The sequence below is a fragment of the Myotis daubentonii genome, chromosome 14 (genome assembly GCF_963259705.1).
Source record: "Myotis daubentonii chromosome 14, mMyoDau2.1, whole genome shotgun sequence".
NCBI classification, from domain to species: Eukaryota; Metazoa; Chordata; class Mammalia; order Chiroptera; family Vespertilionidae; genus Myotis; species Myotis daubentonii.
The window spans coordinates 43,945,709-44,067,604 of NC_081853.1; the positions used below are offsets into that span (position 1 = coordinate 43,945,709).

The following is a 121,896-nucleotide window of genomic DNA, read 5'->3' on the forward strand; positions in this document are numbered from 1 at the left end:
TCCTAAAAGTAATTCTCAAAAAAAGTATTGTTTGAATTTTTATATAACCATTAACATACTAAAATGTCATGGTCAAGATGTTAGGCTTGTATTAATGCCATTTTTTGACAAACTGAACATAAGAAATTATTCTTTGTCAATTAAGATATTTTCTCTACTTGCTGAAATGATTTCAGAAGCCCTTATTATGAATTCTGAGGGAAAGATTAAAAGTGTGGTTATAGTTGCTTTTTAAAAGACTCAGTTGTATTGTATGAATAATAGCTATGTATGTTATGTCTTCAAATCCTCTTATGAAAAAGCGCCCATGTACTTATTCATTACATACTTAATTCATTTCATACCATAACGGTTAGACACACCTTATAATTTGATATTTCTCAGAATTGGGTACACAAGTTTTAGTTATTTGTTTATTCTCTAATTTGGGATGTTAATGAAATTTGAGATTATTTTTTTGAAACTAGTTTTGTTTTTAATTTACTTTTATCATATATTACATACAAATAATTTCAGATATCAAATAATGCTTAAAGGCTTCTGATAAAAGTTCAGCAGCCTCTTGATGCCTCTCTCCCCATTCCTTACTCCTGTGCAGAGAATAAATCATTTTCATCATTTTGGTTTTCTCCTCTGGCATTTACATCAATATTTTAAAATAACATATATAACCGTTTTCTCCCCATTCTGTCTAGAAACCAGACAGAGTCGCTGTTGAACAGATCAGTGTCATTCTAATTCTTGTCTTTTTAAAAAATACATTTTTATTGATTTCAGAGAGGAAGTGAGAGAGATAGAAACATTAATGATGAGTGAGAATCATTGATCAGCTGCCTCTTGTACACTCTGCACTGGGGATCAAGCCCACAACTCGAGCATATACCCTTGACCAGAATTGAACCGGGACTCTTGAATCCACAGGCCAATGCTATATCCACTGAGCCAAACCAGTGAGGGCTAATTCTTGTTCTTTTTAATGTGACCCATCTTTCTTCAGATCTTTTTTGTCCCTAATGTTCTGATCAATTTTTTTTCTACAATTGTTATTTCTTTTTCTTTTTGTTCATTCTTGGGGAGATTTCCTCACCCCACCAAAGTATAAATGAACTCTCCTACTTATGAGTGTATTAATTAAATTTCAGATGAAATGTACTAAAAGTAAGTTTTTAGTCTGAGACTAACTAAATCCTCTCACAGCAATTATCAAGAATCCTTTGTCCTCATTCATTATTGTAAGAACACTTCATTTGCATACAGAAGGTCATTGTTTATTGTATTTGTAATAGCCAAGAGTCATGTATCTAAGCATCTAGCCATTAAAATGCTAAATTATTGGGACATAGGATTAAGAGAAAACAGCTCTACCCAGTTTGGCTCAGTGGGTAGAGTGTTGGCCTGCGGACTGAAGGGTCCTGGGTTCAATTCCTGTCAAGGGCACATTCCCACGTTGTGGGGTTGGGGTGTGCAGGAAGCAGCCGAGCATCATTGATGTTTCTATCTCTCTCTCACCCTTCCTCTCTGAAATCTCTTTCTCCCTCTCCCTTCCTTTCTGAAATCAATAAAAAAATATTTTTTTAAAAAAAGAAGCCCTAGATGGTTTTGCTCAGTGGATAGAGCATCGAACTGTGGACTGAAGGGTCCCTGTTTCAATTCTGGTCAAGGGATCATGCCCAGGTTACGGGCTAGATCCCCATTGGGGGGCCTTCAGGAGGCAGCCAGTCAATGATTCTCTCTCACAATTAATGTTTCTATCTCTCTTTCCCTCTCCTTCCTCTCTGAAATCAATAAAAATATATTTTTAGAAAAAAGAAAAGGGAAAACAATCGGAGTGATCACTTCATAATGTCTAATCACTGTGTTGTACACTTGAAATTAATGTAATATTGTATAGCCACTGTAATTAAAAAAAAAATTTTAAGGGAAAATCAACACAGCTCCTTTTTAAGCTCAACAGAACAGACTATTTTTGTGAATTCTAACTCTCCAGTTACTGAATAGTTTCAGAGTAGAGTCCGTATCCAGTCTACTGTAACTCAGTTTTGTTCTTTTTTTTAAAATTTCCTTATTGGTTAAGGTATTACAAATGTGTCCTCAGTTTTGTTCTTGTCTCTGGAACTAAACTCCAAGGAAACACAGGTAGAAGTTGAAAATCATATTCTATTATTCCCATCAGATTTCTCCATGGAATGATCAAGGGTGGGAGAGTGATCAGTGAGAGCCATTTCAGAGGCTGCTTTCCCTATGTGAACCAGTGGCCCGAGAAACCCAGACTTGCTGTTTGTTGAGGAGTGAATTGGAATAGTGTTGAGCTAGGATTTCCATCAAACTGGTAGTTCCACACCTGGAGGGGCATGAAAAGTTAGTCTTCTATTGGTAATAGGAAAAACTGCTTCTCTGATGGATCATATCCATGGAATACTAAGTGCAAACACTCTTCTTCAGTAAAAATTTCTAATCACAGTTCCGTTGTTCATAATTATCATTTTTGGCACAAAAGTAAATAAAAATTCCCCAAATCCTTTGGCATCATTAGAGCCTGGGTGTTTTGATTAGTTGATATGTGTGTGTGTGTTAAAGCTGAAAGGTTGAAAACTTGTTAGTTCCTGCAACTGAGAAATATTATCTAATATCTGAATAATTAAACTATCATTCTATTGTGAAGAGTAATAACTGGTTGGTATAAAGATTTATGTCTAAATCTCAGCAAAATATGGCTTAAGCCTGGTCCCTGTGCAATATGTACATGAAACAAATTTGTGAAACCCAAGTGTTCTCTGTGTACTTAAGAATACGAATGACTTTAATAAGAGTGAAATGTTGTGCTTAAAGCAAACGGATTAACCTTGACAACAAATTGTAAATAAGAGTCTAATGAATATTAATTTTTCTTTGTTTCTGCATTAGCTGTAGCTGTTGACTGATTAGCTCTGACACCTACATGGTCAAATTAACAAACACATTTGTAAGACAGTTTTCATTGTTTATAATCTCAGAAATATTTCTGAACTTTGATAGGTTGTTAATAGCGAGTTGTCATCATTTCTTAGAAATCTACCAGATTACCTTTAAAACCATCATGTGTATAAACTCCCATACTGAAGAAGATGGGTATTTTGGAATGGATGCAAGTAGTTCCAGTAATTTATAATGAGATTTTAGAGGCCAAATCAAAATGTAATAATGATTCCATTATTAGATTTACACCTGAGCTGGATTACTGAGTAGCAGCATTTATTCAAGGGCAGGCTTGATGTATACAGAGCTACCATATTGAACTAAGTGCCACTTCCCATTGTGCCCTTGCCATCTGTATAATGACATCAAAGGAGACAAGGCAGGAGCAGATGGCACCAATGGCATACAAGAGCAAAAGTCACACCCACAGCATGCTGCTGAGTAATGAAAGTGAGGTGATACACAGGCAGAGAGCAGAAGGAAATTAAGAAAGGGTCATGGTGGTGCTTTGGACTACTTAGCTCCCACCATCATTACAAGAGCTGCACATCCCACCCATTCCTACCTCCTCCTTATGGGAAATGTTCTCCCACCATTCCCAGCAAGTGGTTCTAGCAGGGGCTGTCATGTTTTTGCAGAATCCTAATCTCCCTGGCCATAGTTGATTGTTTCAGGAGGTCAGCACCTGACCCAGACTGAACTGATTTTGCCCAGAATTTGAACTAAGTCAAAAGAGAGAGTCCTTCTCCAGTAGTGGTGAGAAATACCAGATGAAAACCCATGAGCTGTCAGTAGTGATGTTTCCAGCCAAGAGGAGAAAACTTGTCTATAGTTAGAGAGGAAAACAAATAACACCAACACGAAGTGAGAAGCAGACGGACGATATCTGAGGTTGAATTTCAGAGGATTAAAAAAATCTGTGAAATGAAAGAGAAATGGAACTCAGACATAACTGTTTCTATCTCTCTCCACTTAGGCAGGTAAAGGTGTAAACTGTACTATTCAAACTTGGCAGGCACAGTCAAGACTGGCCAGAGCGTCACCTAGTCCTAGATCATTTGCTTCCCTCTAGCTAAACCTGTGAAAGAAGCGGGGCTGTTTTATAGTTAGCTACTTTTTTTCCAGAGTAAGGGAAATCTTTTAGCGTGTGCCCAGTAATTCCTGTCCCAATTTCACTCCATTCAGAAAGCTTATTCAAGATACCTGAAGTGTTTCCTGCTCTTAATCCTCTTAAGTCTAGCAGAAGCCAAAACACTACCACAGATTTATTCATGCCACTGGGACAGTTGGGTTTTTTGTTGCATACATAATGTAGGTGGGTGATCCCTTTAGAGGGAATTGTAATTGGTGAGAGAGGTAGTAGGCAAGAGAAACATTCATGGAATGTATATTGATTAAATTAGTTTATAGTGATGATGCTATTATAATAATGATAATGAGTATCAAATTTTCTTCAAATACTTTACATATATTAATTCATCTAAATCTGGCAACAATCCTAGAAGGTAAGCAGTAAAATTATCCCTATTTTATAAATGAGGAAACTGAGGCATGGGCCAATTAATTTAGTCAGTGTCAGGTGACTAATAACTGGCAGATCCTAGATCCCTGGTTCTCAACCTTGGCTGCACATTAGAATCACCTGGGAATCTTTTTAAAATCCTGATTTCTGGGCCTCATCCTCCAGAAATTCTGTTTCTTTGTTATAGGGTGGGGCCACAACATTAGTAACAAAGAAACAGAATTTCCGGAGGATGAGGCCCAGAAATCAGGATTTTAGAAAGATTCCCAGGTGATTCTAATGTGCAGCCAAGGTTGAGAACCACTGTCCTAGATGCTGATTAAGTAATCTTGGATCTGTCATCTTAACCAACGTACCTTACTGTGACTAATAGGAAGAAAATGGCACTCATGTATTGATTGTGTTATTAAAACTAAGGTAATAAAGACTTAAAACTTTAAAAAATAAATTTGGGAAGATATATACCAAATATTAACAGCAAAAATCAATTCTTAAGTATTGGAGCTAATTTTATTTTGTTTATTTGTTACTTATTATTGTTTTTAATTTTTCCAAATGACATGCTTTCCTTTTGCAATAAAAAATGACACTAGTTTTTGAGGTTACATAGTTGAGACGATCTCATGGGACTCTCCACAATATCACGAGGTAACATGGAAAGCATGTAGCAGCTTCAATCATCAGGGAAATGTAAATTAAAACCACCTTGAGATATCACCTCATCTTAGAGTGTTAAATAAGGCCCTAACTGGTTTGGCTCAGTGGATAGAGCATTGGCCTGCAGACGAAAAGGTCCCAGGTTCAATTCCAGTCAAGGGCATGTAGCAGGCACATCCCCAATAGGAGGTGTGCAGGAGGCAGCTGATCTGATTGATATTTCTTTCTTATTGATGTTTCTAACTCTTCTTCTCTGTGAAAAAAATCAAAATTTATTTTAAAAAAAGAAAGAAAAGGTACCACCTTCTCTTGATTCTTAGTCTCGTGGTTTTTTGGTGTTTTTTTTTGGGGGGGGGGGCGTTGGTTGGTTTGTGTGTTGTTGTGTGTGTTTTTTTGATTCTTTGTTCTTCTTGAAGTTAGGGTGGATATTTATAATTAAATCCTGGGATGAGGCTTCTTACAATGGAATCAAAGCAAGGTATGAGAGTGGAGTGATAGGTAGGAAGCCACAGGTATATCAAACCTAAAAATCTCCAAGCTTCCAAGTCATAATATATTATATAATGACATGTCCTCACTTTTGTTTGACTTCAAATGAAGCTGTATTTCTTCAATTCATTGCCCCTGGATAATAGTGTGCTGTGAATGTCAAACGTAATTAAAACATAGCCGAGCACAAGGAAAGACATTGTCAGCAGCCAGTGAATACAGTGCTGTTCTTCATCCAGTAAAAAACGGTGCCACAGGCAGCTGAACAGATGCTGCGTTTGACTCAAAGGAGTTAATAGAGGAGGGAAGCAATTCCACAATACAATATAACCCCCTCCCTTTCATCTCCTGGCCCTTTATTACTTGGACTATTCATAGAGTGTCCCTTACCTGTTTTCCTTGGCTGCAGTCTTTCCCTCTCTAATTCATATTTTCCTAAAACTTGCCCAGCTCAGACCCTGCTCCTGGCTACTCAGGTCCCCTGCAGTCTGTTCAAGTCAATCCCAGTCCTTATCCTGGCATTCAAAGCCTTCCACCATCTGGCTCTAACCTTTGTTTCTGGCCCTAGCTCCAGCTACTCTTTCCTGCATTCCATGTTCCAGGCAAATTGGCTACTTACTGTTTCCTGAATGCACCTAAACTCCTCATTTAGAATTGCCACCTAGTTTCTCCTATGCTTCCAGCCCTTACTTTCCCGACCCCACCCCTAGTTAATCTGAAATATCATTAAAAATTAAAAAAAAAATTTTTAAATCTCCCAACCCCTTAACTTCCTATCTCAGTGCCTGCCATTAACCTTTCAGTCAAGTAGATACACATTCAGCATTCTTCTTCAAATTCCAAAGCCATCTGCCAGTTTCCTCCCACTTACACCATCACTTTCCTTATACCCTTTACACCTACCAGATCCTTCTTTCTAGGCAAATTCCATTTCGCCCTATATTTGTTGGGTCCATATATTCTTGACCCTTTGTAATAATTACTTGTTAAATGTAAACCATAAATTCTGGATGGCAGGGACCACACTTGTCTTTTTCACATTGTTATCCCAGGGCCAAGAGCAAAGGGACAAACACTTTTCAGCGAATGAATAAATGCAGCAAATCTCTCAGACCTTCATGTATATGCAGTGTTAATTATCTAATATCAGTTAGGCAGTAGTAATTTTGTTTTCTTCTTCTGTGGTGCACCCTTCATTCCAGGTTAGGAATTATCCTTTTCTTTCCTCATTAAATTTTTTTTCTTCTTAAAACCAAATTCCCCTTACACAAATTATTTTCAGAGTATGCACAAACTCTCACAATCCTAAACTATCCCAATATCTGCTTTCCCTTACATACCCATATCAAAACTCCAAAATAGGAACATTGTACAATAAATAAACGGGGATAATGAAAATGATATATGTACAAAATAGGTATTGGCAAACTGCAGCCCATGGACCAAATCTAGCCTGCAGACTATTTTTGTAAAGTTTTATTGAAACGCAGCCATTCTCATTCATTTACATATTGTTTTTGGCTGCTTTCACACAAGGACAAAGTGACAGAGACCATGTGATCCACAAAGCCTAAAATATTTACTATCTGTTCCTTTACAGAAATAGTTTGCTGGTGCCTGGTAAAAAAAATCCAGTGCCTGGATTTTACAGGAAGATGCAGGAAAGATTTGTGATTCCCCCGCTGCCATCCCCTGCCCAGGGTCAGAAAGACACCTCTAGTGAACACTTGGCAATGTCAGGTGAACCTCCAGATGAGAAGGAAAGAAATCAAGGTGTAGTGTCACAAGGTAAACATGCATGCCTGAAGGGAAACAGTCTATTACTAGTAACAACAGCGATGTTCAGTTTGAGTGAACTCGTGAGGCAAGTATCCAGAGGATATTATTGCAATCCCAGATCATAGCCAGGCTTGCTACACCTGAAAGAATTATCTTAGAGTTTGTTTTTCATGTTAAACTAGTCATTTTTTGGTGACAGGGTGGTTGATGCTTAGGGCCATAATTGAAGTGTGAGATCCAGAGATATTAGGAAGTGATGAACAGAGAATGAAAAGTGTGGAGAGTTCACAGCTGGGTGCCTTTGGGCAATTAAGGTCACAAACAACTTTGGGCCTCCATTACCCCTACCTGTGAGATGGGGAATAATAATATGTAAAAACTTAAATAAGAAAATATATCTGAAAGTGTTTGGCATAATCAATAAACATCTCTTTGACTAGGCTGAACAGAATACTATAATCTATCATAAAGGGGTTTATCATAATCATGGCTATTGGCAAAGTAAGCTCTCCATAAATAGCAATGATTATTCTAACAGTAAAATATTGCATTTTTTCTTATATGTAGCAGGTGAGATAACCCAGAGTTATCTCACAGACACAACTTGACTTTAAAAAAAAATGTACTAATTTCCATGATAGCCTTTCTGTGAAACTGTACTAGTATTTTTTTATTTAACCATCATTTTTATGGCTCTCAACAACCTGGAATTACTATCAGAGTCTCTCCTAATCTCCACAGTCACATAAGAAAATACTGGCCCTCTAGAATTAGACAAGCAGGTAGCATTACCAGCTCCATGGTCGTTTCCTACTCTTATTTAAGATAATTTCTGATGTGGTCTATTTCACAGTAACTACCCTAAAAGGCCAAAGAATTTTGCCCTTCTATGGGGAGCATGTGTTCATTTGTTTATTAAGGGTTTACTATGTACCAGACATTCTTCTAGGATTTGAATGCACAGTAGTGAACATTAGTACTTCTTAAGGTAATACTAACTGATATAATTAATACAATTCCAAGTCTAATTGGTTCAATTAATTAATTAATTTTTAAAATCCCCACCTGAGGATATGTTCTTTTTCATTGATCTTAGAGAGAGGGGAAGGGGGGAGAGGGGGGAAGGGAAGAGAGAGAGAGAGAAAAAGAGAGAGAGAAACAAACAAACAAACAAACAAACATCAATGTGAGAGAGAAACACGGATCAGTTATCTCCCATACACACCACAACTGGGAATCAAACGTGCAACCTGAGTATGTTCCTGACAGGGAATCAAGCCTGTGATACTTCAGTGCACAAGACAATGTCCAGCCACTGAGTAACACTGGCCAGACATCTAAATCTCATTGGTTTAAACCAATAAATGTGTCTTAGGTTTCTGTAAAATCCAATATATGGGGACAGGGAGGGGCACTCTGCTCCATGTAGTGATTCAGGGACTAGGATGATGGAGGCTGCTATACATGGCTTTCCAAAAGGTCCTGAGTTAGCAGATGAGGGATAAGAGAGCATGGAGGATGGTCCAGGGATGTTATGGGCCAGAGCTGGAAGAGCTATTCCTCACTTACACCCACATTCCATTGGCCAGAACTCAGTCCTGTGGCCCACCTAGGTGCAGGAATGCTGAGCAATAGTGTCTGTGGCTAGAAACCTGTTTCTGTAACAATTCTATGCTTTTAAAGGGGAACATAAACTCATGTCAAACATTTGCTCATTCGGTAACACTTCCCTATAAAGGTGAGACCCCATTAACAATTGCATGCTTAAATATTTGAGCAAGTTCTGAAAAAGTAAGCAGGTTAAATTGTACATAGTCAAATTTTCTGTCACAAAAAGGGTCACTGGTAAATTTTAGTGAGCTGTATAGAACCCTCTAAATATAACCCATAGGTGCTTTCAAAGCAAAAGTAGAAAAGTACAGAGATGCACAAAATTAAGTTTAATATAGTTTTTTAAGTGTAACTTTATTTTACCACTTTTATTAGATCATTTAATTGTTTTCTCAACACTTTCCCTTCCTGATTTTGTTACTATAATCTCAGAGGAGGATGGATAAATAAATAAATATGCTGTTGGAAACTTGCTTGATGAACATCTGTCATGGTGTTTAATTATATGTTAACAGCAACCATAAAAAATGCATTAATGGCTTTTGCAGTCTTGAACTATTTATCATGAAATTGTGTGGATCGTATTGTATTATGAAATTTTTTGCCAGGGATAAAAAAAAAAAACCAAGAAGTTTCCAACTATCACCGGAACTCTGGGTCCTAATTAAACAATCAGATTCGACAAAGTGTGTATTAATGTAAGATCACATACCTTGGGGGCACTGAAAAGCTGAAGACTGTTCTCTGAAAGTCAATTAGAATTTGTCGTGTCACAGTGGCTCCAGAGTTAAATTGAGAAAGTTTTCATCTTTCCACTGTGGGTCACTCAGTCTAAAAGGCATTTAGGTCCAGGCTTAACTTAATTGTGTAGTAGTTCTGCCTGTTTTTACCTAAAATTACAAGTGTGTAACTATTTCTTTGATGTACCCTCATATGTCATGTTACTTGTCAGCAACAATGATGAAAGACAAAAAGATGCTATATTTAGAAAAGAACACTCCGTTTATTGGAGGACAGTGTGCTCAGCGTAGCAATCATGTTCCTTGAGGGTCCTTTGAAAACTTGTGAGGGCATATTTGGTTGTCCCAATTATTGGATGGCATTGCTATCACTTAGTGGGCAGTGTCCATGGATTCTAGAACAGATTCACGGAGTGAAGAATTGTTCAGCAGTGAACAAAGCTTCAGCGTCATGCTGACATTCATGAAGAGGAAATGTCTTTGTTGTCTGTTTTATGTACTACCACAAAGTATATTCTGCATAATTTTTAGATTCACTGACATTTCCAGAAATGTTACTACCATGTAAATTCATGGTAGTGTGTCCTCTGTTTTGTTCAGAATTTTACAAAGACATGTTCACCATTTCAAAAAATAGTGTTCCTAAATGCAGTGCTGGTTATGGTATTTGAACCACCAATACTGGTCGGCATGGCAACTTGCCCATTTGTGTGCATTCTAATTTTAGGTGAACATGTGGCCACATTTTATGTTTTCTTGCATTAGTCATGATGGAACTTTCATAATTGTTTTATTATAAACTACATTCTTTTTAAAAAATATATTTTATTGGAGGAGAAACCAAGATGGCGGCATAGGTTAACGCCGGAGATTGCTGCCCCGAACAACCACTTCAGAGATATAACTAAAGGACAGAACAGACATCATCCAGAACCACAGGAAGGCTGGCTGAGTGGAAGTTCTACAACTAGGAGGAAAGAGAATGTCATACCCAGACTCAGAGGAGGCGCAGTGCTGAAGTGAAATACTCAAGTGCAGAGTGCGCACGCAGAGTGGGCTGGCGGCAGAGGGTGCGGTTGTTGTTTTCAATCGGGAGGGAGTTTCAGACTCTGAGCTCCAGATCCGGGCGAGTCTCTGGGGACCCAGACTCAAACGGGAGAAGCGGGACTGTTTGGCTTCGGTCGGAACTCGAAGGCAGCTTTCTCTCCGAGGTTTGCTGCCGTTGCTGAGACTCTGAGAGGCAGAGCCTCTGCGGACGGGACTGAGAGCAGCCATAACTGCTCGCTCCACCCACCCTGTAGATCCCCGGGGACTCGCCCCGTCCAAGCCCTGCGCAGAACCATTCGCTGGATAGCCTCAGGCAAAGGCTAGATTAGCACCACCCTAGAGATCCAGCACAGAAGCTCTCCCACTGCAGACACAGCTGACTCTCATAGCCAGTTAGCCTGGAGGTCAAATCACCCCTGGTATTACCGACAACAATCAAGGCTTAACTACAAGACTGCGCACAAAGACCACTAGGGGGTGCACCAAGAAAAGATAAAAAAATGCGGAGACAAAGAAACAGGACGCAAATGTCAGAAATGGAAGATATAGAGCTCAAAACCACACTTTTAAGGTCTCTCAAGAACTGTCTAGAAGCTGCCGATAAACTTAGTAAGGCCCTGGAAAAGACTGGTGAGACCGCCGATAAATGTAGTGACATCCTCAAGAAATCTAATGAGACCCTCGATGTTATGATAAAGAACCAACTAGAAATTAAGCATACACTGACTGAAATAAAGAATATTATACAGACACCCAACAGCAGACCAGAGGAGCGCAAGAATCAAGTCAAAGATTCAAAATGCAAAGAAGCAAAAAACACCCAACTGGAAAAGCAAAATGAAAAAAGAATCTGAAAATACGAAGATAGTGTAAGGAGCCTCCGGGACAGCTTCAAGCATACCAACATCAGAATTATAGGGGTGCCAAAAGATGAGAGAGAGCAAAATATTGAAAACCTATTTGAAGAAATAATGACAGAAAACTTCCCCCACCTGGTGAAAGAAATAGACTTACAGGTCCAGGAAGCGCAGAGAACCCCAAACAAAAGGAATCCAAAGAGGACCACACCAAGACACATCATAATTAAAATGCCAAGAGCAAAAGACAAAGAGAGAATCTTAAAAGCAGCAAGAGAAAGAAACTCAGTTACCTACAAGGGAGTACCCATACGACTGTCAGCCATAACCTCCCCATTGGCCCTGCCCTGAGTGTGAGAGTGGCGGCGCCCCAACCCTCTGATTGGCCCTGCTTGGTGCGTGACAGGGTACAGAGCCCCAACCCCCCTGATGGGCCCTGCTCTGTGAGTGACAGGGGGCAGTGCCCCAACCCCCTGATTGGCCCTGCTCTGTGCATGACAGGGGGTGGCGCTGCAACCTCCCCATCGACCCTGCCTTGAGGGTGACAGGGGACGGTGCCCCAACCCCCCAATCGTCCCTACCCTGATCGTGACTGAGGGTGGCATCACAACCTCCCAATCTCCCTGCTCTGTGCATGACAGGGGGCGGCGCCCCAACTCCCCAATCGGCCCTGCTCTGAGCCCGACCAGGGGCTGCACCTAGGGATTGGGCCTGCCCGCTGCCACCCGGGAGCAGGCCTAAGCCAGCAGGTCGTTATCTCCTGAGGGGTCCCAGACTGCGAGATGGCACAGGCCGGGCTAAGGGACCCTCCCTCCCCCCCGAGTGCACAAATTTTTGTGCACCAGGCCTCTAGTACATATATATATATTAATGAATGTGTCTTTAAATATATAAAATCTATGAATATCAGGAGACTCACAAAACCTTTGTGTCATTGAGTCTGAGAGGCTTGAGAACCATTGTTTGGCACAGCAGAGGGTTCCAGGATTACAATGAGATCCTAATTATAATGATAGCTACTATTTATCGATTGCTTACCATGCACCATGCAGTGTGCTAATCACTTTAAAATATATTCTCAGTTGGTTCTCACAGTACAACTTTCAGGTGGGTAAGATTTTTATCTCTATTTTATAAGTAAGCATATAGAGGTTTACTGAATTGGCCAATGCAGTTAGTAAATAACAGCACATCATTTGAACCCAAGTCTACCTGAGCTCAAAGCCAGGGTGCCTACTACCCAGAAAAGATTGCTGCATTGGCTGAGGAAACTACCAAAATTAGGTGATAGCTCTGTGTCTTAACCATCCTTGCTTCCAATACAGCAAAACCAGTTTCTTACTTTCAGGATAGAAGCGAGGCTGGCTAAAATAGTGCTTCTCAAACTTTAATGTACATACTCACCTGGGGATCTTATTAAAATGCAGACTCTGATTTGTAGGTTGCTGTTTGTTTAGAGACCACTTTTTAGGAAGCAAAGACCTAAAAATAAGCTTCAGATATTAATGAATCCTGAGTATAGAAAATTGTTAATTTTCATACAATTGAAGCATTAGGAAGAAATGCAAAAAAAATAAGCAACATTTTTAATTTTTCCATAAATTAAAATCTGCATTATTATGATGTAAAAGAAAAATATGAGAAAATACTAGAAAAAATAAGAGAGGTTAGTAAATATAACATAGAACTGGTATGCACAACTAGGAACCTCACCAAAATTCCAAAAAATATAATAAGCTCTGAAAATATATGGATATTTTACATGGAAAAATGTAAATAATAAAATATTAAACTTAGCCAATATACTATTACATATGTAATGAAATTGTAAAATATATAACTGATTAACTGTAAATATATTAAATACTTGAGGCCCGGTGCATGAAATTCATGCATGGGTAGGGTCCCTAGGCCTGGCCAGCAATTAGAGCCAATCTATAGGGTGACCAGCAGGGTGATTGGGCCCCCACTCGCACCCACCTTGGCTGGCCTGGCACCACCTGCTTGCCAGCCCTGCCCCCTGTTGCTGCCACTGGTCAGAGCATGCGCAGCTCCTGCATTTAGCGTCTGTCCCCTGTTGGTCAGTGTGCATCATAGAGACTGGTCGTTCTGCTGGTCATTCTGCCATTTGGTCAATTTGCATAATAGGGTTTTATATAGATAGATTATTTATTGAAAAAACTTCTTAAAAAATATATTTTTATTGATTTCAAAGAGAAAAGGAGAGGGAAAGAGAGATAGAAACATCAATGATGAAAGAGAACCATTGATAGGCTGCCTCCTGCACACTCCCTTCAGGGGATGGAGCCTGCACCCTGGGCATGTGCCCATGACCAGAATCCAACTTGGGAACCTTCAGTCTGCAGGCTGATGCTCTACCCACTGAGCCAAACCAGCTAGAGCGAAAACACTTTTAAAAACAAGTAATTAGCCATAATTTTGTTCACAATGTCCTATATAATAAAAGCCTAATATACTAAGTATCTGGCCATCTGGTTGGCCATTCATCCAATCAAAGGGTAATATGCTAATGATATGCTAAGGCTGCTCAACCACCCACTATGACGTGCACTGACCACCAGGGGGGAGATGCTCTGACCGATAGGTTAGCTTGCTGCTGGGGTGCAGCCGATCAGGACTGAGCGAGATGGGCTGGACATGCTCTGGAGCCCTCCCGTGGTCCCTCCCTGGCCCCAATCATGCACCAGTGGGGTCCCTTGGCCTGGCATGCACCCTCTCACAATCCAGGCTGAGGGACCCTCTCCCCTAAGTGCACAAATTTTGTGCACCAGGCCTCTAGTTTTAATATAAAGCTAATTTGTGGGGGGGAAATATAGATATATTAGAGGCCCAGTGCACGGATTCATGCATAGGCGGGGCCCCTTGGCCTAGCCTGTGGGGATCATGTTGAAACCGGCTCTCTCACATTCCCCAAGGGGTCATGGACTGTGTGAGGGCGGTTCTCGGGTGACACACCCTGGGATCGGACTCCCTTCTCTCTGGTTCCAGGTGCATCACACGAAAACCACAACTGCCAACAGTTCAGAGCTCCTGCATTGAGCGTCTGCCCCCTGGTGGTCAGTGCACATCATAGCTACCGGTTGGACGGTCAAACGGTCAGATGGTCACTTAGGCTTTTATATATATAGACTTATGGTTAAATTATAAAAAAATGTGATCATTATGTCAGATAATATGATAATTTTTAAAATTATGAAATGTTTGTATTCTATAATCAAAAATCCCTCTTATGCTAGGCTATCTATAGTACCAAAGGATTTACCCTGAGAATACAATTCTCAAACACACACACACACACACGCACACACACAAGTTTTAAAGCTTTTCTTATCTGAGGCTTAAGTTTAACAAATGTTTATGGAATGCCTTCTGTGATCTGTGTATGAGGCATCATTGTAGATACCTGGGCACATCAGGGAATGAAAAAGATGAAGATCTCTGCCCTTCTTTGCAAGGGAATCAGTCAATGAAAAAGAAATGCAATAAGAACATTTGATAGTATGTTAGAATGTTATTGGTGCTGTAGAAAAAATAAGCAGAGAAGGGCAAGGTGGGTCAGCATTAGGGTGAGGGGGAAGGCAGGGATCATCTTGGTTTTCACTCTGGGTGTCATGTGGAGCCATTGTAGGGTCCTGATCAGAGGAGCAGCAAGAATAGTTGCAATATTGAGAAAATAAAAACAACCTATTACACTGAACAACAGAAGTTATACTTTGAAGTTAAACTCATGGAAGAGTGTAAAGTCTTTATAATCTATATATATAAAACCCTAATATGCAAATAGACCAAACAGTGGAACAACAGAATAACTGAACAACCAGTCATTGATGTGTGCTGACCACCAGGGGGCACACACGGAACATAGAGGGTGTTGGCAGCAGGTGGCAGAGCATGGAACATGGCGGGTGTTGGCCATGGTGGGATGGTGGAGCAGGTGAGCGGGGGCACCAGACCAAGGTGGAGCACTGGTCGCTGTCATCAGGGCAAGCCTCTGATGGTTACTGAAAAGTCTTTGCTCACGTGCGTCACGGTCCCGCCTGGCGCTTGCACCTGCTGCTGGCTCAGGAGCCACCACTCACACCTGCTACCAGTGCCCAGCGCCAGCCCCAATCATTCAGCACTGTCAGCAGGTGCAAATAGTGCCTGCCGGCCCCGATCACCCCTCAGGGCTTCTTTACCTCCCTCTGCTCCTGAGGGGCAATCGGGACCGGCAGCCGCCTCTCACACCCGCTGCCGGCGATGGTCCTGCTCACACCCACAGCCCATGCCAGCCTCACTCCCACCCACTGCTGGAGCCGGCCCCAATCACTCCGCACCATTGAGCAGGTGCGAGTAGGGCCAGCACCATCAGCGCATGGGAATGGTGGTGGTGGGAGCGGGGCTGCCGGGCCGCAGCCATAGGAGCCAGGCGGGGGCACGGAGGATGGGCCAAGACCCATCCCTATGCCCACCACAGCCTTGCAGCCCACAGTTCCTTTCAAGGTGCATGAATTTGTGCACTGGGCCCCTAGTAATCTATAAAAGATAAAAACATCATTTTTCTATTAAAATCATGGGGCATGAAAAATATAAAATAGGATTGATTATGATCTTTGATTATCACCATATTTGAGAGATGATTAGTGAGAAAAAGGAGAAAGTAAACTTTCACATACATAATAGCATATGTGACCAAGTGGCAACATAAAAAAAGAGAGAAAATCTTTAGATCAACTAATTAAGTCCTCAAATTAGTAAAGACAGCACTATACATATGGCAGCATTATATTAAGGTTACCATGCCAGATTTCTATAATTTTCTTCATGTAAACAAAAGGTAGACACGTTCAGAACAGATACACAACAAAATTAAATTTTTCTTAAGGTCATAAGAGTTTCTTTTTCTTTGGACTCCTTTTAATTCACCCTTATATTTATAGACATAGGTACTTTAAGGTTTCTTCTAACTCTAAAAAAAAATCTATGATTCTTTGTTATTTTTATAATTAATTTAGGCTCAAATCTCTGACCTCTATTTCTTCAGCGCCCATGCTCAAACATATCAGGAAAGACAGAAAGAAGAGCTGTGTAGAATTAACAGACTTCAAATATATCTGCTGCTTCTCCCATTTTAAGAGTAAAAATGCAACGACGTCTACAAGGTCAAGACCTCCTCTGTTTGGCTCTTCTCTATGAACAACTTCTTCATATACTCATGAAAAACCTTTGACCCGCAAGAAGCCAGCAGCACTGATAATTATGTCTCAAAAACAACTCTTTATATGGTATCCACTCTATAATGGATTCAGACACATGAATAAAACATCTTAATTTTCAAGTATTTCTTTTTAAATTAATTTTGAAAGAAAAATCTCTTGTAAAGAAAGAAGATTTTTTTTTTCAGGTGTGCAGCTCTTGCATAGAAGGACATAGTTTTCGTGGCCTGTCTTGTTAAAAATGTTCCAGTCCCCATCTGATGCACACTTATTTATGGATTTTAGATTAAAAGCTCTTTTTTGCCAGTTTTCTTCACAAGCACTTATCTTGACATCCTCATTAGGTGATTTTTCTCTTTTCTTTTTTGTGGAGGCCTCGCCATGCCCTTGGTACTCTCTTTTGTTCCATGCTGCAAAAAGAGTGGTTTTAAAGGCTCTCTCTCCACCAGTCCCACCTTTTCTCCCTACTTTGTAATTAGCCTTATTTGAGGACCAGAAAAGCAAAAGACTGGAAAGAAATACAAAAACTGTTGAACAAAAGATAGGATGTTCTTTACCCCAACCATATGCTGTATAGCTCATGCACAACCTGGGTCAGATGACTCTCATATATGCCTTCAAATGAAAAGAAAAAGAGAAAGCTCTGACTTACACGGCAGCTGCATTGGTATAAACACACAGGCAGTAAATGTCACAATGAAAGGAGAATAATACATTTTCCCTTCATTGCAAAAGTAATTCTCTTGAAAACCAAAGAACATCATGAAACTACACACATGCTAACAATGCTGGCAGATAGCCACTTGAAATAGCTTAATATTAAGATCCTTGCATAATTGGCTTTAATTGGAATGAAACACTTTTCTTTTTTCAAGTTCTGAGCCACCGCCAAGTGAAATATCTTAGCTATTTTCTTTAAAATGGGTTCATTAGAAATGTTCTGATGCCATGATGATGAATGTAATATTTTTTCTGACTTCTTTTTTCTTAGTTCATTAATTAAAGCCTCTAAGTAAAGGGCTGACGAATGTATGCTATCCTTGTCCTTAGAAGTAGAACTCTAGTATTCAAAATATTAACATTCATAAATATCACCTGGCTATTGTACCTGGAATAGGGCACAATACTCTTTAAAAAAAAAAAGTGTTTTGTATCAATGAAATTCCATGAGATTGACCATCAAGGGCAGCTTTAATGTTGGCAAATGTTACAAAATAGGAAGGCTGAGGGTTCCAAAGACATAATTTTCAAGAAACCAACCTGTCTTCCTCCCCACTCCACCCCATAAAGTAAACATTTTAAGTTTATCAGAATCTGGGCTTTATTTAATACTAGAGGCCTGGTGCACAAAAATTTGTGCACTCGTGGGGGGGTGGGGGGTTCTGAGCCTGGCCTATGCCCTCTTGCAGTCTGGGACTCCTCGGAGGATGTCCACCTGCTGGCTTAGGCCTGCTCCCTGGGGGATCGGGCCCAAGCTGGCAGTCAGACATCCCTCTGGCAGCCCGGCAGCCCTCGGGAGATGTCCACTTACCAGCAGGGAGCAGACCTAAGCCGCAGTCGGACATCCTTAGTGCTGCTGAGGAGGCGAGAGAGGCTCCCGCCACCACCGCTGTGCTGGCAGCCATCAGCCTGGCTTGTGGTTGAGCAGAGCTCCCCCTGTGAGAGTGCACTGACCACCAGGGGGCAGCTCCTGCATTGAGTGTCTGCCCCCTGGTGGTCAGTGTGTGTCATAGTGACCAGTCATTCCCAGTTGTTCTGCTGTTAGGGTCAATTTGCATATTACCCTTTTATTATATGGGATAGAGGCCTGGTGCATGGGTGGGGGCCTGACGGGTGTCCTGAATCAGGGTGGGGGTCCCGCTGGGGTGCCTGGCCAGCCTGGGTGAGGGGCTGAGGGCCGTTTTCAGGCTGGCCAAGCCCCTCCAGCAACAGAAGCTCCCAGCCTCTCCTTTTTTTCTTTTTCTTTTTCATTCTGGGATTTATTTACCTTCTATAATTGAAACTTTGTTGCTTTGAGTGGAGCTCAGAGCTGCCGCGGCAGCTTGGCTTCCTCCATCACTGGGGCAAGCAAGCCTCCTGCTTGCTCCAGCTCCGTGGCTGCTGGCTACCATCTTGGTTGGATTAATTTGCATATAGTCGCTCTGATTGGCTGGTGGGCATGGCTTAAGGCATAGCGAAGGTATGGTCAATTTGCATGTTTGTCTTCTATTAGTGTAGATTTATTTTGTCTTCCATTTTGATTGGCCAAGTATCAACGACCCAACAGGAAACGCAGAGCATATTCGAACTGGGTAAATTAAGGAGAGTTCAGTAAATGGACTGTTTATAAAAAAGGTATGAAAGGGGTTTAGAAAGGCAGCAAGGTGTATATAGTGTTGGTAGCCATTACCATCCCTAGGCATGAAGTGGCAAAAAGAATGAACCATTATCAAAATCTAGAGAGGTAGTTGTGTGACATAAACTGTGGTGTGTTTTTGGTTTGTTTTGTTTGTTTTTTTAATTTATTTCAGAGAGGAAGGGAGAAGGAGAGACAGTTAGAAACATCAGTGATGAGAGAGAATCATTGATCAGCTGTCTTTTGAATGCCCCAAACTGGGGATCGAGCCCACAACCCAGGCATGTGCCCTGACTGGGCATCAAACCATCACCTTCTGGTTCATAGGTCAATGTTCAACCACTGAGCCATACTGGCTGGGCTGAACTGTGGCTTTATGAAGAGATTTGTAGCCAACCCACAATGACCAGGTAAAGTAGAAGTTAGGGAAACAAACACTCTTCTCTTTTTCTGCAGATGCCCCCATTAGCTACATCCAGCTGAAAACCAAAGGAGAGGAGAGCTGTTGATGGCATCCTCCAGCTCAGCCTCCCCAGGCACAGAGCAGGTGGACAGGAAATCAGACAAGGCAAATGGAAGCTATCCATTTTTTTAAAGTCCTACATAAGTACCTCTTTCTCTCCCCACTTTTTACTGCAAAGACAGACATCTATTCTCCTTAAACTTTCTTTTACTTTTATATAAAATCAATTTAATGGAACTCTTTTAGGAAACAATTCTAAACAACAAGGTTGGTCCTCTTAATTATCTTAACAGATCTCAAAAACCCAAAATACCCAAATAAATGTTAATGCTCCTTCCTTCATTTCCTACTGGGTGGAAACTGATTAATAGATATGGTTATTTCATTCACCAAATATTTATTGAGTACTTACCATATGCAAGGCACCAACTAAGAACCATAAAGGGCCCCAAAGCCAATCAAATAAGGATCCCATAACTAGCATATATCTCTGGATTTCCTGCATTCCTCTCTGCTTTCTTCTATTACTCATATTCAGTCCCAAGATGGGACATGTGACCCAGCCCTGCCAATCAACATGTTTTTTTCATCTGGCTTGTGTGATAGGTTCAGGACAGATAAATGATCTAAGACAGACTCATAAGAGTCTTATTGGGGGCTTCTCTGCTATATTTATCAAGAAAGAGGTACTCTTTCAGAAGACATTGTTTAGTGAAAAGGATGTGAAAAAAGAGCCTAAGAGAAGGATAAAGCCAAGTGAGATAAGCAGAGCTGAGCTTCTGGACCCAGCCATGCCTGAAGCCCATTAGACTTGTCAGTGTTCCGAGACAATGAATTACTTTGTTTTTCTTAAGCTATGACTTTATCTATTACAATGATTCTAATCTTTAATGAATAGGATTTACTCATTTCAATTTTGAGTGGACTGAAGAGTTCACTATGCTATTTAAAAAAAACACACACACACAGCACCTCACGATAATTTTAAGAACTATGCTACTGTATGAATAGGAAAAAAATCAATGGAAAAATAGTGTCCAGAAACAAACCCAGGTTACCATGAAGGAATTAATAGCAGTTTAAGTCAGCAGGCAAAGGGAAAACTATTCAATAACTAGTTTGGAGGCAATTGGCTACTACTTGGAAAAAAATTATATCCTTCACACCATGAAATTCCTGGAAGGAAATAAATACTGAAATCTATTTTTTAACTGCAAATGTTATAGAAGAAAATATAGTAGGAGTTTTATGATCTTACTATGAGGTAGATCATTAAAATGTTTACTAAGAAATGTAGAAACTATGAAGGAAAATTTGTAAGACCTACAACTTCATTGCCTTTGTAAACCGAAAGATTTCAAACACAAAGGCGTGTAATTTGAATTAATATATTAGAAAAAATATTTTGAACACTTAGCTAAGAAAAAGGACTCATATCTTTAATATATAAATAGTTCTTATAAATCAATAATAAGGAAAACAAACAATCCAATTAAAAATGGCTCCAGAAGGGACAAATGTAGGTGTTAAACTCAAAGAAGTTAATCACAGTAATAAAGAAGTGCTCAGTAAAATCACAATGACATGTAGTGGCAAACATTTAGAAGCTTAATAAGAGTATTAACAAGGATGTAGAGAAACAGGCTATGTAATTCACTGTTGATGAAAGTGTAAATTTATATAGCCTTTATATAAATAAGTTAAGTCCACATATTCTTTGATCCAGCAAGAGATTATCATCTGGAAATACTGGCATGTGTGTGCAAACATGTCTATTAAAGAAAGATTATTTAACTTTGTTTAAAATAACAAAAAAAATCAGTACTAATCTATAGTTATTAAAAGCACACTAGAAAAATCAATTATAGTGTATCTACGTGTTTCAGTCATCTGTTACTGTATAAGAAACCACCCCAAACCTTGTTGCATAACACAACAATTTATTATTTCTCACAACTGTGTACAGTGGGAATATAGGCAGTTCTTCTGATCTATGTGGTTTTGACTGTGGCCAATCCCATGCTTCAACAGCTGGGCGCTGGTCCAGGCTGGATGTTTCAAAAGGTTTCACTCCTGTTTGGTGCCTCAGTGCTCCTCACATGGCCTCTCTGTTTTTCCCATGGCTAACCGGGACCTCCCCACAGCACGGTGGTCGCACAGGAGTCAGACTTCTTACATGGTAGATGGTTTTTAAGAGACAACATTCCAAGAGGACAAGCCCCATTTTGGAAACACCTATTGAGCTTCTGCTGTCCCATTGGTGAAAGCAAATCGCGTAGCCAAGCTCAGTGTCAGTGTGGGAAGGAATTGCACAAAGGCATCCGTACAAGATGTTGTCCTTTAGGGACTGTTGGGGAGTACAGGAGACTTATTGGAAAGCTTGTAAGGAGGATATTCCGAGAAAAGGGAAGTGTGTGGAAGGCACCTGCCCTGTTTATCAGAATATCCTCCTTATAAATTTCCATCCAAGTCTCATGTGCTCCCCAACAAGGGACCACCAATGCAACAGTCTCCTGAACAGGCAACAGAAAATGACACACCCACTGGGGAAAAAAAGAAATAAATCAATCACTTTTATATTTCTTGATAGAATCTGCCCAGTATTTTGAAGAGAAAAAGCAAGTTAAAAACAGTATTCTCAGTCTGATCTTATTTGTTTTAATAAAAATTTAAAAAATTATATGTATACATTTTATATATAATACATATATGTGTGTGTTTGTGTGTGTATACACATGCACCCACATATAAGGAGAGGGACAAAGAGGGCTATTTAAAATGATATGCTCCAATATACTCTAAACTGTTATCAGTGGTAATTACTGTGAATAGGATTGGAATGGAACATGTTTTTTTAAGTTGTTTTTGTTTAGTTTGAACCGTAATTTTTATTTTCTCTTTCATAGTCTTTAAATTTGTTATAACTAGCATGTGTTCCCTCTGTGATTTTTTTAAAAAAAGAAAAAGTATTCAGAAGTCTTCTTAAGCTCATTGTACATACCTATAAACAGTTTCAATTAAGCAAATGTTGAGTGTGGTTTGCCAAAACACTATGTTGAGGAAGGGTGACAAGTAAGGTAAATAATATGAGGGCATGAAGTGTGGCAGGACAATCTTTAAAGCATGAAAACAGCTTTAGAGCATGAAAAGGTACTTTCATAATTTCTTTCTCCTCTGAATGTGACTTGTCCTAGGCAAAATGCAAGTGTGATTTCAGTAATAATTATATGTTTTGCCACACACACAAAAGGTTTACCAGATAAATTTTTCTTTTCTTTTTTGTTGATTGGGTAATAAGCAGTATGGAATGATGATGATGATATTATGCATAGTACATGTCAAATGCTGTGTATAAAGCACATCACATGTAAAACAATCCTATAAGTTGTCTACTTCTATCATCTGCATTTGCAATAGAGGAAACTGACATGCTAGGTCACATATTGTGGGAACTGAGATTTGTCCTCATGCAGTCCCAGTCCAGAGGTCCTTATTATACTGCTTCTCCACAGGAGTAATGATAGATACAAACACCCTTAAAGAATCAGAGGCCCTATCCTAATGAAAATAAGAACGAGTGATAACTAAAAGTTTTCACTATTTAAAACCCATTTTCCATTATCATGTGGGGTACAACTAGCTGAGGTTAAGCATACATTTATGCCCATGATCTTGATTTTGGCATTGCACTATTTCAGAGGTAGTCAGGGTATCTAGCTTGCACCTAGAACCACATATCAGTCTTTCTGTGCCAGGCAGAATCAGATCCACCAATATTCTAATGCTGAAATTAGAGAGCTCAAACAACAGCTGATTGCACACCATGAGATCCACTAAAATCTGACAGCAGGTGTACTCACCAATTTTGACCATAATGACAGCAATAAGGAGACTTTCTGTTAAAGGGGACAAGAGAGCAGATATCTGGCATCGGGCACTGGAAAAAAAGCAAGACAATTTTAAACAAGTACCACATGTGGTGACTCATTAGATGTTGAGAGCTAATAAGAGGCTGAAGATTTTTAGCTTAGCACTGATGCTGTGGACAGCAGGATATCCTAACATCTAGAAATTGAGAATGAATCAGGAGGTGGTGATAAATCCTGTGTTGATGCCTGGGGTGTGGAACTGTTATATTTTTAGGATAAAGGCAAAGATGTAAAAATCCAAGAGCATGCCGGAGTGAAGCAAATGTACTGAGAGATCTGTGTGTTTGTATATTCCCTCATTCACTAAGCGAGTACGATGTGATAGGTAGTGTCCCAGATTTCAGAATACAGAAGTTAACAAGAAAGAGGTGGCTTTTTCCTGATGGAGTTTATAATCTCACAGAAAAGAAACAATAAACCAAATAAAGATTATAAAGTGTGATGAGTATAGGGATCCTAGAAATATAGGTAGGATACTAAGAGGGCCATGGTCTATAGATGTGAAGAAATTTCAGTGGAGGTGCAGGCCCAGGACAAGAAGGAGTAATGTGAATAGGGAGGGAAGTCTCATAAACAGGGGCATGAGTATGTAAGAAGGTCAGAGATGGCAGCTGCTGGGGGTGACCAGAGAGGATGGAGAGGTGGGCAAGGGTCAATGTTTATACTCTATACAAAAACATCTCTATTCTTACAGACAGAAAACTTATTTTAATAGCCACCTTTTAAAAAAAAGCAGGCAGCTAAGAAACATTTATATTTTGAGAAACAGTTGTATGTTATGCCCTGAACAAGATAAAGTCCCTGCCATCAAGGAGCTTATCTGTTAGTGGAGGGATTCAGATAAGAAACCCATAGAAGAATAAATATAAATAAATACCTACTGGTTGCTAAGGAAAAAGATGAAGTAAGGGGCTAGGGGAGAGTGGGAGCAAAGGGGCAGGGGACACTTCACCTCTGGGGGGTCAAGAATTACCTCTGCTGGGGAGGAAATATTTGAATTGAGGTCTGAATGTTGAGAAAAGTGAAAGTTTGAGGACAGCATGCCAAGCAGAAGGATCAGCAAATACCTTGCACTAGAAGCAAGCAGGTGTGTATCAAGGCCCAGGAATTAGTCCAATTTGGGCAAAAAAGAAGGCATAAAGGGAGGTTTAACGGAAATGATATCAGAGAGGTGAGTAGTGGACAGATTAGGTACAGTCTTAAAGGAAAAGTGATCAAATGTTGCGCTTGACCCAAGATAACCCCAGTTATTGCTCTTTAATCCAGTTTAATCCTATATACTAAAAGGCTAATATGCAAATCAAACCACTAATGACCAGTCGCTATAATGTGCACTGACCACCAAGGGGCAGACGCTCAATGCAGGAGCTGCCCCCTGGTGGTCAGTGCACTCACACAGGGGGAGCGCCACTCAGCTCACGGCTGGCGAGTGCAGCAGCAGTGGCAGGAGCTTCTCCAGCTTCCACGGCAGCACTAAGGATGTCCAACTGACGGGGAGCGGGCCTAAGCCATCAGTTGGACACCCCCCAAGGGCTCCCGGACTGCGAGAGGGTGCAGGCTGGGCTGAGGGATTCCCCCCCCCACACACACTCTGCACAAATTTCGTGCACTGGGCCTCTAGTTATTAATAATGCCCTGCTTGCTTAACTCTCTAAAGCTTATAGAGCAATGATGGCGAACCTATGACACGTGTGTCAGAGGTGACACGCGAACTCATTTTTTTGGTTGATTTTTCTTTGTTAAATGGCATTTAAATATATAAAATAAATATCAAAAATATAAGTCTTTGTTTTACTATGGTTGCAAATATCAAAAAATGTCTATATGTGACACTGCACCAGAGTTAAGTTAGGGTTTTTCAAAATGCTGACACGCCGAGCTCAAAAGATTCACCATCACTGTTATAGAGTATAACACAGAGCTAAGATTTTGCAGTTCACCTAAAAGCCTTTGGGAACTTTTAAGCAAGAGAAAGACACAATCTGATTCATGCTTTAGGAAGTTGCTCTGGCTGAAATTTAAAGAAGTTCTGTGAGGGGAAAAATAGGAGGCCTTACATTTCCATTTATTTGGCTAATGGCCCCGATACCCTAAGAACTTCCTGGTTTTTTCATGGTGCTCCAGAATCTTGGATTGTGCAAAGAATCTTAAAGTTGACTTTGTCTCTACTCCTATATCATGGAAGAATGCCCTCTACAATAAGTGATGCTTACAACTGGCCTTAATGAAATGGAAACAAATGTCAGGTTTTAAAGAGAAGACTGTCATCAAATAAAGAGGTGGGACACAGAATAAAAACACAGTTTTTGGAGCAAGACAGAGCCAGATAGAGTCCTGACCCTTTACAAGGTTTGTGACCTTGGACAAATCACTTACCCTCTCTGAGCCTTTGATTTGCCATCTGAAAAATAGAAATAATAATAACCACATGGCTGCCATTAAGTATTAAAAATAAGGTATGTAAAGCACTGCCTGGTGAATAGTAATTTAATATTATAAAAAGAAATTAAACAAGATTCTTCAATGATATTTCAAAATGCCAGCTCTACCTGACAAAATGATTTTCAAATGATTGAAGACATCACTTTTCCTAGTTCACTTTGAACCTTTGTTTAAAGCAATCCATTCTCCCCTCAAACTAGTAGACACACTGATATGCACATGAAATTTTGCAAACACTTATTAGCTGCATGTTCTAAAACAATTTTTGCAAAACTGTTGGTGGGCCTTTTAAAACAGAAACTGAGCTGGCAGTCACAGAACTGTAATTCTATATAAGCCCTATCCTCCATATTCCAACTTTCTTGGGAAGGTGACTTTACTCTTTCCCGCATGTTGCTTATATTCCTCTCTACCTTAGTCTATCTTACCTCACTAAGCAAATGGATAGGTTTCAAGGGACTATCAGACACACAAAAGGAAAGCAGTATAATAATAAAGAAAGAAGAAAACTATCAAAGTCTCCAGTAATCACTACAGCAATGTTTTCCTTTATTGATTTTTGTCCTAAAAAATCAGGACAAGTCTGACTATTCCTAAAATATACACTCTCATTGTCTCCTTCACTCCCATAACTAGGATAAGGTGACCCAAATCTTTGTGATTTATCGCTGGTACTAAGGACCACAAACACGTATCAACACCTAAAAGAACAGCCTTTCTCAGAAATCTTAAGTAGTATGTAATTAGAGTAGCTCTAGAAGGAGTCATAGTAAATCTATCACAGACACTTGCATTAGAATTCGAGAGCTGCCACAAACTGTGTTGCATAAACAACAGGACTTTGTCTCACAGTGCCAGTGGCCAGAAGTCTTAGATCAAGGTATTAGCAAAGTTGTTCCTTCTGAAAGCTGTGAAAGGGTATAGGTCCCATGCCTATACAATAAAAAGAAATGAGCTATTACACCATGAAAATACATAGAGGAACCATAAATGCATAAAACCGTAAGTAAAAGAAGCTAATCTGAAAAAAAATATATATCTATGTATATAAAAGCCTAAGCAACTGCACGACCAAATGCCCGGTCGACTGGTCACTATGATATGCACTGAGCACCAGGGGGCAGATGCTCAATGCAGGAGCTTCCCCCTGGTGGTCAGTGCGCTCCTAGAGACCGTAATGGAGTGGCAGTGAGCCTACTGAGCTTCAGCATTGGCAGGCGCGGTGGGGCCTGGATGAGCAGGAGCGGCAGACAGTGTCGTACTGCCAGTTTTGGCATGGTCCCCACAGGCTATGCTGAGGGACCCCACTGGTGCATGAACCCCACTGGGCTTCTAGCATATATATATGATCCAAACTATATGACTTGGTAGAAAAGGCAAAACTATGGAGAGAGTAAAAGATTAGTGTTTGCTGCCCTAACTGGTTTGGCTCAGTAGATAGATCATCAGCCTGCGGACTGAAGGGTCCCAGGTTCGATTCTGGTCAAGGGCATATACCTTGGTTGCAGGCACATCCCCAGTAGGGGGTGTGCAGGAGGCAGCTGATCGGTGTTTCTCTCTCATCGATGTTTCTAACTCTCTATCCCTCTCTGCAAAAAATCAATAAAAATATTTTTTAAAAAAGATTAGTGTTTGCCAAGGCTTGGCAAGGTTGTGGGGAGCGGGATGAACAGAATATTTTTAGGGCCATAAAAGTACTCTGTATGATACCATAATAATGGATATAAATCCTCATTATACATTTGTCCAAACTCACAGAATGTACAACACTAGCAGTGTACAATAATGTAAATTCTGAACTTTGTATGATTATGATGTGTCAATGTATGTCATCAGTTATAACACATGTATTAATCTCTCTGGAATGGGGTGGTTGATAATGGGGGTGAGGGGCCTATGCATGTGTGGAGCAGGAGTATATGGGAAATCTCCGTACCTAATTTTTGCTGTGAACCTTAAACTGCTCTAAAAAAGTCTTAATTTTTAAAAATGTGACTCTTTTAAAAAGATCTTGGAGCTATTTGTCATTCTTTCTAAAAAAGGTATTTCTTTGAAAATATTACGCCTTGTTAAAAACATATACAGCATTATGACAAGGAATTAAAAATGGAGAATTTCATGCAGATCTCCCCACAGGCCCACCCCTGCCACCACTTGTTCTCAAAGTTGACATTTGAGTCTCAAGGGTAATCAAGAACATGGAATTGGTTCTGAAAATATCCACTGCTCAGTTGGAACAACTGTTTGTGCTTATAAGGCACACGGTATGATGCAGATTACATTTATTTTAGATTAGTCTGGGGGCTGCCATTGTTCTAAAAGTCTGAAGATGAAATTACAAATTTAAACAGTTCACATTAGTAGCAAAGCCTGCTGTTTGTTGTGGCAGATGCTGCCAGTGCTCTGCCCAAATCCTATAGGACTTGTCCTCCCAAAAGCACCTGTGACTGCCAGAGGGCTTTCTTTAGCCTGCAGGAAGTATAAGCTGGAAGTGCCAGGGTGTTAGGTAACACCACTGAAGGAACCTTCAGCCAATGGCAGATAGGAGTTGGTAGCTGAGTGCTTCAGCTGCCTCACAACTTGATTGGGAAAATCCAGAGAAATGTCTACACTGACTCCCAACATTCTCCAGCTGGATTCATCTTCAGTTGCCTGTTCTTGTTACTTGACAAGAAGGAACCAGTAAAGTTTGAACAACAACAAAAACATGCAAGAAATAGTTAGTCAGGTGGGAGGAAAATCAAGAGAATGTGATGTCCAAGTGAAAAAAATAAGTTTGTAAAAAAAAAAAAAAAGGGTGTATACAACTGTGTCACTATAAGTCAATTAAAATGGCTGAGATTGGATCATTTGGTTTATTATTATGGAAGTTTTTGATGACTTTGACATTACCTATTTATAGACTAGGGCAAAAAATGCTTCTAATTGACTTCAAAAATAAAAGAAGGAAAATAATTATAGACATAGAGTACAAAAAATATTTTCCATGAGCTTCCTATAAAGTGAAAGAGAAAAAAATAGGAGTCAACTAGATGGAGAAGTGAAATCACAATGGAAAAAAAAATGGCAGAGTATGTATTTATAATGATGCAAAACAAATCCAGCTTGGGAAAATTTTGATGACGCCGAAGAGAGAAGAGAAAATTGTTGAAGCGGTATCCTTGCTTGGGTGAGCAAGAGAGAATTGATCATGACATTGGAGTCATGTTATGTACATTTCAATATATTTTGTAGATGCCAAGAATGTTAAATTTGAAATAGATATAGCAGATGCCCATGTCATCTTGTCACTTTCTGTCTTGTACATGCTTACAGCTTTTACCTCAAGCACAGCATGAGAGCTTTCTCTGACTGGAAGAGTGGAAGAGCAGGCTTGGTCCAAAGATCTGTTGGCCTCTCCTCCTCCAAGCAGTCTTCAGCCAATCATAGATGTAAGTACCATGGCTTCTTCACCCTCGGTGAAAATTTCTGTGCCAACTCCTAGAAGTCTTTGGTGGAATTAGACCTCAGTTGCCCACAGCAGTAATCTGCTCATTAGCTCACCCTATCCTAGCTGATTTCCCTTCCCTGTCTTATTTTCTCCTTCCCTACAGTGCTAGGACTTGCTGGGATCACCACCCAACTGAGCTATTTACACTGAAATCCTCATCCCAATGTCTATTCTGAGGAAACCCAACACAAGGCAGTTTAAATTGGAATAATTTTGACTAAAGCCTACCTACTAGTTAGTAGTACAGTTCTTCTTTCAAGTTGCGTAGAAAAGTTGTCATTCCAGACTACAAATAAGGCCTATATGCCTTAGCAGATTTGCAGACTATATAACACAGCAGAGGATTTATCTTGACTAACATAGCCCCATATCTATGCTTGAGTGTCATTCTCTGTCACATCAATGTGATAGCATTAAGTGTTTAGCTTGAATAAGTGGTTCCTTGTCTTTTGATAACACTCCATGGGTCCAGCATTCTGGTCAGCTCCATCAAGGGCAGCCTAAGACATCTCAGAATTCCCAGAGATTTTCAAATATGCTTCATTTGTTCTATTATGCACTCAATATGTCTTGTCCATTTGAACTGGATTCACCAGGGAATACAATTAGATAGCCACTTCATTTATTTATTTTTTTCCTTTTTAGACTCTCTAGCTTGCCATTTCTTTTTCTTAGTCTGAATGTTGTGTTGCTTCCTCATCCCCCACCCACCTTGCCTCTCTCATCTTCCATTTAAAATCCCACAGAGGTGAGTAACTAGAATACAGATCTTTCTCTTTTCTTAATTCCTTAATATATCATTTTGTAAAATTAGGGAATATTTATGCAATGCTTCATAGTGCTTCACTGTTATAAGAACTTTACTTGAGTTATTTATTCTTCATATCAACTCTGTGTTGCAGGTACTATTATTATCTCTATTTTACAAGACTGAATTATTATGAATTTTAATTGGTACATTTTGAATTTCACAGAACCTCAGGGCTAGAAACAACCTTGAAAGTTCATGTAGGTGATCTTTTCTTTATAGAGATGTTTTCAAGTGCTCCCAGCATAATTAAAGACACAAACTTTTGAAAGAGTTTACAGATGTTCTAAACATAATTACATTCTATCACCACCTGAAAATTAGTATGTTGAAGTCCTAACAGTTAATGTGATGGTATTTTGGGGATGGGAGCCTTTGGGAAGTAAGGTTATGAGGGTGGGGACCTCATGATGGGATTGGTGCACCTAAATGGAGAGACCTGGTCTCCCCAAAAAACAAATTGATCATTTTTGGTTTATAACTCTTCAGGCAAAGGATGAAAGTGCTAACTAATTTGAACCAAATCTTGGACCAGATCAAATTATAAAGCAAATAAAAAGAATTGTACCATCACTTTTTTCTATTAACAGGCACAAAGGGATAAGTATACAAACTGACATTGTTACTGTCCCACCCCTTTGTGCCCCCAAAAAAAGAAAAGAAAAATATTTTACAAAAAGTGTCTGTTTTGATGGTATCAAATGGTAGGAAGAGCCTCTTCCTTTAGTAGTTTCCTGTTTGTCAGTTTTCTATCTAGGTGTCAGGTTTAAATTTGGAACATGCAATATGCAGTGAATTTATCTCAGACAAAGGAAGAAAAAAAGGGGAAGAAACAAAAGTTCAGATTACCCATCTGAAAACAAAGTAATTTAATATATAATGTTATTTTTCTAGTTATAAAAGCTATTGTGCTATAAATGGAGTTAATTTGCATGATGCTAATGACTGCCATAAATAAATATAGCTCTAATTGTTTGTGAATTGTTAGACTGTGATTTGAAGTTTGACTTGGGAAATGCTGACCTTGAAAGATTATAAAAGTGATGATGAAAAGTGATAGATTACAAAAAGGATAAGTCAAAAGTGAAATATCATGAGCAAAATTAATGCAAAATCTCCAAATAAAATGATAAGAAATGGAAAGATATTCTATCTAAAAAAAATGCAATAGCATTGATTGCTATAAGGATTCACCGATACTAAAATAAAGTTTTTTAATAGCTAATATATGGAAGAGATGGAAGCCCTATTAGACCCTCCTAATGGCTGACTGGAAGACAATAAACACTAAGAGAATTCCCTCAGTGCATGTGTATGCCTACCTACCAGTGGGGAGGATAGCCACACCCTGATTGTTTAGACTGCAACTTAGTACATGCCTATTTGTTTATAATTGTGATAAAATGGATACAGCAAAAATTCACAAACCTTAATGGTATAGCACAATTAATTTTTACAAATGCAGTCATCCACGTAACCATCACCCAGATCAAGATTTAAAATATTCCATCACCTTAGAAGTTTTTGTTATAACCCATTTCAGTCCATTCCTCTTCTCCTAAATAGAGCCAGACACTCCTTCAACCCCTTTCATACTAGCTTAATTTACATGTTCGTCAACTAAATGTAAATGAAATCATACAGTATGTACTCTTTTGTGTCTGGCTTCTTTCATTGCTGAATGACATTGGTTCCATCTTTAAATCATAATGAATGAAACTACTATGAGTATTCTTTAAAAGTCTTTGGGTGGATATGTTTTCATCTGAGCATACGTCATCAAATATGGTTCATATTGATTTTAAGGCCTATGAATTAAAGGGAAGGAGCAAAAGGTACATAGCAATCATAGGTCCATTGAACTCCACTTAGGCACATGTCACCAATCCCTTCATTAGGCCCAATTCTTCACCCTGTGAATAGATTATTCTTGACTCTTGGCTCTGACTTAGCTGTTGGCTCTTCCCTCTGAATCATTTATTTTTTCAAATAAAAAAAATATCTGTTTACAGCAAGATAGGTTTCTTCCTGCTTCCTGGCCATAGAAATAATTATATACTATCCTGTCTTTTTCATTCCAAACTGTTTTTATTCCTTTAACAACTTTGTGGGTTTCTTAAGTCAATTTATAATAAACTCTAACAAATAAAGCCACACCCACATTTCTTTCTGAGATAAGTTCTTTTATATCTGGGTCATGTGTAAGGCTGCTATGGGACAATACCCTTAAAATTCTTAAGCACCTTAATGTTTAACAGAGAGGGTCCATAAAAGTCTCCTTCAGCCTTTCTAAGATCCTAACAGTGGGTCTTATAACTACATACTTGAGATATTTACCCTGAAGTCTATTCTGTCTACTGTTGGCTCTGGATTTGATCTTGCCATTTATGACTTTGAAAATCTTTTACTGGGAGAAACTGGGGATAGAAAACAGTTTTATTTTCAAGCCTAGCAAGTCCTGAATGTAATTCCTCTAAATTTGAATTAAAACATAACAGTTTCTTCTTTATTTCATTTTTCTTATAATTTATCATAACCAGGAGAATTTGGCAGTTGGCACTTTCTTATTCTTTTTGCCTGAAATCTCCACAGCCAAGCCCATGAGTGCTTTGAGTACCCTTTCTCTTGTCCCAGTTGCCATAGGTAACTATATGCCACTACATAACAAGGATCCCTTTTTCTCCACCTTCAAATAACACTTTCTTCATTATCATAAGAGCCCTCAGCCAAGGCCCCTTGAGACCCTTGGAACTTAGATTTACAATATTCTTGAAGCCCTACCAGTATCCACCCACTGCCCAGTCGCAAAGCCAACGTCACATATTTAAAATATTTATTATGTGCCCTAACCGGTTTGGTTCAGTGGATAGAGCATCGGCCTGCAGACTGAAGGGTCCCGGGTTCAATTCCAGTCAAGGGCATGTACCTTGGTTGCGGGCACATCCCCAGTAGGCAGCTGATCGATGTTTCTCTCATTGATGTTTCTGGCTCTCTGTCCCTCTCCCTTCCTCTCTGTAAAAAAATCAATAAAATATATTTAAAAAATCAATAAAACGTTTGTTATGAAGCACCATTTGCTGGACAAGAAATTACATCAAAATGTAATGGCTTCAAGCAATAGCCACTGAATTATATCTGATTATTTTGTAGGCCAGGAATTTGGGCAGGATTTATCAGAGTGTTCTCTGCTCCACGTGACATTGACTGAGATCACTCCATGGTGTTCAGCTGTGACAAATTGCTCAGTTTAGACAGTCCAAGATAGCCTTCACATATGTCCGAAGCACTTTGGTGGGGATGGCTGAAAGTCTGGGATTAACTGGAGTGCCTACCCATGGCCTCTCCAGCATGATGGTCTCAGGGTATCAGACTTCTAACATCAGCACATCAGCATTCCCAGAGAGTGTGTTCCAAGGGGTCAACGCAGAAGCTACTAAGCTTTTTCTGACCTAGTCTTGGAAGACACACAGTGTGTCACTTCTGCCACATTCTAATAGCTATGAGGAAGTTACAAGACCTGGAAAAGAGCCAAGAGGTATGGTTCACTGAGGGATCATTGTTGGACACTTGACAGCATATATGGAACAAAAGTAGTATGTCATTTGAAGACTAATGAGAAACATTGCAATGTAACTATTCCATGTCCAACCTTTTCTGTGTTATGTAATCTTGGGTAAATTACTTAATAATTCTATGCTTTATTTTTCTTATTTATTACACTTCATAAATTTGTTGTGATTATTTAATTGAGATGATAAAGTGCTTAGTTGAATGGCTATCACATAGTAAATATTAGGCATAACAATATAAATATTTAATATTATTAGTGTCTTTTCTGATAAAACCCTACTGCAAAGAAATTATTTGTAACATAGAATAAACAAAAAGCAGACTCACACGATAAAGTTTTATGATCTATTAACTGAAATCATTTTATTTTTGAGCCTTAGATATTTATAAATGGTATTTTATAAATACAAATATAAAGATGCTAAGCCAGAATTTAATGGTATTTTTAAAAATTTATCTTTATTGTTGAAAGTATTACAGATGTCCCCTTTTTTCCCATTGACCCCCATCCACCCAGCACCCACCAGGCCTTCATCCCACTATCTAATGGTATTTATAAATGGTGAGCAGAAAACTGAAAGGGCATTGACACATGTCTATACTGACTTACACTCCTAACACTTTGTATACCTTAAATTGTCCCTGAAGATGAAGAGGAGATTAATATCATATAGGAACTTCTCTGGCTTAGAATTCTCCAAAGAATGGAGAGGTCATCTGCTTCATGCCCTGTTTCAGAACCAACTCTGAATTTAAGGGAAACTTCAGCATTACTGTTTGTTTGTTTTTTGCCTCAAATTAGAGTACCTGTAGACAATAAGGCCAGTCAATATGTGGTTCTAATGAACACGTCTTAAAACGTGTGTGGTGCTGATAGGGAAGCATGCTCTACTTTTGGGACCAGTCAAAGCATTCAAAATCTTAAACCTTAAGATCTGAGGTTTCCAGGGAAAGACTTCTTAGTTTCCCAGACCCCAAACACTCCCTCTCTTTCAACCCATTTGTGTTTTCTCTCTCTTAGGTCTGCAGGAGGGCAAGTAGGAGGGTTGGAATAAGTCCATGGAGGCCTGACACTCTTTTCCAAGAGGCATGCTCAGCAAAGATGAAAGTTACTTTTCTGAACTCTCTAAGTCAAATATTTGACCTTAATGATATTTCACTCTCTTTAACCAATTTTCTCCCAGATGTTGCTGTTGTAACATTGCAAACTAGTCAGTGATGCTGCTTGGGCTAAGCTTTCTCAGGAAGTGTCTGTTAACTTGGATCTTCCAAGAAGGTCAAAATGAGCCTGGCTGACATGGCTCAGTGATTGAGCATTGACCTATGAACCAGTAGGTCACAGTTTGATTCCCAGTCAATATATGCCTGAGAACTAAAGTATCCTAAATCTAGGTGGGACCGTAGTGATAAGTGATGGCCATTCTGATTCACTGAATGGAGAGTGTACTACCATGAAGCTGGGAATTTAGGTTAGGGAAGTGAAACTAAATATAAGTCAGTCAGCCCATTTGCAGTGATGCAATATAGTGTGCTACTAGTAAACTGGCTAGGAATATAGGAATGTTATGCTTTTATCTCATTTTTTTGCTATCAAATACTCTAATGGCTTGCCATTTGCTTGCCTGGTGTCATATCCAAACCAAGAAAGGAGAAGCAATTTGGGGCTATGTTTTTATAATGGGAAGCACTTAAAGAACAAGGTTGTTGCTCAGAGGTCTGCCAGCTTGTGTGTCTACACACAACCATGCCTGGGAGAATGCTTTCACCCACATGTCTAAAGAAAGAAAGCATATGAGGTAGAAGAGATATTTTCTGAATGAGAGAAGTGAATTTTTGTTCATTTCAGTACTTGATTTACATCCTAAAGAAGACTATTAGGACATTAATGATCAATTGTACCTGGTTGGTAGTGTAGGACCAAAGCTAACACTGATGTAGGACTGAGGAATTATTACATATCACAATCGGTTAAAATTTTAGCATATTTTTATTACAACAAAGAATGGGGGTCACAGATAAACTTCTATCCTTTAGTCCCTCTTTTCGATCATGATACCCTATACATCAAAGTAACTTATTGAGATAGAAAAATGAAGTGCCCAAAAAGGTGTTAAGCCAGGTTATAAATTAACAGATTTCATCATTAGGGTCAGAGAGCAGCAGCAAAACCAAAAGCCAGCTGGAGTGCTTATTGCTATTATAGTTATATTAATAGTTAAAATTATTATTTTGAGTTACTAAAGTCCTCAGGCAACTCAGTGTATTGAGCTAACTATTCAGAGGACAAATCTAAAATGTCTGGCTTTGTCCTTCTGAAGTTACAGCTACTGTTAAAATTTTATAGTGTCTGCTCCCTTTTCCAATTCCATGAAAGACTAATTCATTTGTAAAATGCCTCCACTTTATTCATTTGTTTATAACTAAGATATGCACCAATTTACTCAGGAAATCAATCTTGTTATTCATGTTATTCAAATATTGTTTTATGAAATATAATTAGAAGTGTAAATGCAGTTAACATTTTAAAAATATGTCAATTGAAAGTACTCCTTGAACTCATTTGACCAAGTATTTTTTTCTCCCCATTTTTTGAAATCACACCTGTGTTAAGATATGTACTCTCTTCCTCTATCTGGTAAGCACAAGGTGTGGAAACTTGTGCAATAGATAATTAATCTCTATTGCTATCTATAGTTTCATAGTTAACACTGTCTTAGCAGAAGTGTGAAAACACATTCACACCTTTGAAAATGGATGATTAACTAATCAAATGACAATATGAATGTTAGACAGAATTACAGAAATGACTGCAAGGCAGAGCTATTTATGATTATAGCATTCTATTTAATTTTTAAGGGTGGATTGTTCGATGTAATCTGTGCTCTTCAAATATCTAAGCAGATTCTCAACTTTTTAATTGCATTGACTTTTCAGATAGGAATGAAGAAAATTTCAGATTATCCCCTAATTAAGCATTTTCAAATGCAAGAGGTTAAGAAGAAAAAGTATAGTTCAGGACCATTGGCAGGGAGGAGCCAAGAAAGGAGAATTGCATTTGAGTGAAACAGTCATTTCTTTCCTCTGGACTCTGTCATTTCCATTTAAAATGCAGACTAATCCAACTGCATAACTGAATATCCAGTCTATCACAGCAAGTTCCCTTTTGGTAGTCTGAGGTTTAAAAGTCCAAATTGGGAGATAGGCCCCATCTTCATTATTTAGTTAATTTTCTAAGTTTACTGGTATGTTTTCTTTAAGCAATGATAATTGGGAAAAGGCAATGATACCATTGGAAAACTGCAAATCTAATAACTGAAGCTTTAAAAGCAGTATTCTATATACATTTTATTAAAAGCCTTTAGATAAAAACATCTGTATTTATATTTTAATGTCAAAGGGTATATTTGTGGCACTTATTACTTATTGCCTTATAGTGTAGTGTTTTAAAGACATATTAACCTCCCCATAATACCTTAAAATCTGGCTACGTATCTTGACTCATTACCAAACCCCAACTAGCCCAATGCTTTGTACTAGGCATCCTTGTCTATTGAATCAGTGCTAAATACTAAATGATGAAACAAGTTGTTATAAAGTTGCATTTTCATGGAAAATCCTTATTCCTTAAATTATAAAAACCTTGATTTTTCAATTTATAAATTAGTCACATATTTCTATAGAAAATAAAAATTATATTAATTAGCAATAGTTTATCAGCACCAAGTGAGCATGCTGTCAGCTATTCAGCATTGTAGCTGCTATTGCCCCACCTTGAATGTTTATGTGAGTGTAGGTGTATATACACACCTATTCACCCCTCCACACACACACACACTGGCTTCTGTCTTCATAGCTTTAAAAATAAGCCATGGCTTTAAAACCACTCTGGTCAAGGTCTTTCCCATCTTTCTTTACCTTGACTTCTTAATAACATTTGCTACCACTGCATACTCCTTTCTTTTTGAAAAGTTACCGTTTTTAGTTTTATATGCCACCACACATAATTTTCCTCCTACATCTTTTCTTGGGAGATCTCATTAACTCCTTGGATTCAGTTACTATGTATATATTCTTGTGACTGCCAGGTTTAAACCTCTAGACCAAACCTCTCTTCTCACCTTTAGTTTCATATACATATATGAATGTATGCATATGCACACACACACTCACACACTTGGGGCACCACTCTCTGTCCCCCAAGCCTGCTCCTTCACTCTGTTTCCCCCTCTCAGTGACTGAGGAGCTTTTCATTTAGTTATCAAAATGGTGCACACTTCTTTCTGACAACCCCCCCCCCACCACCACCACCCCCGCCATCTAACCTCTCACCACATCCTATTAATTCTATCTCCCAAATATTTCTCGGGTTCATCTACTTCTATCTGTCATCACTGCCCTAACCCATTCTGGGCAACAACCATTCTCCTACCTCATATATCACAATACCCTACCAGCTAGTCTTCTTGCATCCTGTCTTGCCTCCTCCTGTTCCTTCTCATACTGTACCCAACAGTAGTCATTACATTTTTTTTTGCTTACAAAATCCCTTCAGAAATTTAAAAATATGTATTTACCCTCTTATACATTAAGTTGACATAAAATTATTTCATTATAAGTATAAATTATTACAAGGGTGGGAGAAATGTACTATCATTCATACTTAAATCCAACCTACAAAGTAAAAATAATCTACAAATTCGAGAAGACTTCTTTCACCCTGAAAGTAAATAAAGTATGCAATTTTTCATGACTAATGATTCTTATAATTGGGATACTATATACTTCTAGTATAATTAATGAAGAGTTGGGTTATCCATATGTTCTGAAAATCCAGCTTAAGTGCCCTCTTAATGGTAAATTGAAGAAGCTGTCATTAACAATTTTTCACAGGTGGGTTGAGATTGAATTTTTTTTCTTTTTCCCAGAGTTTTTTCCTCCTTTATGATTTCAGAGTATAATAATAAATAGTTTGAAGCAGAAGTATAGTAGATGATGTCAAACCTCTTGTCTCATGCAAGCCCTGAGTCAAAGAATTATTGGTAGAATGCATTAAATTATGGTTAATCTAGTGACTAGGAAATTAATTGGAAGGTGGCTGGCAGGGCGGAACTGGGCAAGATGAGCTGGACACGCCCTGGAGCCAACCTCCCACAGTCCCTTCCCAGCTGGTGCACCTGGGGCAGTGTCTGCGGAGTGAGCAGAGTCCCTCTGGCAGGTGGGGTCTCTCAGCCTGGCCTGCAGGGATTGGGCCAAAACTGGCAGCCGGACATCCCCTGAGGGGTCCCTGAGTGCGAGAGGACACTCTGCAAAATTGCTGTCCCTCGGCAGCTCCTGCGTTGAGCATCTGCCCCCTGGTGGTCAGTGCATGTCATTGCTACCAGTTGGTTGGCCAGTTGCTTAGGCTTTTATATATATAGTTAATCAGGTTAGTGGAAAGTGTTGATGAGTGGGCACTAGGGAAAGTAAGGAGGGAGAGTCAATCAGGATCCTCTCACCATGTTATAGTAAGTGCAGTTGAATAGCCAGTTTCAGTGAGCCAAATTGGATCAAGTGAATTGGCTATGCTATTCTAGTAGGAAGTAGAGGCCAGGGAGACCAGTGAGTTGAGAGAGAACCTAGTCTGAACTTTAAGAAGAGAATGTGTAAGCAAAAGCAAATGATGGAGGGTGCCAGACAAGAGCAGTCATCAAACCTGGAATAGAGGTCAGCTACTTTCACATACATGTTGAATGTAAGAACTAATGAATAAGCTATGGGCAGTTGCTGAAAGAAATTGAAATGCTTCCTGGAAGGGTCTCAGATCCTAATAGAATAAAAGGAATCTTATGAAATGTTAGAGTTATGTCCCACAAAGTTTTATAACTAAATGGAATTAACTTTAAGCACAAGTTCAACATATACAAAGCAGCTATACTTTCCAGACATAGTGTGAATCATTCAAAATACAAAAAAAGTAAAGCCAAATGACATAGTCTACTTAAGGAGAAAGGATTGGAAACAATCAAAAGGAAGCATTAATATAAAAAGGAGAGATGAACAGTGTGTGGAATCATCATTACAGTACTGAGAGAGTAAAGAAAGGCTGGAGAGAGGAGAGATGTGACCTGGGTAGGACATCAACTTTGCCAGGATATAGGGACATGAATTATGACAGTGCCTAAAGTGTTCCAGGTATGGTGAAAATATATGAGTAGATCATAAGATATACTGGAGTTAGGAGGAGGGATGCAGAAAGATGACAGGGAGAGGAATAAGCAAACTGGAGGTAGATAGAGACAAGAACTATGATTAGCCTTACCTGTAGGGTGGTGATTCTCAAGGTGTGGTCCCAGGATCAGTTGTATTAGCATCACCTGGGAATGAGTTAGAAACGCAAACTTGCAGGCCTCACTTAGAATCAGAAACTGGGGGGTGGAGGGTGGGTGCAGGGCTCAGGAAGCTGTGATTTTATTCTGATGCACAATGAAGTTTTAGAACCACTGCTTCAGGAAAAAGTGAGATTATAGGAAATCATTCATCAAGGAATTGACAAGGTCCTATTTTCCTCTTAGAATAAAAACTAGCCCAAGTACAGAGGATGGACTAGACCAGTGATGGCGAACCTATGACATGTGTGTCAGAGGTGACATATGAACTCATTTTTTGGTTGATTTTTCTTTGTTAAATGGCATTTAAATATATAAAGTAAATATAAAAATATAAATCTTTGTTTTATTATGGTTGCAAATATCAAAAAATTTCTATATGTGACACAGCACCAGAGTTAAGTTAGGGTTTTTCAAAATGCTGACACGCCGAGCTGCTTTGCCATCACTGGACTAGACTAATGGCTAAAGACCATGGCTGTTTCAAAGTACAAGAAAGAGAGGCTGAAAGCCAAATATCTTTAATAAGAACATATGGGTCAGAATTTGATTTTTTAAAAGTGTTGAAGAAAATGTTTCATGGTCTGGCAGCAATTTGGAGTCGCTAATTAGGAGAGAACCAAACCCCAATTTTGAAGTACTACTGTCTATTTTTAAAGTTTCTCATACCTTTCATTTCAACATTTTTCTATTCTTCTCTTATCTACATATATAAAAGCCTAAGCAACCAGCAAACCATCCCACCAGCCAACCGTCCGGTAGCTATGATGAGCACTGACCACCAAGGGGCAGACACTCAATGCAGGAGCGGAACCACAGGCATGGAAACATGGAACAGACTGATAAATCTCAGAGGGAAGGGGGGGAGAGAGGAGGGCAGGAAGAGATTAACCAAGGATCTTATATGCATACTAGAGGCCCGGTGCATGGATTCATGCACCGGTGGGGTCCCTTGGCCTGGCCTGCGGGGATCAGGCTGACACCAGCTCTCCTACATTCCCCAAGGGGTCCCGGATTGTGAGAGGGTGCAGGCCAGGCCGAGGGACCCCACTGGTGCATGAATCCGTGCACTGGGCCTCTAGTTTCTTATAATGGGGCACAAATGGAAGCATTTAATAGCAGTCTCTGTTTCTGGCTCTCTCTCTCTCTCTCTCTCTCTCTCTCTCTCACCCTGTGTGGACAAAGTGAGAAGGCATCTCTACAAGGGAGGAAGAGAGGTTTCACCAGAAATCAATCCTGATGGCATCTTTTCTTTTTTTTTTAAATCCTCACTCGATTTTTCCATTGATTTTTAGAGAGAGTAGAAGAGAGAGACAAAAACAAAGAGAAATATTCATGTAGCACATCATTTGGTTGCCTTCCTGCATGCGGCCCAACCAGGCTCGGGCCAGGGAAAAACCTGCAACAGAGGTAAGTGCCCTTGACAGTAATCAAACCCAGGACCCTTTAGTCCACAGGCAAATGCTCTATCCACTGAGCCAAACCAGCTAGAGTGACCCTGATGGCATCTTGACCTTAGACTTCCAGCTTCCTGGACTATGAGAATGTAAATTTCTTTTGTCTAAGCCATCCAATCTATGGTATTTTGTTTTGATGGCCTGAACTGACTAAGATACTATCACAGTGGAAAGAGTATTGACCCTCACAAGAGTACTCCCTAATAAACTTCCTGTGTGCTAATCTCCACCTCAAAGTCTGCTTCCCAGAAATGCAACAGGTTTGTATTGAGTAAATATAAACATGTTCTGCAACCAAGGGTGGGAAATCAATATTCCCTAGCTGAACCTGAAGAATGGAATATGGGTTCCCACAACCCATCCCTCATCTGTCTGCTCACAGATTAGGAGCCCGCAGGCACAGAACCAGGAAGGACAGAACAGTTGACATTGCTTATTGTTCTGACACTGACTAATCACAGTGTCTTGAGCTGTCAGTAAATCCAATGGATGAATGTATTGAGATATGGTCTGAAATTGGAGAAGAAAATATCATTTGTACCTTCACTTTACCTATCCAGAGCTTAAGAGTTAGTTGGAAATGACAAGACTATGATACAGTCACAGAAATGGGCAGGGAGAAGGACAGGAGAAATAGCCTGGAAATAGATCCAAGATTAAAAAAAAAAAAAAAAACTGAAAAGGAAAAGGTAGGTTATTTAGTAAATCCTTCTGGGAATAAAGTATTAGAAAAATTGGTTAGTTACTTGGAAAAAATAAAGTTAGATATTCAATTCCCACAATACTAAAATGAAAGGAGAGCTAGAAAATAGATGTAAAATAGCAATCAATTTTTTAAAAAAGATAGGAAAGAGAAGAAATATAGAGGACAGGATGTATCATCACTTACTTAGAATTAAATAATGGAATAAATAATAAAGAATCCATATGTATATAAGACTATCAAATTATCCTATATAATAAAGCTGGGATATGCAAATTGACCGTCACTCCACCATGAAGATGGCGGCACCCACAGCAGAGGTGGGGGGGGGAGGGGTTTCGTAACACAAGATGGCTGCGCCTACAACTACAGCAGAGGCCAAGTTCTCGTAATGAGCCTTAACGAGCAATCAGCAGGGACCTGAGGCTGCGCCCCCACCCCTGCCCCCATGGGGCTTGACAGGGGACCTAAGGCCACGCCCCCCACCCTGGCACTAGGCCAGGGGACCTGAGGCTGCGCCCCGGCCTCCCAGCAGGGCTTGTCAAGGGTGGGACCAGCCAGGTCTGGATCTAGCCCAGCCGTGGGCAAACTACGGCCCGCGGGCCGGATCCGGCCCGTTTGAAATGAATAAAACTAAAAAAAAAAAAAAAAAAAAGACCGTACCCTTTTATGTAATGATGTTTACTTTGAATTTATATTAGTTCACACACACTTCATCCATGCTTTTGTTCCAGCCCTCCGGTCCAGTTTAAGAACCCATTGTGGCGCTCGAGTCAAAAAGTTTGCCCACCCCTGATCTAGCCCAATGGGAGGGGGCCGGCCGGGTCTGGGTCTCATGCTATTTCGAGGCGCACGTGCGTGGGCAGGGACTTGACTCTGGTTCTCGTGGTGCACCGCAGACTCTGACAGGAGGAAGATTTTTATATACATTTTACTAATTTTCTTTCATCTCTAACACTTTTATTATAGAGAAAGGGCAAATAACAATATTAAAATATTTCCTATAATTAATCCCCTTTTAAAGTGCATGAATTTCATGGACCGGGCCACTAGTTATTAATAAAAGTAAAAGAAAATAATTACAATAAATGTCACAAACAGAATAGAAAAATGTTTTATATTGAATGACAATATATAAACTAGTAAGAAAATAGTCTAATTCAAAATGGGAAAGAATAAGTTCATAGAGGGACAATAAACAGTGTGTCAAGCATGCAAAATATTTATCACTACTAATAAAAATTAAGTTGTATCCATGTGCCTGTTTATATGAATTTAGCAATTTAAAACAACTTTACCTAAATTGGCAATTAATCCATAGTAATTAGCACAATAATTCCACTTCAACAAATCATCCTTCAGAAAGAAACATCTAGAGATTAAAGTTTTATTTTTAAAATTTTTATCTCAGTGTTAATTTTAGAAGAAAAATTTTAGAAACAGCCTCAAAATTGAACGATAAACAAGTAAAATGTGGTATCTAGACACAGTTCACAATAGGACAAGAACAGGCAAATAGTAAACTGGCATATGATACTAGAGACAGTAGGCTGATTTTGCGTGTGTGTGTGTGTGTGTGTGTGTGTGTGTGTGTGCGCGCGCGCGCACGCCTGGTTTTTTATGTATTCCCAAAGGCATGGTGCATAGAGAGAACTTGATAGTTAGGGAGAAGGGGACAGACATTTACATAGCACTGGAGAAGCTAAGAACATAAACTTTGGATCAGATTTCCATGTGTTCCCATTCAGTTCTGTTGCTTGTATGATTTTATTCTATGGGCAGTGAGGGAACCATTGTAGGTCTTTGTATTAATTAGGACAATGTCTTTGAGTAGCAAGGAGCAGGAACCAACTTGAATCAGTTTAAACAAAAAAAATAAGAATCAGTGAGCAAGTACTTTTAGCCAAGATTATGTGCAAGTGGGTTGTCTTGGAATATAATCCCAGGGAGCAGGAGTGAGGGATCGGGAAGAGTGAAACAGGAGAGGAGGGAAAGGTAAATACATAGTTGTTTTATTAAGTTTTTCTCTTCGCAGATGACTGGTGCTGAATACCCTGAGACCTTTGGAGGTATTTTACAAAATGTGCTTCAGAACTGCCTTCCCAGGAAATAAAAAGCGGGACTCATTTATCCATTGGATTCCATTTAGTGTTGATCCAGGTGGCCCCACAGGCATTATTTAATTTCCCTTTACTTCTGGGTTGTGTATGTGTGACAGCTGAAAGCATCCCTGAGGGTGTTCCATGTAGCAGTGTCAGAGAAGCAAGTAAGAGATACAAGGTTCCGCCAGATGCACCTACATGATGATGATTGAAGTCTTCAAAGAACTCGTGGCCACATACAGGAATTGTGGCTGAGAGGATTTGGAGTAGTTTACAAGACATGACCTACATACAAGTCTTTCGTGACCCAAAGAGCAAAAAAACAGAAAGGGAGGAATGGAGCTGAGCCTGAGAGCAACTACGACCAGAGGTTCAAACTCCATCTGGATTTTCTTTTCTTTTTTTATTGCTTAAAGTATTACAAATAGTACTACATATGTTTCCTTTTTCCCCCATTGACCTACCCCCCCCCAGCCTCTCCTACCCCCCAGCACATGCCCTCACCCCCGAGTCTTGAATTTCTGTTTCTTTTTGGTAGCACATATCACCCTTTCTTTCTCCTTAGAGATAGCTTTCTCTACATGGCACAAAACTTGTCTCTTAATAGTTTTTACATTTTGTATTTTATAATTTCTGCCTCAGAAGACAAACTTGCTGGTATACTTAGACCCACATCTAATATTTCCCAGGGCAAAGCTTTATTGGCCAATTTTAGGTCAGACATCCATTCTTGGGCAAATGAGTGTGGTTAAAGAGAGGAATCATGTACAGACATGAGGACAGTGGTAGAAACCATATAATAAAGTAGGAGAGGAGCAGTTTCCTAAAGAAGAGCCAGATACCAAGCAGGTAATGCCAGAAATGTGTGTCTCGTGTTCTACATAAGACAGTGCCCAGACCAGAAAACATCTCTTAAAGCACATAAAGTCTGGATGTATCTTTAGCCAAAACCAGAAAAGACAAAATAGAGCCTGAATTAAGGCAGAGCTAGAAACAAGGAGGAAGATAGAAGTGATTCGAAGGAAAAATAATCAGTGGACCATGTGACACATATTAGTTTCCCATGGTGCCCTTGCATTCTACATTAACAGGAACTTAGGAAACAAACATTTATATGGCCAGATGCGAAGTCCTGTGACAGATGCTGAAGGTGCATATGCACATAAGACAAAGCATCTCCCCTCATGAGCAGAGTCCTGTGACTTGGCAACATACTACCTCATTTTTGTAGGAAACCTTTCATCCACATCTTGGGGTCACTGAATCCATGACATAGAATCTGATTAATGGAATATATTAGTGTAAGCACTCTTTACAGAAGGTCAAGGCCTGAGCTTGTAGTAACGCTTCATTTGAACTTATTGCTTCATGTCTGTGGTAAAGGCACCACAATCAATGACATGGGGTTATTTTGTCATTGGGCATAGCACTAATGAGAAAGCACTGAAACTTGATCAGCGATTCTCAACATTTGACTCCCCCCACCCACCTTGGGTCTTGTCTATATGGCTGCAAATAATAGTAGCCAATCTAGCTGTTTTAACCATATTTGTGGTTCTTGGCCCTTGTCTTACACTTATTCTGTACATATAATGCTGTCAATTAGGTCTCCATTTGTCTTTCTTTTGTTGAATACTTAATCATCCTGTAAAACTTACTTCAAATACAAGCATTTATATAAAGTCTTCTGAAATTTGAATGAATTTTTCCTTCCTCTAGGGTCCCACATCATTTTCTATCATGTTGGACTGTAATTATTTGTTCACACGTTGTCTCTCTTTCTTTAGGTTCTGAGTTCCTTAAGGATAGACTTTTAATTTTATCTTTGTTTCCCCAGGACTCAGCACAATGCATGGCACCTAGTAGGCTTTCCATGTGGATCATGACTTCAGAAAGTTTTCTCTCTGTCAGATGAACAGTGCAGAAACACTTGGGCACTAAATGTTTTCACTGCCTTTATTTCCTCTAAATAAGCAAAAGCTCCTGGAGATTCTTTCAGTGCAGCTGGTCATCTAACTGGGATATCGCTGATATTTCAGACTCAGCGCACAATAGAAAATGCTGCTGTTTCTGTTTGTCAAGTTTTTCAGCTCCTGTGAGAAATTCTACAAAGGGTCACAGCATCTGCACAAGACCAAGGTAACAGAACTCTATGAAAACCATGTCATAGTATTATCATTATCTTTATTATTATTTCATGTTTTTAGAAATAAGTCTCTGACCCCAGAGAAAATTGTGGTCTGTCTCAAAGGAGGCCACCCAGAAACAATACACAGTAAAAACAAAACATGAAATATAGAAAGCCTTCTGCAGAGGTGAGAGGTGATTTTTTCACACTTTTTTTTTTCTCTCATCTGATAAGTGATAGGGCACACTGTTAAATCTCCTTTGTTCATTTGAAGGGTGTTTCACATAATCCTGATTTAAACATACATTTCAGTCTTGAAGGCAGAATAGCTCTGAACTATCTATCACATCAAAAAAACCAAAAACTGAACATAGGGCAATAATAGTTCAAAAGGACAGTTTTCTAAAAGCAAAAGATATTTATCACAATAACAATAGGTAGAATTTATGAACAGCCTACCATTTACCAGAAACCACTCTCAGTGTTTGTCTATCTCAGTCAATCATGCAGGGTGGTGTTATTGAGGAAACGAGGCTGAGGAGGAGAAATGATTTACCAAGTGTAAGAAGTGGAGAGCAGATATGTAGATACATGAATGAGTCTCATAGCTACGTAGATACATGAATGGGTGAGTCTCATAGCTATTAAGTTGGACCAAAGAAGCCAAATATGTATGATTTCATTTATATAAAGTTCCAATGCAAACAAAACTAACCAATTCTCATAGATGTCAAGAGAGTAGTTACTTTTGTTGGCTGCGATTTGACTAAGGGTGTATCAAGGAACATTCTGTATGACTAGAAATGTTCTATATCTTGACATGGATGGTAGCTAAAAAATGTATACATATGTAAAAACTCATTCAGCTGCACAAAAATTTGTGCCCTTTTCTGTATATAAGTTATATCTCAATAAAACAGTTAAAAAGTAGATAAGGGGAAGGAAATTTTGAATTTAGCTATTTAATTCCAAAGATCCTTTCATTCCACTACACAGCCTTTCTGCAATTTCTCCAGTTTTTTTTAAACACACAATTTTACCCATTTTTGCACAAAAAAGCTCATAATAAACTATTGCAAGTAAATTCATATAGTGGAAATTGCAGAGTATAGCAGGCTGGTCATGAAATGATGAAGTAGTAAGTTGGGACTAAATTATAAAGAGTTTTATGAATCTCTTAAAAGCAAAGGGTATGGATTTTATTTATATGGGGAATATTTGAAGGTTTTATATTAAAATTTTATAACCATATTAGCTGTTGTGGGTAAAATGGATTAGAAGCCCTAACCGGCTTGGCTCAGTGGATAGAGCGTCAGCCTGCGGACTGATGGGTCCCAGGTTCGATTCTGGTCAAGGGTACATGCCTGGGTTGTGGGCTCGATCCCCAGTAGGGGGTGTGCAGGAGGCAGCTGATCAATGATTCTCTCTCATCATTGATGTTTCTATCTTTCTGTCCTCCCTTCCTCTCTAAAATCAGTAAAGAAATATTTTAAAAAATGGATTAGAAAAGAATAAAGGGAGGAACAAAGAGAAAGTTAGGAGGCTGTTGCTGATAGGTCTTGGATTGATTATGACAGTGTGGTTGGTAGATGAATAAAGATATATTAAGGGAGAACTGAATAAGTCTTTGTGGTCAATTGGATGTGGGTGATGAGGGACAGATAGGAGATGACTGTAGTGGCCGGGTGAACTCATACATATTGAACAGGTCCTATTCAAACACCAGGAAAACAGGGACAAAGTATATTGCTCTGGGGAGAAACTAATGTTAGGCAGGGTATCAGGATTCTAGCCAAGTGATTTGGGATTCAGGGAAGGTTTCTAGTCCTTGTAAAAAAAAATAGAATGTTGTTATAGGCTGAATTGTGTCCCACAAAATTCAGATGTTGAAGTTCTGAGCCTACTGCCTGAGATTGTGACTATTGGAGATAGTGTCTTTAAAGAGGTAATTAAGTTCAAATGAGGTCATGAAGGTAGGCCCCTAATGCAATATGAGTTGTCTCCTTTTTTTAGGAAAAAAGGAAATTTGGACATAGACACAGACAGAAAGAAGACCATATGAAGAGACAGGGAGAAGATGGCTATCTACATGTCAAGGAAAGAGAACCTCAGAAGAAACCAAACCTACAGACACCTTGATCTTGGACTTCTAGCCTCCATTGTGAGAAGGTAAATTTCTGTTGTTTAAGCAAACAAGTCTGTGGTACTTCATTATGGCAGACCTAGCAAACTAATATGTGTCCACTTAAGCCCATTCAAATCAGAGAGGGTATATGGGTGTAGGGGCTAAATTATGTAGCTCAGAAAGCAGGGCCAATAGGGCCCTTTGGATAGTGATCTTCTAGCCAGGAATTAATTCCAAACTCTATCTACTGTAGAGATGGGAGCTTCTAATATTTTCCCAAATTTAATTCTCATTGGCTCAAAGATAAGGCAGAAAAGAGCTATAAGTGGAAAGTCTTTAATTCTGATGCTGTGCAGAGTTAGAAGCAAGCAGGGGTTGACTGATCATCTCAATATTTTAAAATAACCAACTGGATGTCAACATAGAGCAAAACTAAATGGTAGGTATGGTCAAGATAGATTTGATAAACAATTTAGATATTTGTACTTGCACATTACTTAGATATTAGACTAAGAAATCCATATAAATATATGTGTACTAATGTTTAGTCAACATACTACATACCTCACTTTGCCTTCATTTCATATCGTCTTCAATGGATCAGCCATTATCCTTGCTTGCTTGTATTATTGCAGCTTCATCCTAACTGGTCTGTTTCAGTATTGCTCCCCAGTAATGAGGATCAAGGTAGATCATGAGGCATGAGTAGATGCACTGCCATGATATTCTCCTTTGTCTGTATACATTTGTCTAGAAATGGAATCGCCTATAAATTATTCTTAACTTCTTGTTCTAGTCTCCTAAGTTCAATGATACAGTTTAGATTCTTCCTTTGCAATTACTTTTACATCCATCCTTTCTTTTTACATTTCTACATATCCCAGTTTAGGCTGGCTGTTTCCCAATCCTGCCTGAACTACTGCACTAGCTTCTTTACTGTCCTGCTTATCTCCTGGGTCTCCCCTCACCACCTAAATCTATCCTGCAGAAAATCTTTAGAAAACATCACTTTGACCACAATGCCATTTTTCTATCTGTTAACCTCCAACAGCTCCTGATTGTGTACAAATGTCAACACTCCTCAGCCTAATGTTTAAGGCTTTGGGAATCTGGCCCCCTCTAACATATTTCTATTGCATTTTCATCTATCCTAGTTTTCCAAATCTTCAAATGCATTAAAGTGTTTTCAGGCATTGCCCTCCACAAGCCTCCATGCAGCCCTGTGCTTTCCACCCCCATACTGCTGTTCATATGGTTCCACCTCTTACCTACCCCCTTTTCTGTGCCCTTCCTATCCTCTAAGAACATCTCAGATCCCAGATGCTTTTGATCTTGTTTTACTCTTAGTGTGACATCCTCTTCTCTGCCTACCCATCTTTCAAGGCTACTTTCAATTTCTACCACACCTTGAAATCTCTCCTAACCATCCTTGCAATTAATCCTTTGTGAAAGGCTACTGTGGGGCATTTAGGTGATAGATATTGTCTGAGCCCTAGGGATCATGGTTGATAAAACATACATAGCTCCTCATTTCCAGGACAAGGTGTTCTCCTTCTTCTTCATGTGCCTATTGCAGTTAATGCCCAAAGAATTGTCTGTTAACAATGTGATATATTAGGAAATTAATTCTGTTTTGAATTGCCAATTAATTTCTATGATTTAACTTTTTAAGAAATGATTTATGTTTCCCAGTTAGATAGTGAAGACTTTGCCCTCAAATGATCTAGTTTGAGAGAGGGGTACACCATTACATACCAGGCAATAATGTGCTACTTTTGCTAATGTTTCTTCATAGTGTGACATGGTTAGCAGTCCATTTTCTGGGACACACAAAACTCATGATTTTACAAATAATATTACTTAGGATAAGAATAAAGTGGATAGTCTCCATTTAAATCTTTTGGAAAGTGAGTTGATTTTAATAAAAAACTAGAGGCCTAGTGCACAGGTCCCTCAGCCTGGCCTGCAGCTTTCCAACATCCCCCGACGGGTCCCGGATTGCAAGAGGGTGCAGGCCAGGCTGAGGGACCCCACCGGTGCATGATCGGGGCTGAGGAGGGACTATGGGAAGTTGGCCAGTGGGGGAGGGACCACAGGAGGGTTCCAGGGCTCCAGGGCATGTCTGTCCCATCTTGTCCAGTCCTGATCAGCCAGACCCTAGCAGCAAGCTAACCTTCTGGTTGGAGCATCTTCCCCCTGGTGGTCAGTTCACGTCATAGTGACTGGTCGAAGGGTTGAACTAATGGTCGGACACTTAGGCCTTGAAACATGGGTAGGCTTTTACCATATAGGATATTAATAATGGTTATAACAAAATTATGGCAAATCCTATAGAAGTGGTCCTTCAGTTACTAAAACAGTGTTATATGATATCACATTTATTTCTCACAACAACCTTGCAAATTAGAAACTAAAGTCCAGAGAAACATTGGAACTTACTTAAGTCAGAAAGCTAATGGGTCGTGATGCAGGTTCAGGTGTTGGTACCTAGGTCTCTGACAAAAGCTCTCCAAATTTCTCCTTTACCATGATGGTCTTTTGCATATAGGAAGATTTCGTGTAATTACTTGACTGTGTGTCTGACTTGTGCTTTTACACCCCACATCATCTCCTCAGAAAGTTTTACTTCCTAAATTAAGTCCTTCAGCTCCAGAAATATAAAAGGGGAATCAGAATGAAAGTGGTGTGTTTCTAAGCACATTTATAACACATACAAGGAAAAGGAGCCGATTTCCTGCCTGGCCGAGTGAAACATTAATTCTTCACCTTGGCACCTCAACCTACAGCTGTGATAAGGACCGTTATGCCCAAATAGGCCCTTAAACGGAAGACCTGCTGAGCAGAGACCCACTTTCCCAGCCCTGCTCCAAGGCCGTCAGCTTTTCTGCCAACTGACCAGGCGGAAGCAGCAGCAGGGGAGGAGGGCCTGCAGGTAGGAGAGAAGGGGATCATTTTGAAAGCCCCAAATCCCTCACAGGGAAGAAGCAGCTGCTCCTTCTTTCTCTAACATCTGTCCCCTCTGTCCCTGGCTGCACAGCACCCTTTGGAGGCTCCAGCCAGCTAAACGTGGGGATGACAAGTAAGCACTTCTGAAGGCCGGTTGGTGCGTGGAAATTAGCATAATTGTCACCAGGAAGTTTCTTCTGTTGGGAAGAGGGCAGTTGGGGTTCTTAAGGAGGATGGTTACCACCTTACTTCATTTTCCTCACAAAACATACAGCTTTAATGATCAAGAGTCGGGATTTGTACGGCCTGAGGATATTATTTCATTAAACAGAGGTACCCCTGGCGCCCAATTTAAAATTTTAACCTCTAGGGGAGCCACAGGCTACTGATTGGGGAAAGAAATAATGATACTGCACACGTTGTACTACCTTTATGATATACTAAACTGTGCCTATCTCGCACGTGTGGCTTTTATCACAATTAACAGCGTGTTGCTTGCATCTCACTCGCCTGTCAACACGGTGCTCCTCGAGAATGGGGACCTTATTATTATTCAATTATTTTCCCCTCGTGTTCAAAACGCTGGTTGTATAAGCTGACAAGCATGAAATAGACATTTATAAATGAATGAACGTTAACCAAGAAAATATAAAGGAAGAGGATAATTTATTTGGTTCTCCCAAAGCGGCTGTGGAGACTGGGGCCTGACCGTGTCCCTAAGGAAGGCGCAGTCCCAAAGGTCCACAGCTTCTGCTCCCGTCACCGCAGACCCAAGTCCGCACGCTGGAGCTCCAGCTCCGCCCAAAGCCCGGAGGCGCGGATCTGCGACGGCTCCGCCCCCAAGGCGCGCGCGGCCACGCCCCCTTCCCGGTCGCTCCCACCGCGACCTCTGTTCCACTCTGTATAAGTTAGGGGCGGGGCCAGGCGGGCGCAGGCGCAATGGGAGGCGGAAGTAGGGACTCGGGAAGAGGGAAAGGAACCTGCAGCGCTTCGCGAAGGGCAAAGCGCACAACCTCCGGTCCTCCTCCTTCGGGAAGCTGGGGCGGCTGCACGTGCCGCCTGGCCCAGGCTCCTCCCCTCCCCGCCCCCTGCCCGGGCGTGGCCTCGCGGCTGCGTTCCTCCGTCGCCGAGATGGCGCTCGACCCGGCAGGTACGCGGGCGGGAAGCGGGGGTTGTTGCTGAAGCGTCGGCCTGGGTCTGTAACCGCAGGCCGGCGGGCTGGGGCCGCCCAGGAAAGCTGCTGCTCTGAGGTTGCCCCGCTTCCGCCGACGTCCCCGCCCGCCCAGCCGGCTGCTTGGAGTCTGGTGGGTCAGCCCGCGTTCCTTCCCTTCGGCTCCAGGTCGTCTTCCCGCTCCTCGTGGGTTAGGGTTAGGTGAAGGCAATGGGTTCTGGTCTAGGCTCTAGTACACTTGTGGCTTACAAACGTTTTCCTCAACGCGACTGGGTTCTTCATCCTCATTCTCTTTTTTCGCCCCTTTGAGACACAGTCTCCTTTCAGTATCTGTAGCCTAACTTCATCAATACAAAGGATCTATCCCGGTGGGAAGAGGCAGTTTCTTTGGAAAGAATTACCAAAGTCATCATCAATGTTATCTTAACGTAAATGCTTCCACCCTGCTCCCACTTGCAACAGTAATTTCCGTTTCCCTCGAATTCCCGCCCTTTCAGAAGCTGACCTGTGGTATCTTTTAGGCTCTTTATGTAAGAATTAGTAAAGGCAACGTGATTTTTGGAGGAAATAGTGGTTGGTATAATTCATTACCTTCGTTTTAATGGCATGAAAACACAAGGCATTGGGAGGAGAAATGGATTCAAACCTTTGGAGATTCAGAAATGAAAAAAAGTCACTTTGATGGACCTCAAGGAGAAAGAAAAATATGTGTTGCGGACAGTAGATTTATTGACCACTTTATTGTCAAACTATGTATTCTCAATTATCCAACAATAGCGTGGTATGGTAGATACTATGATCTCTGTTTTACAGATTTGGAAACAGGCTGAGAGGATAAAAGAATTTGAAGCATAAAAGAACACATACTGATCATACTAATATTGGGCCAGGGGATTGGGTCAGACTTTATGAAGCAGCTAACAATTGATCTGGGCTTTGAAAGATACAATTTCTAGTGGTTGGGGTTGGTGAAGATGTGGCAGAAGAAGCAGATGTGAGTCAGGAAAGTGCACCGTGTGATGTGTGGTTGCAGGGTGAACACTTCGCTTTGGCTGGTGGGGGTAGGAGTGTCAGTGAGGAATGAGTATGGAAAGTTCAGATTGGAAAGCAGATGGAGGCCCCCGCAGTTCTAGTATTTCTGAGCTGGAAGTGACATTCATAGTAATCTCACACAGATGAGAGCGACTCGGAGGTTAAAGGCGTCCGTATGCCTTTATTTTTGAATTTAGACAGGCAGGGAAATTTATTTATTTTTTTTAATTAAATCTTTATTGTTCAGATTATTACATTTGTTCCTTTTTTTTTCCCGCCCATAACTCCCCTCCTCCCAGTTCCCGCCCCACCCTCCGCCCTCACTCCCCACCCACTGTCCTCATCCATAGGTGCACGATTTTTGTCCAGTCTCTTCCCACATCTCCCACACCCCTTTCCCCCCCAAGAATAGTCAGTCCATTCCCTTTCTATGTCCCTGATTCTATTATAATCAACAGTTCATTCTGTTCATCAGATTATTTATTCACTTGATTCTTAGATTCACTTGTTGATAGATGCATATTTGTTGTTCATAATTTGTATCTTTACCTTTTTCTTCCTCTTCCTCTTCTTAAAGGATACCTTTCAGCATTTCATATAATCCTGGTTTGGTGGTGATGAACTCCTTTAGCTTTTCCTTATCTGTGAAGCTCTTTATCTGACCTTCAATTCTGAATGATAGCTTTGCTGGATAAAGTAATCTTGGTTGTAGGTTCTTGGTATTCATCACTTTGAATATTTCTTGCCACTCCCTTCTGGCCTGCAAAGTTTCTGTTGAGAAATCAGCTGACAGTCGTATGGGTATTCCCTTGTAGGTAACTGAGTTTCTTTCTCTTGCTGTTTTTAAGATTCTCTCTTTATCTTTTGCTCTTGGCATTTTAATTATGATGTGTCTTGGTGTGGTCCTCTTTGGATTCCTTTTGTTTGGGGTTCTCCGCGCTTCTTGGACCTGTAAGTCCATTTCTTTCACCAGGTGGGGGAAGTTTTCTGTCATTATTTCTTCAAATAGGTTTTCAATATCTTGCTCTCTCTCATCTTCTGGCACCCCTATAATTCTGATGTTGGTACGCTTGAAGCTGTCCCAGAGGCTCCTTACACTATCCTCGCATTTTTGGATTCTTTTTTCATTTTGCTTTTCCGGTTGGATGTTTTTTGCTTCCTCGCATTTCAAATCATTGACTTGATTCTTGCGCTCCTCTGGTCTGCTGTCGGGCGTCTGTATAATATTCGTTATTTCAGTCTGTGTGTGCTTAATTTCTAGTTGGTTCCCCAATATAAGATCGAGGGTCTCATTAGTTTTCGTGTAGATCTCATTAAGTTTATCGGCAGCTTCTAAACAGTTCTTGAGAGACCTTAAAAGTGTGGTTCTGAACTCTATTTCTTCCATTGACAATTTTGTCCTGTTTCTTTATCTCCGCATTTTGTTATGCTTCCTTGGTGCACCCCCTAGTGGTCTTTGTTCACAGTCTTATAGATAAATCTTGATTGTTGTAGCTAATTCCAGGGAGGGTTTGACCTCCAGGCCAAGTGGCTATGAGAATCAGCTGTGTCAGCAGTGAGAGAACTTCTGTCCTCTAGGGAGGTGCTAATCTAGCCTTTGCCTGAGGTTATCCGGCAAATGCCTTTGCCTGAGGCTATCCAGCAAATGCCTCTGTGCAGGGCTTGGGCGGGGCGGGTCGCACAGGATCAACAGCGTGGGCCGGAGAGAGCAGTTATGGCAGCTCTCAGTCCTGTCCCAAGGGGCTCTGCCTCTCTGAGTCCCAGCACCCGCTGCAAAGCTCGGAGAGAAAGCTGCACTCGCTCTGACCGAAGCCAGACAGTCCCGCTTCTGCCGTTTGAGTCTGGGTCCCTAAAGACTCGCCCGGATCTGATGCTCAGAGTCTGCGACTCCCTCCAGATTGAAAACAACAACCGCGCCTTCCGCCGCCAGCCCGCTCCGCGCACTCCGCACCTCAGAATTTGACTTCAGCACTGCGCCTCCTCTGAGTGTCCGTGTGCGTTTCTCTTTCCTCCTAGTTGTAGGACTTCCACTCAGCCAGCGTTCCTGTGGTTCTGGGTGATGTCCCTTCCGTTTTTTGGTTTCACTTTTGAAGTAGTTGTTCAAAGCAGCAAACTCCGGCGTTAACCTATGCCGCCATCTTGGTTCTCCTCCAGGCAGGGAAATTTAGAAAAAAAATCTTCATACCTGCTGTCTCTACATTCTTACTGTCCAGAGCAATGGTTCTCAACCTTCTGGCCCTTTAAATACAGTTCCTCATGTTGTGACCCAACCATAACATTATTTTCGTTGCTACTTCATAACTGTAATGTTGCTACTGTTATGAATCGTAATGTAAATATCTGATATGCAGGATGGTCTTAGGCGACCCCTGTGAAAGGGTCGTTCGACCGCCAAAGGGGTCGCGACCCACAGGTTGAGAACCGCTGGTCCAGAGCCTCTTAGCCCACTCCAATCTTGTGCCTTGTTCAAGGCCACGCAGCTAATTGCTGGTAGAGCCAAGTCTAGATAGAACTCAATTTTCTTTCCAGCCCAGTGTTGTAGATGGAGACCCTCCCCCATTTGAGTATTTATTGATTAAACAACTACTTGTTGAATGCCCAATATATGTCATGTGTTGTCTAGGCCCTAGAAATCTGGTATATAGAACAAACAAGGTCCCTGCTTCAAACAGAGCTTGTATTCTGGTGGTAGAAGAAATAAGACAACCACCACTTCCCCACCTTAGACACACACTTGTACGGACTGTGATAAACATTATGAAGAAGATAAGCAGTGTCCTGTGGTAGGTGGTGAAGAGAGGACTATTTTAGATAGTGGTCAATAAAGAACTCTATGAGGAAGTGTCAGTTACTACCCTGGCTGCGGGGACACGCATTGTAGAGGGGTGCTGAGTAGAGGCAGGGAGACCAACTAAGAGATGTTAGAAATTGACAGGACCTGCTGTTGCTCTGAATAAAGGGTGGTGAGGGAAAGGAAGGTATTAAGGGTAATTCCTCAGGCTTTTTACTTTAACAACTGGGTGGATGGTAATGGTCAATTAATGACATGATCACTGGAAACTTAGACCAAAGTGAGGATGGAAGCAAGATTGGCATGGAAAGTTAAGAAAGTGGAGTCAGCAAGAAGAAAGACCTTAGAAAAAAATTCTTTATCTGTTTAAGTTCCAGAATACAAACGTATTGAAGTCAGCTTTTTTAAAAAAACTATTTTTATTTGGTTCAGAAGTTGAAGCATAGGCTCACATTTTGATATTTCCCTTGCTTTTTCACAGTCCACAATGGTATGTGCCCATACTGAGTAGATAGTTATGCTAAACAAGGTTTATATAACGAGTTTGTTTTCCTGTTGGCTTATATTACATTTTTTGAGATCATAAGTTTGATATTCACTTATCAGTAGCTTTTAAGTAACTGTAGGGTCCACTTTTCTCGAGAAACTCTGAACCCAATAATGAAATAAATGCAGGTGGCATATTTATTTTTATACATAGTTTTATTTAACCTGTTTTCCTTTATGTTAGCGTAGAGGTAAAAATAGACTCTTTGTAAGTTTATCATCCATAATTGTGTTCATTATTTTCCCTTACTATCTGATTGCAGAGAGGAAAAGCTGGAGAGAGTCCAAAACACTCAGGAAAAGTGGCTGTAGAAAGACTTTACATTTGAGAAAAATACTAGTGCCTGGGTTGTCCCAGATACTCAGATTTTAATTTGCCCAAGCCTCTGGCATTTAAAAATATTCCATGACAATATAGTATGCAGAGTAGAGGAGAACCATTGTTTTGAACTCTCCCCATTTTATTGACTAGTCTTTTGGCTTTTTTTTTTTTTTTTATCAGTCTAATCTTCTGATTCCCAGAAGAAATTCTCTGCATCTTTAGCCATAAATTGGACCTGTGATTGCATAGTAATAATTGAGAAATATACAGTATAACTTATTCTGTACTAGGACTTAAACATTGTAAATCTTATTCCAAGTTATAGCTTCTTTACCAAATTATAACCCTTTCTACAAATATTGTATATTTTTAAAAATCTAGTCAAATGTAGGTGATTGAACATTTAAAAGGTGGTTTATTTTGAATGTATAATTCATGATAATCTCTAGAAACAATATTAAAAGTGGTGCTTGTTAAAGTAGAATTTTCAAAAAGATAAAGTTATTACTCATGCAAATACAAAATGAATACGTGTTGAAGATTTTCTTCAACTTGTTAATTAGTGAGGGAACCAATAAAATGTAAAAAACAGTTCAAAAAGTATTTGAGAAGTTAGATACATAGACAATTTCATAGATTGCTGGCTTAGATGAAAACTGGTTTATTTGAAACAGGATCATAAACTATAATCCTTTGGGGCTTTCTCTTCCACTGGTCAAAAATTATTTCTATCTCTGACATCTAGAAGTTAAACTGCCCCTTAACAAGTTGTAAAAAAGCTCAGTAATGGAAAGTCAAGCCCAGTGCTAGTCCTGAGAGACCATCCTGTTAGGCCTTTGCTATTTTCAGATTCCCGATAAATATTCTAACATGATTATACACCCACATGACAACTCACAGGAATCCGCCTGGTAATTTTGATTTCTGACTTTCTTTAATAACTAGAAGAGACTCCTTCTTCCCTTTTCCTACCACCTCTCCTTTAGGGTAAGAAGTTTCCTTTCCCCCTTCAGTTAATGTGGATTTATTTTCTACTTTTGCACAGTAGGGGAGTGGCAGCATGAGAAGTTTCCTTAAATTAATGTGTGTGTGTGTGTGTGTGTGTGTGTGTGTGTCCCCGTGTCCTCCTCTGTGTGTCCTTCCCTGTCCTTCCATTGGTGTTTTAGCCCAGAAATCTAATCAGGGGAGGAGGATGGGACAGTGATAGCGCTCAGGGGGTAGACATGGGATCAGAGATTTTATGACATTGTATTAATAGATGTTTAACGTGTATGTATCTTGAGAAGATGTCATTCTGGAGGCTTTTGGAGTCTGGATTGCAGGAGTTCTTTCAGGGGTTCCAATGGGCATGTGGGTAGATTAGCATTAGGGGCACAGCACTTATATTTACTGGAAATTTAAATTTTTTGAGTTAGACATCTAAACAGATTTAAAGATTTTTTTTGAGCATTATGTGATTAATATGTTACATCATTGATTAGAAAAATTTTGATTTTATTATTGCTGCTATCCACAGGATTTTCTTAGACATACATTGCATTCATAAAACTAAAAATCTGGTTAACTTCTACATTTTGTAAATTTCTAAACTCAAAGTATGTTTGTACTAGAAAATACATTGTTTTTCTCACTAGATTAATTTAACAACCTCTAAGCAGCGTTCTCAACCTGTGGGTCACAACCCCTGAGAATACATCCTGCATATGAGATATTTACATTACGATTCATAACACTAGCAAAATTACAGTTATGAAGTAGCAACGAAAATAATTTTATGGTTGGGGGTCACCACAACATGAGGAACTGTATTAAAGGGTTGCGGCCTTAGGAAGGTTGAGAACCACTGCATGGGTTGTTCACTGAAAGTTGAAAAACATTAGCTTACGCAAAAAGCACAAGAAAGAGTTGATATCAAAGAGAAGTGTGCTGTGGCATGGGAGGGGTTGTCAATTATGGTATCTCCTGTAAACCATTTTAAGGAGTTTGAATTTTATTCTAAGAACAGTGGGAACACATTGCAAGTTTTTAGGTAAGGGGTGACATGTAGAACTTTCTTCTTTTTGTGTTGATTGACTTTTGATTAGATAGAGGTTATGCATTCTCAGCAAATACTGTCTAAGTGGTGTGTTTTTCTCAGGGTATCCTATCTGGAGACACATAATGTGTCTCTGTCTCTCAAAGGTGGTATGAATTTTGATCATGTAATCAAGGTCTCGTCCCCCTTTTTTGCTGTTTTTCCTCTCTTGCAATTAATAACTAATCTGTGGGGATATTGTTTAAGACCATGCAAATGTTTGTTCCTCATCAATGATTCAGCATCCATCGATGATTTTTGCCTTATTTAGTCTTTTCCATGATGATTGCAATATAATCATTTTCTATCTCCAGTGTTTTCTCCATGTTTATTAGATAGTTGGTGACATTTTGCTGTTAGCAAAAGCTCTCTTTAGTTTTTGTTTATTTATAGATTTATTTTTGGTATGGATTTATGAATTCCTATGTTCTCAATAGTTTATAATTTGTTAGTGTATGTAATTATTTTGGTGCTCACATTTTCCCAGTGAGAATTCCTTCAAACTAGCTTCTGGATCCTTGTGATATGCTCCCATTATTATTACTATTATTATTTGAGCATTTTTGAGCATCTTTTTTTTCTCATACAAGATGTCCCTGACTCAGCTTGCACCTACCCTGGCTTGACCCATCCAGGGCTAGTCATTTCTCTGACAAGCCCTGGTTCATTTTATTTGGGCACTAGAGGTCCGGTGCACAAATTCGTGCACATTGAAAGGAAATTAATTACAAGAAATATTTTTGAGGCTGGTGAGGGACCACGGGAGGGCTCCAGTGCATGTCCAGCCCTCCTCACCCAGTCCCCATGGGACCATGGGAGGTTGGCCAGCCAGGGAGGGACTGTGGGAGAGCTCCAAGGTGTGTACGGCCCGTCTCACCCAGTCCCGATTGGCCAGACCCCAGCAGCAAGCTAACCTACCAGTCAGAGCATCTGCCCCCTGGTGGTCAGTGCGTGTCATAGTGATCTGCTGGGAGCCGGTCCATCCTTGCTGTTTCAAGGGACCTGGCATATATGGCATACGGTTCTTAATATGTTTGCTCACCTTCTTGGCGCTGTGTTTTAACCAAAGTCACCTCTCCGAGAAAGGTTGAATCCCCAGGTAGGGATTTTCCCCTGAAGTTAGGGAGGGAATAAAACCCCTCAACTAAGTGCCAGGCGGGTAATTAATCCCTTTAACTACGAACAATCATGCTTAAACTACATAATCTTTTCTCCCTGGAATGGAGATAAGAAACGCCCTAACCTTTGTAATAGAGATTGATAGGATTGAATCAACTGGTATAAATACAGTTGTAACAAGACAGAAAGACTCAGAACTTAGAACAGAATCAAGAAGACAGAACCTACACGGAGCCTAGAGACAGAAGAACTTCGCTGGAGAGAGCATGCCGGAGGATCCTGGAGAGGGACTGGCCTCAGAGCCTAGAGACAGAGCCTAGCGGGAGAACATGGCAAGGGATCCTGGACTGAACCTGACTACAGAGATTGGCAGGAGAACCTGACTGGAACCTGGACACTGAACCTGACTGGAGAGCCTGGACAGAACCTGGCTGGAGAACCTAGCGAGGGAACATGGCTACAGAACCTCGCTGGAGATCCGAAGCAGAACCTCTCTGGAGATCCGGGCTAGAGATCCTGGCTAGGCTGCTGATCAACTGAACACTATCTCCGTGTCATTCCTTCTTCGCCGACTCCGTCCACACCTTTGGGGACCCCTGGACCTGCTGGGGTTGGACCCCGGCAGTGATCGGTCGGACACTTAGCATATTAGGCTTTTATTTATGTAGATATTAGAAAACAAGATCAGGGTGCCAGGTCTGGGTACCACTTGGATACCACATGCAGGTGATTTATTAGTGGAGTGCTCTGAGCAAAAATCATGTGAGTGAGTGAGGGGAACAGGAGAGGGAAGGAGGGAGGAAGCTGAGCAAGATGTGATTTTAGGGAAAGCCAGCCTGTCTCAGCCTAAACTGCTTTGGTGCACAACAAAGGCCCAGGTTTGTCCTGCTTTGGAGGCAAGGGAGCAGGGTTTTGTGCCATCTGTCAGTCCTTGTCTACGGCAGGAAGTGGGAGAGGGGGCAGCATCAGGATAAACTACACAGTGGTACCATGTGAAGGCAGTCCTGAGAAGGGTGCAGAATGCTTCTACACTCTCTCCTACAGGAGGAATACCAGCTCTACCCTAAAACTAATTTATCTGAATCTATTAGGAACTGTACCTTACTTTGGGTAGTGAGAGTTTGGATAGTGATAGGTCAGGTAGGAAGTGGTACTTGCACCAATACATACATTCACACAAGTGGGTGAATAGCATCCCTGTGTAAAGTATGGTGGGGTTGTGGTAAAACAGTTTGAAGATGGCCCTGGCTGGTGTGGCCCAGTTGGTTGGAGCTTTGTCCTGTCCACCAAAAGGTGGCTGGTTCTATTTCTGGTTCGAGCACATACCCAGGTTGCAGGTTCTATCCCAGGTCAGGGCACAGACAGGAGGCAACCAGTGGATATTTCTCGCTCATATTTATGTTCCTCTCTGTCCAAAAAAGTTTGAATATCACTAACACTGGCTTAAGGTAAACTTAACATGCCAAATTGTGCTTTGTTATTTTGCCTTAGGCAATTTGACATGCTGTTTTTGCTTTGTGAAATTTTCCTTCTCTTCTCCATCCCCAAATCTGTCTAATTCTTGTTCATTTTTCATACCTCATTTTAAAATCAGTTTCATGGGAAGCTTTTTCTGATTGTCACCACCCCCAATATTTCAAAAAAAACAATAACTTGGAATTTAGAAAAAACACACCAAGATATCAAATAACCTGGGCATAGAGTTTCTTTCATTCTAGATTTTATTTGTTTGTTTTTCTTGAGAAATAAAATGAAAACTATAGATGGGATGTGTCTATATAAAATGATTTGAGATGAAGAAAATCATGATGGGAAAATGGGAATTTTCTACCTATAAATATTTTTCATATGATTTCACTTTAACTAAATCTATTAAGACTAGGTGATTAGAAAGCATAGGCCAGTTAATTACACCTACACAGTAAGAGATCCCTCTCCCCTCCAACCCCAAGGAATCACTGCACTCTTATGGAAACAGCACCCAATTAAATTTGGGAGGTAGTAGGACTGACTTCTTGTTTCAGACTTTGCCATTAACCTCAGGCCCTTATTCTAAATGATGTAATCTCAGGTTTGAAGATGAGGGGTAGGAAGAGTGAAATAGATAACTGCTCAGGCTACTTCACCCCTTAAACTTTTATGATTGTAAATACTTAGAATTGGTCTCAGGATTCTTGACTCAGCACAGAAATTTCACCACAGGAAACAGTAACTTCAAGTTGATGTTTCATTTACTGAATTACTATTGCTATTTTTGTACAGGGGTGGTAGTAGCAGGCATATTTGTAGAAATCTCTAGGTTTATAAACGTCAGATATCCAAGAAATATTATTACCTTATACCTGATACAAGTGGACCAAACAAAACTGTGCCCAAATAAGAATGTTGATTCCCAAATTAACCTTCACCATCGCCAATTATATTTTTACATTTTTAAATAAAGAGATTGAAGGAAAAGAAAATTTAAGAATGTGGTATTTACTACCCCTCGTTTTTCTCTAAAAAACTGTTACTGGGAGGTTTTTAGAGCTCAAAAGATAGGTTAACAAAACATTAACTAAGCATGATTAATTGAAACATTATTTTAAATGATTATGCTGCAGAATAAGAAACCTTGCTTATCTTACTTATCATTTCATATACAAACCTTAGGATGTTGATTGGTACATAGTAAGTAATAAATACTTGATAACAATGAATATCTGTAATTATCAAATATTGAAACTCTTTTAAATATGTCATAGTTACCATAGGCTAGAAGTTAGAGGAAGTCATAGAGATGAATTAGACATGGCCTCTTAACTCATTAAACTTAAGTTTCATGCAGTGGTTATAAATCTAGCCTCATATTAGAATTATTTGGGGAGCATTTAAAAAATACCAGTGCCTGCGTTTTACCCCAGCATTTTGGATTTTAATTTGTCTGTGGTAGGGTATAGGCATCAGAATTTTATAAAGCCCCTCTGGTTGTTAGATGCAGCCAGAATTGAGAACTCTGGTACCAGAATCTGTCTTAGTCTGCTTCGGCTGCCGTAACAATATACCATAGACTGGGTACCTTAAACAACAGAAATTTCTTTTCATAGTTTGGGAGGCTGGAAAGTCCAAGATTAAGGTGCTGACCAATTTTGTTGCTGGGTCTTCCCCTTCTTGTAAGGCCTCATATCAAATTAGGGCCCTACCTATATGACCTCATTTAACATTAACCTCCTAAAAACCCTATGTCCAAATACAGTCATATTGAAGTTTAGGACTTCAACACAGTTCAGTCCATAGCATTCAGGAGAAGATTTTGCAGGTAGTGTGATGTATGATACATTGTCAATCCAGATGTGACTAGAACCAATAGTTTTGGTGACCACACAATCTCAGGTTTAGAGGAAGGAGAAGTCACTTTCAGGTGCTGGGATGAGGGAGAACTTTGGGATGGAAAAGTAAGTATTGGCTTTGATTTTAAATAAGTAAACTTTGATAAGAAAATAAGAGGTAGAAGATAGAAAATAAAGACAGATGATAGAGCTGGAGTTTAACTTCAGCAGTTATTTGCTAGATCATGTTCAAGATTGCTTTGAGCTTTATGAACCTCAGCCTCTTCATAATACCTGCTCATACATGTGATGATGTTTGTAAAACAGTTCCTTCTGCATCCCCCTCCTTCCTTTATTCTGCAGATATTTATTGTGCTTCTTCTGTGTACTATGTAAATGTAAGCTGATTTTTTTAGGTGAGGAGGATAACATAACCACTGGGATGGCAGAATGAAGATTTAAATTGTAGAAATGTTAAATTGGAATAGCAATGTTGGTGGGACATGGAAATTACCAATATATACTTGAAAATGTGGGTAGGCTAGATTTGGAGCTGAGACAAGCACTGAGAACTCAGCATAATAAACACAAACTTTAAAGGTAGAACCTTGTGGGATTGCCACAAAAGGAAGAGGAGCAGATCTTTATCTTGGAAGTTTTTAAACTTTTTCTGGTGTTACTGCCATTGTTCAGAATATTTTTGAAACTCCTTTAAAATTTGTTTTAGCAACTATAGTACATTCACCTTAATGTCCTCCTTTTGTCAAATTTTTGTTCAGAAGGTGAACTTGAATTTGAGCCAAGGTTAGCCAAAATCAGTCTGGGGAAGGTGGTAGAGGCTTATCCTGGGAAATGCTACTCCCCTATAAAGTTATATTATGGAACTGGTTTTCATTTTAACTCAGACTGGCTCTGAAGGCCATGCCAAGAAAGATATTGTGAGTGACTTGAACAAAGGTTGAGTCTTTGAAGTAAGTGAATAACTTAATAGAAAAATAATTTCCCCATTCTGTTATCAAAGTAGTACAAAATTTAGTGAAATATTGTAAGATGAAGAAGAACCAGTAGAGATAGGATAGCCAGAGGCATTGAGGAACATTCATAGTTTTGAGACTAGTCTACCATGTACTAGATGTACATTAGAGAAAAAATAACCAGGCTATTATTGCTGAGAAGGCATAGGCATGCTATCCTTTGCTGCTTTCTCAGATATTTACCTGTCTCCCGTAACACTGCTGATTTTCTGTTAGATATCAATGGGAAACTCTGCTTGTAGGAAAAGATGGTTTTGAAGTTTTATCAAATAAATAAATGTGAAACCCTTTTTTTGAAGAAATTACAGCCTCAATGGAGATTGCAGCATGTTTCTAAAATTGGCATGACTTTTGCATAAGTTGATTTCCTGCTTTGGTATAATTTTAGATTTGTTGTCTCTTTCTGGCCTCATCTTGGTTAAAGTAATGTGGGTGGAAGAGGAAGTTTTCATACCTAGCAATCTGCAAAATCTGAGGTCCAAGAAATAGATGCTTTTGGGAAATGGGCACATCTAGTGTCAACTATGTGTTTATTAACAGTGAAAGCTGGTAGGACAAAGAAGTTCAAATGAAGTTTATGATTGTGGGACACATGTGGTATCTGAGCCAAAGTCTGAGCAGAAATAAGCACATCTACTTCATTGATCTGCTTTTCATATTTTGTAAGCGTTTGAACTTATAAAAAAAGTAGATTCTTACTCATTAATTCTTTGAAGATGTTTTTCAGCCAACAAATCATTCCTCTTGCTTTTTTAAAAAAGAGAATGATTTTCTTCATGGTATGAATCAGAGAATCAGATTTCCATTTAACTTGATTTTCTGATAAAAAAAATTGAGAAGTATGCAGTTGTGAATTTTGCTTGTTCAAAATTATGCTTCTGAAACAAACAGTTCTATCATCTAAGGCAGTAGTTCTCAACCTTGGCTGCACATTAGAATCACCTGGGGATCTTTTTAAAATACTGATTTCTGGGCCTCATCCTCCGGAAATTTTGTTTCTTGGTTACTAATGTTGTGGCCCCACCCCATAACAAAGAAACAGAATTTCCAGAGGATGAGGCTCAGAAATCAGGATTTTAAAAAGATTCCCAAGTGATTCTAATGTGTAGCCAAGGTTGAGAACCACTGATCTAAGGGTTTCCATGCTTCAGCATAACTGGAAGCTCTCATAACCTTGTTTGCTAAAATCCCTTAAACTGGCCACCATCTCAGGTGTGTAATAGTGCTGTTGAAGAAGACGTGGGACCTGTCTTCCATGATCTTGACATTGCCATTTTATCAGAGGCTTGGGTTATTTCACCTCTGTGAGCATCCACTTCATCTGCAAAATGGAATCAAAATACTTATCTGAAAGGGCTGTTATGAAGACTATGGGCCATTCATTGCCCTCATCTTGAGATTTCATAGACAGGGAGGCTGGAATATTGGGGATAGGGGTATAATCTCTCTTACTGCTGATTTTCTGGGTGTGTGTGTGTGAATTCAAGTATCATTTAAAGGAAAGAAGGTAAATGGAACACTTATCACTGTCTTAATTTTCCCTAAGGATCTCTGCCCACCCCACCCCCTTCCTCATTTTATTACTATCATAATAGCAAGAAGGTATGAAGGTGCTGACAAGAACATGAAAATCTGCTCAGAAGCATACATATCTTTGTCCTTTTAAGGAGAATTGGAATCTAGCTTCCTGGTGAGAAGGTAGTGATTGAGAGGTCTGGCCTTGTACTATACATGATACCATCTGCCTGGGGCTCTTCAATTTGAGACTGTTGGTATGAAATAAAAAAGAGGACTGAAAGATCAAAACGTGCTACTGAGAAGACTTGTAAATTTACTACACTTTTTTTTCTTTTGAGTAAACAGTAGCATAGAAATGTCTTCAGGAGCAAGTAAATGGAACTAGGAAGTTAAAATTTTAAAAAGTGGCAATATCTAAATAATCAAATTAGCTAAATGAAAATATTTTTTTTATTGAAAAGGCACACCTTGCCCTTCAGGTATTAATTCTTCCCAGTAAAAGATTCTGTAATATTCTGATTTGCCTCACTGTTATCTTTGTGGATTCATAAGCAAGTACTGTTGCCAGTAGCCTTGTAATCTAGTGCTGCCATATTTGCAAGGACACGTGAGCCCCAAAGCAAAATCTGAGCTAACAAGTTCAGCCAGTGGAAAAGGTGAAAATTGACTTTCAGGTGATGATAGAATGCTGAGAAGTTAGAGCTTTGGAAATTTTTCCTGGTGGCATTATTCTGATTCTTTATCTCAGTATAAATTCATCTGACTATATAGTAGCAAACTCAATATTTGATTTTTCTTTTTTGCAGGCTCTTGTACAAATGGATAACATATATGTATCACATTGACATTGAGGGAATCACTGTAATTTTATGAGTAAAAGTGCTATATCTATAATATTTGTAGGATGGAAGATAGTTCTGAAATATGTATAAAATCATAGTTAATGGTTGATATGCTACCAAATTCTTTAGCAGAATTTACTTATATATTTTAAAGTGTGTTATTTCCGATTTAATGCCCAAATTAAGGCATCTTTCAAAGTGTACCTTTTTCAACTGGCATAGATAACCAGTGTTCTAATTTTTATCACCATAGATTAATTCTGCAGGTTCTTGTATCCTGTAGTAATGTAGTCTTGTGTCTGGCTTCTTTTTCCTCAAGAAAATTTTAAAGATTCACTCTTGTTGAGTGTATCAGTACTTAATTTTTTGGTATTGCTAAGTAGTATTCAATTGGGCATTTAGGTTGTTTCTAATTTTTAAACAGACTTGTACTGATTGTTTTCTGGCCATATATTTTCATTTATCTTCGGTAAATGAATATCTAGCAGTGGAAAATAGGTTGGGTGTATATTTAACTTCATAACTTAACAAGCAGTTTTCCAAAGAAGTTTATCAATTCACACTCCCACCAGCAATAGTTTACGAAAGTTCCAGTTTCTCCACATTTTCCCTAACATTTGGTTCTCGGTGTTTTTAATTTTAGTCATTCTGGTGGGTGTAAATGATATCATGGGTTTCATTTGCATTTTCTTAATGACTAATGATTTTAAACATCTTTTCATGTATGTATTTACAAGTTGTATATCTTCTTTTTTGAAGTGTCCATTAAAGCCTTTGCCCCTATTTTTTATTGGGTTGTTTGTATATTTATTATTAACTAGAGGCCCGGTGCACAAAAATTTGTGCACTCGGGGGAAAGGGGGGGGTCCCTCAGCCCGCCTGTGCCCTCTCACAGTCTGGGACCCCTCGGGAGATAACGACCTGCTGGCTTAGGCCTGCTCCCGGGTGGCAGAGGGCAGGCCCAATCCCTAGGTGCAGCCCCTGGTCGGGCTCAGAGCAGGGCCGATTGGGGAGTTGGGGCGCCGCCCTCTGTCATGCACAGAGCAGGGCCGATCAGGGGGTTGGGGCACCGCCACTCTCACACTCAGGGCAGGGCCGATGGGGAGGTTATGGCTCTACCCCATCACACACAGAGCAGGGCCCGTGGGGGAGAGGGGTTGGGACGCAGCACCCTGTCACACACAGAGCAGGGCCGATCAGGGGGTTGGGGCGCCGCACCCTGTCACACACAGAGCCGCAGGGCGATCAGGGGGTTGGGGAGCTCCCCCCCTATCAGGCACAGAGCAGGGCTGATCAGGGGGTTTGGGCGCTGCCCCCTGTCATGCTGGTCCCGGTGCCGGGAGGCCTCGCGGCTCCGCTGATCCTGGTGCTAGGAGGCATATTACCCTTTTACTGTGTAGGGTAGAGGCCTGGTGCACGGGTGGGTGCCGGTTGGTTTGCCCTGAAGGGTTTCCTGGATCAGGGCGGGGGTCCCCACTGGGGTGCCTGGCCAGCCTGGGTGAGGGGATGATGGCTGTTTGCAGCTGGTCACACACCCTTCAGGGTGGGGGTCCCCACTGGGGTGCCTGGCCAGTCTGGGTGAGAGGCTGAGGGCTGTTTTCAGGCTGGGGTTGACTGAAGCTCCCAACCGCTCCTTTTTTTCTTTTTTTTTTTTCTTTTTATTCTGGGCCAGCTTTAGCTTTGAGGCTTGGCTCCAGCTCTTAGGCCTCTGCTGCTGAAAGTAGGTTTCTGGCCTTTGCTTACAATGTTGCGATCCTGCTGGCTGAAGCCCTGCGGACTAAAGCAGGTTTCTGAGGTTTTGTTTAGCTTCTATATTTGTTACATAGTTGCTTAGAGTTGCAGCTCAGAGGCCTGCAGCGTCAGGCGGGGAACGTTGGAGTCCTCCGTCACTGAAGCAAGCAAGCCTCATGTTATTTCAAGCTGCCTGGCTGCCAGCCGCCATCTTGGCTGGCAGTTAATTTGCATATTGCCCTGATTAGCCAATGGGAAGGGTAGCGGTCGTACGCTAATTGCCATGTTTTTCTTTTATTAGATAGGATATGCAGGTGTTCTTTATACAGTGTATCCCAAGAAATGTATACACACTTTGAATAATTATAAAGGCAGTGTTTATTAAAATACATTTCATTTTCAAAATGCAACAGAAAAACATGCAATAGACTACAGATGTAGTGTGTAAACATTTTCGAGTGGACACCCTATATATTTGATTCAATTTGTCACATATATATGGATAATGAACACTTTCTTCTGATCATGGCTTGCTGTTTAATAGTTTTAATTTATGAACCATAGCAAATTAATTTTTGTGGGTTCTATGAAGTTGGGGGTCAGAGGGTTCAGATAGATTTTTTTTCATGTTTATTCGGGTCTTTGTTGACAATACTTTTATTTTTTCATTGACTAGTCTTAGTGCATTGGTCAAATTAAATTGGCTATATATACACGTAGAAGTAGTTTTGGATTCTATTTTTTGTTAATCTATTTGCTTATCCTAATTACGTCACTATTCCACTACTGTGATCGCTGTAGCTTTTAATACAACTTTCTCATCAGGTAGTGGAAGTCATCCAAATGTGTTCTTTTATTTTAATGTTGTTTTGGTTATCCTAGGTCCTATGCTTTTCCTTATACATTTTAAAACTCTTTTTTATAACTTAATTTTGACATAATTTAAACAAATCATGCTGCAAATTATTGCAATTTCAATGTCTGTATTCTCCAGCTTTCCTTAATGATACTGTCTTAAATAATCATAGTACATGCCTTCAGTGAGCATGATACTGCTTTTAATGGAGCAAAGATTGATGTTGGGGGAGAAAAATCATACATTAAAAATCACTTTTTAATGTATAAAAGCACTATTATACATACAGTTCATGAACAGATATACAGTGTATCTGTGATAGTAACATTTCAGGGGGGATTAGGAAATAATGTCTGAAAAAGCCCCTTTAGGGGCAAAATGGTGAAACGGTTGGGACATACTGCTATAATTCAGTGTAACTAAGGAAACCAGGAACTGACATTAACATACTGCTAACTCAGGTACATATCTGAGTTGAATTTTACCACTTTTTAAAAAATAAGTGTTTTTATTGATTTTAGAGAGAAGGGAGGGGAGAGGGACAGAATGATAGAAACATCAATGAGAGAGAAACATTGATAGGCTGCTTCCTGCAGGCCCCCTATTGGGAATAGAGCCTGTAACCTGGAATGTGCCCTGACTGGAATCGAACTGGTGACCTCTTGATTCATGTGTCGATCGTCAGCCACCAAATTTTACCACTCTTTATGTGTACTTGTGTGCATGTGTGCGTGCCTGTGTGTGTGTGTGTGTGTGTGTGTGTAGTTATATGACATTTTATTACATGTGAAGATTTAAGTAACCATGATCACAGTCAGCATACAGAACTGTTATATCATTACAAAGGAAATCCTTCATGTTACCAATAAGTCATAAGTTATACTACTTCCTCAACTCTTAACTACTGGTAACCAGGGATTTGTTCCCATCACTAATTTTGTCACTTTAAGAATCTTTGCTCTAGCCAGTTTGGCTCAGTGGATAGAGCAGTGATGGCGAACCTTTTGAGCTCGGCGTGTCAGCATTTTGAAAAACCCTAACTTAACTCTTGTGCCGTGTCACATATAGATATTTTTTGATATTTGCAACCATAGTAAAACAAAGATTTATATTTTTGATATTTATTTTATATATTTAAATGCCATTTAACAAAGAAAAATCAACCAAAAAAATGAGTTCGCGTGTCACCTCCGACACGCGTGTCATAGGTTCGCCATCACTGGGATAGAGCATTGGCCTGTGGACTGAAGGGTCCCAGGTTCGATTCTGGTCAAGGGCACACGCCCAGGTTATGGGCTCGATCCCTAGTGGGGGCCATGCAGGAGGCAGCCGATCAATAATTCTCTCTTTTCATTGATGTTTCTATACCTCTCCCTCTGTAAAATCAATAAAAATATTTTTTTTAAAAAGAATTACTACAAAAAAAAAGAATCTTATGTAAGTGGAATCATAGAATAAATAACTTTTTAGATTATCTTCTTTTCATTCAGCATTACACCCTTGAGGTCCATCCAAGTTGCTGCTGTTATATATCAATAGTTTCATTCTGCCGAAACCGGTTTGGCTCAGTGGATAGAGCGTCGGCCTGCGGACAGAAAGGTCTCAGGTTCGATTCCGGTCAAGGGCATGTACCTGGGTTGTGGGCATATCCCCAGTAGGAGATGTGCAGGAGGCAGCTGATCGATGTTTCTCTCTCATCGATGTTTCTAACTCTCTATCTCTCTCCCTTCCACTCTGTAAAAAAATCAATAAAATATATTTAAAAAAAAATAGTTTCATTCTTTTTTATTGAGTGTAATATTCCAATTCTGAATGAAACATTGTTGATCCATTCAGCAGTTGAGGGACTTTTGGATTATTTTCATGTTTTGCCTGTTACAAATAAACTGCGAGGAACATTTATATACAGGTTTTAGTGTGAACTTAAGTTTTTATTTCTTTAGGATAAATCCTGAGGAGTATGTTTGCTGGGTCATTTGGTAAGGTGTATGGTAAATTTTTTCACATTTATTGAGATTTGTTTCATAGTCCACCCCACTTAGTGGAGTATTTATAAATGTTAGGTCATTAGTTGATGATGATGTTCAAATACTTTACAGTTTCAACATGTAAATTAAATGTCTGTTTTTCTAATCTGCTTTATATATTTTGCATTTGCACATCATGGATTCATTTTTATTTTATCAGAGTATATTCTCTGTAACTTCTTGTGGCAGACTTTATTTTACAAAATAAAGTCACGACATTATCTTCTATCCCTCATGCTCTTTGTGATGTGGTCTTGCCACAAAGAATGGAGTCTTAATTCCCCCCACTTGAGTATATAGGCTGCCCTTAGTGATTTGAAATTAATATAATGTAGCTAGAAAGATGCTGCATGGCTTCCATGATATGGTCAGAAAAGGCCATACTGCTTTCACTGGGTTATCTTGGAAGACTAGCCATTTCTTTGCAGATTGCCCCTCTCATAACCTGCCTGCCCTGTGTGAGAAGCCAAACCAAATGGAGTGGCCATGCATAGGTGCTCTGGCTTACAGTCCTCAATGAGCCCGTCCTTCAGCCATTCCAGCCCAATTGTCACATACATAGTGAAGAAAGGAGGCATCTTGGAAGTAAATCCTCTAGCCCAGGGGTGGGCAACCCCTGGCATGCGTGCCAAACATGGCATGCCAGTAACTTTTGCTGGCATGCGAAACCCTCTCTTATAATCTTCCATTTAAAATTTTTTTCTTAATATCGACTTTTTTATTTTTCAGATAAATTCAGTGTGGGTGCATCTTAGGTAAATAAATAATTTTACATAACAGGTTATCTTACAGATCATAGACATGGATTGACGAGAGAGGGGAAGAGCAATTTCTATGCCTCTGCCTTAACTCTCCCTGCCTTCCTAGATTTGACCAGTGTTTTTATTTTAGCCTTAGACGCAAGGGGTTTTCGTTGACAAGACAACCACCTCACCTACTTATTCAAAAATTCACTCTATAAAAATGAAACCTTCTCTCTCGCTTTGCCCACCGGTACTAACGAAAGGGGAATAAGTTTCTATGTTCCTCAAAAGTCCCACTGGTAATATCAAACGGAGTCATAAAGTTTTCTGTCGGACTATCAGTGTACATGTATACATTAAAAAATAAATGTATTTTTCATCATCATATACTGTGTTTCTGTCACTCGAATGAATTTTATTATTTCTTCAAGGTTCTTCACATACTTACACCTTAAGAGATATCAAGTAGGTATCTAACATGTTCTCAAAAAAATTAGGGTTGGCACGCAGAAGAATTTTGAGTCAGAAGTTTTGCTGGTTTTGGCACGCACTCACAAAGAGGTTGCCCACCCCTGCTCTAGCCCCAGCTTCTGCAGCTATTGAAATCAACACCTGTCATTTGAGTCTACTGAGATGAGGCCTCAGACACTGTGAAGCAAAGAGTCTATTCTGCTTTACCTTTCTGAATTCCTGACCTTGTGGGTCCCTATACAGCGTTTTACATCACTGAGTTCGATTCGTGGCTTGTCACACAACAGTAGGGATACATTCTTTTCCAGTAGAGTTTGAAGGAGGTAAACTTCAGACTCTACACATCTGAAAATATCTTTAACTTCACTCTTAATTGGCTCTACCATTCTTGGATGTAAAGTAATCTCTCTTAGAACTTTGAAGTTACTTCTCCATTATTGCATCCAGGTCTTGCCAGGGAAACATGATGTAATCTGATTCTCATTCCTTTGTGTGGGAAATATATTTTCCCTTTTGAAGCTTTTAGGATTTTTGAGTTTCAGAGATTTCATCTAAGTGCCTGTAAGTAATCTATAGTCCATTTCTGTCCGAGGACTCATGTCTTTTGTTTCAGTATATTTATCATACGAATTTTAAAATAGGATTTTCCTTACGCTTTGAACTCTCTTACGAGTTGGTTACTTCTTGATTAATTACAGTGTGTTGTCCTTCATCAAATAAAGGTGATTCTTGGCTGTTTTGTTTTTGTTGGCTTTTTGATATGCCCTGTTACCCTCTCTAAGCTACCTGCATTTAGAGATTGTTGGTGACCACATATTACCAGGAAGAGTTTAGGGTTATCTGATCTTCCTAGATGGTATTAGATACTGGGAAACTTGCTGATGAACTTTTGGGGATAATTTCCCGTTATTTACTTCTTTTATTCATGGTCTGAAAGCAGTAGCAGATGTGACTCACTTGGCTCCTACTCATGTATTTCAACCAATAAAACTTTAGTTTCCTCAGTGGAAGTCTTTTGCTCCCCATTTTTGCTGCTTCTGAGCATGGAGCAACACCCACTTGTCATAGCAGTTTTTTCCGGGGGAAAAACTGTGGTGAAACACTTCTTCCTGGAATCTGAACTCATCTGCCTTTTGTCTTTTAGAGATTCTTGATCATTCTAGTTCCCTGATGACACTTTCCATTTGTTTTTATTTATTTATTTTCTTCTTTTCTTTATCCTTACCTGAGTACATGATTTTATTGAATTTTAGAAAGAGAGGAAGGGGGACAGAGAGATAAACATGGAAGTGAAAGAAATATCAATCAGTTGCCTCCTCAATAGGCCCCGACCCAGGATCAAACCTGTAATCCAGGCATGTGCCCTGACCGGGAATCAAACCGGCAACCGTTCAGTGTATGAACAATGCTCCAGCCAACCGAAACACCTGGCCAGGGCACTTTCCATTTGTTTTTCAGGACTCTAGGAATTTAAGGAGCAGGTGGGACTCTGTAGCAGGTGTGCAGTCTACCACTTTAGTCTAATTGTGGAAGTTGTGTTTAAAATGCACAGAAATCTCACAGGCTTTTCTTTTTTTATGCACATAATAGTTCCACTTTTTCTTCTGCCAGTTCTCGCTTTCTTAAACCACTCATAGTACTAAATACATTATTCGTGTGTCTCTTGGATCTCACTACTGATAAACATCATCATCATCTATCCTTGGATCTTAGTATTGATAAAACTCCTCTTGTGGATTATATTAATAAGAAAAATTATAATATTTTAGTCTATGACTTAATTTTGTCAAGATTACATGAAATATGTTATAAGTGCTACAATATAGTTTGTGGAAATTTTAGAAAGATGTTGCCTATGTCTTTCATTTTTTTCTGCTGTATATAAAAATTATTTGGAATGATTTTTAGTGACTGAAATAATCACAATTTTATGAAGTTATAAAACAGGTTTTAACATATTTGCATAGGCTTTTATTTAAGTAAACCACAGTGCTTATTTCCCCCCAGACAGGTGATTTACTTGAGACTTTCCTATATTAAAGAAATATCTCCTTTTTTTTTTTTCAGATCAGCATCTCAGGCATGTTGAAAAAGATGTTTTGATCCCTAAAATAATGAGAGAAAAGGCCCGAGAGAGATGTTCTGAACAAGTTCAAGGTAATATTCAAATATTCATATAAAGATCAAATACATTTTTTATAATATGATCTGAATTTAATCCTTAGCCTTAGAGTCAAGTAGTCAATGAATTAATATGTATGAATTGTTTCTCACCTTTCACTGAGATACCAGGGTTTCAGCTTTTGGAACTTCCAGATAATATTGAATTCATTTACAATTTAAAAATATTCTCTCAAATTATTAGTAAAAAACGCTTTTTCCCTCCCAGAAGTATAGTTACGTATAGAGACTTAGTATGAGTATTTTGGAGAAACAAGTCATTCTGGTGGTTTTGATAGAGTAAGAAGAAACATAAAATAAAACATGTACCTGTTTTTCATCTGTCAACATATTCATACAGGAATATATTCCAAGATAATTTTCTTTGGTGTCATTGTTTATTGCTGAGTTGTTAATGGAATTCCATAGTACTTATTATGAGTCTGTTGTGTTTTTTTTAATGTTTTATCTTGATGAGTAGAAGCTATTTATGTAAATCGGGGCGGGGGGGGGGAGGCTTTTCTGCCTAGGGCCATTTGGATATTTATAATTTAGTAGAGGCCTGATGCATGAAATTTGTGCAAGAGTAGGCCTTCCTTCCCCCAGCTGCCGGCACCGGCTTCCCTCTGGCACCAGGGACCCGGGCTTCCCTCGCAGCCTTGGCTTCATCCAGAAGGTTGTCCGGAAGGATGTTTGGCTGTCTGGTCTAATTAGCATATTATGCCTTTATTACTATAGATTCTCAGGCCATACAAAATTATCAACTTAAACATTAGCCTGCTATATTGGTCAAACATTTAATTACCTCACCCCCAATGCCTTGGCAGGACCAAACTAAATGATTTCACTGGCCTTATATGGCCCTTGGGCCGAACATTCCCCGCTCCTGAAAATGGATGTACTACGCACCCACATACGTATGTTTTCTTTGGAGAATGTTTTAAAATATTTTTAATAGAATATTGCTATATTCTATAAACCTGGAGATGTATTGTTGATTAATATGTAACGTGAAAAATGTAAGCAAACCAGTGGAAGGTGAAAAATGAGGCTATAAATGATTAAAAAGTCAGTTGGCAGTATTATTGTAGAAATGTCTTTTAAAAATAATCTCTCTCTTAGAATGGCCAGCTAAAAGAAATAGTAGTAAAATTTTGCTAAGGTAGGCTACTTTCCTGGCTCCCCTTCTTCACTTTCCCCTGAAGTCTTCTTCATTGATGGACCACAGTAATTCTTAGCAGAGTGATGTGCTGCCACCTCACTACAGGTTTCTCTACAGGGAAGCCAGGCTGTGTCAACTGTAGTTTTGGGACTTTGGATGCTGGGAATATTTCTGTTCCTCTGATGTCTCTCCTTAGAGAATGACCTTTGTGATTAATGGATGGAGGCAGTAAAAAAGAATAGTTCCTCAGAACTGATATTGTATGATGGTCATTTCTGTTTCTTATATGACTTATTAGGACATATTCCAGTTTAACTTCATTTATAAATTAGATTTAAATTAAATCCATCTATATATATAAAAGGCTAATATGCAAAGTGTCCCTGTGGGAGATAGACCGGGAGACCAGGAGTTCTATTGCTCTCTATGATGTGCGCTGATCACCAGGGGGTGGCGCAGAACAAAGGAAGGCCCCGGCCGGCATCCGGGGAAGGGAGGCTCCAGCTGGCAGCCAGAAGGCCCCAATTGGCCCTGATCACCAGCCAGGCCTAGGGACCCTACCCATGCATGAATTTCGTGCACTGGGCATCTAGTTTATAAATAAATTTGTTTATAAATTACCAATAATTTATTAGTGTCATTCTATGGTATTACTCGTGCTTTCATTATGAATTAGTTGTTTAATCAGAGCACTTTCCTTTTACACCCACCCCCGCCATGTGTCAGGGAAAATTAACTCATTGGCACATGCAGGCAGGGTTCAGTGCACATCTGGCACTGGCAGTTATGCTGATAGTCTCAAGAGCTAATCCTCCACTTGCCTCATAGAACTTTAACATATATATATATATATACATATATATATATATACACACACACACACACATAAATATACACATACACACACACATATATATACATATATATACACATACATATATACATATACATATACATATACATATACATATACATATACATATACATATCCTGATTCAGGTGGGAAGGTTAAAACTTAAAAATGGATAATAAAGTTATAGTGTTAGGGTTAACTTTTCACTACCCGGAAAATTTAATAAGTAACTGGTCTAAAGTTATAAATATGAGCTGTATTTATGCAGTCTTGTAACACATTAATTTGATATCTAGAGTGATAGATTGACTTTTTACTCCCATGATTCAGATGAAAATGCAGAATGATTGTGTGGCTTTGGGTTTTAGAACTGTCTTTTCTTACTCGTAGATGATGAAACTTTGTTTTTGAAATGTAGGAGAGTATAAGTTTAAGTTATTTATTTGTTTGTGTTCCACAACTACCACTTTGTAATGGTACAGAAAAAGTTTAATTTTTGCTTCTTCATAAAAAATTACGTTGTTTAGGCTGTTGACATGGTTCAGTTTCTCTTATTAACATACTTAAAATCTTCTGAAGATTGAAAGCATCTTAAAACTTGGCTTATTTAAATGCATTTGTAATTATTAGAATATGTTATAACAATTGATTTTTTAACAATTGAAATTTTATAGATAATCATATATTGATTTTTTTTAGGCCATATGGTCCAAAACAGTGTTTTACAATCTAAAATTGATTACTTTATAAAGGAATAATCCTTAGTATTCTTCCTGTTTAACCTTGTGAATTAGGAAAGAACATACATTGGTATTATTTAAGCGTCTGAGCAACAGCTACATTTAAACTGAACAACAAGATGCAAATTAGAATCAGAATACTTCCATTGTAATTTATTTACTATTTATCACCTTTGCTTTATTAAATAATTACAGGATTTTATATAAAAGCATTACGCATTGTATAGTTCTTAGATAAAGATATAGGAATTTTAATAAGTGATCTGACTTTCTGCTAAATGCCTGAAACATGATTATGTAGGAAAGCTTTTCTGTTTGATTTTATTTTTTTTTCTCATGTCATTGCAACCCAGTTGATCATAAGAATTGGGTCAGGCTGCCAGCAACTTGGGTTTGTGAAGGGAATGGAACAGCTTTTTGAGGGACAAAGAGAAATGAAATCACTTTCAATGAAAGCAAGATGCCTCATTATAGTCACCAACAGCAGTTATTGACAGCTACACTTCCTATTAACAAGGAGCATTTAACTAAGAGTTTGGCTGTTGGATCTTTGGACTTGATCTAATTTGCTAGCATTAATTAGTTTCTTTTGAGCACAGACACTTGGTGCTCACAGCTATAGATTTGGAGGGCTAATTAGGATAGAAAATTGAACAGAATGGGGTAAGGCATTAACCTTCAACCATTACCAGCTGGGACACTGATAAAGACCACAGAGTCCAAATGCTCCCTATTGATGTGAAGAGTACCCTAATGAATATCAATTTCAGCCAGCTTGCTATATTCTTACTAGTTTTCTCTTCATTATAAAATTTAACCAGCTTCCATGATACCTTCATTATCTATATATACACTATTGTTTTTCATTATACACTGATTTAGTCTGAGTTGCACATTTCACCTTATGTTTTAAACATAAAATTGATCTTTAGTAGCTGATAATATTTAGACTATCTCATCAGTACAATAAAATTTAACTTTTATCTACAATGACATGATTCTAATTCTACATTGAATTTTTATAGTCTCCCCCTCTCAAAAGCCAAAAAGAAGTTCCCTTCCACCAAGCATGATGGTGGAATCATTTTTTTTTCTTGGATCTGAGAGTTAACAACTTGTGGTTGATGACCTTTGGAGGTTACTTTCCACTCTGTGACTTTTTCCATGTGTGTGTGGTTTTTTTAAAATATTTTTATTGATTTCAGAGAGGGAGAGAGAGATCGAAACATCAATGATGAGGGAGAATCATCGATCGGCTGTCTCCTGCACGCCCCACACCAGGATTGAGCCCAAAACCTGGGCATGTGCCCCCGACCGGAATTGAACCAGGAATCCCCCCAGTCCTCAGGCCGACACTCTATCCACTAAGCCAAACCAGTCATGGATCCCATGTGTTTTGACACTTTGCTAACTTAATGATTTATATTTTCTATGTTAGTAATATTTGAAAAATATTTTTTGTCATGTATATTGGTAAATTATGCATTCTAATAATTATAAATTTCACTTCTGGAAATAGAGCCTCCATTAAGAGAGTCATTGAACTGCTGTATTTTGTAAAAATTCCTCATTATATTTGCTTTTTTGGATTGCATAGTTGGCATCTGATATTGTCTCTATGCTGAAGAATGAAGTTTGTTTTAAAAATAATAATGGTAGAATTAAAAATAATAAGAACCTTTTTTATTTTTTCTTTTGTGATGACAGATCAAGACCAAAAAAGAACATTGTCATCAGGGATGGCCTGGAACTTTCTTTAACCTAGCTATATTCTCCTACTTACCTCCTTTGGGCCTCTTACATTATTTTAATGTTTCTTTTATATCATTTTCTTCTGTTGCCATGTTGTTGATCATCTGACCAATAGGTGGGGCTTGATTCTAAAGGAATTATATATAATATAAGGAAGCAAGGATTATTTGTTTTTTTTGAAACATCAAAGAGCTGTAGTTAAATAACACAGAAGCTTGATAAAATGCCTACTTTTTCTATCTGTGAGATACAACTGAAGTATGTTACATTTTGCTAAATTCCAAACATACATGAATAGACAAAAAAGAAACTCAAATTAAGAATGCTTACGACAGTCTTTCAGAGTTTTGCAGTCAGAGAACTATCAAAAAATTATTAAAACAACTGGAGGCTATAAATGAGCAAAGTAGTCTTCTCTCTGTGTTGCTTGAACCTGCTGAAGATTTCATTTGTTGTTTGAATACTGTCATTATCACATATATTTTTGCCATTTAACCAGTTCACCAATGTTAACCAACACTGAAGTGGAGATGTAACATATCTTTAGACTGGTTTGGATGTATTATGATAATATATAAAATTACCAAATATGATGATATCTGTTACAGTACATATTATGTATGTATTCTAAGAAATACAGAGTATGTTATGCACTCTTAAGAAGTGTGTGTGTGTGTGTGTGTGTGTGTGTGTGTGTGTGTGTGTAGGGCAGACTTCCTCTTCTTAGGACCTACACTGGACTGTGTCAGGGTCCCCAAGACCAGCTCTGGGTTTGGTGATTTGCTAGGAGGACTCATGGCTAAGATTTATTTAAGCAAAAGGATACAAGCAAAACCAGCAGAGGGAAAAGGCACATGGGATGAAGTCCAGAGGAAACGAGGCTCAGTCTTCCAAGAGTCCTCTCCCAGTAGAGTCACTCAGTATGCCCTTCCTTCTTCAGCAGTGAGTTGTGATAACACGTATGAAATGTTGTCCACCAGGGAAACCCAGAGACTCAGTCCTCAGAGTTTTTACTGGAGTTGGTCACATGGGCAGCCTCTGCCTAGCATGTCCCAGAGTTTCAGAATCCCAGAAGGAAAGCAGGTGTGCAGCATAACTATATGGTTTGCACAAACAGTTTAGGCACAGTGAGCCACTTCTCTGAAATAGGGAGTGGGGGGAACACTCCCCAAATTTTGGGTCTGTGGCTCTACATAAACAAGCCACAGACCATTAACTCATTAAAAGTGCAGTCACACCCACATAGCATAATAATTTGAGTTATGTGTTGAACTTAAATGTTTAATTTTATAATTTGTAATTAGCAATATCTACTTTTTACCGAAATTTACTTTTCTTAATTTCCATTACCTTATATCTTCATATGAAAAAAGTCATTCAATAAAATATGTAGTAATTGATACTTGATTTTATGAAGGATCATTAGCAAATGTGAACATGTTCATAGGCTGTTTTTAAAAGCATGCTATAAAATTATGTACATGGTATAATCCCAATGATAACAAAGTGATGGGTATATGTAGGAAAAATAAACACCTTCAAAATTTAATAATAAATATCCGGAAATATGGGAAGAATAAAGGTAAATCATAGGTTATTTCTTTTCCTATGTGTAGTTTTTTCATATTCGCCAAAATGAAAACATCACTTTCTTTAAATAAACTTTTTTATTTCTGCATGCACAAATTATAAGTGATGAGTTGGTGAATTATGTCAGAGTAAACATATATTTGTACCACTATTGAAGTCAAGAAATAGAAGTTACCAGAAGCCAGCCTTCTTTGTGCTCTTTCCCAATCACTGTCCTTTTCTTTCTCCCCAAAAGTAACCACCATTTTGATTGCAAACTGCATAGATTAGTTTGCCTGTTTTTTAATTTTAATGGAATCATACAGTATGTGCTCTTTTGGGTCTGATTTCTTTACACAACATTATGTTTGTTAGGTTTATCCATGTTTTTGCATGTAATAATAGTTACTTCATTTTCATTGTCATGTAGTACCACTATATGAATGTGCTATTCTTTATTTACCCATTCTACTGGGATGAATTTTAGTTCATTTCTGGTTTTTATACAAACATTTTTGTTTATGTCCTTGGGTACCCATATGCCATATGGGATTTCTGGGTCATATGATATATATAATCTCAACTTCAGTGGATAATGTTAAACAGTCTTCAAATTATTGGAAGTATACTAGAGTTTTTAAAACAACCATAAAGAAATATGGGAGGAAGAAGGATAATGAGGGATTTTTACAGATTTTTAAAAATTCTTCCTAATGAACATATATTTCTTTAAAAAATAAAACTATAAAGAATCAAATGTTATATTTCATTATATAAAAACTAAATATAGAAAAAGGAAATTTTTCTGTATGTCACATGCTATAAAATAATTGAAAGAAGGATTACAGACTAGGAAAATATATTTCTAATGTTAGTGAGATATCCTTAGTATAGAAAGACTTACTATCAATAAGAAATTGATGAATATCCAGTTTAGAAAATGAGCAAAGGACACAAAATTTCTTTTTAATACATATTATTAAAAATGAAAAATATTTGCAGGCCACTCTCTATATACTACTATATGTAACCTATAAACTTGATGGCATTTAAAATTCATAATGGAAAGTTTCAACTTCTGGCATGGCCTAATAGCTCTCATTACACTTGTCCTGTTGAGTGGCTAAGACTCTGATCAAAAGAAAGACAAAAACTCTTTGGTCTTGCTAGTTTGAAGAACCAGCACAAGGTTTGTATAACTGCAGGCTCTGGGAAGTTTGTATTTATGTGTGGTATGGTGGGGTGAGGGGAAGGGAAGAGCATAAATCCCAACAAGGAGACAGCCAGAAAAGAGGAGCCTCAACTTCTGTGCATAAAATCCTATATCTCTGGCTCAGTTCTAAATCCCATATGGGGCAAATCCCAAGCAGCTCATTTAAGGCTAGAAACTGAACCAAAATTTGAGCTGCTACCCACTGTACACTGTAGGGCAAGCATGTCAAACTGAAAGGCTATCACGGACCAAATGAACAAGGTTTAAGTTTATTTGGGCCACAAAAAAACAAAAACTTCAATTTTCATTAGAAACGTACTTTTATTTTGATAGAGACATGCTGAATACAAAGGGCTGAAATAAATGAGTAATTGTTAACATAAAATAATAGAACATTTTAATAAAAATTAATATTTTTTTTCTTGAACATTAACTTACCAGACACTGAATAACTGCACAAACTAAGCGTAATGCAAATAAACCAATTTTTCTTGTTCTCCAAAAGCGAAATATTTCCTGTTGTGTACACTGAACAAGTCAATCCAAGACTAATGACATGGCATTCTGCTGCTAAAATATTCACTGCTAGTATTAGTGGAAAGAAATGGTGCACCTGCATGTAAGGGCGTAAGGGAAATGAATGCAACACAATTATAGTAATCAGTCATTAGTGAACGTTGTAGTTCATGAATAATATTTATGTGTAATAGGATATTGTAAAAATTAAGTTAAAAAAATTTTTATTAAAATGTTTCTTACATACTGTTATATTGGCTGGGCCACAAAAATATTTGTTGTGGGCCGCAAGTTTGACTTGCTTGTTGTAGGGAGATGGGTCTGCAGTTTCGGTTCAAAGAAAATTGACTGCTTAAATAAATATGAAAGAAAAAAAATGTTTTTGGAGAAACGGAACAGAATTCAGACTTTTTACGTATTATTCACAATATTCATGATGCGATGCTAACTTATTCAGTGTGTACAGAAACAGGAAAATATGACCTATTTTCAATAGAAATCAAGGGATGCCAATCTCAAGATAACAAAGATGTTGGTATTAGCAGACAAGGATTTTAAATAAGCTGTTATAATTGCTTAAGGACATAAGGGAAAGTATGATTGTAATGAAGAAAAAGACAAGAAATCTTAACAGATATTTCAAAACAATAAGAAAGACCCAAATTGAAATTCTAGAACTGAAAAAAAAATCTGACATAAAAACTTCAGAATGAAAATGACAGGAGTCATGAACCTAAAGAAAGATCAGTAGAAATAATCTAAAAAACGGGGGCAAAAAGGTTTAACATATGAACAGAATCTCAGGGACCTATAGAACAATAACATACAGGTAACTTTTATGTAATTGAAATTGCTTCCCGACCAGAATGGCTACAATTAAAACTCTGACAGGATTCCCTAAACACACCTGCCCAATGAGCCAACATATAGTAGTTTTTTCATAATATTCAGAAAGTGAAAATAGCCCAGGTATCTCTCAAGAGGAAAAAGAATTCAAACTTTATACAAGCAGAATTGAAAGATTAATTCTGAAATAGAACACAAAACAAATGGACTATTTTCATTTCTAAATGTTGGCATTCTTTTAAACTAGAAGCTGTTCATGAACTTGACAGGCAATGATGTGTGTTTGCCAGAGATGAAGGGACACTCTTTTCCGACTGCAGTGGCATAACCTCTGGCATTTATGAAGTGTCATGCTGCTGTGTGAGGATGAGCATTAACTGCAATGTAGTATTTCTACATAGTTAACTGTGACAGTCTTTCTTTCATTCTTACAGGTGTCCTTAGGCATATATTATTCACTAGAGGCCCAGTGCAGGAATTCGTGCGTGGGTGGGGTCTCGCCGGCCCACTCCAGTCGGGCCAGGCCAGCCATAGGGAGGGGTCACAGGCTGTTGGCTGGCCGGCCCAACCCCCGATTGGGTTGGGGGGGGGCTGGTGGCGGGGGGCTGGCTGTGGGGAGAGGCTGCAGGCAGTTGGCCAGCCAGCCCTGCCCTTGATCGGGGTGAGGGGGCCGATCAGGGGCGGGGCTGGCCAGGGGGAGGGGTCGTGGCCAGTTGGGAGGAGGGGCCACAGGTGGTTGGCCGGCCAGACCCGTTCCCTGGTCAAACTCCTGGTTGAACTCCCGGTTGAACTCCTGGTCAAGGGGACAATTTTCATATTAGCCTTTTATTATATAGGATTATCTTTTCTAGAGAAATTGATTAGCTGGATTTGTCAGATTTTTAAATCTAGCAGTTTACTTTATTTTCTGTTTCCAAAGCTAAAGAAAAACCTCTTTGGTCTAAGAATGGCTAAATAGTTAAATAGTAGTTTATGGTTTATTCTCTGAATTTAAATGGCAGTTGACTTCTGCTTACATAATCTGAAAGTTCAGTGTCAGTGTGCTTCTCCCTCCCCTCACCCCCCAATCAACACCAGTAGTTTTATTCTGCATCTATATAATAAAAAAGCCTAAGCAACCCTTACGGTAGAACAACCAGAACGACCAGTCGCTATGATGTGCACTGACCGTCAGGGGGCAGACACTCAACACAGGAGCTGCCCCCTGGTTGTCAGTGCACTCCCACAGGAGGAGCGCTGTTCAGCCAGAAGCTGGGCTCACAGCTGGTGAGTTCAGCGGCAGTGGCGAGACGCAGCAGCACTAAGGATCAGCGAGCAGGTGGGCAGTAAGGAGCGAGGGGTCCTGGACTGCGAGAAGGAGAGAGAAGATTTCCAGAGCAAGAAACACTGCTGGCAGACATCCCCCTAAGCCGTCAGTTGGACATCCCCCAAGGGCTCCCGGACTGCTAGAGGGCACAAGCTGGGCTGAGGGACACCCCCCCCGACCCCCCCACCCCCCGCACGAATTTCATGCACCGGGCCTCTAGTTTTAATGTAATACCTGTGCTCATACCTTTAAAAGGCATTAATGAATAATCTGTTTACAATGATTCTTTTTATCCTTTTGATTCCTCACCATAACCCTAAAACTGGTTATAATGATGTCCAAATTCAAAACCACAGCACAAATTTAACTCTGAATCCATATTATTAGATGTCTTTGCTTACTTTAAATATCTCTGCTAGCAAATCTTGAGAAAACCTTATTCAATTTGGCTTACTAGGACATATTAACGTTATACAAGGTTCCCAGGTCGTCACACACAAGTTTAGCTTCCTCTTAACTTTCTGAACTTCACCATGTTTTATTACCAAGTATTTCTGTAGTTCATCCCCACACTTACACCTCCCTAGACAGCGAGGTTGCCAAAGAACTTGCCAAAGTCTGTCTGCTTTCCCAAAATTCTTCATTGATTAGCCTCCAGTCAAACCATGGGTTAATATCAAACACATGACTCGAATCCAGTTCTCTTTGAAAAATATATCTTCTCACTTTCAGTTGTCTTTCTAAGCCTATTGGATCCTTGAGCTCAGGTGATATTTCCATTCTGACAGTAGCCCTTTATTGTGCTGGAGGATGCCTTTATGATTAGTAGTGGCAATTCTGTTCCAACTCAGTGCAGATTAATGCAGCTGCAGCCTTTGATTACTTTTCTCATCACTCAAATATACAAACTGAACTCTAGACCATCCTAGAAGAGTGAAGACCATATTTGGAGATTTCATACTCACTTTCAAGGGAGCTAGACAGTCATTGAACCCTAAATTATGTCCGTACAGGGTACAAATTCAAGTTTAAGATATGTTGCATCCTATTTTGTGCCTGGCGTATCTCCCATAGATTTATTTTATACCTAGCTTATAAACTTTAAACTTTTGAAAAGTTGAATTTATGATCCTATAGAAGGTTTGACTAACCATACTTTTTGATGTGCTAGTGTGAAAAATCGAAACAGTTTGTTTTTCTCTTATTTGGGCCTCAGGAGACCATATGTTCAACATACATATTATTGATTTATTAAGGAACTTTAGTTTTGTTAGTCCCCATGATTTTTAGAGTGGACATAATTACTCAATGCTCAGTGACAAAGGATTCATGCAATTTCTTCTGTATTACCTGTTCCTTCCACATTTCCCCTGGTAAGATTTATTCAGATGATGAAATTCAAATCATATTTTTATTGTAGAACCTCTTCTCTGTCATTATAATTGGAGTGCATTTGATGTTCATCTCTCACACATAGGCTAGATCAGCGGTCCTCAGTCCTTGCTATACATCAGAATTATCTGATGCATAATTCAGGCTCCCTTCCACAAAGAAAGGTATTTTTTGTTCGTTTGTTTATTTTTTCCATAAGCTCCCAACTTGAGTTGAATATGCAACCAAGGTTTGAGAAACAAGGGATTAGCCAAAGGCACAAAATTATCCCTTAAAGCAGCTCACAGTAAAAGGCCATATGGATTTTACTCCTGTCCCCAGCACATCTTTTATATATATACTAGGGGCCCGGTGCACGAAATTTGTGCACTGGGTGTGTGTGTGGGGGGGAGTGTCCCTCAGCCCAGCCTGCCCCCTCTCACATACTGGGAGCCCTCAGGCGTTGACCCCCATCACCCTCCAATCGCAGGATCGGCCCCTTGCCCAGGCCTGACGCCTCTGGCTGAGGCATCCAGCCCGGGCAGCGGGGACCCGCAGCTGCAGCGGTCCCACGATCGTGGGCTTCACTTTAGGCCCAGGCAAGGGACCCCTAGCTCCTGGGACTGCCAGCTTCGACCGTGCCCAGCTCCCATTGCTGGCTCCACCCCTACTTCCTGCTATCACTGGCCAGGGCGGAAAAGGCGCCTGATTGTCCAATCATGGCTGGGGGGCAGGGCAAAGGCGGCCCTGGGGCCGCCTTTGCCCTGTCCCCCAGCTCTTAGCTCCCCCCTGGGTTTCCGATCACTGTCAGTGGCAGGGGGCTTCTTCCTGCTTTCCCTTTTGCCTCCCTGCATTGTGCCTACATATGCAAATTAACCGCCATCTTGTTGGCAGTTAACTGCCAATCTTAGTTGGCAGTTAACTGCCAATCTTAGTTGGCAGTTAATTTGCATATAGCTCTGATTAGCCAATGAAAAGGGTAGCGTCGTACGCCAATTACCATTTTTCTCTTTTATTAGTGTTGATTTTTAATTGAGGTAGTTGACAATACTTTTTTATATTAGTTTCAGGTGTACATTGTAGTGATTTGACATTTATACAGTTTATGAAGTGATCATGATAAATCTAGAAACCATCTGTCACTATACAAAGTTATTATATTATTGACTATATTCTCTGTCCTGAACATTACATTCCCAGGACTTATTTATTTTATAAGCTGAAGTTTGTATATTTTAAAGTTATATACTTCATTACTTAGAGCACTCTTTTTCATATAAACTCTAAGTTTTTGGTTGTTTTCTTGGTGCTATTTTTAGTTTTTAAGTGTTTTCTATTTTCTGAAACTTTATTTATCTTACTTTCAACTTGGAAGTTGAGCCCCAAATTACCTATGCCAGCCTTCAAGTTTTTTCCCAATGGGCCAGAGATTCTTAGCAAACTCTTAGGAAATAATGAACTTAAGTATGCTCTTATAGTATTAAACCTTGATCCTTTTGTTCCCCTATAAATGATATGTCTACTTCATTTCCCCTTTTCCTGTTCTGAAAATTAGTAACCTCGTGCATGGCACACAAACTATCCTCTTCAGTAGCCTTTCTCTTCTGTGTTCTATCATCACATGGTTTGGGTTGTCAAATTTCATATACAGGTTCTAATCATCAGTAGAGATTGGTTTGTGATCGTTTTCGATCCCTGAGTCCACAGGATGTAATGTGAATACTTAGTTTACAAGTTTAGTGAAGAAAGTTATGACAGAGAAAAAGTCTTTGACCAGCACATTAGTGTATTCGTTGTCCTCCCCAAGGTGGTGGTTCTGGTGCTCAGCACAGTAGATAAAGAGCCTCAGTGACATGCCCTATTGGGAAGGAAGGCCTCGTGTGGTGACACATTTATTTCAAAACTGTTTTATGGGTTCAGTTAAGATTTTGTCCCAGTTAGCGAGTACATATTACAGTGTACCATATGTATACAAACATGAGAGTGGATCTTTTAGAAATCCTATTTGGATGAAAAGAAAACCTCATGATTTATCAAATTATCAATTCATCCTAATAATCCTGCATATCACCCAGGTAAATTCCCAGCTCATTCTATTGTGTTACTCTGGCGGTATATACATATTAGACTTGTATATGCTCAGTTTTTGAGTGTCACTAAGGAAATGCTGATTTAAATATGATGTTGTTGAGTTGTATAGGATAGTGGTCTTGCTTACATTGATATAACAACTCTTTTTTTTTTTTTTGCTATATAAGTATTTTGAGTGGGCCTAATTGAATATCAACATTTGTACATCATGATTTAGAGTTAACTTAGATGCCTCTTCATATTTTTGACCTTGAAGGAACATTGATTTTCCTATCGTGGTTTATATTGGGTAGTTTATGTAGGGTTAATTGTTATTGAGATAAGGTTCTTCACCTTTTTTCCCATTTTAACATGCCATTTAATAAATGTAAAGTTATGCAAAGCACTTATATTAAATAGACTGGTTAAGTATGTCTTTCCTATCTTCTACATGGTCCCCACTGAGAGTGTTAATTTTCAATTACTCATTTATTATGTGTGTTATTCAGGAATATGCCTATAAAGAATATGCCATATTCTTGATCTTTGAATTGTCACTGTTAAAGAACACATTCCTTAATATTTTATTAGTGGGTGGGATATATCAGTTTTCTTCTTTTCATTTATTCCCTTTTTGTTTTGAAGGAAAAGTTTTAAGATAAAAGGAAATAGGTCATGGTGTCTATAAACTGAGGAACTGAAGTATACTATGAAGTAAAAATTGAAGCTCAGTTGCCCTCTAGGGGTTCCATTTTAACACAGCACATGTCAAAGAAATTTAATGAGATCTTTTCTGGAAGGGGTGGATCTGAATAGAGGAGCTCTGTTTTTCATTTTCTAGTACAGTGTGACTCGTCAACAGCAAGCTGATTTTGACTATTTATTACAAGTGAGCACATCTCACTTTTGTTACCTAAATATAGGTTAATTAAACATCCTTTTGAGGGTTTGTTTTTAAAGCCAGAGTACCTGGCAGAATAATCAAACTATCAACATATTATCAAGAATTACTTGGCAACCAATCTACAAATTCTTTTCTAGTACTCTTTTGTCTCCTCAGTGTTATCTCTGTATAGTACTTTTATGTCAGATCCCTCCCCTCTTCTGCCAAAATTCAGTAAGACCTTTCTTTGTGGAAGGGAACCTGAATTATACATCAGGTAATTCTAATGTATAGCAAGGATTGAGGACCACTGATCAAGCCTATGTGTGAGAGATGAACACAAGTGAACTCCAATTACAATAACAGAGAAGAGGTTCTACAATAAAAATATTATTCTGATGAACAAAAACAGATCCAGAGACAGAGAAGCATCGATCAGATCGTCAAACCTCAGAGGGAAGGTAGGGGAGGGTGGGGGTAAGGGGAAGAGATCAACCAAAGGACTTGTATGAATGCATATAAGCCTAACCAATGGACACAGACAATAGGGGGTGAGGGCATGAGGGAGGTGGGGGGGTCAATGGGGGAACAAGGACACATATGTAATACCTTAATCAATAAAAAAAAAAGAGAAAAAGAAAAAAAATCACACTAAAAAAAAGTCTTTATGCTTTCAGGATGTGATCTTGAAATTTTTTTCTTTTAGGTTTAGCATCTTTGATTGGCTTTTTTGCCTGGATTGATGAGAATGCTTCTCCTAGTTTGAAACACATTGACGGTTGGCTCTCTAGCCTAAATGGTGCCCAGCTTTGCATCACTTGAGGTCTAGGTGATTCCTGTTGGAATCTGTGTGTGGTGCAAAGTCCTATACTTTGTAAGAGCATTAGGCTCTTTCTGTTTGGAAAGAGGAAATTTTTTCTTTTTCGTTATCGAAAACTTTAACTTGGACTTGAGTAAATGGTAAATATGGAGTTTATTTTGTGTGCAGGTATTTAAATGTCTTGAATATTTGAGCACATTTTAATATCAAATATGAAAATTCACATTTATTGATATATTTTTTAAAATATTTGTGTGATTTGTGTATATACTTTAATAATGCTTTTATTACCTCTGAAGGATGCTATAAAGCTTTATTTCTTTCAATGTATGTTTTTCTCTTCCTAGTTATATTGAGCTTTCCCATTTATTTTCTCATGGTTATGGAAAAATTTCTATTAAAATTCTCAGAACCTCTTTTTTATTAATTATTTTTATTAAATTAATTATAAATTGTTAATTTATAATTATCTTATTTTTATAGTTTAGATTTTATCTGTTAATTATTTTAATATCCAAAAATTTCTATTGAATTTTGATATATATTAAAATATTAGTGGCCCGGTGCACGAAATTTGTGCTTGGGGGAGGGTGTGTTCCTCAGCCTGGCCTGCACCCTCTCCAATTTGGGACCCCTCGAAGGATGTCCTACTGCCAGTTTACAGGGATCGGGCCTAAACCAGCAGTCGAACATCCCTCTTGCAATCCGGGACTGCTGGCTCCTAACCGCTCACCTGCCTGCCTGCCTGCCTGATTGCCTCTAACCACTTTGCCTGCCGGCCTGCTCGCCCCCAACTGCCCCCCCCCCCGCGCTTCCGGCCTGCTTGCCCCCAAATGCCCCCCTGCCAGCCTGATCACCCCAAACTGCCCCCCCTCCACTGGCCTGCTCATCCCTAACTGTCCCCCTGCTGGCCTGCTCACTCCAAACTGCCTCCCTGCAGTCCTGATCACCTCCAACTGACCCCCACTGATGGCCTGCTTGCCCCCAACTGGCCCCCCTGCTGGTCTGCTTACCCCAACGGCCCCGCCCCCCACCAATCTGATCACCCACAACTGCCCTCCCCTCTTGGCCTCTAACCGCCTCTACCTTGGCCCTGCCACCATGGCTTTGTCCAGAAGAACATCTGGAAGGTCTCCTGGAAGGTCTCCCAGTCTAATTAGCATATTACTCTTTTATTAATATAGATATATTTGTCTGTAAATATGATTATGATTGCAGATATGTGTAGGACCAGGTAAAATTTTATAGAATGGGCCTTTTATTACAGCTGGTTTGCCATGTATGCATTTTTTCTAAAGAAGTAAAAATTACTTTAAAAAATGTTTCAGGAAGATTGAGAAATTTACAGTATCTTCTTTTCTTCCAAGAAAGTTGTCACTTTTATGCCAGAGTGAGAATTATTTGTATGCTTTGTATGTCAGCATTGGCCCACTATGACTAGGGGGCACTTAGCTTGACTTGAGAATAATTATCTTATTCAGTGGCTGGGAGGGAGGGTGTGTGGCAGAGGAGATAAATACTCGGTTCTGGGTTATTCATAGATTGCTGACTTTTTGGATTGATTGTGCAAAGCCCCTCCTTTTATTGATGTCCACCTTCTATTGACAGATATCTACCCTGGGAGAGAAATGAGATGAAATTCTCTTTCTTTTCATTGTAAAAAGCATTTGAATTCCTAAGGTGTGATAAGGCCACCCAGCCATCCACAGTCAAGGTACACATTTTCATGGAGGATGTTCCCACTCTTGAATAAATTAAAACAATTTTTTTCTTTTAATTTAAACTTTCTTCTATAACTGTTTTCTTGTTACTTAAAAGCGAGTTTTTTTGAAACTACTTCCAAAGCTTTTCAAGCTGTATGTGTCCTTGGGATGAATTTATAAATAAGAATTGAGCCTGGCCGGTGTGACTCAGTGGTTTAGCATTGACCTATGAACCAGGAAGTCACAGTTTGATTCCAGGTCAGGCCACATGCCCGGGTTGTGGGCTTGATCCCCAGTACAGGGCGTATAGGAGGCAGCCGATCAATGATTCTCTCTCATCATTGATGTTTCTATCTCCCTCTCCCTTCCTCTCTGAATCAGTAAGAATATATTTGAGAGAGAGAGAGAGAGAGAGAGAGAGAGAGAGAGAGAGAGAGAGAAGAGTATTTATGTTTGTAAATAAGAAAACATGTATTTGATGCTCTTAGTCTTGTTTTCTTTCATTAAAACTTCTGCAGTATAGGGAACTACATAGATTCTCTTAATTTGAAGAAAGTTAGAGGGAAAGGTACTAATTCAGAGTTCTTTGGGAAAATGTGTCACATATTTTTTTATGTTTATTTTTTTTAAAATAAAAAACTGAAATATTTTCTATTCAGAAAATCTATTTGGATCTAAATATCTTCTATAATTTTAACCCTAAAATATCAATTTAAATATTTTTAAAATGGTTGGGATGTTTGTTTTTTTAAATAAGTTAGGTTACTGGAGTTCTACATGTTACTGGATCACCTGGGATAATTTTCTGATTGGAAAATTAAGAATTATAGTCAGAGGGGAGGACATGAGAATTTTTAAAGAACATATTCAATTTACTTTAGAAGCCGAACCTCTCTTATCATGTGACTTGTTTTGTCTGTTTGTTAAACTATATTATCACATAAGCATTGCTGCTATTGGGACAAACAGTGACAGTAGATTCGGATCATTTGAATGTCCACTGTCTAATTTGTATGTTCATTTTGACTCTGTCATATGCTCAAACTTCAGTGGAAGTCATGAGAACCTATTATTTTTGCCTGCTCCCTCCTTTATGTTGGAAATATTTTTTTTTACTCAGAGGGACCTTAACTTTGATGTAAGGGATTGTTTGCCTTGCCAACTGTTTTCTTCCTTGCCAAGTAAGAGAGTTGTTGTGAACTCTTCAGTGATGCCTTCCCCAGGATATTTGCAGATGTGGTTGGGAAAAGTCATTTCATCCCCGACCTTTGCATGTCAGGTACTGGGGTGCCGGGGTGCCGCCTCGCCTGCCCCCCGGCTCTCCGATCCCGATGCTGCTCTCTCTCCCTCCGATCGCCATGGCGACCACCGGGATGCAGGCCGGGCGGCACCCCGGTAAGAGCCCCGGAGGTGCCGCCTGGCCTGCGCCCCGGTCTCTCTCCCTCCCATCGCCATGTGATCATGGGGCCGCAGGCGAAGCGGCACCCCCGTGGCTCTTGCCTGCTGCCTGGGTTTCCGATCACTGTTCTTCTGTCGTTCCCCTTTCGCCTCCCATCATTGTGCCTACGTATGCAAATTAACCGCCATCTTTGTTGGCAGTTAATTTGCATATCACCCTAATTAGCCAATGGGAAGTGTAGAAGAGGTATGGTTAATTACCCTTTTTGTCTTTTATTAGATAGGATTAAGTTGGCTATTAATCCTAAATTAAATTTGTGCTTCCTGTACAGTAGTCACTAGGCTTATTAGCCATTTAATATTCTTAGTGGCACTAGCCACATTTCAAATGCTTGATAGCCACATGTGGTCTGTGGCTACAATATTGGATAATGCAGATATTGACCTTTTCCATCACTGCAAAATGTACTGTTGGACAACACTGGTACAGAGACACAAGTCATCTTTTTAAGTGTATATTTAAAAAGATTTTAATACTGGTAGTTCCCTCTGTAAAATGAACTGAAACATTAAAACATGTTTTTCTCTTCTATTTTATCAAAAGAATATTTTTGGAAACAACTGTAATTGAAACTGATTACATATTAAGTAGTTTTACCTGTTTATCTTAAAGATCAGCATATATTTTTGGAGTATGAGCTAGGCATTATCAATTGTTTTAATAAAAATTATACATTTTTTAAAAAATATATTTTATTGATTTTTTACAGAGAGGAAGGGAGAGAGATAGAGAGTTAGAAACATCGATGAGAGAGAGAAACATCGATCAGCTGCCTCCTGCACATCTCCTACTGGGGATGTGCCCGCAACCCAGGTACATGCCCTTGACTGGAATCGAACCTGGGACCTTTCAGTCTGCAAGCCGACGCTCTATCCACTGAGCCAAACCGGTTTTGGCGGAAAAATTATACATTTTTGAAATATATAAAAACATCTACTTTATCTCCATCTTGTGGTAGAAATATATGGAAATCCTATGCTTTCTCATTACTGTAAATGTAACATTAGATGTTAAGTGTTTATTAACAAAGTTTTAGGTCTTACTCAAGGAGTCAATTAAAAATAATTTTAGACTTTGTAATCACTATTAAGGGGGAAATCCAAACCTGTATCTGGCATTCTGAATATGTCAGAATATAAACATTTTAATCATGGTTGAGAGGAAAAACAAATAAGAAAGCTGCTTACTTGCAAATGTAGTTATGTGTTGTTAAAGAGGACTTTGATAAATATGTTTCTATCATACATCATTGAAGTTACATAAATTGTTTCTTACTGACATAATAGTTTTTTAAAGTAATTTTCTTTTTTTTATGTTTATATTGACTTTAGAGAGAGAGGAAGGGAGAGGGAGAGGTAGAAATATTGATGAGAGGACAGAACCAAGATGGCGGCATAGGTTAACGCCGGAGTTTGCTGCTTTGAACAACTACTTCAAAAGTGAAACTAAAAGACGGAACGGACATCACGCAGAACCACAGGAACGCTGGCTGAGTGGAAGTCCTACAACTAGGAGGAAAGAGAAACGCATACGGACACTCAGAGGAGGCGCAGTGCTGAAGTCAAATTCTGAGGTGCGGAGTGCGCGGAGCGGGCTGGCGGCGGAGGGCACGGTTGGCGTTTTCAATCGGGAGGGAGTCGCAGACTCTGAGCTCCAGATACAGGCGAGTCTTTAGGGACCCAAACTCAGGCGGGAGAAGCGGGACTGTCTGGCTTCGGTCAGAGCGAGTGCAGCTTTCTCTCCGAGCTTTGCAGCGGGTGCTGGAACTCAGAGAGGCAGAGCCCCTGGGGACAGGACTGAGAGCCGCCATAACTGCTCTCTCCGGCCCACACTGTTGATCCTGTTCGACCCGACCTGCCCAAGCCCTGCACAGAGGCATTTGCCGGATAGCCTCAGGCAAAGGCTAGATTAGCACCTCCCTAGAGGACAGAAGTTCTCTCACTGCTGACACAGCTGATTCTCATAGCCACTTGGCCTGGAGGTCAAACCCTCCCTGGTATTAGCTACAACAATCAAGGTTTAACTATAAGACTGTGAACAAAGACCACTAGGGGGTGCACCAAGGAAGCATAACAAAATGCGGAGACAAAGAAACAGGACAAAATTGTCAATGGAAGATATAGAGTTCAGAACCACACTTTTAAGGTCTCTCAAGAACTGTTTAGAAGCCGCCGATAAACTTAATGAGATCTACAAGAAAACTAATAAGACCCTCGATGTTATGTTGGGGAACCAACTAGAAATTAAGCATACACGGACTGAAATAACGAATATTATACAGACACCCGACAGCAGACCAGAGGAGCGCAAGAATCAAGTCAATGATTTGAAATGCGAGGAAGCAAAAAACACCCAACCGGAAAAGCAAAATGAAAAAAGAATCCAAAAATGCGAGGATAGTGTAAGGAGCCTCTGGGACAGCTTCAAGCGTACCAACATCAGAATTATAGGGGTGCCAGAAGATGAGAGAGAGCAAAATATTGAAAACCTATTTGAAGAAATAATGACAGAAAACTTCCCCCACCTGGTGAAAGAAATGGACTTACAGGTCCAAGAAGCGCGGAGAACCCCAAACAAAAGGAATCCAAAGAGGACCACACCAAGACACATCATAATTAAAATGCCAAGAGCAAAAGATAAAGAGAGAATCTTAAAAACAGCAAGAGAAAGAAACTCAGTTACCTACAAGGGAGTACCCATACGACTGTCAGCTGATTTCTCAACAGAAACTTTACACGCCAGAAGGGAATGGCAAGAAATATTCAAAGTGATGAATACCAAGAACCTACAACCAAGATTACTTTACCCAGCAAAGCTATCATTCAGAACTGAAGGTCAGATAAAGAGCTTCACAGATAAGGAAAAGCTAAAGGAGTTCATCACCACCAAACCAGAATTATATGAAATGCTGAAAGGTATCCTTTAAGAAGAGGAAGAGGAAGAAAAAGGTAAAGATACAAATTATGAACAACAAATATGCATCTATCAACAAGTGACTCTAAAAATCAAGTGAATAAATAATCTGATGAACAGAATGAACTGGTGATTATAATAGAATCAGGGACATAGAAAGGGAATGGACTGACTATTCTTGGGGGGGAAAGGGGTGTGGGAGATGCGGGAAGAGACTGGACAAAAATCGTGCACCTATGGATGAGGACAGTGGGTGGGGAGTGAGGGCGGAGGGTGGGGTGGGAACTGGGAGGAGGGGAGATATGGGGGGGGAAAAAGAGGAACAAATGTAATAATCTGAACAATAAAGATTTAATTAAAAAAAAAAAAGAAATATTGATGAGAGAGAAACATCAATCATCGATCGGCTGCCTCCTACACGCCCTGTACTAGAGAACAAGCCCACAAACTGGGTATGAGCCCTGACTGGGAATGGAACCGGCAACTTCTTCTTCTTCTTTTTTTTTTTTTTTGTTATAGCAAAGGTGGAAGTTTATTGAGAAATAAGCACAGATTTCCATGTGGGGAGGGAGAAGAGTCCCCTGGCAACTTCTTGTTATTGGGTTGACGCTCAACCACCTAGCCACACCGGCTGGGCAATAATTTTCATTTTTATAGTTTCTAGTTTTTGAATGTGCTCACAATTCTTTTGTGGATGATTCTATTTATAAAATTATTTTTTGTAATAAATAAAAAATTAGCATTAAAATAGTAAACTATAGCATTCTGTATACATAAAATTATCTTTTAAAAATGTGATGTATCAAATTTTTAAGAACATATTTCAAATCAGATATATCTCTCATTTTCTTTGTAATTAAACATTTTTAAATTTTTTATAATGAAATATACATGACCTAATATTTTTTAATTGTTATGTTATTTTAGTTTTTTGAGTTAACACTAATACAATTTACAAAGCAATATTAATTTAGAGTTCAGTTTAATATAGAAAGTTCTATGATTTCTTTGGGAATCTAAAAGAATATTTTCATTAAATTCTAAGATTTTAGGAAGAATTTTATGCAGCAAATACATTTTCCAGCTAGATTAGATTTAGATAGCCTTAAAAAAAATTGTTTATTTTGTAATTTGATTACCAGTTTATTTATCTTAGTAATAAGTTTTGGTGAAAAAAGAGCCTTTAAATTTGTAGCATCTAAATTACCTATTTATTTGGAAGATATCCCAAGTAGGAGTTTAAACATGAAAGCTGAATATAGTATAAGATGTTTGTGGGACAGAACAGTGAGCAGATTAGTCTAATTGTGTAAGACTAGTTGCTGTTTAGGGTCATATTTTGGTGCTCCTTGTAGGCCAAGCAAAGAAGTCTGTACTTGATGCAATAGAAAACAGGGATTTCCTTATAGGAAATATTTTTATTTAGGGGAAAATAAGTGATCTTAGAAACTTAATATTAAATGGAGCTGTTGTGGTTAAGTAGTTTCAGTTCAGTAACTTTCCAATATGTGAGACCTCTACTGCATTTCAGGCTTTCTTCATTTATTTCCCCCTGAATTTTATTGTTAGATTTTTAGACAACATCATTCTTTTAATAGAAATCATAAACACTTAATTTATATACTGTAAGGAACATATTCTTCAGATTCTAATTTTGGCCGGTATTGATTGATTCCCTCCTTTGATAATATTGTTATTCTTTCTCTACATCCTGTCTTTAAGGTCCCAGTTTTTGTAAGTTGTATTTTTACATTAAGATTTTTGATACGTATTCTTTATGTAACCATAAATTATTTTTTTTACTACATCTTCTCCTCTATTTGTTTTGATCCATTCCTTGATTGGCTAGATGTATTGTCAAATAAGTAGTTTATTTAAGAAGAGTCTTTGGATTCTAGAATCCTAGATAATCTATCATGTTTGGAAATGACTGCTTGTTGCCTTGTACATGTATGTCATATAGGGTGGGTATAAAATTGTCAGGTCATATTTTCCTTTCTTCAGAACTTTGTACATATTGCATTAGTATTTTTAATGACACTGAATTTTGATCTGGGAATTCTTAGACCAGCCAGATTTTCATCCCTTTCCCACCTTGCAACCACTCTGCCATATGTGACTAGATTTTTCTGCTTGGATATTAGAAAAAGACTTTGTCCTCCAGTTTGGGAACTTAACTAGCATATAATTCTTCATCAGCTTTTTCTGGAACATACTGTATTCTTTTGCTTTGCAGATTCAGTTCCTTATCTCAAAACTTTTCTTAAACTTTTCTTTTCTTTTCTTTTTTTTTTTTTTTGCGCACCGTCCTATTTTGGATAGGGCTTTAAGCTAGGGTCTCCTTTCTTTCTTTCTTTTTTATTTTTATTAAATCTTTATTGTTCAGATTATTACATTTGTTCCTCTTTTTCCCCCCATAACTCCCCTCCTCCCAGTTCCTGCCCCACCATCCGCCCTCACTCCCCACCCACTGTCCTCATCCATAGGTGCACGATTTTTGTCCAGTCTCTTCCCGCATCTCCCACACCCCTTTCCCCCCCAAGAATAGTCAGTCCATTCCCTTTCTATGTCCCTGATTCTATTATGATCACCAGATTATTTGTTCACTTGATTTTTAGAGTCACTTGTTGATAGATGCATGTTTGTTGTTCATAATTTGTATCTTTACCTTTTTCTTCTTCTTCCTCTTCTTAAAGGATACCTTTCAGCATTTCATATAATACTGGTTTGGTGGTGATGAACTCCTTTAGCTTTTCCTTATCTGTGAAGCTCTTTATCTGACCTTCAGTTCTGAATGATAGCTTTGCTGGGTAAAGTAATCTTGGTTGTAGGTTCTTGGTATTCATCACTTTGAATATTTCTTGCCATTCCCTTCTGGCGTGTAAAGTTTCTGTTGAGAAATCAGCTGACAGTCGTATGGGTACTCCCTTGTAGGTAACTGAGTTTCTTTCTCTTGCTGTTTTTAAGATTCTCTCTTTATCTTTTGCTCTTGGCATTTTAATTATGATGTGTCTTGGTGTGGTCCTCTTTGGATTCCTTTTGTTTGGGGTTCTCTGTGCTTCCTGGACTTGTAAGTCTATTTCTTTCACCAGGTAGGGGAAGTTTTCTGTCATTATTTCTTCAAATAGGTTTTCAATATCTTACTCTCTCTCATCTTCTGGTATCCCTATAATTCTGATGTTGGTACACTTGAAGCTCTCCCAGAAGCTCCTTCCACTATCTTCGTATTTTCAGATTCTTTTTTCATTTTGCTTTTCCAGTTGGGTGTTTTTAGCTTCTTCGCATTTCAAATCTTTGACTTGATTCTTGCGTTCCTCTGGTCTGCTGTTGGGAGTCTGTATAATATTCGTTATTTCAGTCCGTGTATGTTTAATTTCTAGTTGGTTCTTTATCATAACATCGAGGGTCTCATTAGATTTGTTGAGGATCTCAATAACTTTATTGGCGGCTTCTAGACAGTTCTTGAGAGACCTTAAAAGTGTGGTTCTGAACTGAATATCCTCCATTGACAGTTTTGTCCTGTTTCTTTGTCTCCTCATTTTTTATGCTTTCTTGGTGCACCCCCTAGTGGTCTTTGTGTGCAGTCCTCCTGTAGTTGAGCCTTGATTGTTGTAGGTATTACTGAGGGGGATTTGACCTCCAGGCCAGCTGGCTGTGAGAATCAGCTGTGTCTGCAGTGGGAAAACTTCTGTCCTTTAGGGAGGTGCTAATCTAGCCTTTGCCTGAGGCTATCTGGCAAATGGCTCTGCGCAGCGCTTGGGCGGGGCGGGTGGGTCGCTCGGGCTTGGGATCAACAGGGTGGGCCGGAGAGAGCAGTTATGGCGGCTCTCAGTTCTGTCCCTAGGGGCTCTGCCTCACAGAGTCCCAGCAACCGCTGCAAACCTCGGAGAGAAAGCTGCCTTCGAGTTCCGACTGAAGCCAGACAGTCCCGCTTCTCCTGTTTGAGTCTGGGTCCCTAGAGACTCGCCTGGATCTGGAGCTCAGAATCTGAGACTCCCTCCCGATTGAAAACACCAACCACGCCCTCCGCCGCCAGCCCGCTCCGCACGCACTCTGCACCTGAGTATTTCACTTCAGCACTGCGCCTCCTCTGAGTCTGGGTATGATATTCTCTTTCCTCCTAGTTGTAGAATTTCCACTCAGCCAGCCTTCCTGTGGTTCTGGATGATGTCCGTTCCATCTTTTAGGTGTATTTTGATTTGGTTGTTCAAGGCAGCAATCTCCGGCGTTAACCTATGCCGCCATCTTGGTTCTCCTCCCCAAACTCGGGTCTCCTTTCAAATGTTCTTAAACTTTTCTTAAAATATTTTTTTCTTTTCCTTTTTTGAATTCTCTACTTCAGAGGTATCAGCCGTCTTTGGAACTTTGAAATGGGATTAACACTTGATGTTATTTGCTATGTAACAAATTACCCCAAAGTTCAGTGGCTATAAACAACACACATTTATTATTTTACCATTTCAGTGGGGCAGGAATCCAATATGACGAAGCTGTGTCCACTTCTTTAGTCTCTCACAAGACTTCAGTTAAGGTGTTGGCTCAGGGTCTGCAGTCTCATCCGAACTCTCGGCTGGGGAAGGATCTGCTTCCAAGATCACTCAGTGCTTGTTGGCAGCATCCAGTTCCCCCCTGGGATGTGGTACTGACAGTCTCAGTTCCTTGCTGACTGTTAGCCAGAGGCCACCCTCCATTTCTTACCAGATGAGTCTTTCCCACATGTGGCAGTTTTCTTCATCAAAGCATGAAAAATGGGAAGGCAATAGAGAGTGTCTGCTAACCAGATGTAAGTTATGGGCTTTTGTAACCTAATCATGGCAGCGAGATGCCATCCACATATTCATATTCTTACACTTGATCTTAGCCAAAAGGCCAAGAAGCGATTACATTTTCATATTCTTGAACTAGAAGGAAATCTCTAGGTTTAGCCTACACTCAAAGGGAATGGTTTACCAAAGCGTGTGAATACCAGGAGCCTGGGATTATTTGAGGCCATCCTAGAAGCTGCCTACCACAACAGTTGCCTTGGTTTGCATTAACCTTTTTTTTTATTATTTCCTCGATATTTACTATGATTATCGTAAGTCATTCTTACAAAGTCTTTCATATAGCTATGTCTATTCTATTTCTTATATATTTCTTAATGTATTTACTTAGCACTGTAATGGATTTGTTTTGGTCTTAAACTCCCATTTTTATCTTCTCTTCTCACTCAATTTTATCAACTATTTATTGAAATCGAGCTTTCTTATATTTTTGTTTTTATTAAGATCTTATATAATGTGACATTTGAGGTGAATTTTCTTACCCTTAGAGTGTGTTTTCAGAGTTGTTTTCTATATCTCTGAAAAATTGTGGGTGAATTCTCTTTAACACTCCTGCCACTCTTTTCTGATATGATTGTCCTCCTTGGTGGGCTGTAGTTTGAGGGCTGAAGTGTGTTCTTCTGTGTACTTTTCTGAAGCCTGGAAACTGGGGGAAAGGAGCACATTGGCCAATGCACTGTTTTTGTTAAATGGCCTCTAGAATGTTTCCTCTTTTCCTGTGAGGTTATTTTTGGCTTATCCTCTGTATTGAGTATGGAACCCTAAAAAATGCATACCCTAGTGGCTTTTCTGCCTCTGCTGAGGTATCTATCCTTTGAAGTTGGGTAGAGGCTTTTATTCGAAGAGGTTTTGTTTCTACTTTTTACTTTTCTCTAGGATTCTTATTTATGCCCCCAGTCTGCTTCTCTCAAGAATGAAAAGTACCATTATTGGGAATTCTCAGGGTTTTTAAACTCGTTTTTTTCCCCCATTGTGTTCTAAGGGAAAGAATTGGGACTAGGAGCCTTGCCATGCTGAACTTTGCTAGAATCCTTTTTTCTTTCCTAACTATTACTTTTTGAAGTTTATGATATGAGACTATATGTTGTAGTTGGCCAATTTTTTTTTCTTGTTAGACTCATTTTGTTTAGCTTATTGAGGAAAGGTTTATGAGCTTGCAATATTCTTCAGTTTTTACCCAAATTATCTGTTGCCTGAATTGTTTTATTAGCATAAAGACTAGCTTCCCTAATTTAGAAATTTATTTTCCTTCTTCTTCCTTAACTTTACCTTAAGTTATTGCTAGGTAAAGCTTTCTGCAGTGTGCAGTTTAGTTCGTGCCATTCCCCACTGCCTAAGCTCAAATCTAAATTCTTACATTTAATGTGTTCCAGGATTTTACTTAAGCCCACAATGGGTAGATTTCCAAGATAATGGTTAATACATAATATGGTATATATTCATAGGGTTTTTATACCTCTCAATCTCCTGATCGCCTTTCTGTAGGAACTTGCTCATTTGTCAAGATCCATCTATATACAAGTGTCCTCCAGAGGAGAACACAGATATGCTGTGATCTTCTTGCCATTGTGATTGGGACATTGATATTAAGATTGGTTTAGGTATTCTGTCATGTTTTACATAGTTGGATCACATATGATTTCATCTGTCATTCTGTTCTAAAATTTAAAAGTTTTTTTAAAAACCTAATTGCAAAAATTTGCATTTGTCCCTGAGAAATTTATCCTTTAAATTTTTTTTTGCCTTTGTTGTCCATATTGTTGAGATTGTTTTGAATCTCAATCTTCTTTTATACTTGTATATGCTAATTATGCCCTTAGTGGTTTCCTATAAGTCTCTAATAGAAATAGGAATTTTGTGGGATGCAGTAGTTTCATTATTTTTGCATACTGTTAATCTCATCCAGTTCTGTTTTTCCTCTCAATGTCTCTGGTGATCTGAGGTATGAAAATGATGATTCACTATAGGTGCTAAGGCTAGGTGGAGTAGTTGATATTAGTAGGTGATCCACGAAAGAGTTGCAGACTTCAGTTTACAGTAGGCAATAGATAAACCACAAAATTGTAAAATGTAAATAGAACCCATTTTCCCTTTGTCTTATGTGGCTGTTTGGAAGTGTTTTATTTCAGATTTAATTTGCAAGTACTTACAACGTTTGTTTTTCAGTTTCTCTATCTATTAGCTGCTGTGATGAGAATCCGATTCTTCAAAATCTGTGGGTCAGTTATTTAGTGAAATGAACTTAATTTGTAACATGTGCAATTTCTCTCGTGTTTTTTTTTTTTTTAAGTTTGGGCTCATTTCTTACTGATGGAGGAAGAGCTCCTTCCTGATATATGGGTGAAAAATCAGACAGAGGCCTAAAACCAGGACTACAGGCTTCATTAGAGGAGAAGCACCTGCCGGGCTGTCTCGCAAGGGGAGGACAGCAGCACGTGCAGGGGTGGGCATGCCTTTTGAGGGGCGGAATGGGAAGGGGTGGGGGGCTTAGTGTACTCGGCGCACACTGATTGGTGGCTTACTGCATTGTCCATATAGGACAAGGGCTTAGGGTATTTGGCAGGTGTGGATTGGTGGTCCAATGTATAGTCCATAAAAGGTACCTGGTTAGTCACTCAGGTATTTCTGGGCTGCAGGTTACGTCATACCCCGCCCACCAGTTGGGGGAAGGGAGGATCTATCAATGGGAGCAAGTAATTAAGGAGACAGAAATGGAACTGCAGTAGAGTTAAAAGGCAGTCACAAGATCCATTCTGAGATCTGAATAATATTCAGGATCAAGTGGGTTGGGAACAGATTGTTAGAAATCTTAATTCCTCTCTCCCCCCAGCTGTTATGACTTAATGGGGCAGGAATTATGCATATATTCAATTAACTAGAAAGTGACAGATACCTCCCATGAAAAATCAGTGATGAGACTTCTTACTGGCTACTTGATTATTACTGTAACTTTGTAATATTTTATACTAATAACATGAGACCTGGGAAATAAATTCTATTCCACAAAAAAATATGATGCTCTAGTTTTAAAGTTTGTACATTTGGAGAAAGCTCTTTTTAGCTTAAAGTCAGCAAAGCAGCTGCTGTTTGAATTTACTTTGTAAAACACTGAATTATTCATTTCTATAAACAAAACTTCCTTAGTAATTATTTAGCATTAATTTATTTCTCTTTATTTCAATCAACCCTGTTGATATTCTGTTTTAAAATTAAAAATATTCTTTGTGGAATCTAACAAATAAGACTGTGACAGTCACTTTTTCTACTTTATTCAGTCATGATAGAAAATTTAAAAACCTTTAAAAAAATTTTATGTTTTAAATATATTTCAATTAATTTTTGTTATTTTAATGAAAGTTAGCAATAAAATATAGAATAAAAGTGAAATTCTTATTTGGCAGTGTCTTATAAGTAGCTTCTTAAGACCAAGCCCCATGATACTGACCTGTTAGACTTTGCCATGATACTTTGTGAACGTATATAATTAACAGCTACTAGACTGCATTCTGACCATGTAGAATTATTAGAAATATTTAAAATAATTATTCATTTCATCATTTGTACTCACGGGTTGATTAATAGACTGTTTAGTAGGAGGTAAAGGCAAAGATTGTTGCTTGACACTTCTTGGATTTCTTCTATCCATCTTTGCAAATGTAGGAAGAGTCTTATGTAGGCAGTTGTGCTGCCTTTCTAAGTAGCCTGTAGTGAGCTCTTCCGCCTGCAGTCTCTTATTTAGTCATTGCATGTGACCTCCTTAGGCAATCAGTCTTTTTTTTGCCATGTCCATGTGATACTTGTTGTCATTTTCCGGTAATTGCTGTTTGTTTGTTTTTTAATCCTCACCCAAGGATATATTTTCATTGTTTTCAGAGAATAAGAAAGAGAGAGAGAGAAACATCAATGTGGGAGAGACACTGATGGCTTGCCTCTCCTACTCGCCCAGATTGGGATGAAACCCACAACATTTTAGTGTACAGAACGATGCTCCAACCAACACAAGGGCTCCCATAATTGCTGTTTTATTTTGTATTATTTAATGTTAAGTGTGTCATTGCTTTGCTGCTCCATTGGAGACCCCTGAGAGCATCAGACAAAGTGTTAGCTTACTAAATGTCTGATAATTTAATAGAGGAGGAAAAGAAACCCCTTTATTTTATCAAGTAGCATCCATTCAAACAAAACATTCTTCTTACCTGATGTGCTTCTTGAGGTAAAAGGGGTTTAGCAACTGATAAATAGTACATTCAGTGTGGGCTCAAAGGAAATAGAAACTTTTAGTTAAGGATCCGTTTGATTCCCTGTTTCAGGTTCCTGAAGGGTGTCAACATCCATCATGACTGACTGCCTCACAGGGCCCTGGAAGGTTATGAGGCCTGTGAAATTAGGGAGTTAGAGATGGGAACATCTCCATTTAATTCCTCTGCTTCTAGGCTAAGATGCTGTTTAGAATTATTATGAGACTTCTGCTTGAGTAGTTGACAAGTGAGTGATAGACGTTTCTGATGGGATAACCATATGTGCATAATTACCTGAGTTGAAGTGTTCAAGGAAGCCTTTCAAGCTGATGACACCAGAGTCAGCCTTCAGCTCAGAGCCATTGTGCAGACATATTTTGGTTTTCCCCTGTGCAGTGTCTCAGTAAACAAAGTTAGCTAGACTATATAAAGTTGTAAGATTTTACGTAAAACAAATTCCAGCTTTAAAAATATATAAATCCATTTCTGCAAGGCAAACAATGATCTGGAATAAAGTAACAGCTGCACCTTCAAACATGGGGCATGCACACTGGTTGTTAGTCTTTGCTTGCACTGTCATTTATATATATTATATGAATGTATAAATTTATAATGTACATATTAGAGAAATATATATCATAATATATTGTTGGGATCCAACCCCATCAGGTCCAGGGGTCCCCAAAGGTGTGGACGGAGTCGGCGAAGAAGGAATGACACGGAGACAGCGTTCAGTTGATCAGCAGCCTAGCCAGGATCTCCAGCCAAGTTCTGGTCTCGATCTCCAGAGAGGTTCTGCTTAGGATCTCCAGCCAGGTTCTGTAGCCATGTTCCTTCGCTAGGTTCTCCAGCCAGGTTCTGTCTGAGATCTCCAGCCAGGTTCAGTCACCAGGTTCTAGTCAGGTTCTCTTGCCAATTTCTGTAGTCAGGTTCAGTCCAGGATCTTTTGCCATGCTCTCTCCAGCGAAGTTCTTCTGTCTGTAGGTTCTGTGTAGGTTCTGTCTGTAGGTTCTCTCTTGGTCCTGTCTTCTAAGTCCTGTCTCCTAAGTTCTGTGTCTTTCTGTCTTCTGAATTCTGTCTCCTGAGTTCTGTGTTCTAAGTTCTGTCTGACTGTCTTGTTACATCTGTATTTATACCAGCTGATTCAATCCTATCAATCTCTATTACAAAGGTTAGGGCGTTTCTTATCTCCATTCCAGGGAGTAAAGATTATGTAGCTTAAGCATGATTGTTCATAGTTAAAGTGATTAATTACCCGCCTGGCACTTAGTTGAGGGGTTTTATTCCCTCCCTAACTTCAGGGGAAAATCCCTACCTGGGGATTCAACCTTTCTCGGAAAGGTGACCTTGGTTAAAACACAGCACCAAGAAGGTGAGCAAACATATTAAGAACCGTATGCCATATATGCCAGGGTCCCTTGAAACAGCAAGGATGGACCGGCTCCCGGCAATATATACAAGGTGGGACAAAAGTAGGTTTAAAGTTGTTTGAATGGAAATTAATGCAATAATTAATAAATAATACAAGAATAAACCTATTTGCATACTCACAACTATAGCCTACTCTTGCCCTACCCTTTATAATGTACTAGGGGCCCGGTGCACGAAATTCGTGCACTGGGTGTGTGTGTGGGGGAGTGTCCCTCAGCCCAGCCTGCCCCCTCTCACATACTGGGAGCCCTCAGGCATTGACCCCCATCACCCTCCAATAGCAGGATCGGCCCCTTGCCCAGGCCTGACGCCTCTGGCCAAGGCGTTCGGCCCGGGCAGCGGAGACCCGCAACTGCAGCGGCCCCGCGATCGTGGGCTTCGCTTTAGGCCCAGGCAAGGGATCCCCAGCTCCTGGGACTGCCAGCTTCGACCGTGCCCAGCTCCCATTGCTGGCTCCACCCCTACTTCCTGCTATCACTGGCCAGGGCAGAAAAGGCACCTGATTCTCCGATCATGGCTGGGGGGCAGGGCAAAGGCGGCCCCAGGGCTGCCTTTGCCCTGCCCCCCTCCTCTTAGCTCCCCCCTGGGTTTCCGATCACTGTCAGTGGCAGGGGGCTTCTTCCTGCTTTCCCTTTTGCCTCCCTGCATTGTGCCTACATATGCAAATTAACCGCCATCTTGTTGGCAGTTAACTGCCAATCTTAGTTGGCAGTTAATTTGCATATAGCCCTGATTAGCCAATGAAAAGGGTAGCTCATACGCCAATTACCATTTTTCTCTTTTATTAGTGTTGAGATAAGAGAAATATTTTTCCAAAGATATGCTTCAGTCATAAGAAAAAAAATCAAACCAAGATTTCCGCGTGGTTCAAGAAAAATAGGTGGAGTCTTTCATGCATGTAAAGAATATCCTTTTATGTCTAACAAGTAAATGGCCCACCTTCCAAGTTGCATAGGTGGCCCCAGCCTCAGAGGTTACAAATCCTTGGACAGTATCATACTTTAACAAATTTTGTTTTTCATACCTTAGTTATGGTTTATAACTAACTTCTAGGCCAGTGATGGCGAACCTATGACACGCGTGTCCAAGGTGACACGCGAACTCATTTTTTTGGTTGATTTTTCTTTGTTAAATGGCATTTAAATATATAAGATAAATATCAAAAGTATAAGTCTTTGTTTTACTATGGTTGCAAATATCAAAAAATTTGTATATGTGACACAGCACCAGAGTTAAGTTAGGGTTTTTCAAAATGCTGACACACTGAGCTCAAAATGTTCACCATCACTGTCCTAGGCAGTTTCTCATCAGATATAAATTTTGGAAATCTGTATTTCCAAGTTAAGTTGTGTAATTCTTGGTTCCTCATATTCTTTTCTGTAAAGTGGTATATCTAAGACACCAGAAAAGGCACATCTGAGTAATACCTATGAATTATTTAGTGCATAGTAGTAACCTACTTTGTGAGGTTTAAAAATCATATATAATAAATACATATTTCATATATTTTATATATGTTATATCTTTATATAGAAAGTACTTTACATATAATATATATAGTGCTCACTGTTGGACACACTCTAAGTTGTATTATTTTTTATTTTAATAGTACAGTTAGCTGTGATTTTGCTTTCTTAAATATATTTGAAAATTGTATATAATACTTGAAAATTTTGTTATTTTCACTGAATTATTGAGTTTATTAACAAGTAAAGTAATACTTGCTACTCAACTAATACTAAAAATAATTTAGCTTTACTCTTCTCCATCTTTAATTAGAAGGGAATTAAGGAATGAAAGGAGGAAAATCTATTTCATGTTCTCTTTAGCAGTAAGAGTTACAAATATGAAAGCATTTTGTTATTTTAGGATTCATTACGTTTTACCCTGATCAGCAAGGGTGGGTCAGTATGTCCTGCTTTTTCTGAAAAAGTCTATAGAAATAATTTGGTTGTTTTAGGTATGTGCCTGCTTTTTGGAGGTGGCAGTGGTGGAAAGAGTATGAGTTAAAAAGGACTGTTCTTTGCCCACCTTATAAATATTTGTGCCTGAAGCAATACTCTTCTCTGAGAGTAATCAGTCTTTGATAAAACCACATTCCTAACTAGTTGAGCCGATAAATAGTGAGGTTTGTTTTAAAGAAGTTAAATTTATTTTATGTCAATATTCTATTTGCCCTGTATAAGATATATTTAATTACTTTATTCCATCTCTGTGTTCAAATTAATCAGATTCTGCTACATATTGGTGCTCAGATTAGAATAATTCTTTAATCAACTGTGTTATCCATGCCATGGTAGACTAGAATGGAAAAGCTACTCTTGGCATATTGAAGATGTGTGCATTTTATTTTCTATTGTAATTTAAAAGTAAAATCAGAAATATTGATTTCTACTTGACTGGAGAGATGATTTAGTTTGAATATCAGTCTGATCTTAATCAAGTGAGAATTAATTGAGTTGGAGGTATTAGATATTCAGTGATGTTCACTGAACCATGATCAATCTAGAGAGAGGCTTTCTTTTGTACTATGTTGGAATTATCAAATAGCTCATGCACTGCAATGTAAAATAATCTTTTCATGTTCATCCTTCTACCTTCTTTGTCTCATTATTTGCACCACTAAATTCATTCTGTACATAGACTAATCTCTAAAGTAGCAAGCTAATAAATCACAATTTAATACAAAATTAAAAGCATAATAATTTTGTCATAAAATGAATGCAGTTGTCAGAATTTTACAATGATATATTTTCTGGTGCTTAATTTTAAAACCAAGTGATTAAAACTTCTGTTTTCCAAGTGTACTTGGGACTTGAAAAAAAAAACTTAGTTTTATTTTTTAAATGTTCAACTTTGTAAGAATAAAGTGAGCAATACAGAACTATTTTAGTGTTTATTTCCAGAAATAAAAATAGAGTCTGTAGCATTATATTGGTCTGAAATGTGGCTTGGGCTTTTCATTTATTTTAAGAGTGTGATAGCAATATCATAAGTGTTGCGAAAATATAAATGGTGAGATGACACCTCCATAGGACTTGCTTCTAAGTAGTAAAATTGTAAAGTCTTTAAATAAACTGCAGCCAGAACTGAAAGGATCGATTTGCCTTGTTAACTAGGGATACTACACTTATTAAATGTCTAATTAAATTTAGCATAACATGTCTTTTATTCTCTTTTTTGCTCTTTAAAGCTGAGAATTTGGACTTATTAGCAAGGTAGTTCATGTTATCATTGTCAGATTTCTTTCGTTTTGGCAGTTGGTGTGACTATGTTAAATGAAAAGAAAGCCAATAGTGTGACTTTGATGGTATCATTTCATCTTGGAAGAGTGCTTTTCACTTGGTCTGGGTATAATGGAGAGAGTAGGATCTCCGTAGTTGTATATTTTGTGAAAAGAAATGTCCAGATTTGTATTTGATAGCAATCAGCATTTAATGAAATTAAGCGATATATGCAGAAATATCCCTAGAGTGTGATGAGTAGGGTGGGTGTTCTTAGCGAGATGTAGAGGGATTTCCTACACACACACTTCCCCACCTCCCCGCCTACACACACACACACACACACACACACACACACACGCACGCACGCACGCGCGCGCGTATATCTCCCTGCCTCCCTTTAGGGGAAAGAGCTTGTTTAGGGAAAAAAAGGAAGGAGATGTCTTCTTTACTCATAAAGTCAAAGCTCCTCTCATCTGGACTCCACTCCCCTGTACCCCCTCCAACAAAGCTACTTCTTTAAAAAAAAACCCACCATTTTGTAACTTTAACACACATTCTAAAACACACTACAAATGTGCTTCTTCAATTCTTGTTCCCTTCAATTCTTCTTTTCCTCTGCTGAGACAACCAGTTTCTTACATCTTCCACAGCCATTTTCCGCTTACACAAACATCAATCTCTCTCTAAAGATACATGCATACACACATACACACACTTATATGTGTACATTCTAAACTGAAATGGCAACATATTAATAGACTCTTTCGCATTTTGCTTTATCTGTTTAAGTCTTTGAAGATTGTCCTTATTTGTATACTTTTTTTAGTGGCTGTGTAGTATTCTGTGGTATAATGTTTGTACTTTGGTTGTGGGGTGATTGTGTTAGATTAAAAGAAAGCTGGTAAGTGGGTTTTAATGGTGTCAAAGGCTATTTTTTACTTATGTAAAAATATTGTTTTGCTTCAGCTAAGAAAAGACAGGATAGGGAATGGCTGGTGACATGTCATTCTCTTAATGATTCCCTACAAGTGATTTGTAATATAGTTTCAGAAAGATGTAGCCATTGTTATTATTTTTAAATATAATTTTATTGATTTTAGAGAGGAAGGGAGAGGGAGAGATCAAAACATCAATGATGAGAATCATTGACCGGCTGCCTCCTGTATGCCTCCAACTGGGGACCGAGCCCGCAACCCGGGCATGTGCCCTTGGCCAGAATCAAACACATGACCATTTAGTCCATAGGTCGATGCTCTAGCCACTGAGCCAAACCAGCTAGGATGCCATTATTATGTTTATATTTGTCTTGCTGCCTACTGTGTTTGGATTTCAAGAATTTATCAAACCGTTATTAATGCTGTTTTTTAAGGGAGTTACCAAGCTACTTCAAATTCTGTATGGAGCAAAAGCAAGGTACTAAATATATAAATTTGCAAACCAGCAGATTCTGAGGAGGGTAACCCAGATTTTATCAATAGTCTGGAAACCACATCTAGTAAGGGAAGGGAACAGTGTTCACACTGGCTCTGAACCAGGAGAAGAGAAAAACTAGGAATGTTATTTCCTACTAGTGGCCTGGTACATGAATTCGTGCACATTGAAAGGAAATTAATTAGAAGAAATATTTTAATGTCGCTATATGCCCGTCTCTATAATAGAAGTGTCAACCAAATTAATGATCAACAATGACAGATCAAAACACACACATGCAATTGATGCCAGTGAGAGCTTTATATATGTACAGTGGGGCCTTGACTTAAGAGTGTCCTGACTAACGAGTTTTTTGAGATACCAGCTGTCTCTCAGCCGATTTTTTGCATTGAGTTGATAGAGTAATTTGAGTTAACGAGCTCCTTAACGAGCTTGGTCTCTGAACGAATTAAACTCGTAAATCAAGGCCCCACTATAGATAAACTTGCTTAACTAGACCTGCTTTCTGATTTAAACTTTTTCCAGCCCAGTGAAGCACCCCAACTTTTCTTTCAGGTAATTGTCAGCAACACAGCAGTAAATATCAACACAAAGCAGATTATTGTAGATCACACAGGGAGAACAAAGGGTAAAATACTTAACTGCAGCAGTGTTTGACTATATTCTGGGTAGTGAGAAAACCTGAAGTCATTTTCAAGGTCCACCATTTCTTCTTTTCAGTCGGGTCAAGTTTCTAAGCTTTCTAAATCTCCGTTTTCCGGCTAATGAAAAGAAAATAGGATTCCACCAAGTCTCCTATCTACCTACTCCAGGACTTCTGTGAGGATCAAATGAGATGAGGCATGGGAAAACGCTTCAGACATTTGGTTAAAGTGTGAAATGTTTCCACCTGGCTGTGTTCCTGGGCTGAAGAAACTGCAAGGAGGCTAGTCACTAGAGAGAGGAAGCTGAGTGTTGCTGCGTGACGTCATTACCCAGATGGACACTTAGTATTTAGCCAGATAGATAGATAGATAGATAGATAGATAGATAGATAGATAGATAGATAGATAGATAGATAGATAGATAGATAGAAAGAATAAACAAACAGATGTTCAATAGAGTCAGAACTGTTTACAAAATCTTTCACAAGAATTTCATGACATTGTTCATGCTGTCAGTTATACAGAGTAATATGCTTGGTGGCCTTGTGGCTTTGGTTTGCGTCAGTTGAGCAGTCATTAGGAGGAAGACAAACTACTGTCTTCATGGTTTCTCTGCCTTGGCTCAGGCCTTCATTACTGCACTTGGAGCTGGTGCGCTCAGAACTGAGGGTGACCTCCTGTTGTCTTCAGGCACTTTTTACTTCACAGCTTCCAGAAGGGAGGATGATTACTGAGAGCAGCACAGCACTTAGGCATGGTCTACGGGGACCTGGCATTAGACTGCTCACAACAGAAGTCTTTACTTAAAAGATAGCTTTTCCTATGAAAAATTAGTTTTAGACTTAAATTTATATTACAGATTTAACACTCCAGACACCTTTGTATGAAGGAAAATCTTACCAAAAGTCGCCACCTGCCTAATCCCTCCCCAAATTGCATCATTTTCAGTTCTACATTTTAAAATCTCTTCTGATTTAATAACTGGTCAAAAGATCTTTTATACAGTGTTTAAAGTATATCTGTTTTTGTTCTTATCCAGTTCTGTAAAAGCAAATGGTTTTATGGTTAAGATTTCCAGTTGTAAAGTTATTGATACATTATGAACTTAAGGTGATTTTAAAATCTGTCCTACTACATGTAATTAATAAGCAAGACCTCCATAAATCTTTTTCATTTAGATAAAATTGAAGTTCTAGATTTTAAGGTGAGACCATTAAGATGATGGTGTAGTTACAGAAATATTACACATAGCTTATATGTTAAAATTCTAAATTATACTTGCTTTTTATAATATAGCTGGAAAAATAGGTACTTTATAAATATTTTACTCATTAATGAAATAAAAGTACTAATGAAATAGAAAGTTACAAGTAATGCTGTGTCTAAAGGGGTTCTATAAAAATTTATAACCTTAAGATTTCTAAAAAATTGTAGGTTAGTAGGATATAAATGGAGTGGTTTCTAGTCAAAGATGAGACATTAGGGATTATTTCTTTTAATTTAGTATGTTTTCAAAGTGCCATCTCATTGAATGCTTTAGCTGTAACTGGATGACTAAATTATTTTCAAATAATGTTTGGGGTTTATTGAAATACTAAAATACAAATAAAAGTTCCATAAAGTAAATGAGTTAAAAATAATTCTAAATGATTTTTTTCTCTATTGCTTTTATACAGAGGTTCCCCCCCCCAAAGGTTTTTTCCTATAGAAACTGGAAATTATATAGTCTACTTGTACATAATTACAATGTGATTATTTTGCCCATTACCTTAGCCCAGTGATGGCAAACCTATGACACGTGTGTCAGAGGTGACACGCGAACTTATTTTTTAGGTTGATTTTTCTTTGTTAAATGGCATTTAAATATATAAAATAAATATCAAAAATATAAGTCTTTGTTTTACTATGGTTTTAAATATCAAAACATTTCTATATGTGACACAGCACTAGAGTTAATTTAGGGTTTTTCAAAATGCTGACATGCCGAGCTCAAAAGGTTCGCCATCACTGCCTTAGACTAAAGTTAGGAGAAGACTTTCTGTTTTTCATAGATATACTTGACCTAAATTTTATTATACCTAAAACATATTTTTACCAATAGTTTCTTATGTGGTATTGTGTTTTGTTTTGTTTTGTTTTGTTTTCAGAGAAATGAGGGTTTACAAAAGAAAGATATACTCTCACGTTCTTGATTTTTTTTAAGAAAGAAAGTCTTGAATTCTATATTTAACTACTTTTCTTTAAAATTTAGAATAACTTTTTTTTTAATATATATTTTATTGATTTATTTTTACAGAGAGGAAGGGAGAGGGATAGAGAGTTAGAAACATCGATGAGAGAGAAACATCGATCAGCTGCCTCCTGCACGCCCCCCAGTGAGGATGTGCCCGCAACCAAGGTACATGCCCTTGACCGGAATCGAACCTGGGACCCTTGAGTCCGCAGGCCGACGCTCTATCCACTGAGCCAAACCGGTTTGGCAAGAATAACTTTTAATAAACTCTCTACCCTCACTATTTATTGTTATTCATTTGCATTACCTTAAGGTTTACTTAAATGAATGAAATTTTATTTTTACTGGTATAGTGTTTAATGGTAATTAAATTATATAGAGGTGTTAGAGCTCTTTAACATTTAACATAATATTGAAAAAAGCAATTTCAATTGTATTTGTTTCAGAATACCATTTTAGAAATCATTTGGCAGTATTAGCAACATCATTATTATATGAATGTATGCTAATGTGGTATGAAAGAAAGACCCTCATTAAAATCTTGTTGCTAAACAAGTGACAAAACCCTACAAACAGCTTGAGGCTTTAGGCCAGTCACAGTTATTCCTGAAGAGATTTGGACAAGTGTGAAAATACATAGAATGTGCCTTTATTGTGATCAGAACACATAAATGCTATCTCTCATTAATTCCCTACTAAGGGCATTTCTATTTATATTAGGGAAAGAAGTCTTAAAATAATGAATGCCTAAGCATTCTGTTGTGAATTTTTCAGTGTAAAAATATTGTGTTTGTTAAATTCAGAATGTGGACTTTTGATAATAGCCATTGTGTTTGTGTTTTCCAGAAAAGGACTAGGATTGGTCAACTATAAAATTTCATTAGGCAAAGTCTTTCTTACAGACATTAACTAAGTGAACTGGTCGGAGTAGGTCTCTGAGGTTCCAGGAAGGAGAGGTGGTGCAGGGAGATCAGCCCATGGTTCATTACCACTGTCATCATGGAAGTTCCCTTCAAGAAGCCTTTAGGGAGATTTAGTCCGTCTGGGTTAACTTGATGTACATATTCCCTTTGAGTATTGCTCATGTCTTAATTTTTATTTGGGATAATTCTTGCTCCTAGAAAGGTAGATTTTATTATGCCATAAGTAGAAAAATTAACTTGTGTAGGCATGCTAATGACATTCCAGAGTGAAAGTTTTTGATTGCCATGGTCTCTACTGATAATGAGCTAATTATAAGTCTGCTTTGCATTTTTGAGTTGTAGGAAGTCCTTAGTCACAGCGCACAAAAAATAATCCCATGGTCTGATTTGGCCTGGAATCTAGCTCATTTGCACAGAGAGGATGGAGAACATTTCATAATTGGAATAAAAAAGGTATCTGAGTAGGTTCAGGAATCAGAGAGCAATTGTTGGGACTACTGAGACTAGTGAACAAGGAACTAAAGGAAGCTAATTCTATATTTGAAGTGGAGTATTACATGTCACCCATAATTTAATGTGATTAGAACCACTAAATTTTTGCATTAAAGTCATTACCTGCATCTATTGCCTTTGTTCCTATTTTACCATGTATCCTTCAAAGTATTCTGTGATACTACAGGTACATACTGATATCTCCGTTGTAAGGCTCTCGTCCCAGCAAAGTCCCTCTAATGAGTTTTTATGCACTTAACAAATCTCAATCATTTCCAGTTTGCTTGTGGTTTAAAAAATATTTTTGTGACATATTATGTGTTTTCATGGAGTCTCCTGAAATTACCTGCTTGCTTTAAAATAATTATAAATTATATTCCTTAGTAACTAAATGGGTAACACACAGCTCAAGAAAAGAAGGAAATCTTGATAACTTTGTATTACGAGTTATAAAAGATAGTCAGAAAAAGTTAATTTTTTTACCTAGTTAATTCTTTGTGAGGATGATATAATTTAAGGTTTCTCTCCCTCTTTTCTCCTTCCTCTCTCTCTAAAAATCAATAAACTATATCCTCGGGTGAGGATTAAAAAAACAAGAAAGGGGTGCTTTTATGCATCAAGAGAAGACATGCAGAGACTGGACACCAGATGCCCATGTCTAGAAATAGCTCCTTTTTAATTTACTTTTAAGTATATTTTTATTGATTTCAGAAAGGAAGGGAAAGGGAGAGAGAGATATAAAAACATCAGTAACGAGCGAGAATCGTTGATCAGCTGCCTCCTGCATCCCCCACACTGAAGATCTAGCCCTGACCCTGGGAATTGAACCATCAACATTCATAGGTTGAAGCTCAACCACTGAGCCACAATGGCTGGGCGGAAACAGCTTTTCTTTTGTCCTTCTTACTCATTTCTTCTAGAATATCCTTTTCCCTCTTAGAAATCATATTTCTTTGCATCCCATCTGTCTCCTCACTCTATCTTAGAGGTCATCCTCTCTCCCTCCTTTCAAATCTCTTTGTTTCCACAAAGTAAATGACACTCATCTCATTCTGCCTTTCATTCTTGTACCTGTCTTTGGTAGAGCATGTGCTGTGTGCCAAGCACAGTCTAGGTCAGTGGTCAGCAAACCGCAGCTCGTGAGCCACATGCAGCTCTTTGGCAACTAGAGTGTGGCTCTTCCACAAAATGCCACGTGCGGACGTGCATGTATAGTGCAATTGAAACTTTGTGGCCCATGCGCAGAAGTTGGTATTTTGTGGAAGAGCCACACTCAAGGGGCCAAAGAGCCGCATGTGGCTCACGAGCCGCAGTTTGCCGACCACCATTCTAGGTAATAGATGTTAAATTATATCTGTCAGAAATTGTGTGGATATAATTACAAATTTTTTTTTTCTTTCCAAATGTTTTATTTCAGATTTTACCAAATGTTGCAAGGAGTCTGGAATGCTTATGGTAGTAAAATGCCGGAAAGAAAATTCTGCATTAAAAGAATGTTTAACCTCTTAGTAAGTAGTTATCTCAGTGTTTGTGCGTCTTTGTGTATGTGTATGGAGTATATGTAGTAGGTAAGAGTTTATTATTTAACTCATTCAATGTAATATATTCTGTACCCCTTCAATCCATCATATTTTTAAGCTGAGTCTAAAATATCAATTTGTTAAACATTATTCTTAAAAAAAGCAACATATTTATAAAGTGTTTCTTTAAGTTATGTGGGTCAGCATTGTATCTGATTAAATATATGAGGTCAGTAAACAAAAGCATGTTTTTCTTTTTGTTTTGTTTTTGTTTTAATTATTGTTTAAAGTATTACATATCTCCTTTTTCCCCCGATTAACCCCCACCACCACTTGCACCCCCGAGGCAAGCCCCCACCGCCCCCTATGTCTGTGTCCATTGGTCATGCTAATATGCATGTATACAAATCCTTTGGTTGATCTCTAACCGCCCCCCTCCCCTGCCTTCTCCCCGAGGTTGGAAGGTCTGCTCAGTGCCACCTTGTCTCTGGATCCATTTTTGTTCATCAGTTTATGTTGATCATTATATCCCACATATGAGTGAGATCATGTGATATATATCTTTCTCCAACTGGCTTATTTCGATAAGCATAATGCTCTCCAGTTCCATCCATGCTAATGGCAAATGGTAAAAGTTCCTTCTTTTTTATAGCAGTGCAGTATTCCATTGTGAAAAGCATATTTTTCATGTGATTTAACCAATTTCATGAAGAGGTTGATCTACAGAATATATTATAGATGGGTTTATAGTTAAGAAATAGTATTTTTCATCTTTGAGTAAGACAGTGCTCTGCTTTAGTTACTATTGACATTCTATAAAATGGATGTAACCACTATGCTCTCTCATCTTTTCATAGTGACATTTTGAAGCATTGTTTGTGCTCTGGTTTCTGCCTAACTCATCTTCATGAATTCAATAAACTGCAATCTGACTTCTGTCCTCACTCCATTGAAGCTGCTCTTCCTAAAGGTTCTAGTACAGTGGTTTTCAACCTTGGCTGCACATTAGAATCACCTGGAAATCTTTTTAAAATCCTGATTTCTGGGCCTCATCCTCTGGAAATTCTGTTTCTTTGTTATGGGGTGAGGCCACAACATTAGTAACAAAGAAACAGAATTTCCAGAGGATGAGACACAGACATCAGGATTTTAAAAAGATTCCCAGGTGATTCTAATGTGCAGCCAAGGTTAAGAACCACTGTTCTAGTGGGTTCATGGTAGCCAAATTGAATCTTTCAGTCCTTTCTTTTACTTCACCTCCCTGGTAATCTCATAAAATTCCCTTCTATCTGGCTTCCTGTTTCCTAACGTCTCTAGCTAATTCTTTGCCTTTCCCCCTCTTAACCTGTTCCTTAAATTTGCTTCCCTATTTCTCTCCTCATTCTTAAATCTGAGAAAGCTCAGTTTGCACTCATAGATTCAGTTACTTCCTGTTGACCGACATTTCTATGCTTCTTTCTTAAGGCACAAAACTGAACTCAGCTACTTTTACTCTGCATTATGTGTCTTTGTGAATTATACAGTTGTCTAGTATCTTTCTTGTCTCCTAACTCTAATTGGTTATTTCCTATTGATTCATTCATTTCCCAAATCTCCCCAGATCCATTGCATCCTTTTCATCACAGCTGCTCCTCCTTTGGCCTAGGCCCTCATCATTTCTTGTCTGGGTCATTATAATAGTTTATTTATTGGATATCCTGCTTCTAACTTTGCTGCATGCTGTCAGATTCATCTAAGACACAAAGCTGACCTTACAGTTGCTCTCCTAATAGTGCCCCATCATCTGCAGGATAGATTTTAACTTCTTACTATGGCATAAATGGATCATCAGGATTTGGTTCTTGCCCTTTCTAGCTACATCTCAGGCCCTTTCTCCTATGTGCATAATCTGCCATGGTGGTTCCAAGTTACCTACAGTTCTTTATGCATCATCGTTTTTCCTCATCTCTTTGCCTTTGCATACGTACCTTCTATAGGATTTCTGATGGTCCTTCAAACTGCAGCTCGAGCATTTCCCCTTGACATCTCCCCCTTCCTCACTTCTTCCCCATCTTTCCATGGTGCACTGGGCCATACCTCTACCACAGCACTTTGTATACTTAATTATAATTCACTCTTTACCTGTGTGCTCTGTAATACCATGGGCTCCTTAAGGATAGGCAGTGAGTGTGCTTCTCATTATATCCTGGGATAGTGCCGTTACCATTAGGTCTTTTTATTTTTCTGGTCTTTAATTAGTTTGGTGGAGTAATGTTTACAGTGAATTTATGACCATTACTAAAAATCTTCTTTTGAAAAAATTTTTTTTAATTTCAATTGCAATTGACATTCAACATTAGTTTAATTTCAGCTGTTAAAATCTACTACTAACATTTGTGCCTGATGAACTGGGTATCTGAATGTTATTAAAGTAAGCCTATATTAAATACTTGCAGAGTGATTCACTTTAAAAGATACTCATTTCTTTCTTATAGCTATACTGATCCTGCTTTTTATGAAGAATGTAAAATGGAATACCTGAAGGAAAGGGAAGAATTCAGAAAAACTGGAATTCCTACCAAGAAAAGGCTACAGAAGCTTCCAACAAGCATGTAGGCAAATACTCACATGATACTAACTTTATTCATGGAAATCACAATTACCTAATGTAATGGTCTCAAGGAAGTGTCTCTGCTTATCCTAAATTATGGAAATACTAATTTTATCTGAAATAAAGTTTTTTTAAAAAAATTTTAAAGTTAAGTTTATTAAATGAGATAGAAATAAATAGTGAAATGGGACATAGTTTGCCTGGTCATTATGGATTTTTCAAAAATTTTCCACAACTCTAGTTCTACTAATTTTTAGGATTCTATATAGATCTTATCTTACTCTCTATCAATGTAGAGTGAAGGCTAATCATGGGACCTGAAGTAACTAAAGGAAAACAGGAATGGACAACCATCAAAGGTGTTAGTAACTAGGAAGTACAGCAGAGTGATTATGAAACAGAATCCTTCCTTGTTCTCCACTTATTAGCTATACAACTGGTAATAAGTCTCATACAGTTACTGTGAGGACTGAGTAGTGTAAGTACATAGAATAGAGCCTTGGACATGGTAAATGCTCTTTAATGGCTAGTTATTGTTATTATTACTAAAGGCTTATTTGGAAATCTAGATGGTAGATAAGTATGTAAAAATTAATTAATTTTAAACATCTTTGATGAAAATTTTTCTAAATGTATCACTATATTCCTTGGCCTGTTATTTGGCTACTGAAAATACTTTAATCTTTTTAAAGAAAGGTCTTCTTTATAAACCTAAATGACCATTTTATAACATAATAATGGTTTCTGGAATGAACGTAAAATTTTTCTGTCTCAATGTAATAATATGGTCCCAGGTTGAGCTTTTATATTAAAAGTTGCTCCCCCACCCCCATGAACTATTAACTTTACTACAACTATTGCAACCAGTTTCCAGGTAAGTACATTTTATATATGTTTACAGTTCTCATTAAAATCCTAAATAGAAATGACTACAAGGACAAGATTTAAATTTGTCCCCAACACCACTGAAATAGATCTGACATTTTTAAAGAACTTAAAGAGGACCCTAAAGAACCAATAGTTAATGTTCCACACTTTTCTCGAGTGAATCACTCAAAGAACTATTTTACTCTTATTTAAAACCCAAAGAAAACACATTTTCCCAGGCCACAGATCAAAAGGAGGGAGATTACTAGAGCAGAAAAAAGCAAAACAAATATAGAAGCCTAGAGGTCACATACCATAGGGTTGGCCTTTTGTATTGGTGCATTTCCTAAAGCACAGGACTAATTTTTGTTTTTAATTAAAGGCAAAACATTTACTTTAAAAAGTTAGTGAAATATATAATATGTGGCTGTTTTATAATTTTGATTTGAATCAGAGTGGCCAACTTCAATTTTATATGGAAAATTCACTTATAGATGCTACTTTCCCCCTAGGTACTAGATATTTAAGTTCATCCTTCTTTATTATGTCAAAAACTAAACTATTGGTCATAGCTTTTAGACTATCCATGCTTATGCACACTCAAGTCTACATCTACAATTATATACCTACCTCAGTTCTTGTCTTGCTTGCTCATTCGTGCCTCTGCTGGTATTATTTTGTTGTGACAATCCACAGATTTTTTGCCCTCTAAGATCTACCTTCCCCAGGTAGGCTATCTGGATATGATCATTACTTTGTTTTCACATGATTTAGTCCCTTAGTTCTAAAGTTTGAATTTCCCCCTATTTTGGTTTTCTAA

The 121,896-nt window shown here is 38.9% G+C and overlaps 1 protein-coding gene across 1 annotated transcript; it reads left to right on the forward strand.

The window, feature by feature from the left end:
* The first annotated feature begins 52,666 nt into the window (after positions 1-52,666).
* On the forward strand, positions 52,667-120,399 carry CMC1 (C-X9-C motif containing 1). The gene is made up of 4 exons (XM_059664125.1): positions 52,667-52,886; positions 75,389-75,478; positions 117,517-117,607; positions 120,094-120,399. The coding sequence occupies exons 1-4, from the start codon at positions 52,676-52,678 to the stop codon at positions 120,212-120,214; spliced, it is 513 nt and encodes a 170-aa protein (XP_059520108.1). The 5' UTR covers positions 52,667-52,675; the 3' UTR covers positions 120,215-120,399.
* The last annotated feature ends 1,497 nt before the right edge of the window (positions 120,400-121,896 follow it).

Excerpts from the sequence above, each read along its gene's own strand:
- CMC1 (XM_059664125.1), top strand. The coding sequence starts at position 52,676 with ATGGGAGGCGGAAGTAGGGACTCGGGAAGAGGGAAAGGAACCTGCAGC. Across the intron at positions 75,479-117,516 it reads ATGTTCTGAACAAGTTCAAG|ATTTTACCAAATGTTGCAAG; the intron begins GTAATATTCAAA and ends GTTTTATTTCAG. Across the intron at positions 117,608-120,093 it reads AAAGAATGTTTAACCTCTTA|CTATACTGATCCTGCTTTTT; the intron begins GTAAGTAGTTAT and ends TCTTTCTTATAG.